This window comes from Pseudophryne corroboree, chromosome 9, assembly GCF_028390025.1.
Source record: "Pseudophryne corroboree isolate aPseCor3 chromosome 9, aPseCor3.hap2, whole genome shotgun sequence".
In the NCBI taxonomy this organism is placed as follows: domain Eukaryota; kingdom Metazoa; phylum Chordata; class Amphibia; order Anura; family Myobatrachidae; genus Pseudophryne; species Pseudophryne corroboree.
In genome coordinates, this window is record NC_086452.1 from 211808943 (window position 1) to 211953121 (window position 144179).

General features: G+C 44.4%; 1 long non-coding RNA gene across 1 annotated transcript; it reads left to right on the plus strand.

The window, feature by feature from the left end:
* Positions 1-28067: 28067 nt before the first annotated feature.
* LOC134956899 (uncharacterized) lies at positions 28068-114724 on the plus strand. The gene is made up of 6 exons (XR_010186274.1): positions 28068-28453; positions 58659-58688; positions 66149-66178; positions 93292-93333; positions 110377-110418; positions 114205-114724. It is a non-coding gene; the product is annotated as an uncharacterized LOC134956899 (long non-coding RNA).
* Positions 114725-144179: the final 29455 nt, after the last annotated feature.

Here is a 144179-nt window from a genome sequence, read left to right on the forward strand (position 1 = left end):
CTCAGATCCTGCAGACACAATAATTGGCAGCCAGGCATAATCATCCATGACCAATGCAACTTACAATGTGAATTAAAACTGGTTTACATTTCTTCTGTAGACGATTTTACAAGAAAAATACAATAGAGTTGTGTAAAAGTGTCCTAATATGTTTGTGTAAATTTTTAAATTTTAATAACCAAAATGAATGACATTATTGTTGTGGCATGTTTGTGTGTGTAAAAATGAGTAATCATATTTAAAAACCTGAGGCACAACCCACAAAATGAAAAAGATTTTAACTTTTAATACTAATGTGTGTAATAATGGATATATGTTAAAAAATGTGTATTGACTTTTAAAACTCCAAATTTACTCCACCAAACATAAGGCAATAAATTATTTTGGATGAGACAAGTTTGTGTCCCTTTTATAGGCATGATAAGTCATGTGTGAATGATTTGTAAGTGTCAATACATGTAAACACGGCTGAAAAAAGCAGGTCTATTTTTTTTGCCGCTTTTTTTAACGATTCGCAAAAAAATACGACCGCAATTGAGCACTCAGAGACTAACACCAAAATATGAATGAATAGTGAATACCCGTGTTGTATGAAATAACAGCCGCGTTTGACCGATGGTCTATTCATTCGTATTTCTGAACTTTGTCATTCAAACCATTACGAATAGTCCAAACACTGCCGAGATTGGTGCTTAGTGAATTCCCGTGTTGGGACTTAGAAAAAAATACACAAATCGGACAATCTCGATTTTTTAGTAAATATTGGCCTAGGTAGGAAAAAGGGCAGGCCATAGGCGACAGCAGGAGACACTGACAGCCGGCACATGCCAGAGCTCTGCCGCCCTCTTTATATGTCTCACTGTCTGCTTGTAGTTGTGCAGCAGGGTTACTTCTGTCCTGCTACACCACTCTCTGCCCCCGCTTCTGCAGAACATCTTTCTGGCCCGGCTGATGCAGCACCTCTCTCTGCCCCGGCTGCTGCGGCACTTCTCTCTATAGTGGTGTAATGCTGCAGCACCTCTCTCTCTGCCCCAGCTGCAGCAACTCTTTCTGCAGATGGATACCCGCCATGTTAAGGGTCATAGCAGCTGTGTGTGGCATCACGCAGCTGCCGCAGCCCACCACGTAAATTGTCCAGACGTGCCTGCATCATCCAGACCTCACCACTAAAACGAAGCATCCACTCCCACAAAACGTGGCATCGATGTCCCATTCCCACCCCCCTCCATGTCTTAAACTGCGTTTTGAAGAGAACGCAGTTTGGGACCTTGAACATGCATGTACCGGCATATGCGCATAGCGGTTTTGCACATCAGCGTCAGGGTCTGAAATGGCCCCTAGGCCCCCCAATTCAGTACAGGGGAGAGGGGCACAAAAACATACCCTTGCTCCGGGCACCATGGCGCCTATTTACACCTCTGGACAGGAGGGCAGATATAAAAATAGGCCCCAAACAGCACATGATGCAAAGAAGAGTAAGAGGCGCACTGAGGCTGCTGTATGATTAAGCCAAGTGACACAAGTGTGCTGCACAAACACCTGACCCATCTAGGAGTGGCACTGCAGTGTCAGACAGGAGGGCCCTTTTAAAAAACTAAGCCCCAAACAGCACCTCATGCAAAGATGTAGAAGAGGTGCAATGAGGTAGCTGTATGACTAAGCCAAGCGACACAAACAATTGGCTCATCTAGAAGTGGCACTGCAGTGGCAGACAGGAGGGCAGATATCCAAAAAAAAGGCCCCAAACAGTACATGATGCAAAGAAGAAAAAAAGGTGCACCGAGGTTGCTGTATGACTAAGCTAAGCGACACAACCACCTGGCCCATCTAGTAGTGTCACGCAGTGGCTGAATGTCGAGAGTGGGCCGCAATTGTTCGGTCCACTGACAGCATCTCCAGCAGGCCCCTGTCATTTTTTTAAAATTCAGCAATTGGTGGACTTACACGGCAGTGCCCCAGGACTAATACAGCAGTACCCCTGGACTCATACATAAGTGTCAGACAGGATGGCACTTTTCAAAAACTAGGCCCCAAACAGCACCTCATGCAAAGATGTCGAAGAGGTGCAATGATGTAGCTGTATGACTAAGCCAAGCGACACAAACAATTCCAACTGGAATTATATGTCCAAATCACTGGAATTAAATGGTAAAATCACTGGAATTATACGTCCAAATCACTTGAATTAAATGGCAAAATCACTGGAATATTACGTCCAAATCACTGGAATTATACGTCCAAATCACTGGAATGAAATGGCAAAATCACTAGAATTATACATCCAAATCACTGGAATTAAATGGCAAAATCACTGGAATTATACGTCCAAATCACTGGAATCAAATGGCAAAATCACTGGAATTATACTGCAAAATCACTGGAATTATACTGCAAAATCACTGGAATTATATGTCCAAATCACTGGCATTAAATGACAAAATGGAGGTTGAGGGCTTCCATCGTCATGTGAAGCTGAACCACTAGTCAAGAACATAGGCCAGGGCCTTAGCCGTTCCTTGCCACTCCGTGTCGTAAATAGCATATTGGCAAGTTTACATTTCTCCTCAGACGATTTAAATTTCTTTTTTAGGGTCTTTTTACTGAACTTTGGCTTTTTGGATTTTACATGCCCTCTACTATCACATTGAGCATCGGCCTTGGCAGACGACGTTGATGGCATTTCATCGTCTATGTCATGGCTAGTGGCAGCAGCTTCAGCACTAGGAGGAAGTGGTTCTTGATCTTTCCCTATTATATCCTCCAAATTTTTGTTTTTCATTATTTTTCTGGAGTTATATAACACAGTATGCGGCATAGGAATGACTGATGGTTGATGCACAGGACACTACAACTGGTCTGATGCAGGACAACACAGCAACACTGTAAAACACTGTAAGGGACTTGTTGTTGTTGTTGTTATTATTATTATTATTATTATACGGCAGCAGTGGACATATGTCAGCAGAGTAAATACCACTGTGACTGCCTGGTCACTGGAATGACTGATGGCTGATGTACAGGACACTACCACTGGTCTGATGCAGGACAACACAGCAACACTGTAAGGGACTTGTTGTTATTATTATTATTATTATTATTATTATTATTATTATTATACGGCAGCAGTGGATATATGGCTGCAGAGTATACCACTGTGACTTCCTGGTCACTGGAATGACTGATGGCTGATGCACAGGACACTACCACTGGTCTGATGCAGGACAACACAGCAACACTGTAAGGGACTTGTTGTTGTTGTTGTTGTTGTTGTTATTATATGGCAGCAGTGTACATATGGCTGAAGAGTATACCACTGTGACTGCCTGGTCACTTGAATGACTGATGGCTGATGCACAGGACACTACCACTGGACTGATGCAGCACAATACACCCCCACTGAACTGATGCAGCACAACACAGAAGCAATGGACATATGGCAGCAAGAGGACACATCCACTGTGACTGCCTGGTCACTGGAATAACTGATGGCTGATGCAAGGACACTACTGCTGGACTGATGCAGCACAATACGCCACCACAGAACTGATGCAGCACAACACAGCAGTAATGGACATATGGCAGCAAGAGGATACAACCACTGTGACTGGACAAATACAGCACAAGATACGGACACTGAGAGAATGGAGACACGTCCTCTCTGTACACTCTGCAATGCGGGAGTGAAAATAGCGGGGACGCACGGCTCCTTATATGGAATCCAAACCCCGCGAGAATTAGTGATGTGCACCGGACATTTTTCGGGTTTTGTGTTTTGGTTTTGGATTCGGTTCCGCGGCCGTGTTTTGGATTCGGACGCGTTTTGGCAAAACCTCCCTGGAAATTTTTTGTCGGATTCGGGTGTGTTTTGGATTCGGGTGTTTTTTACAAAAAACCCTCAAAAACAGCTTAAATCATAGAATTTGGGGGTCATTTTGATCCCATAGTATTATTAACCTCAATAACCATAATTTCCACTCATTTCCAGTCTATTCTGAACACCTCACACCTCACAATATTATTTTTAGTCCTAAAATTTGCACCGAGGTCGTTGGATGACTAAGCTAAGCGACCCAAGTGGCCGACACAAACACCTGGCCCATCTAGGAGTGGCACTGCAGTGTCAGACAGGATGGTCGATTTAAAAAATAGTCCCCAAACAGCACATGATGCAAAGAAAAAAAGAGGTGCACTGTGGTCGCTGGATGGCTAAGCTAAGCGACAAAAGTGGCCGACACAAACACCAGGCCCATCTAGGAGTGGCACTGCAGTGTCAGGCAGGATGGCACTTCAAAAAAATAGTCCCCAAACAGCACATGATGCAAAGAAAAATGAAAGAAAAAAGAGGTGCAAGATGGAATTGTCCTTGGGCCCTCCCATCCACCCTTATGTTGTATAAACAGGACATGCACACTTTAACAAACCCATCTTTTCAGCGACAGGGTCTGCCACACAACTGTGACTGAAATGACTGGTTGGTTTGGTCCCCCACCAAAAAAGAAGCAATCAATCTCTCCTTGCACAAACTGGCTCTACAGAGGCATGATGTCCACCTCATCATCATCCTCCGATTCTTCACCCCTTTCACTGTGTACATCCCCCTCCTCACAGATTATTAATTCGTCCCCACTGGAATCCACCATCTCAGGTCCCTGTGTACTTTCTGGAGGCAATTGCTGGTGAATGTCTCCACGGAGGAATTGATTATAATTCATTTTGATGAACATCATCTTCTCCACATTTTCTGGAAGTAACCTCGTACGCCGATTGCTGACAAGGTGAGCGGCTGCACTAAACACTCTTTCGGAGTACCCACTGGAGGGGGGGCAACTTAGGTAAAATAAAGCCAGTTTCTGTAAGGGCCTCCAAATTGCCTCTTTTTCCTGCCAGTATACGTACGGACTGTCTGACGTGCCTACTTGGATGCGGTACTCATATAATCCTCCACCATTCTTTCAATGGTGAGAGAATCATATGCAGTGACAGTAGACGACATGTCAGTAATCGTTGGCAGGTCCTTCAGTCCGGACCAGATGTCAGCACTCGCTCCAGACTGCCCTGCATCACCGCCAGCGGGTGGGCTCGGAATTCTTAGCCTTTTGCGGGAGAATGTGAAGGAGCAGCTGTTGACGGGTCACGTTCCGCTTGACTTGACAATTTTCTCACCAGCAGGTCTTTGAACCTCTGCAGACTTGTGTCTGCAGGAAAGAGAGATACAACGTAGGTTTTAAATCTAGGATCGAGCACGGTGGCCAAAATGTAGTGCTCTGATTTCAACAGATTGACCACCCGTGAATCCTGGTTAAGCGAATTAAGGGCTCCATCCACAAGTCCCACATGCCTAGCGGAATCGCTCTGTTTTAGCTCCTCCTTCAATGTCTACAGCTTCTTCTGCAAAAGCCTGATGAGGAGAATGACCTGACTCAGGCTGGCAGTGTCTGAACTGACTTCACGTGTGGCAAGTTCAAAGGGTTGCAGAACCTTGCACAACGTTGAAATCATTCTCCACTACGCTTGAGTCAGGTGCATTCCCCCTCCTTTGCCTATATCGTAGGCAGATGTATAGGCTTGAATGGCCTTTTGCTGCTCCTCCATCCTCTGAAGCATATAGAGGGTTGAATTCCAGCTCGTTACCACCTCTTGCTTCAGATGATGACAGGGCAGGTTCAGGACTGTTTGCTGGTGCTCCAGTCTTCGGCACGCGGTGGCTGAATGCCGAAAGTGGCCCACAATTCTTCGGGCCACCGACAGCATCTCTTGCATGCCCCTGTCGTTTTTTAAATAATTCTGCACCACCAAATTCAATGTATGTGCAAAACATGGGACGTGCTGGAATTTGCCCACATGTAATGCACGCACAATATAGCTGGCGTTGTCCGATGTCACAAATCCCCAGGAGAGTCCATTTGGGGTAAGCCATTCTGCAATGATGTTCCTCAGTTTCCGACACAGTATCTCAATCAAGTCTGTAGTTGCCTGGGAATTAACGGTGGATAACGGAAACACGTTTCTCACCGCCCAGGCTGCCAAGGCCTGAGTTATCCGCTTTGCAGCAGGATGACTGCTGTGATATTTCTTCTTCCTCGCAAAGGACTGTTGGACAGTCAATTGCTTACTGGAAGTAGTACAAGTGGTCTTCCGACTTCCTCTCTGGGATGACGATCGACTCCCAGCAGCAACAACAGCAGCGCCAGCAGCAGTAGGCGTTACACTCAAGGATGCATCGGAAGAATCCCAGGCAGGAGAGGACTCGTCAGACTTGCCAGTGACATGGCCTGCAGGACTATTGGCTTTCCAGTGTAAGGAGTAAATTGACACTGAGGGAGTTGGTGGTGTGGTTTGCAGGAGCTTGGTTACAAGAGGAAGGGATTTAGTGGTCAGTGGACTGCTTCCTCTGTCATCCAAAGTTTTTGAACTTGTCACTGACTTATGATGAATGCGCTGCAGGTGACGTATAAGGGAGGATGTTCCGAGGTGGTTAACATCCTTACCCCTACTTATTACAGCTTGACAAAGGCAACACACGGCTTGACACCTGTTGTCCGCATTTGTGTTAAAATAATTCCACACCAAAGAGGTGATTTTTTTTTGTAATTTGACCAGGCATGTCAATGGCCATATTCGTCCCACGGACAACAGGTGTCTCTCTGGGTGCCTGACTTAAACAAACAACCTCACCATCAGAATCCTCCTTGTCAATTTCCTCCTCAGCGCCAGCAACACCCATATCCTCATCCTGGTGTACTTCAACAGTGACATCTTCAATTTGACTATCAGGAACAGGACTGCGGGTGCTCCTTCCAGCACTTGCAGGGGGCGTGCAAATGGTGGAAGGCGCCACCTCTTCCCGTCCAGTGTTGGGAAGGTCAGGCATCGCAGCCGACACAATTGGACTCTCCTTGGGGATTTGTGATTTAGAAGAACGCACAGTTCTTTGCTGTGCTTTTGCCAGCTTAAGTCTTTTCATTTTTCTAGCGAGAGGATGGGTGCTTCCATCCTCATGTGAAGCTGAACCACTAGCCATGAACATAGGCCAGGGCCTCAGCCGTTCCTTGCAACTCCGTGTCGTAAATGGCATATTGGCAAGTTTACGCTTCTCCTCAGACGCTTTTAATTTTGATTTTTGGGTCATTTTACTGAACTTTTGTGTTTTGGATTTTACATGCTCTCTACTATGACATTGGGCATCGGCCTTAGCAGACGACGTTGATGGCATTTCATCGTCTCGGCCATGACTAGTGGCAGCAGCTTTAGCACGAGGTGGAAGTGGATCTTGATCTTTCCCTATTTTACCCTCCACATTTTTGTTCTCCTTTTTTTAATGTGTTGAATTATATGCCAGTATCAATAGCAATGGCCTACTACTATATATACTGCGCATAACTGAAATGCACCACAGATATGGATGGATAGTATACTTGACGACACAGAGGTAGGTAGAGCAGTGGCCTACTGTACCGTACTGCTATATATTATATACTGGTGGTCAGCAAACTGTGCAAAACTTAAATGCATCACAGGTATGGATGGATAGTATACTTGACGACACAGAGGTAGGTAGAGCAGTGGCCTACTGTACCGTACTGCAATATATTATATACTGGTGGTCAGCAAACTGTGCAAAACTGAAATGCACCACAGGTATGGATGGATAGTATACTTGACGACACAGAGGTAGGTAGAGCAGTGGCCTACTGTACCGTACTGCTATATATTATATACTGGTGGTCAGCAAACTGTGCAAAACTTAAATGCACCACAGGTATGGATGGATAGTATACTTGACGACACAGAGGTGGGTAAAGCAGTGGCCTACTATACCGTACTGCTATATATTATATACTGGTGGTCAGCAAACTGTGCAAAACTGAAATGCACCACAGGTATGGATGGATAGTATACTTGACGACACAGAGGTAGGTAGAGCAGTGCCCTACTGTACTGTACTGCTATATATTATATACTGGTGGTCAGCAAACTGTGCAAAACTGAAATGCACCACAGGTATGGATGGATAGTATACTTGACGACACAGAGGTAGGTAGAGCAGTGGCCTACTGTACCGTACTGCTATATATTATATACTGGTGGTCAGCAAACTGTGCAAAACTTAAATGCACCACAGGTATGGATGGATAGTATACTTGACGACACAGAGGTAGGTAGAGCAGTGGCCTACTGTACCGTACTGCTATATATTATATACTGGTGGTCAGCAAACTGTGCAAAACTGAAATGCACCACAGGTATGGATGGATAGTATACTTGACGACACAGAGGTAGGTAGAGCAGTGGCCTACTGTACCGTACTGCTATATATTATATGCTGGTGGTCAGAAAACTGTGCAAAACTGAAATGCACCACAGGTATGGATGGATAGTATACTTGACGACACAGAGGTAGGTAGAGCAGTGGCCTTCTGTACCGTACTCCTACATATTATATACTGGTGGTCAGCAAAATTATGCACTGTACTCCTACTATATACTACAATGCAGCACAGATATGGAGCGTTTTTCAGGCAGAGAACGTATAATACTGGTGGTCACTGGTCAGCAAAACTCTGCACTGTACTCCTCCTATATAATACTGCTGGTCCCCAGTCCCCACAATAAAGCAGTGTGAGCACAGATATATGCAGCACACTGAGCACAGATATGGAGCGTTTTGCAGGCAGAGAACGTATAATACTGGTGGTCACTGGTCAGCAAAACTCTGCACTGTACTCCTCCTATATAATACTGCTGGTCCCCAGTCCCCACAATAAAGCAGTGTGAGCACAGATATATGCAGAACACTGAGCACAGATATGGAGTGTTTTTCAGGCAGACAACGTATACTGGTGGTCACTGGTCAGCAAAACTCTGCACTGTACTCCTCCTATATAATACTGCTGCTCCCCAGTCCCCACAATAAAGCAGTGTGAGCACAGATATATGCAGCACACTGAGCACAGATATGGAGCGTTTTGCAGGCAGAGAACGTATAATACTGGTGGTCACTGGTCAGCAAAACTCTGCGCTGTACTCCTCCTATATAATACTGCTGGTCCCCAGTCCCCACAATAAAGCAGTGTGAGCACAGATATATGCAGCACACTGAGCACAGATATGGAGCGTTTTTTAGGCAGACAACGTATAATACTGGTGGTCACTGGTCAGCAAAACTCTGCACTGTACTCCTCCTATATAATACAGCTGCTCCCCAGTCCCCACAATAAAGCAGTGTGAGCACAGATATATGCAGCACACTGAGCACAGATATGGAGCGTTTTTTAGGCAGACAACGTATAATACTGGTGGTCACTGGTCAGCAAAACTCTGCACTGTACTCCTCCTATAATACTGCTGGTCCCCAGAATAAAGATATGCAGCCCCCTGAAACAAAGTGAGAGGACGCTAGCCACGTCCTCTCACTATCATTTCCAATGCACGAGTGAAAAATGGCGGCGACGCGCGGCTCCTTATATAGAATCCGAATCTTGCGAGAATCCGACAGCGGGATGATGACGTTCGGCGCGCTCGGGTTAACCGAGCCATACGGGAGAATCCGAGTATGCCTCGGACCCATGTAAAATGGGTGAAGTTCGGGGGGGTTCGGATTCCGAGGAACCGAACCCGCTCATCTCTAGCGAGAATCCGACAGCGGGATGATTACTTTTTGCCTCGTTCTGGTTTCCGAGTCAGGCGGGAAAACCTGAGCCAGACTCGGATACGGGCTCGAATGGTGAAGTCCGGTACGGTACGGTTCTCTGAGAATCGAACCCGCTCATCTCTAATATTAACACAAACTATCCTGATATTTATGTCTGTAGAATAGACATGGCAAGGGATACCATTGTTAGCAGATTCTATGATACTTTAATTTTGAGTGCAAAACATTGATTTTTGTGAATATGCACTCCGGTTGATAACAGATACAGAATACATTGAGAAATACACACCATTAATCTCTGCTACAAGCAATACTGTATAACCCTAATCCATTCAATTATATTAAACAATGGGCCTAATTCAGAGTTGATCGCAACAGCAAATTTGTTAACAGTTGGGCAAAAACATGTGCACTGCAGGGGGGGGGGGGGGGCAGATATAACATGTGCAGGGAGAGTTAGATTTGGGTGTGGTGTGTTCAAACTGGAATCTAAGTTGCAGTGTAAAAATAAAGCAGCCACTATGTACCCTGCACAGGAAACAAATAACCTGGGGGGGACAAATATAACATGTGCAGAGAGAGTTAGATTTGGATGGGTTGTTTTGTTTCTGTGTAGGGTAAATACTTGCTGCTTTATTTTTACACTGCAAATTAGATTTAAGTTTGAACACACCCCACCTAAATCTAACTCTCTTTGCACATGTTATATCTGCCCCTCCCTCCAGTGCACATGGTTTTTCCCAACTGCTAACAAATTTGCTGCTGCGATCTACTTTAAATTACCCCCAAAATACAAAATAAAGGGCCTGAATTTAACCTAGAATCCAGTTGGGTAATACCGATTGAAACACAACCTGTGATTTAGGGGGTAATTCAGACCTGATCGTAGCAGCAAATTTGTTAGAGCTTGGGCAAAACCATGTGCACTGCAAGTGTGGGGGTGGGGCAGATATAACATTTGCAGAGAGAGTTAGATTTGGGCGGGTTAGTTTGGGTCTGTGCAGAGTAAATACTGGCTGCTTTATTTTTACACTGCAATTTAGATTTCAGTTTGAACACACCCCACCCAAATCTAACTCTCTCTGCACATGTCATATCTGCCCCCCCCCCCTTCCCCGCAGTGCACATGGTTTTGCCCAACTGCTAACAAATTTGCTGCTACGATCAGGTCTGAATTACCCCCTTAGGCTATTGGAATTATATCCATACTATAGATACATTAGGAGCATTTAGGATATCTATGTGCTTGAACTATCATACATCTGATGAACCCGTTTGATATGTCATTGGGAGATAATGATTACATTTATACAGACATATGGAATCAGTAACAAAGTACATTTTTATAATCAACAAATAAACAGTGAGTCTCTAATCTTGTAAATATCACCTTTATTCTTTATTTTCACCTTTTTATGTTCGTTTTACTTTTCACATAACAAGGCATTTTAATTGATAACAAATAAAAGTTACATTTTAACATTATAAAAATGTTATTTTCTAAGTGTGCCAACCAAGAGACAATTCTTTTCTGTTTTTGTTTTTGTGCTCTATTACCAATGTCTTGGGCAGCACCCACATGCTAGAAATGAAACTACCTATTACTAATAATATTTGAGGAATTCTATCAGAAGTTCAGTACTTCCCCCATATCCCCCTTTTTACAGAGACATGGGATGAGGCTGGAGAGACACAGGGGAGATGATCTGATAACTGATATGGCCTGTACATACCTGTGAGGGATGAGGGGCCACAAAAACATGTATTATTACGCTTGCTGCCTTTTGTGCTTTTTGATTTTATACCACTTGTATACTATGGCACAGCCACTTGTATGAGTCTGGAGTCCATAGCACAGCCACTTGTATACACAGGGCTGCCAAGAGAAATCCTGGGCCCGGTACTAAAACTTCCTGGGCCCCCTTGTAGGGGGTGTGACCACAGCATGCTGGGGGCATGGCCACACCTCTTTGGGGGGTGTCTAACACATGAGAAGCACCATTCCGAGGAGCATGGCATGCCTCCCAGCAAGGACAGTAGAGAGCCTGGCTGAACCCAGGTACTTTTCAGGGGGCATGGCCTAATCACAGGAAGCATGGACATGGGCCCCCATTGGGCCCCTCCATCATACATGGGCCAAGGTAATTTGTACCCTCTCCCCCCCCTCTCTTGGCTCCACTGTGTATACACAGCACAGCCACTAAGAGTCTGGACACAGCACAGACACTTGCATGAGTCTGGAGTCCATAGCACAGCCACTTGTATACACAGCAGAGCCACTAAGAGTCTGGACACAGCACAGCCACTTGTATGAGTCTGGAGTCCATAGCACAGCCACTTTTATACACAGCACAGCCACTAAAAGTCTGGACACAGCACAGCCACTTGTATGAGTCTGGAGTCCATAGCACAGCCACTTTTATACACAGCACAGCCACTAAGAGTCTGGACACAGCACAGCCACTTGTATGAGTCTGGAGTCCATAGCACAGCCACTTTTATACACAGCACAGCCACTAAGAGTCTGGACACAGCACAGCCACTTGTATGAGTCTGGAGTCCATAGTACAGCTTCTTGTATACACAGCAGAGCCGCTAAGAGTCTGGACACAGCACAGCCACTGGTATACACATAACAGCAACTAAGAGTCTGGACACAGCACAGTCACTTGTATGAGTCTGGAGTCCATAGCACAGCCACTTTTATACACAGCACAGCCACTAAGAGTCTGGACACAGCACAGCCACTTGTATGAGTCTGGAGTCCATAGCACAGCCACTTTTATACACAGCACAGCCACTAAGAGTCTGGACACAGCACAGCCACTTGTATGAGTCTGGAGTCCATAGTACAGCTTCTTGTATACACAGCAGAGCCACTAAGAGTCTGGACACAGCACAGCCACTGGTATACACATAACAACAACTAAGAGTCTGGACACAGCACAGTCACTTGTATACACAGCACAGCCACTATGGGATATATTCAATTAAAATCTATTCTGACATGCATTTGTCAGAATGGATCCGACAGAACCTATTCAATGAATGGCCAAATCCAACAGGATTTGGACGTTCCCGACAATTTAAATCTGACTTTAAAAAAAGTCGTATTGAGGAGATGAGGGAGCTGAGAGGAGGAGACTGGGGGAGAGCAGCGGGGGAAAGCAGGAACCCAGCGGCTGCAGCAGCGTAGCAGGAGGTTGGGGCATTGCCACAAGACTTCACTACAGCATCCACCCGGCTCCAGCATATGGCTGCAGTTGTCTGTGCGATCAGCAGCTTACCTGGCACACATCAGCTCCGGACCAGCCTAAAGCTACAGGGCCTCAGGATCAAGCAGACCAGCAGGGGAGGCAACAGCGGGCAGCAGGGATTGAAGTGGTGGCGGCGTGTGATTCCATGGGAGGTCTCAGCTGCACACAGCCAGGCTGATGGAGGAAGGCAGTGGGAATCTGCAGCGGGTGACACCCATTATGGTGCCCCATCCTCCTGCTATACTGCTACAGCCGCTGGGTTCCTGCTCTCCCCACTGCTCTCCCCCGTCTTCTTCTCTCAGCTCCCAATAGCTGTCTGGTCCTTTCAGATGGAAAGGACCCGATAGCTCTATTCAATGCCGGGCCAAACTCGAAATTGACATTGACAGAAAACCTGTCAGGTTTGGCCCCGCTTCTGACAAAGCACGCATGCATTCCGACAGCTTTCCGACAAGTCAGGGATTCCCCCTAATGAATAGGTCGGAACCCCGTCCGACCTATATCTGTCGGAAGCTGCCATCTTTCCGACACTTATTGAATATGACCCTGTGATTCTGGACAGGACAGCTAATTTAACCATTTTAACCAGCAGAGTACATTATTTAGAATTCAAAACCCGGAAGATCCGATGCCGGGAGGATGACGCTTTGCTTCAATTTGGAATCCGGGCTTTTGGGAAACCCTGAGCCGTGGCTTGGCTTGACTCAGATCGACAAACTTCATGGGGGCTCAGAATCTCTAAAATCCAAACCGGTGATCTATAATTTGTTATTTTATTTATTAACAGTTTCTTATATAGCGCAGCAAATTCCGTTGCGCTTTACAATTTCAAATAACAATAACAAACTGGGTGATAACAAACAGTCATAGAGGTAGGAAGGGCCTGCTCGCAAGCTTACAATCTAAAGGGAAATAGGCATGTGTACACAAGGAAAGGTGCTATCTATTGAATAGTTGTTCGCCAGATTGCAAAGGTTCTTGGAGGGCTGTATGATATGGTCATACAGCAATGATGAACCAGGTTTGAGAGGAAGGGAAAGTGAAGAATGAGAAGACATGTGAGGATATGTGTGGACTGTACAGAGTGGATGCAATTTGATAAGAAGGTTTATGAAAGTTATGTGGGCTGTTCTGGAATTTGATATGCTTGCCTAAAGAGGTGAGTTTTCAGAGAACGCTTGAAGGTTTGGAGACTAGAGGAGAGTCTTATTGTGCGTGGTAGGGCATTCCACAGAGTGGGTGCAGCCCGATGAAAGTCCTGCAATCGTGAGTGGGAGCGAGTAATGAGTGTGGATGAGAGACGCAGGTCTTGTGCAGAGCAAAGAGGTCGGTTTGGGAGATATTTTGAGATAAGCGAAGTGATGTATGTTGGTGTAGTTTGTGTGTGAGTAAAAGTATTTTATATTGAATGCGGTAGAGTACAGGTAACCAATGGAGGGACTGACAGAGTGGATCTGCAGATGATGAATGTCTAGCGAGGAAGATTAGCCTCGCAGCTGCATTCAGAATGGATTGTAGTGGTGAGAGTCTCGTTTTGAGAAGACCAGTTAGGAGACTATTGCAATAATCAATGCGGGAGATAATGAGAGCGTGGATTACAGTTTTAGCAGTATCTTGTGTAAGGTATGGTCGTATTTTGGATATGTTTTTTAGATGCATGTAACATGATCTTGAGACAGATTGAATGTGGGGAACAAAGGACAGATCAGAGTCAAGGATGAAACCTAGGCAGCGAGCTTGTGGGGTAGGGTAGATAGTCGAGTTTTCAACAGTGATAGAGATATCAGGTTGGTACCTACTATTGGCAGGAGGAAATATAATTAACTCTGTCTTTGAAATATTCAGTTTGAGGTGGCGAGATGTCGAGATATCATATACTAACAACAAGCCATTGAATCCAGGTGATTGCAGTGGATATTCAGTTCAAGTGACTGACAATTCTACCCAGGTGACTGAAGTTGGAAAACACAGAATTGATTGTGAAGTTGGGTTGTATTTTGGATAAGTAGAATTGGTTCCTGGCAAAACACTAAAGCTGGCCACACAACTAAAGATTATCTTCACTACAAGCCAACTACTTGGCTGGTTTGAATAAAAATTTGGCAATGTATGGGAGCAAACAACAAACAACCATTTGATTAAACGGATTTAACCAACTTGTCTGAATTACCATTTTCGGCCATTTTCCAGTGTTTGGGAGCAAATGGCTGATTTTCATTTGCTCCCATGTATTACCAGATTTTCATTCCAAACAGCAAAATAGTAGAAGATAATCTTTAGGTGTATGGCCAGCTGTAATCATATAAAATGCTAACATTCTATTAATACCCCTACTACAGTACACACACTGGCATAAAATGTTACTTTACTTGGTAATGTTTGGCACTCTCTTGTATTTTAAGTAAGTGTATTTTGTTGAAATCTTTTATTTTTTTCCCTAGCATCTGTTCTCCTTATTGCATTATTGCAGTACTGTACATATCCTCTTTAGCATTTGTTATGAGGTTACAATTCTTGTTAATGGTGTCGTTCTGATATATTGTATGGTTTACAACAAGATGTTTCAGTCCCTGTCTCAAAAGTGTTTACAGCTGAAAGATTATCTGCAAGACCGCGTGTTCCTTCTCAAGCATGTCTTTTATTATCCTACTCGCTCCAGCACTGATAGAGCAGATGGAGAATTGCTGCCAAAATGGTCATGTAACCACTGTTTCTCCCATTTCTCCACTGTGTCATTTTCATCCCGCACACAAACAAGGTTAATCAAGCAATTTATGAGACGGAAGCAGACAAATAGTGTATAATCTTAAAATGCTTTATTAACTTTAATGTATGCCCTAATGTCTGTCTCTTTTGATGAATAATCACTCTAATGCCTTACATTTAAAATAGGTTAACTATAAGACCACCCAATTCACAAATGTATACTTAAGAGTGATATTTATAGTCTATCATACAAATAATTTTCAACATGGTATATGTAGGTGGAGAATATGTACATATTTGTAACAGGGCTGACTTGGCTCAGAAAACTTGCTTGTAAATACAACAGGATTATACTGTAAGTAACACTTGGTTCATTATAGCATAGAGGGACAACATTTAACTTTAACATATGCGCTTCCAAGGAGCACAAGGGCTCAAATGGTGCGGTAAGTATGTGAGGCACATTATCTTAATGCTGATGACCGCTCAGATGACTAATACCTTCAGTACACAATATAGTATACATTACACACTAAAATGTTCTGGTTTTCATATTGTCAGATGGTTCATATAGCACTTACTCAGTACTAAATAGGACATATCATAGATGTTTTTCATTTTAGCAGGAGGCTCAACTGCTATTTTCTGCTTTCAAAACAGACACTGTTCACTTTTCTCAGCTCCATTTTGAATTAGGTACAACTACACTTAGGGGTCTATTTACTAAGCAGTGATAAAAGTGGAGAAGTGAGCCAGAGGAGAAGTTGCCCATGACAACCAATCAGCATTGATGTAACATTTATAATTTGCATACTATAAAAGAATACAGAGCAGCTGATTGGTTGCCATGGGTAGCTTCTCCACTGGCTCACTTCTCCACTTTTATCACTGCTTAGTACATATCTCCCTTAGAACATGGCTAATTCCACTAGCTGTAACAGCGGCTGATAAATGCTCTCCAGAGTTTTCAACATCTTAGAATTTCTTTAAAAGGATATAGAGCAATTACTTACAAATCTGTGTTGGCTGAGGCTTATTTCGTGCGAATATTTTATGAAACAAGGCAAGAAGATCAGTAATGTCTACTGAGAATTCAATCAGGTGAAAAATAGGATCTACAATTGGGCATCGACTGATCACTACTATACGTTGCAATAAGAACTTTTGTCTGAAAATATTTTTATTGAGATAAAGAATTGTCAAGGGATACAAAGAACAGAATAATAATTTTACAATAATAATAGGCAAAAACAAAGGCATACAGCTGGGATGCAATTAAAATGCCGGCTGTCGGGATCCCGGTGTTCAGGAGACTGACACCGGAATTCCAACAGCAGGTGAAATTCCGACAGACGAAATCCTGCCTGCCCGTCCGGTATACCCACTCAGTTGCTGGGTCCATGCCTCCAACTGAGTGGGAAAACATCCTGTGGCGAGCAAAGCAAGGCGACCGCAGCGAGCCTGCGATTGGACTCACTGCCAGCAACGGCAAACGGGATGCCGCTGTCTGTATTTTGACATTTACGGTATATCATAATGAACCCATCTAGCCATAAAAACAGGCAGGAAATATGTCTGACATTAGTACAAGTGCTAAAAATTTATCAGCATACAAACAAAAGGAATGGTGTTCAAAAAGTTTTTTATCACTAAATCTGGTGGAATGCGTCTGGGTCTGTTTTTTCAGTAAACTATATTTGAAGAGCAGATTGTATTTTTTTAATATTTCACTTTGTTGGACAGAGGTCCTATTGACCTCAATCTCATTATACAGACCTTCAGGGGAGTTACCTTTGGGGTTTCCATAACTATTATTATTATTCAGGTCACCAATGCCCATGGTAGCGTGAAACAAATAACCTGTGTTTAATAGAGTGAAGATGGTTACTATACTTAGAAGAAGCCATGGTTTGGCTATTACTATATATAGTAAATACTGTATCCCTTATGTTCATTATCATAAATGTGACCTCATCTTGTATGTTTCTCTAAAATCCCAATAGTTAGACAAAAATGGCTGGACAGGGAGATGTTACATAAATTGTAAATTATTTGAATAGCCACTTTGTTTTGGTGTGTGTATGGGATTTATTTACTAAAGGTTAATTGTCATCAATTTCAAATTTGAAAATCGATCTCAATATTGAGTTTCAGCGGCTGAAACACACATTTACTAACAGATGATTTTTATACTAATTTTAATATGTTAGCAAACATGTATTTTAGCCCTGGAATCGCAATATCAATTTAGATCAATTTTTATCTATTTAAAATAGATAAAACTCAACCTTTAGTATATACAGTATACCCCAATGAATCTATTTATGTCTCGGGATTTAAATGTGTTTGATTATATAAATTACAAGTGCCCTGGCTGCAAATAAAGTCTGCTTTGAATACAGTAAGACTAATTTGGAAATCTTGAAAATTGTATCAGTGCATTAGCATTTTGTCATGCAATGTTACTAATTTGGGCCCTCATTCCGAGTCGTTCGCTCGGTAATTTTCATCGCATCGCAGTGAAATTCCGCTTAGTACGCATGCGCAATATTCGTACTGCGACTGCGCCAAGTAATTTAACAATGAAGATAGTATTTTTACTCACGGCTTTTTCTTCGCTTCGGCGATCGTAGTGTGATTGACAGGAAATGGGTGTTACTGGGCGGAAACACGGCGTTTTATGGGCGTGTGGATAAAAACGCTACAGTTTCTGGAAAAAACGCAGGAGTGGCCGGAGAAACGGGGGAGTGTCTGGGCGAACGCTGGGTGTGTTTGTGACGTCAAACCAGGAACGACAAGCACTGAACTGATCGCAGATGCCGAGTAAGTCTGAAGCTACTCTGAAACTGCTAAGTAGTTTGTAATCGCAATATTGCGATTACATCGTTCGCAATTTTAAGAAGCTAAGATTCACTCCCAGTAGGCGGCGGCTTAGCGTGTGTAACTCTGCTAAAATCGCCTTGCGAGCGATCAACTCGGAATGAGGGCCTTGGTGCACACACAGGTTGAGGCTCCCATTTCCAAAATGCATGGAAACTATTGGATTTTTCCATATTTTTCAATATTTGCATACCATAATGAGGTATCTTTGAGATGTGATCCAAGTCAACACAGAATGCATTTATGTTTCATATGCACCTCTTTCACATCGCAAAAATAACCCGGTATCGGCCCTGCATATTGCCGGGTAGACATGGGTCAGTGTGCAATGTGAAAGGGGCCTTGGAGAATTCTCGGGTCGCCTGACCCAGTAATTCAACCCTGGTTATAAGAAGGTTTATTCCCAGGTTGAATACCGGGTCAGAGGCAGTGTAAACGGGTTCCCAGGTCGATACAACCCAGGACCCATTTACTACATAGGGAGAGGAGGCGCGGAGATGAGCTCATCTCCCAGCGCTGCCTCCGCCCCCACTGGCGGCTCCACCCACCGTCGCTATGGCAACCGGCCCGGCATATTGCTGGGTTAGAAGCCAGCACTGAGGCTTCAATGCCGGATCCCACCCGGGAAGGACCAGTTTCCAATTCCCGGGTGGGATCCGGCATTGGAGATGTGTAAGGGGCTTTATACACATATCCTGAAGGTAATTTTACACAATATTTTTACTCATTTTGTGTATTAATCAAAGTTTGTCTACATTGAACCATCAAAAAGCAAAGATGTCACTATCTCAGACAGGTTGAAAAATTCAGTATTTTGAAATGTTCCATATCTATTATTAGTTAAATGAGGGTGAGGTGTATGAGTATACCTCAAGTTCCACCCATATCAAATAACAAGATATTTACATGAGATTTAAATTGTCTGCAGGATGCTTTTACAGCAGGATTTCTGGTTTCCCAATGGCTTCATGGCCTCTTATTTTACATGGGTTGTCTCAGGTATCAGGAGCTTGGATGGACATAAAGTTGCTGGAGATAAAGCACCAGCCAATCGGCTCCTAACTGCCATGCCACAGGCTGTGTTTGAAAAATGACAGTTAGGAGCCAACTGGCTGGTACTTTATCTCCAGCAACTTTATCTCCATCCAAGGCTTAGTACATAGATCCTACAGTCATATACTTTTAATTAGATGTCGTTTTTTTCCATCAAAATACATCATAAAAATATTCAAAAAAACAAGAGTGAAATATATCATAAAGACATTCCCACTGTTCTCTCATGCATACCCGAGATCAATTTTATGACATAAATGAGGTTTGAGTCAGATTTTTGTAAATATTTACAAAAAATAAATAGGTCAGATGTTAAGTGATAGCAGGATGGACTTTGGTATGTTGGTTTTCTGTTTTTATTGTTCTAACTTCCTCCATTATACAACCCAGGCTTACCACCAAGGGCCTACAGGAAAATAAGGGGACAACATTGCTGTAACCCATTTAATGTGCATCTTTTTGATAAATACTGTATGTAGGAGAGAAAAGATGGCTCAATATCTTGACTTGCTGGGTGCTGATTGTAGAGGAGGCTTGCGCGTCCTTCTCCCGAAATCATCTGTGCCGGCATGGGGGGCGAAGTGGACCAGGATGTCAAATGTCCCACTACAGCTATGCAGAAAAAGTAGGTAATATCACTATTACCTATCATAGTAATGCTTTAGTTTCCAGTTAATATAATAGTTACAGTATGTTTCTCTCTTAACATTTGCATTAAGAATACATCATTTAAATGCTATAGAATCAGCTAATCCTATCCTTTGTAAATTTATATTAAGTTGTTACACAGTGCAATATTCAACACTTTATCTACACTTTCTTCCATGATTCTCATGTATTAAACTGAAAACAAAGCTGTTTTTATGTAATGTCCTGAGAGAATTTCTGCACCTGCATAAACTAAGACCTTTACATTAGAGATGAGCGGGTTCGGTTTCTTTGAATCCGAACCCGCACGAACTTCACTTTTTTTTCCACGGGTCCGAGCGACTCGGATCTTCCCGCCTTGCTCGGTTAACCCGAGCGCGCCCGAACGTCATCATGACGCTGTCGGATTCTCGCGAGGCTCGGATTCTATCGCGAGACTCGGATTCTATATAAGGAGCCGCGCGTCGCCGCCATTTTCACTCGTGCATTGAGATTGATAGGGAGAGGACGTGTCTGGCGTCCTCTCCATTAGAATAGAGATAGATAGATTAGATAGAGAGAGATTGTGCAGAGTCGCAGACAGAGTTAGTTTACCACAGTCAGTGACCAGTGCAGTTGCTAGTTAACTTTTATTTAATATAATATATCCGTTCACTTCTCTCTGCTATATCCGTTCTCTGCCTGAAAAAAAAAACGATACACAGCACAGTCAGTCACACAGTGTGACTCAGTCTGTGTGCACTCAGCTCAGCCCAGTGTGCTGCACAGTCATCAATGTATAAATTAAAAGCTTATAATTAATTGTGGGGGAGACTGGGGAGCACTGCAGGTTGTTAGCAGGAGCCAGGAGTACAATTATATTAATTAACAGTGCACACTTTTGCTGCAGGAGTGGTGACCAGTGCCTGACCACCAGTATAGTATTGTTGTATACTACTAATATCTCTTTAAATATCAACCAGTCTATATTAGCAGCAGACACAGTACAGTGCGGTAGTTCACGGCTGTGGCTACCTCTGTGTCGGCACACGGCAGGCAGTCCGTCCGACCAGAATTGTATTATTTATTATTATATACCTACCACCTAACCGTGGTTTTTTTTTCATTCTTTATACCGTCATAGTGTCATCCTAATTGTTACGAGTATACTACTATCTCTTTATCAACCAGTGTACAGTGCGGTAGTTCACGGCTGTGGCTACCTCTGTGTCGGCACACGGCAGGCAGTCCGTCCGACCAGAATTGTATTATTTATTATTATATACCTACCACCTAACCGTGGTTTTTTTTTCATTCTTTATACCGTCATAGTGTCATCCTAATTGTTACGAGTATACTACTATCTCTTTATCAACCAGTGTACAGTGCGGTAGTTCACGGCTGTGGCTACCTCTGTGTCGGCACACGGCAGGCAGTCCGTCCGACCAGAATTGTATTATTTATTATTATATACCTACCACCTAACCGTGGTTTTTTTTTCATTCTTTATACCGTCATAGTGTCATCCTAATTGTTACGAGTATACTACTATCTCTTTATCAACCAGTGTACAGTGCGGTAGTTCACGGCTGTGGCTACCTCTGTGTCGGCACACGGCAGGCAGTCCGTCCGACCAGAATTGTATTATTTATTATTATATACCTACCACCTAACCGTGGTTTTTTTTTCATTCTTTATACCGTCATAGTGTCATCCTAATTGTTACGAGTATACTACTATCTCTTTATCAACCAGTGTACAGTGCGGTAGTTCACGGCTGTGGCTACCTCTGTGTCGGCACACGGCAGGCAGTCCGTCCGACCAGAATTGTATTATTTATTATTATATACCTACCACCTAACCGTGGTTTTTTTTTCATTCTTTATACCGTCATAGTGTCATCCTAATTGTTACGAGTATACTACTATCTCTTTATCAACCAGTGTACAGTGCGGTAGTTCACGGCTGTGGCTACCTCTGTGTCGGCAGTCGGCAGGCAGTCCGTCCATCCATAATTGTATTATTATTATAATATATACCACCTAACCGTGGTTTTTTTTTCATTCTTTATACCGTCATAGTGTCATACTAGTTGTTACGAGTATACTACTATCTCTTTATCAACCAGTGTACAGTGCGGTAGTTCACGGCTGTGGCTATCTCTGTGTCGGCAGTCGGCAGGCAGTCCGTCCATCCATAATTGTATTATTATTATAATATATACCACCTAACTGTGGTTTTTTTTTCATTCTTTATACCGTCGTCATAGTGTCATACTAGTTGTTACGAGTATACTACTATCTCTTTATCAACCAGTGTACAGTGCGGTAGTTCACGGCTGTGGCTACCTCTGTGTCGGCACACGGCAGGCAGTCCGTCCGACCAGAATTGTATTATTTATTATTATATACCTACCACCTAACCGTGTTTTTTTTTTCATTCTTTATACCGTCATAGTGTCATCCTAATTGTTACGAGTATACTACTATCTCTTTATCAACCAGTGTACAGTGCGGTAGTTCACGGCTGTGGCTACCTCTGTGTCGGCAGTCGGCAGGCAGTCCGTCCATCCATAATTGTATTATTATTATAATATATACCACCTAACCGTGGTTTTTTTTTCATTCTTTATACCGTCGTCATAGTGTCATACTAGTTGTTACGAGTATACTACTATCTCTTTATCAACCAGTGTACAGTGCGGTAGTTCACGGCTGTGGCTACCTCTGTGTCGGCAGTCGGCAGGCAGTCCGTCCATCCATAATTGTATTATTATTATAATATATACCACCTAACCGTGGTTTTTTTTTCATTCTTTATACCGTCGTCATAGTGTCATACTAGTTGTTACGAGTATACTACTATCTCTTTATCAACCAGTGTACAGTGCGGTAGTTCACGGCTGTGGCTACCTCTGTGTCGGCAGTCGGCAGGCAGTCCGTCCATCCATAATTGTATTATTATTATAATATATACCACCTAACCGTGGTTTTTTTATACCACCTAACCGTGGCAGTCCGTCCATAATTGTATACTAGTATCCAATCCATCCATCTCCATTGTTTACCTGAGGTGCCTTTTAGTTCTGCCTATAAAATATGGAGAACAAAAAAGTTGAGGTTCCAAAATTAGGGAAAGATCAAGATCCACTTCCACCTCGTGCTGAAGCTGCTGCCACTAGTCATGGCCGAGACGATGAAATGCCAGCAACGTCGTCTGCCAAGGCCGATGCCCAATGTCATAGTACAGAGCATGTCAAATCCAAAACACCAAATATCAGAAAAAAAAGGACTCCAAAACCTAAAATAAAATTGTCGGAGGAGAAGCGTAAACTTGCCAATATGCCATTTACCACACGGAGTGGCAAGGAACGGCTGAGGCCCTGGCCTATGTTCATGGCTAGTGGTTCAGCTTCACATGAGGATGGAAGCACTCAGCCTCTCGCTAGAAAACTGAAAAGACTCAAGCTGGCAAAAGCACCGCAAAGAACTGTGCGTTCTTTGAAATCCCAAATCCACAAGGAGAGTCCAATTGTGTCGTTTGCGATGCCTGACCTTCCCAACACTGGACGTGAAGAGCATGCGCCTTCCACTATTTGCATGCCCCCTGCAAGTGCTGGAAGGAGCACCCGCAGTCCAGTTCCTGATAGTCAGATTGAAGATGTCAGTGTTGAAGTACACCAGGATGAGGAGGATATGGGTGTTGCTGGCGCTGGGGAGGAAATTGACCAGGAGGATTCTGATGGTGAGGTGGTTTGTTTAAGTCAGGCACCCGGGGAGACACCTGTTGTCCGTGGGAGGAATATGGCCGTTGACATGCCAGGTGAAAATACCAAAAAAATCAGCTCTTCGGTGTGGAGGTATTTCACCAGAAATGCGGACAACAGGTGTCAAGCCGTGTGTTCCCTTTGTCAAGCTGTAATAAGTAGGGGTAAGGACGTTAACCACCTCGGAACATCCTCCCTTATACGTCACCTGCAGCGCATTCATAATAAGTCAGTGACAAGTTCAAAAACTTTGGGTGACAGCGGAAGCAGTCCACTGACCAGTAAATCCCTTCCTCTTGTAACCAAGCTCACGCAAACCACCCCACCAACTCCCTCAGTGTCAATTTCCTCCTTCCCCAGGAATGCCAATAGTCCTGCAGGCCATGTCACTGGCAAGTCTGACGAGTCCTCTCCTGCCTGGGATTCCTCCGATGCATCCTTGCGTGTAACGCCTACTGCTGCTGGCGCTGCTGTTGTTGCCGCTGGGAGTCGATGGTCATCCCAGAGGGGAAGTCGTAAGCCCACTTGTACTACTTCCAGTAAGCAATTGACTGTTCAACAGTCCTTTGCGAGGAAGATGAAATATCACAGCAGTCATCCTACTGCAAAGCGGATAACTGAGTCCTTGACAACTATGTTGGTGTTAGACGTGCGTCCGGTATCCGCCGTTAGTTCACAGGGAACTAGACAATTTATTGAGGCAGTGTGCCCCCGTTACCAAATACCATCTAGGTTCCACTTCTCTAGGCAGGCGATACCGAGAATGTACACGGACGTCAGAAAAAGACTCACCAGTCTCCTAAAAAATGCAGTTGTACCCAATGTCCACTTAACCACGGACATGTGGACAAGTGGAGCAGGGCAGGGTCAGGACTATATGACTGTGACAGCCCACTGGGTAGATGTATGGACTCCCGCCGCAAGAACAGCAGCGGCGGCACCAGTAGCAGCATCTCGCAAACGCCAACTCTTTCCTAGGCAGGCTACGCTTTGTATCACCGCTTTCCAGAATACGCACACAGCTGAAAACCTCTTACGGCAACTGAGGAAGATCATCGCGGAATGGCTTACCCCAATTGGACTCTCCTGTGGATTTGTGGCATCGGACAACGCCAGCAATATTGTGTGTGCATTAAATATGGGCAAATTCCAGCACGTCCCATGTTTTGCACATACCTTGAATTTGGTGGTGCAGAATTTTTTAAAAAACGACAGGGGCGTGCAAGAGATGCTGTCGGTGGCCAGAAAAATTGCGGGACACTTTCGGCGTACAGGCACCACGTACAGAAGACTGGAGCACCACCAAAAACTACTGAACCTGCCCTGCCATCATCTGAAGCAAGAAGTGGTAACGAGGTGGAATTCAACCCTCTATATGCTTCAGAGGTTGGAGGAGCAGCAAAAGGCCATTCAAGCCTATACAATTGAGCACGATATAGGAGATGGAATGCACCTGTCTCAAGTGCAGTGGAGAATGATTTCAACGTTGTGCAAGGTTCTGATGCCCTTTGAACTTGCCACACGTGAAGTCAGTTCAGACACTGCCAGCCTGAGTCAGGTCATTCCCCTCATCAGGCTTTTGCAGAAGAAGCTGGAGGCATTGAAGAAGGAGCTAACACGGAGCGATTCCGCTAGGCATGTGGGACTTGTGGATGCAGCCCTTAATTCGCTTAACAAGGATTCACGGGTGGTCAATCTGTTGAAATCAGAGCACTACATTTTGGCCACCGTGCTCGATCCTAGATTTAAAGCCTACCTTGGATCTCTCTTTCCGGCAGACACAGGTCTGCTGGGGTTGAAAGACCTGCTGGTGACAAAATTGTCAAGTCAAGCGGAACGCGACCTGTCAACATCTCCTCCTTCACATTCTCCCGCAACTGGGGGTGCGAGGAAAAGGCTCAGAATTCCGAGCCCACCCGCTGGCGGTGATGCAGGGCAGTCTGGAGCGACTGCTGATGCTGACATCTGGTCCGGACTGAAGGACCTGACAACGATTACGGACATGTCGTCTACTGTCACTGCATATGATTCTCTCAACATTGATAGAATGGTGGAGGATTATATGAGTGACCGCATCCAAGTAGGCACGTCACACAGTCCGTACTTATACTGGCAGGAAAAAGAGGCAATTTGGAGGCCCTTGCACAAACTGGCTTTATTCTACCTAAGTTGCCCTCCCACAAGTGTGTACTCCGAAAGAGTGTTTAGTGCCGCCGCTCACCTTGTCAGCAATCGGCGTACGAGGTTACATCCAGAAAATGTGGAGAAGATGATGTTCATTAAAATGAATTATAATCAATTCCTCCGCGGAGACATTGACCAGCAGCAATTGCCTCCACAAAGTACACAGGGAGCTGAGATGGTGGATTCCAGTGGGGACGAATTGATAATCTGTGAGGAGGGGGATGTACACGGTGATATATCGGAGGGTGAAGATGAGGTGGACATCTTGCCTCTGTAGAGCCAGTTTGTGCAAGGAGAGATTAATTGCTTCTTTTTTGGGGGGGGTCCAAACCAACCCGTCATATCAGTCACAGTCGTGTGGCAGACCCTGTCACTGAAATGATGGGTTGGTTAAAGTGTGCATGTCCTGTTTTGTTTATACAACATAAGGGTGGGTGGGAGGGCCCAAGGATAATTCCATCTTGCACCTCTTTTTTCTTTTCTTTTTCTTTGCATCATGTGCTGATTGGGGAGGGTTTTTTGGAAGGGACATCCTGCGTGACACTGCAGTGCCACTCCTAGATGGGCCCGGTGTTTGTGTCGGCCACTAGGGTCGCTAATCTTACTCACACAGCTACCTCATTGCGCCTCTTTTTTTCTTTGCGTCATGTGCTGTTTGGGGAGGGTTTTTTGGAAGGGACATCCTGCGTGACACTGCAGTGCCACTCCTAGATGTGCCCGGTGTTTGTGTCGGCCACTAGGGTCGCTAATCTTACTCACACAGTCAGCTACCTCATTGCGCCTCTTTTTTTCTTTGCGTCATGTGCTGTTTGGGGAGGGTTTTTTGGAAGGGCCATCCTGCGTGACACTGCAGTGCCACTCCTAGATGGGCCCGGTGTTTGTGTCGGCCACTAGGGTCGCTTATCTTACTCACACAGCGACCTCGGTGCAAATTTTAGGACTAAAAATAATATTGTGAGGTGTGATGTGTTCAGAATAGGCTGAAAATGAGTGTAAATTATGTTTTTTGAGGTTAATAATACTTTGGGATCAAAATTACCCCCAAATTCTATGATTTAAGCTGTTTTTTAGGGTTTTTTTAAAAAAACACCCGAATCCAAAACACACCCGAATCCGACAAAAAAAATTCGGTGAGGTTTTGCCAAAACGCGGTCGAACCCAAAACACGGCCGCGGAACCGAACCCAAAACCAAAACACAAAACCCGAAAAATTTCCGGCGCTCATCTCTACTTTACATACAGGAAAAGTATCTTGCTTGGGTTTGTCACTGAGAACAGCATAAAAAAAGGTTTATGGAATGGTGACATTAACACAAAAAAATGTGTTTTTCCAAATAGAGCTTCAGGGAATAGTAGAGGTAAGGCGAAAGGCTCATAGGTAGATTACAGTGCAAATTGACTGCAGAGTTTCATGTCCACAGCACAGGCTCGTATAAATGTAAAACAGGTGTGATAAACTGCACAACTGCTCTCTCAATCTAATTCCCATTAACTGGCTGACACAATATTGGCATGTCGTCATTATGAGAAGCAGTCAGAACTCCTGAAAGCTGGGGCAACAGACTGACCAATGCATATAACTGCAAAGAAGGTTGTGCTGCACTTACTCTCTGGCTGCAAAATCGTGCATGTTTCCCAAGAGAAAAATAATATATATACATAATTCACATATACATTTATACATGCACATACATACACATGTTGGAAGGTCTTAGAATGGTCCAGAAAGGGACCAAAGTCAACAGACGCATTATTATGGCATTGCTGTGATTTGCCAATCTGTATCATTGCTCCACACAGTAGTAGTCTTCACACTAGGCTGTTTTAGCAGGGCACCGCCCTGCCCCTTTAGCAGCTACCTGATAAAACAGCCTGCCTATTGCCGTGCTGCCACCACGTGAATAGATTACATGTTTGTCTTGTGTCTGGTATAGGTGGTGTCTTGAGGAAGATCACATTTTGTGGTCGAAACGTGAACCAGTCAGCTATGACCATATGATGAGAAGAATAAATAAAGTTCAATGTCTGCCAAGTCCCTGGAAAGTGCACTCTGCTTATTGAAAGTAACATGTATACATATACATGTATATCTCTAATTCTGACAGCCTGCAGCTGAAGCTGTTCACAGGAGCAGAGAAGTCAGAAGACAGGAACAGCTGCATATGCAGTTTGTCACTCTGTTCCAGTGGAATCAACTGGAGAGCACTGTAAATTTGTGACAGAATTTGGGAAACCACTGTGGGGGCTACCCACCAGTTACTAATGTATAGCAGCCACATGGAGGATGTCACAGCAGCCCAACACAGCCCACAGATTGAAGAAGAGATAGTAAGTGTAATCATTTATATTAATTGTAAGTTTTTATTTTATTTTTATGTTTTTTTTTATCATATTGGGGATAATGGTTGTGTCTTTTTTTGTCATGCAAAGGCTATATATTTGTTTTTTTCATGTGGGGACTAATTTGTGTTTCTTTCCTGTGGTGGCCTGTTTGTGCATTTGGTGCATTTCCTGCAGAGCTTGTGTATACATTTGATGTCTTTTCTACGGGGCCCTGTGTGTACATTTGGAGACTTTCCTGCAGGGTCCTATGTGTGCATTTGGCGACTTTCCTGTGGTGGCCTGTGTGTGCATTTGGTGTCTTTCCTGCGTCAGCCTGCGTGTATGTTTTGGTGTCCTTCCTGTATGTGTGCATTTTATATTTTTTTTGCTACTGGAGAGGAGTGGATTTTGTCAGTCCCGGCACAACAATTTCTGATGGCAGCCCTTTATACTGTATATATATATTAGAGATAATCAGACTTGGTTCTCAGAGAACCATGTTCGCCCAAACTTCAGGCAACCGAGGGAATCCGAGCTGTGACTACGGTTTTCCTACCAGTCTTGGAATCCAAATTTAGGCAACACTTCATCATCCCAGCATCAGATCTTGTGTGCATTGGATTCAATATAACTCCCTCCCGCTGCGATTTGGGTGTCATTTCTCACAGGAATGCCGGAGGGGAGAGTTAGGGCACTGTTTGACAGACACCCACATAAGAGTCAGGAGACTCAGGACACTGCTTGAAGGGCACCCACATGGTCCTAGTTACTATCACTGGGGAGAGTCAGGACACTGCTTGACAGGCACTCACTTTTCCCTAGTTAATAGTACTGACTAAGCTAGATGGATAATTTAAGCATTATTTTTTTATTTTAATAGTCCAGGAAGGAACATCTCATCTATTATTACTTGCAGTTGTGCTAAGTGTGTCACGCTGGTGCTGTAACTTAACTGCAGCACCTTGGCGCACAGCACATAGGTCCTAATACATAGAGGGGCAATATTAACCCTTGGTGCATTGTGCACATTGGTGGGTTTTTTCTTGTCACTGCCCACAGTGCAGCCCAGAGGTCTTAATACAGGGGCAGCAGAAATATAACTACTGAATCGATATGGATCACTATCAGTTGATAGAAGAGCAAGAGCAGCAAACCAAGTACTAGCATTGTGTCTGCTGTCAGTCACGATAGTACTACAACATGTACTAAAGTTGGTCTAGGGGGGGGGCAGAAAGTTTACAAAAGGGCACCTGAAATTAAAATCTTTCAAATTGTTAAAAAGTAGGTGTAGAGATATTACATTAACCACTCAACTGGCATTCTCATATGTGATATGACCACGGCCAGGAGTGCATTACCTGGACTGGTCATATCACATATGATGGTGCTGCCCCACTGTGTCCCCCTCTATATGGAGGAAATCCATTCTGCACAAGAACAGAATGGACTGCCTCCTTCTGCAGTGCCCCCCTGGGAGTTATGCAGTGGTCTCTGACTACCAACATCCCTCCACAAATCATGCCGAAGAATGTCTTGCGAGCAGCATTTTGAGGCATATGTGCCAGAACTAAACATGCGAGAAGGGGAACATAGTTCCCTCCCAACTAGAGATGAGCGGGTTCAGTTCATTGAGATCCGAACCCCCCCGAACTTCACCTATTTTAAACGGGTCTGAAGCAGCCTCGGATCTTCCCGCCTTGCTCGGTTAACCCGAACGCGCCCGAATGTCATCATCCCGCTGTTGGATTCTCGCGAGATTCGTATTCTATATAAAGAGCTGCGCGTCGCCGCCATTTTCACTCGTGCATTGGAGATTGAACGGAGAGGACGTGGCTACGTTCTCTGCCTGAAAAGCTCCATATCTGTGCTCAGTGTGCTGCAAATATCTGTGCTCAGTGTGCTGCAAATATCTGTGCTCAGTGTGCTGCAAATATCTACGTTCTCTGCCTGAAAAGCTCCACATCTGTGCTCAGTGTGCTGCAAATATCTGTGCTCAGTGTGCTGCAAATATCTATGTTCTCTGCCTGAAAAGCTCCATATCTGTGCTCAGTGTGCTGAAAATATATGTGCTCAGTGTGCTGCAAATATCTGTGCTCAGTGTGCTGCAAATATCTATGTTCTCTGCCTGAAAAGCTCCATATCTGTGCTCAGTGTGCTGCAAATATCTGTGCTCAGTGTGCTGCATTTTGGTGACCAACAGTATATAGTTGTACAGTACAGTAGGCCATTGCTGTATCTTGCAGCTCCGTGTCACTGCAAGTATCCATTCCATATCTGTGCTGCATTTTTGTGAGTAGTATATATAGTAGTACAGTGCAGCATTTTGGTGACCAACAGTATGTAGTTGTACAGTACAGTAGGCCATTGCTGTATCTTGCAGCTCCGTGTCACTGCAAGTATCCATTCCATATCTGTGCTGCATTTTTGTGAGCAGTATATATAGTAGTACAGTGCAGCATTTTGGTGACCAACAGTATATAGTTGTACAGTACAGTAGGCCATTGCTGTATCTTGCAGCTCCGTGTCACTGCAAGTATCCATATCTGTGCTGCATTGTTGTGAGCAGTATATATAGTAGTACAGTGCAGCATTGTGGTGACCAGTATACTACAGTACAATAGTCTAGTGCTGTTCTCGCTGCTCAGTGTCAGTTCTCTGTAGTATCATCAGTGCTCAGTTAAATCAGTGCTCAGTATAATCAGTGATTGATCAGTATAATCAGTTCTCAGTATAATCAGTGCGCTGTTAGACGTGCGCCCGTTATCCGACATTAGTGCATTGGGATTTGGACAATTGATGAAGTTATTGTGTCCCTGGTACAAAATCCCATCTAGATTCCATTTCACTAGGCAGGCGATAGCGAGATTTTACCAATTAATATCAGTGATTTATAATTAATTATTAATTACAGTGATCTTGCCAAATGGTTCCAGTGATTTTGTCATTTTCTTCCAGTGATTTGGACTAATAATACCATTGATTAGAACGAATAATTCCTGTGATTTTGTCATTTTCTTCCAGTGATTTGGACCAATAATACCATTAATTAGAATTAATAATTCCAGTGATTTTGTCATTTTCTTCCAGTGATTTGGACCAATAATACCATTGATTAGAACAAATAATTCCTGTGATTTTGTCATTTTCTTCCTGTGATTTGGGCCAATAATACCATTGATTAGAACGAATAATTCCTGTGATATTGAGGTGTTTGTGTCGCTTAGCTTAGCCATCCAGTGACCACAGTGCACCTCTTTTTCTCTTTTCTTTGCATCATGTGCTGTTTGGGGCCAATTTTTTTGAAGTGCCATCCTGTCTGACACTGCAGTGTCACTCCTAGATGGGCCAGGTGTTTGTGCTGCCCTCTTGGGTCGCTTAGCTTAGTTATCCAGCGACCTCGGTGCAAATTTTAGGACTAAAAATAATATTGTGAGGTGTTCAGTGTTCAGAATAGACTGGAAATGAGTGGAAATTATGGTTATTGAGGTTAATAATACTATAGGATCAAAATTACCCCCAAATTCTATGATTTAAGCTGTTTTTAAGGGGGTTTGAAAAAAAAAACACCCAAATCCAAAACACACCTGAATCCGACAAAAAAATTTCAGGGAGGTTTTGCCAAAACGCGTCCGAATCCAAAACACGGCCGCGGAACCGAATCCAAAACCAAAACCCGAAAAATTTCCGGTGCACATCTCCCCCTTACTGTCACCCATGCCCCACTGTACTCTGTAAAGAGGTGGGGGACTATCACAAAGGGGGTTAATGGGGGGGTATCTTTTGGCACTGGGATGTGTGGGGGGGTGTATGATGCCTCAGTTTGTTTAGCCTGGGGGTATATATTTAAAAAATAAAATAACTATATGACATAGGGGGAGGGGGTCACTAAATAGTGAGGGCCCATTGACATTGGGGGTGAGAGTGGGGGCTGTGCCCCAGGGATCTATTACCAGAGGAAGTGATAATGCCACTGGGGGGGCTGTTTTTACTTGGGGGAGGGAAGTATTTTACAATGGGGGCTCAAGGACATGGGATTGGGTACAAAACACCCCCTAAGTATGTATTTTTTATATAAAATATTTAAAAATATTTTTCAAAAACAATATTTAAACTTCTACCATTTTTTGCACCATCTGCAAATGTAGGGATGAGCAGTACAAGTAAATATGTTTTTTGAACTTTGAAACTCTGGAACATTTGTACAAAAGAGATTTCATAGCTCTTTGGAGAAATCTAACTTCCTTTTAAGTCCTGCCATCTTAGTACTATTCCTTTTCCAAACCTGAAGTCTGTCTGTTTAATGAATTTACTGGCCATGGAATAATATATTAGGCTGGACAGGGAGAAATACCATATGTTGATTACATGAGTGATAGGACTTGAAATACATGGGGTTGATGGCGGAAAGTTCTTAGAAGTGTATGAGGGGAAAGGGGAAAGTAGCTTGAATCATCTTGGAGGCCAAAATTAAATAATTTAAGAATAAATCAGTATTTAAAAAAATAAATAAATATTCCCATATACACTGTATATGTGTAGAACTTGTACTTTATTCATTTATTTATGTTTATTTTTTAAGGATAGAAATTACAGACAATAGCTTCTGTACAGTAGGGTGATTCAAGTTCTTTCAGGGGCAAAGCTATAATGGATAAGAACCAGTGGCTCAGTATAGTCATGCTGCTTAGGGCATAAAATTATATGAGAAAAGACATTGGGTGTAATTCAGATGTGGTTGGAGCTACTTTTTTTCTACAAAGTATCGATTATGGAGGTTCCCTGGCCTCTTGGTAGGTATTGCAGCAACAGGCTTACACGACCCCAGGGGTTATGCAGCAAATCGATGGTGCCGGGGAATATACAATACAGCATCCTGAGACACAGGGCCACCTCCTGCTGCATTACCATATAAGAGCTATCGCTGCTGCTTCCCTGTAAGCAGCTGTGATAGCTTCTCCAACCACTCTGAATTAGCCCTTATTGAGTCACTCAACTATTGAAAACTGTAGTGGGAAGGAAGGATTAAGAGAAGTATATTTAGCGCTTATCCATTACATAGTGTCATTGAAATACACTCTAGAAATAGGGTCTTCTGCTCCAGTTCTTAACACTGGTCAGTGAGGGTCATTCCGAGTTTATCGCAGATTTTGCTATCACAGCAAAATCTGAGACCATACTACTTACATGCTGGGGGCCGATCTGCATGTGTGGCTTGCCCCGCAATGCCATTACAATTCAAATACGAATTTAACCACATGCGACAATATCAGGCTGCTCCAAAAAAACGCCATGACACGTCTGTGTTTCCTGCTCTCACCTCCCCCACAATGCTGCATTGCCACTCCCGGATGCCCATCACCTGTCAATCACCATGCAATCATATCCTTCCACAACTGAAAAGGAGACTCGAGCACAAAGTTCTGTCCTGGCGGGTAATTATATGAAGGATTTTAGCACTGATTTTTTGCTCATACATCTATGTGGTGCAAGCAACACAAACAAAATAGCCTTCCTGGGTAGCACATGCTGTATTAGTCTCCGATCAATCCTTGTGGCTAATTTACTCTCCAACTACAGTAAAAGACTTTCTGCATACTGAGAAAAAATACTACTAATATAACGCATTGCTTATGTTGCTCCTTAAATCCATTTGGCACTTCTCTTGCATTGTTAATAGTATTACGAGATGGTCAGTACAGTATGTGCTCCGAAATACTCAGCTTAGCATACTTTGTCTACTCCACTCTGTGCCAAAGTTCCCAGCTGCTGGTTATTGCAAATAACATGCACTATCACCCCAACCTAATTATAAGCAATCTCACAATGTCCAGTTTCTGGATTTACAGCCAACACATAGTCTTACAGGCTTATGTGGCTCCAGCTTGTAGGAAGCAAAGGAAAAATTAGAGGGCTCAGATGGAAAGCACTTATGTATGCATTACTGGATGATGATGATGATGTGTAATGTGAAAAAAGCATAGCATTCCTAAAGGATTGTGTTATTACAATAGATGCCATATGTATAGCAAAAGCTGACAGTGAGATCTGTCCTAATAATTAGAAATACAAATAGAGGTCAATTTATCAAAGGTCAATTTGGATGGGTTTGAGATTGCAGCAAATCACCATAAATCTTGCCTTCCAAACTAACAAATTTATTATCCAGAGGTTGAAAGGGGTTAGAACTCAAATAGCCAGTGAAGTGCGGTGGTTTAAAAAAAACCTAACTTGAATGCTGCATAAGCCAAATTGCAAATCTGCTACCATCAATCCCAATCTGTTAGGGGTGGTATTTTCAAACACTTTTTATTTGATTTTTTTACATTGTATCAAGCAACATAGCAGTAGATAGTGCTCTCTCGTCTAACACAGAGGTCCTCAAACTCGGTCCTCGGGGGCCCACACAGTGCATGTTTTGCAGGTCTCCTCACAGAATCGCAAGTGAAATAATTAGCTCCACCTGTGGACCTTTTAAAATGTGTCAGTGAGTAATTAATACACCTGTGCACCTGCTGGGTTACCTGCAAAACATGCACTGTGTGGGCCCCCGAGGACCGAGTTTGAGGACCTCTGGTCTAACACAACCATCTGTTTTGTGGGGCAGTTTTTCTAGCGGGTTTTAATACAGGTTAATATTTGTACACTGAGTTTAAAAATGCTTTAATACTTTTTTTATATCTTTATAAATCCGATGGTTTGGAGTTAGCTCAAAAATAAACCAAAAAACAGAATTTACAAAAAGTTACTCTGTGATTTTTCTCAGTGGTAATGTTATTTATGTAAATAAATCAACTTGGTACAGATAGTCATTGACTTGAACTGCTATATAAACATATATATTTTAAACTATGTCATCAATATGTTTTCTTGTTCTACAGAGGGTCCAAGGGGGCCTGCGACAGGATGTTTAATGAATGCATATATTATTATTTCCGGGACACGGATGACTGTCAGCGCACTGATCCAGCCATTTTAAAACTCACCATAAATGTTCAACTTCAGAGATTGTTAGATTTGTAGGAATTAAATTGGTTAGGTGCAATAATCGACAGAGAGACATTGATACAGCTCTTGCCAAAAGTGAGATGCAGTGTATTTATGAATGCAATACACTGCATCCACATGGCCTTAATATTGATTTTGAGCTTAAATGGTTCTTGTAGACCAATAGAGGGTTTTATTTTTGTGGTGTTATTTTGTCTTATTTTTATCTTTTTTACAATATTATTATTATTAGTTTTTAACTGTTTTTATATGTGGGTTTCATATCATATTGTTCATGTAATTATGCTGATTTGTTGTTTGTCCTACAAATTATGTTTCCTTTACCATAATAAGTTGATCAATTAGATTATGTTTTTATTTCAGATATTGGCCCTAATTGGCCGCAGCAGCAAATTTGTTAGCAGTTGGTCAAAACCATGTGCACTGCAGGGAGGTGGGGGGTGGGGGCAGATATAATATAATACTCTGCTAAGTCCACTGTGTAGGAGGTGGACTGTACAAGATATAATTATATAGTTTTTCTATGTGTTGTGTTCAAGTACAAATAAGTAAAACTAAAAGTTCATATATGTACAAAAGCCCTCATAGAGGGATATTAAAATAAGACTATAGTTGCTTTCATGGAGGTTAATAAATATACCACTCACGTAGGGGAGTTGGACCGACCCACGTAGCCATGTTGCAGGGACTGTGGGTATAGTGAGAGGAGTCCATACCTTGGAAAAAGGGTTAATTAATGTGGGACTGGAGGATGCAAGTCAGCTTATGCAGTTATTGGCTGGCGGGACAGATCCAGGCAACTGAGGAGAGAAAATAAAAGGTGAAAACAAAAAGAACGTTGGTCATGCCTGGGGCTGAGAGACAGAGAAGGAGTTGCGCACAGCCAGTGATCGTTTTCCAAAAAGTGCGACACACCTGGTTTCAGTAGTTTGCTCCAGGGAGAGACACTGGCGGAGATTCCCGGTAGCTTCAGTGAAGTGAGAAGTGGAGCTTCAGTGGAGACATCTGGACATGGTGCGGCTCAGCTGTGGGAGGCGGCAGCGGGACCTTATCACCCAGCTGTGGGTGGCGGCAGTGAGATCCGTACCTCCTTTGGTGCGGATCAGAGGAGGCGGCCCGGGGCACTGTGTAGTCCGGATGTGGGTGGCGGTAGCAGAATCCGTACCTCCTTTGGGGCAGATCGTAGGAGGCACTGCCTTGGACAAGGCATCAGGAAGAGGAGGCCTTAAATCGTGAGTGACAGCTCCATGTAAGGTACGGCAGCAGCAGCAGCTCGGTCAGGAAAGCTGCAGTGCTTTCTCATAGTCTTACCACCAGCATTAGGGCAACAGAACCACATTAAATACATTGCGACTATCAATATCTGTATCCTAGGGACTGTATATAAATTATAGCACTGAACTCCCATTATGTCAGAAAAATCCCAGGCTCGGTGGACACCACAGTCATAATGCTTAGTAAGTCTACTTAGGAGCCCGTCAGAGAGGACAGAACCGCCATAGTGGCTATTGAACCCCTAACGCTCTGTGTCCACATAAATAGCCAAATATTGCCTATATAGATGATCTTTAACATGAAAATCTACAGTGTTTGAGTAGCAGCTAGAAATCTACTAATTACATTGCTGCCAGGCAGGAATCTACTAACTGCCTCGTTGCCAGCCATGAAGCTACTAATTGCATCTCTGCCAGCTAGGAATCTACTAATTGTATATCTCTCTTTTGCTCTATCAGAGGCCAGATAGAACTAGAGCAGGATTACAAAGTTGCTACATTGAACCAATTGTGAAACATTGTTACTGTTAAAAGGATCCTAAAGAGGGACAGTGATTTAGGACAGCATTCAATTGTTTCTGGTTAATGCACCCTAGAGGCTAATAACTGAGACTGGGACAGCAATCCTCTAGTTATTTGTACTATAACATCTTCACCCCATGTGCACCAACAAGGTAATAAGAGTACTTGGACTGTAGTTTTGACATTGTAAGGAAACTTCTTACCTTACGGTCCTGTTAGTAAAGTGATGTAGTTGTTCTAATGATATTGTTGCATGATAAACTGTTTGCCAGCAATCTGGTGTATGTTATTGTACTAACCCTCTTTGTCTAGCTTAATCTATCGAACGCTGGTAAAGAAGAGTGACAAAGTTGTTCAAATAAAATAAATCTCCTTTATTTGAGTTACAGTATTCATTTATTCAGTTCTGTTGTAGTAACTCTCGTCAACTACTTACATGACACACCAGTGAGTTCCTTGTACAGGGATGACAGATATTTAATATACTGTGTCTTGAGAGAAATATGTACGATGACAATCGCCCTCACCTCTCTGTGAAGACTGGAGTTTGAAGACTTTGCAAAGTGAGAGGAAATCAGGTATAGCTCTAGAAGTATGTGAAAAAAAGCATAAATGCCACTTTAATACAAAATATTGAAGCCAAAACTGAGGCCCTTTGGGTCACCATAGAAACTGGGAAGAAGGACATTATTCGCATTGGGGTGATCTATAGACCACCAGGCCAGGGGCAGGATTTGGACAGGAACCTATTGTTGGACATCTCTAAAATGGCTTTTAAGGGAGAAGTCATAATCATGGGAGACTTTAATTTACCTGATGTAAATTGGGAGGGGTCTTTTGCAAGTTCAGCTACAAGTGGCAAATTTCTACATTCCTTACAGGGAGCATCTCTCAAGCAATTGGTGAGGGAGCCCACTCGCAAAGACTCAATATTAGATCTAATTCTTACAAATGGTGAAAGGATATCTGATATATATGTGGGTGAGCACCTGGGATCCAGTGATCATCAAGCAGTATGGTTTAGTATAAAGACAGGATCCAACTCCTCTCACACAAAAACAAAGGTGTTGGATTTTAGAAATGCAGACTTTGCTAAAATGGGGAGATGTTTAAGTGATTCATTGGCAGACTGGAGGAACTTGGAAGGGGTGCAGGAGAGGTGGAAAAAAATTAAAAGTGCATTACTAAGTGTAACAGACCTTTGTATCAAAATGGTTAGGAAAAGCACCAGGAAAAGGAAGCCAGTGTGGTTCACAAAAGTAGTATCAACTAGTGTGAAAGCAAAAAAGATGGCTTTTAGGAAATACAAACAGACTCAAAATAATAACGACAAAGAGGAGTATCTGGACAGACGGAAGGATGCTAAGAAAGTGATCAGACGTGCAAAGGCAGAAGCTGAGGAGAAAATGGCCCAGTCAGTAGATAAAGGGGGCAAAACTTTTTTTAAGTATATAAGTGAAAGGAGAAAATCAAATGGAGGAATAATAAGACTTAAGACAGAGAGTGGGCATTTGGTGGAGGGAGACAAGGCAATAGCAGATCACCTAAATAATTATTTTTGCTCAGTATTTACTACAGAAGAAGGGATGGGGCCACAGTTAAATTGCAAGGACATTCATAAAAATAAGGTAGATGAAAATACATTTACAGAGGAGAAGGTCCTAACAGAACTTTCAAAACTAAAAGTGGATAAATCAATGGGACCAGATGGGATACACCCAAGGATACTCAAAGAGCTAAAAGATGTCCTGGTTACACCTTTAACAGAATTATTTAACCAGTCACTAAATACAGGTGATATTCCAGAGGACTGGAAAAGAGCAAATGTAGTTCCACTGCACAAAAGTGGAAGCAAGGAAGAAGCAAGTAACTACAGACCAGTAAGCCTTACATCAGTAGTAGGGAAAGTAATGGAAAAACTATTAAAAGAAAGAGTAGTGGAATATCTTAAATCAAACAACTTACAGGATCCAAAACAGCATGGATTTACTGGTGGGAGATCATGCCAAACAAATCTTATTGACTTTTTTGACTCTGTGATGAAAATAATAGATCAAGGGGGAGCTGTAGATGTAGCATATCTAGACTTTAGTAAGGCATTTGACACTGTCCCACATCACAGACTGCTAAATAAACTTGAAAGCCTGGGGGTGGATTATAAATTAGTGAAATGGATAAGAACCTGGTTGCAGGATAGGAAACAGACAGTTGTAGTTAATGGAGTGCAATCTATGGAGGGAAATGTTACCAGTGGAGTACCCCAGGGATCTGTACTTGGTCCAGTTCTCTTTAATATCTTTGTTGGTGACATTGCAGATGGTATTGAAGGGAAGATATGCCTTTTTGCAGATGATACAAAGATATGCAACAGGGTAGACACACCGGGAGGGGTCAAACAAATGATTGATGACCTAGGTAGGCTTGAGAAATGGTCAAGAACGTGGCAACTACAGTTTAATGCTAAAAAATGCAAAATCATGCACTTGGGTCTCAAAAACCCAAAGGCTAAGTATAGTATCAAGGGTACTATAATGGAAACTACTGAGGAGGAAAGAGATTTAGGAGTCACTATTTCAAGTGACTTGAAGGCAGGAAAGCAATGCAACAAAGCAATGAGAAAGGCAAGTCAGATGCTTGGTTGCATAGGGAGAGGAATCAGTAGCAGGAAAAAAGAAGTGATAATGCCACTGTATAGGTCATTGGTAAGGCCCCATCTGGAATACTGTGTCCAGTTCTGGAGACCCTATCTCCAGAAGGATATAAATACATTAGAGAGTGTACAAAGAAGGGCAACTAAAATGGTGCATGGCCTACATCACAAAACTTACCCGGAAAGGCTAAAAGATCTTAACATGTATAGTTTGGAGGAGAGAAGGGAAAGGGGAGACATGATAGAAACTTTCAAATATATAAAGGGTCTTAACAAAGTTCAGGAGGGAAACATTCTTCAAAGGAAAAGAAGTATTAGAACTCGAGGGCATACATTGAGACTGGAGGGGGGGAGGTTCAGGGGAAATTTAAGGAAAAACTACTTCACAGAAAGGGTAGTGGATAAGTGGAATAGCCTCCCATCAGAGGTGGTAGAGGCTAAGACTGTAGGGCAATTTAAACATGCTTGGGACAGGCATATGAATATCCTTACAAAGAATCAAGATTAAAAAAGGGTTGAGATTGCCTAATGGATAAAATAAAAAAGGGGCAGACTAGATGGGCCAAGTGGTTCTTATCTGCCGTCAAATTCTATGTTTCTATGTTTCTATGTTTCTATGAAGTCCTGTACTTACCTGAGTAACCCAAGGTCATACTTACCCACGGTTCCTGATACCTGCAACTTACCTAAGTGTAAAAGTGATTATTACATGTCATTGTTACATAAAATGTGGCATCAAACGAACAGGATAGCGAACTATAAAATGTTGGACAATAAGCAAACACCGGCGACAAGCACAACAAGTAGAACGAGTGTTACAAGTATGACGAGCACAACAAGTGCGTCAAGCACACCAGCGGCCACTAACGTGAATCCTATTACCCTCTTTTAATATTTCAGGGCTCCGTGGCTTCCCATGTATTCAGGAGGAGATGCAAGGGGAAAAGATTCAAGTACATTTATGGAATTTGAAACAAAATTACAAGCTATGTTTATACTTTACCCATTGGCCAATCTGCAACAAGTAGAAAGCTTAGTTGGCCAATTGAAAGGATTGGCTTTGCGGGAGGTGTTGCCTTGGTCCTTAGAGGAACGGAAAACTGTGGATCAAGTGTTCCAATGCCTGGCAACTATTTTTGATATAAGTACTATATCGGAATTAAAGTCCCTCTTCTATTCACACAAACAGCAGTCTTGGGAGTCATTGAAGGACCACATTGAGTTTGCAGTAGGCATTATGTGACATCCAAGAAGTGGACAATTCAGAGATAAGAATGGTGGATGAGGCCTTAGTGGGTCAATTTATTGATGGCACAAACTGCGAGAGTGTCAGAACTCAATTGAAACTTCTAAGAATGCAGAAAAATACGGCCTCCTTTTTGGACATTAAAGAAGCGGCCATTAAAGTGATCGGCCCAGTTCAACCTACGGAAGTGTCTTTACCTGAAATGCCCGGATATCAGGAATGATCAGGGGAAACAGACGCTTCTAGTCGTCCATCCGCAGAAGTAGCAAGCTCCAAGAAAACTACACTGCAGGGTATTCAAACCTCTAATTCTGATACAATCTTCATATTAAAAGGTCAAATGGAGGAGCTGATGGTTGGGATGGCTGCCATGAACCAGGAGCTACAGAAGCTCGCAAAACACACACCATCAGAGAAAACTGAACCACATTGGTGAAGAGATAGTCCTAGGGTCAAGAAGTGATTGGTGGGAGCCATCACAGGGAAGAGGTCATAGACCCACTGACCTATTTGACGCCCAAGTACATCCTATCTGTCGAAGAAGCAATCAGAGTAGCCACGTGGAAAGGGTATGCCATCAGGAGGAGCCTTTAATTGCCAAGGCTCCGGGGCCAGAGACCAACCCTCAGGGAGATCAAGTAAAATAGGTCCTACACCCAAAGAATGGTTCCCTAGATATATAGTGCAGTGCCCCATTGTTAACATCTGGATTGACAGGGTCCAAGTACCAGCTACTTTGGATACCGGTTCTCAGGTTACCACTATTCAGCAGAATGCTTTCCCCCAGTATTGGGGAAGACTGGGAATATTATCACCACCACTGGCTTGGCTATGACTTGTCGCCAGTAATGGACTGAGCATCTCCTGTCATGGATATTGTGAATTGGACTTTCAAATTGGTCAGGCCTAATTATCAAGACAGGGCTGTATCATCACTAATATAGAGGATCCCACTGTGCCTCCCATCATAGTGGGAATGAACATACTGTATTACAGAAATGTTCAAAGGAACTAATTGCGGCTCTCCGAATGGAGTTAATCCATGTGCCAACTGCCTGTCAGCAGGCTGTACATAAGACCATCAGACCCCTCCAAGGGCGGCAACAATTCATTAATGCAGCTGGGGAGGTAGGAAAAGTAAAGACAGTGAACAGGAGACCTATATTATTGCAACCAAATACTGAGACCATTGTCTGGGGAAAAGCTTGGTGTGGGCCTCAAGGGGCAAGTAACAATGCTATTGTTGAACCTTGTGCCATATCCCACAGAAATTATATAATAGTAGCTCGAGCCTTTGTTACTGTGGAAGGTGGAAGGGTCCCTGTAAGAATACTCAATCCTCATTATCACTGTGTTTGACTGCATCAGAATAATACTCTGGCAACACTGGTGTGGGCAACATTTCAAGATGTGATTGATGCTAACTTGTCACACAACACAGAGTGTAACCCTTGATGAAAATGGGAAAGTTGAGAAGAAATCTCTGAGGTGGTAAGACATTCAAATTGGAGATATTAACGCTTCAGAGGAACTCAAAGCAGGCATGTTGTGAGTAGTAAGAGAGAATTCTGGTACCTTCAGCAAAAATTTGTCCGACTTCTGGAAGGTTGTCCAGGTTCAACATCACATTCCATCCAGGAATGCACCACCTATTAAAGAATGATACAGACCCTTAGCACCAGCTTTGTACCAGCCACTTTGTAATATGTTGGAGGAAATGGAGGCCTCAGGAGTTATTCGTAAAAGCCATAGCTCTTGGGCAGCTCCTAAAGTGCTGGTTAGGAAGAAGGACAGAAGTCTTCGCTTTTGTGTTGACTATAGAAAGCTGAATCAAATAACACATAAAGATGCCTATCCCTCACCGCAAATCGAGGAATCCCTAACAGCACTGAAATTTGCCACTTACTTTTCCACCCTTGATCTGACCAGCGGCTACTGGCAGATTCAAATGGCACCAGAGGACAGGGAAAAAACAGCATTCACGACTCCCGTGGGATTATACGAGTTTGAGAGAATGCCCTTCGGACTTTGTAATGCTCCTGGAACTTTTCAGAGGGTAATGGAACATTGCTTAGGGCACAAAAACTTTGTTATGGTGTTATTGTACTTAGATGACATCATTGTGTATTCCAGATCCTATCAAGAACATCTCCAGCACCTACATGATGTCTTCCAGCAGCTTGCAGAGTACGGACTCAAAGTGAAACCTTCCAAGTGTCATTTATTACAAACCAGTGTCCAGTATTTGGGACACATTGTGAGTGCTGAGGGGATTACACCAGATCAAGAAAAGATTGCAGCAGTACAAGACTGGCGAATTCCGACCACAATAAAGAGGTACAGCGAATTATTGGATTCGTGGGCTATTACCAGAGGTTCGTAGAAAAATTTGCTCATGTGGCAGCACCTCTGCACGAATTACTCCAAAGCATGCCCAGAACTCGCCATGATGGCAATACTCAGGTGAAGTGGATGTAAGTCCAGCAAGCAGCATTTGACAAGTTGAAGAGTCTGCTAACCAAGACACCTATATTAGCATATCCAGACTACAACCAGCCTTTTCATTTGTACAACGATGCCAGTCATCAAGGGTTAGGGGCAGTTTTGTCCCAGCAACAACAAGGGAAGGAGCGGTTCATTGCTTATGCAAGTCGAACTCTGAAGAAAAAAGAATGTAAAGATGCCAACTATAGTTCCTTTAAAGTGGAATTTCTGGCCTTAGAGTGGGCCGTTACTGAAAAATTTAAACATTACTTAACTGCTACCCCCTTTGTTGCCTTTACAGACAGTAACCCCCTAAATTATCAAAACTGCCTGGTTGGAAGAAAACCCTCCTCTGACCAGAAGGCACTCCTTCATCCTATCGTCAGTCGTCAACCACTAGAATTATGCCATAACCATAATCAACCAATAATAATAACCAAGTTTGCCGTGGCTCTTCCGGTGCAGGACTTATCTGCAAAAACAATGTCCGAGATACTATGGAGAGCATATGTTCGGCCCTACAGATACCCAGAGAACATATTGACCTATCAAAGACCCGCTTTTGAGTCCAAGTTGTTCAAGGAACTTTGTGGCTTATATGATTGCAAAAAGTTAAGAACCACTGCTTACCATCCCCAATGCAATGGGGTGTGTGAGAGAATGAATCGCACCTTAATAAATATTTTGAGAGCTATTCCATTACCGTAGTGCCTGGAATGGCCTACCCTACTTCCAGAAATTACTTTTCTGTATAACAACATAGAACATAGATCCACGGGCTATACCCTGTTCTATGTGCTTTTCGGACAGGTAGGAAAGCGACCTGTGGATTTAAGATTGGATGTACCATCAGGGGAGGAGGTTTCCGCACACTGACTGGGTATAAGAACATCAACGGAGATTAAAGGCGGCACAGGCCATAGTTGATCAAAGGATGGATGATGTACGACACCGTCAAGATTATTACTACAATGAGAACGCTCTCGCTGAGTGTTGGAAGTGGGCGATGTTGTCTGGAAGAAGAATAATCAGCGTCAAAGTAAACTAGACAGTCACTGGGAACTAATGCCTTACACCATAACTGAAATTCCATGTCCTAAGGTCGCAGATTATGGGAATTCCAAGGACAATGGTGAATCATCCCTAGTAGTCCATCGTAACCAATTAATGAGATGCCTGAATCCAACCGCAGTGGACAATCTTGGTGGAGAGGAAAAGGCAGAGAGCTCGAGTTCAACTACAACTTTAGACTGTAATGATCCTATGAGTATAATGAGACTGTTCTGACCAGCAATGACGTCTACTGGAATTCCCGCTAGCGAAAGCTCCACCAATAGGACCACAATAGCCTGGTCTGATGTGATAGAAAGGGAAAGTTATGAGATTCCCGATTCTCCAGCAATGTTGCTGGGTGTAGTAGAGGTAGCGGGTCATAAAGTAACAGATTCTTATCCAGTGCTGAGGAGATCAGAGAGAAGCACAAATGTGTTATACCCCTTAAGTAACAATGTTAAGGTATTATTGAATGTGTAACTGAGATTACACCAGATGTTATGTAGCTGAGTCCATATTATGTCTACTCAGATAACTGTTGAACATGATTTGGAATTCGTTAGGGGAAAGGTAAAGAAATGTGTGAGAACACGAATATTTCCAGCAGTGAAATATGTAATACTCTGCTAAGTCCACTGTGAAGGAGGTGGACTGTTCAAGTTATAATTATATAGTTTTTCTATGTGTTGTGTGCCAGTATAAATAAGTAAGACTAAAAGTTCATATATGTACAAAAGCCCTCACAAAGGGATGTTAAAATATGACTTTAGTTGCTCTCATGGAGATTAATAAATATCTCACTCACATAGGGAAGTTGGACCGACCCATGCAGTCATGTTACAGGGACTGTGGGTATAGTGAGACGAGTCCATACCCTGGAAAAAGGGTTTATTAATGTGGGACTGGACTAGGATGCAAGCCAGCTCGTGCAGTTAACGGCTTGCGGGACAGATCCGGGCAACTGAGGACAGAATATAAAGGGGGACACAAAAAGAGTGTTGTGTGTGATGCCTGGAGCTAAGAGACAGAGAAGGAGCTGTGCACAGCCAGTGATCATTTTCTAAAAAGTGCGACACGCCTAGTTTCGGTAGTTTGCTCCAGGGAGAGACACTGGCGGAGATTCCCGGTAGCTTCAGTGAAGTGAGTAGCGGAGCTTCAGTGGAGACGTCTGGACAGGGTGCGGCTCAGCTGTGATTGGCGGCAGCGGGACCTCGTCATATGGCTGTGGGCGGTGGCAGTGAGATCCATACCTCCTTTGGTGCGGATCAGAGAAGGTGGCCTGGAGCAGTGTGTAGTCTGGCTGTGGGCGGCAGTAGCAGAATCCGTACCTCCTTTGGGGCGGATCGGAGGAGGAGCTGCCCTGGACAAGGCATCAGGAGGAGGCGGCCTTAAATCGTGAGTGGCAGCTCCATGTAAGGTACGGCAGCAGCAGCAGCTCGGTCAGGAAAGCTGCAGTGCTTTCTCATAGTCTTACCACCAGTATTAGGGCGACAGAACCACATTAAATACATTGCGACTATCAATATCTGTATCCTAGTGACTGTATATACATTATGGGCTCTAAACTCCCATTACATCAGAAAAATGCTAGGGTTGGTGGACACCACAGTCGTAATGCTTAGTAAGTCTGCTTAGGAGTCCGTCAGAGAGGACAGAACTGCCATAGTGACTATTGAATTCCTAATGCTCTGTGTCCGCATAAATAACCAAATATTAAAAACTGTTTGCCAGCAATCCTGTGTATGTTATTGTACTAACCCTCTTTGTCTAGCTTAATCTATAGAATGCTGGTAAAGAAGAGTGACAAAGTTGTTCCCATAAAATAAATCTCCTTTATTTGAGTTACAGTATTCATTTATTCAGTTCTGTTGTAGTAGCTCTCGTCAACTACTTAAATGACACACCAGTCTTTCAGGGAAAATTGAGTTTCTTGTAGAGGGGTAATAGATATTTAATATACTGTGTCTTGAGAGAAATATGTGTGATGACAATCACCCTTGCCTCTCTGTAAAGACTGGAGTTTGAAGACTTTGCAAAGTAAGGGGAGATCAGGTATAGTTCTAGAAGTCCTATACTTACCTGAGTAACCCAGGGTCATATTTACCCACAGTTCCTGATACCTGCAACTTGCCTGAGCATAAAAGCGATTATTACATACCATTGCTACAATAACATGTGCAGAGAGAGTTAGATTTAGTTGGGGTGTGTTCAAACTGAAATCTAAATCGCAGTGTAAAAATAAAGTAGCCAGTATTTACCCTGCACAGAAACAAAATAATCCACCCAAATCTAACTCTCTCTGCAAATGTTATATCTGCCACACCTGCAGTGCACATGGTTTTGCCCAAGTGCTAACAAATTTGCTGCTGCGATCAACTCTGAATTACCCCTATAATCTGTAAGGAACATCCTATTCGGAGCATTATACTGTTAAATATTTGTATCTCCATGGTGACCGACCGAAAGTGATGGAGTGGGGACAAGTATTTTTGACCGTAGGACAAGTATATATGTTGCCATGGTACCCCATCGGAATGACGAGGTGGAAATTTTCAAATTACATGATGCCTATGGGAGACCTGTGACGCGGTGCTGCCCACTGCTACGTGCACCCAGAAGTGAGGTTGCGGGGATACCACAGTGATGCTCGGCTTCTGCATTGCCCTGGTGACCAGGGGGGCGGGCGGAGATGCATTGTGGATCCCAGTTGCACAATCATCCAGACTTATTGCCATTGGACGATGGACATTTAAATACCCATCTGTAGGGTAATCCATTCTGCCTTGAAAAAGTCCCAAAGAATGGGTTGAAATGCATTGGCTGTGAGAGAGGGAACCCCAGACCACGATCCCGCTGAGGTGACTTGGATTAACTAGCGACTGCCAGGAATTGATCCCAGTGTGTCTGCCCGCGAGACCTGGTGACTATGAGCATTTGAGCTTGTTTGGAAAACTAATTACCACCAGTTGTCTATTTTTCTGTAATTGTTCAGCACATCCATTTCACTGGGATAAGGGGATTCCTCTCCAATGAATTTGTTTTATGTGATTTTAAGTGGACTTTTTATGTTTGTGTATTGCATGTATTAAATTTACTTTACTACACATATGGTTTTTCCAATTTTCTCTCTCCATATGCTGACATATCCATGAAAAACTAGATGAGAATGGAGACAACAATTTGAAATATCCACCTGAGGATTATCTCTGAGATCTCTTTGGTTGTGTAATATTACAAGGGATGTATATTTGATTTACATATTGCTTTGTGTGTTACTGTTAGGGCGCCCAGTGGAGCATATAGCCAATACTATATTTCCGAGAATTCTTTATAAGGTGTTTTGGGGAGACACATATGGGGTATTTTGCACCACAAGGCTGCCCGTTTTGTCTTTCATTCTTTGGCACAGTCTATGGGTAACTATGGGTAATTTTCTATAAATTGGACAGCTGCCGGCAGCCGGGTGCCGCTCCCACTCCTCTCCTCTGTGTTCTGCTGCCTGCATGTGACTTGTCACACCACACACACACACACACACACACACACACACACACACACACACACACACGAGACTAGCGGAGCCCAGGAGATAGACGTTAAAGTTTGTTCATCTCCCCCTCATCGGAGGGATCCTGGGACTGGGAGGTGGTGGGATTATTGCTACCCATACAATGGCTGCTGTCTACAGTTAACCTGTGTGTATGCTCTGCTGATAGTGCTCTCCCTGTAACACATGTTATACACTGGTGTGAATGCTGTCATGGTGCATTGCTGCTGTGTGTATGCCCCCACTGATCTGATGCCGCAGATGCAGTAATACCCGGTTGATTGTTGCGCGCTCCTAGCCACGCCTAGCTGCATATTTTGACACCTGTCACTGTGTGTTTGACACCTGTCAGGTTGTTTTAAAAAGGTATCAGACACAATCAACAAGGCTCCTGATGCCGAACAAGCTGTCCAGGAAGTTGTTAGTGTTAGGGATCCTGAGACTTACTGGTCTTTGAAAGATTCTACACCCTATACGTAAAGGCTTGCTGTGACCTGTAGTATGTGGCACTACTGCTTATGCTGTATGCTATACCTATTCATCAGCGTGCTCCATGGGAAGCAGCTCCAGTTTGTTTGATACAGCCACCTTAGATACACAGCGCTGCAATAGCGTCTGGGATTTTATTAGGTTTTATAGTTATATTGCTTGAGTCCATTCTTTCCCTTCCCTATTGTAACTAATTCCTTTTACAGGTGATGGAATAAACCATTGTATTCCTTTATGCAAAACACTGTCTGCCTTTCTTTGTGTCTGTCTGTGAGAAATGTGCCTCTCTGCCAGGAAAAGGGCAGAGTTGCTGCTGAAGGGGGAATACCTCACCAAGGTAACTCTGACCTGTACCACATAGAGTACATGCTTGCCATACCGGGAAATTACATATTCTCCTTACTTAATTGATTTTTTTCATTTTGTACCACAGTAAAAAAGATGATATTACTATACTAGCTGCATCGGGATGCAACTATTCACACCTGTGACTGTGCATCACGCCAAAGGAATTACACCTGTGGCTATTCACAGCCACAACCAGCATGGCCACATCTGTATATACATAAACATATACATGTTAATGCGGCCATATTAATGGGGTATTCAATTTGTGCAGTTTTTAGACTTGTCGAAAAAACGTCACTTTTCGCAAGTTTGCAGGTCAAATTCACATTCGACCTATTCAATGCCTGGCCTAATTTTTTACTTTTCGAAAAATCTGTCCAGGCAAAAATCACTTTGATCGGCGAATTTGCCGCGGATCCACATGTTTTGTCAAATTCGTGGGCGTTTTTACAGTTTTTTGGTCCGTTTTTGCCCATGCCAATTTGACAAAAAAAAAGTCGAAAGGACATGATGCAAAGGGAGCAAAAACCTGTCGAATACGCCCGCGATTGAACAGCCAACGGTCAAATTAGTGCTGTTTTTATGACTGTCTGAAAACTCGTCGCGACTTGAATACCTCCCTAAATATAGGTGAGGCTAGCAAAAAGTAAGCAATGTTAGCACACCATTATCTCATGCCACATTATAGATGGGAGGTGACAACTCAACATGCAATATAGTGACCGCCAGGCACAGATGTGTCCTACTACATCCTTGCTGCAGTCACATTAAACAAACTTCTAGTCAAGCCATACCGTGACTCGGTAGCACAGAGCGTCTTTGTGTGCAACTTTTTTCATTTAAATTTGTCTAAATTGCATTGCTATACAAATAGTATGCCCAAGGAGCTTATGCTGATTAAATTGATATACGGCATGTCTATATTGTGTGTACAACTGCAGCTGTATCTTGGTAACCACTGTAATGTAGCATTTCATATACAGACACAGCCACAGTCACACACAGAATATAGGCATGCAACATATCATTTTAATCAGCATAAGCCACTTGTGCATCCTAGTCACATAGTGATGCGAATAAGATGCATTTTTGGCAAAAAATATGCCCCACATTAGCAGAGCTGCCCAGGAGCTGCCAGCTAACTCACGCCAGGCATCTCCTGCTGCATGGCGTATTGACACATCTGTAATTTTTTAATAGGACTGAATATATGTAGATGCAACAGACTGGAGGTCTGTCATTGGTGGTCTGGCACGCCCCTTCCTCATGAAGCCATGTCTCTATATTTTTGGTAATGTGTAAAAAGGGTGACTGTGCTGCCGTAATGTTTAAAATGGGTGACTGTGCTGCCGTAATGTGTAAAAAGGGTAACTGTGCTGCCGTAATGTGTAAAAAGGGGACTCTGCCTGCCGTAATGTGTAAAAAGGATGACTGTGCCGCCGTAATGTGTAGAAAGGGTGACTGTGCTGCCGTCTTGTGTAAAAGGGGACTCTGCTGCCGTAATGTGTAAAACGGAGACTCTGCCTGCCATAATGTGTAAAAAGGGGGACTGCTGCCGTAATGTGTAAAAGGGGCTCTACCTGGTGTAATGTGTGAGAGGGGCTCTACCTGGAGTAATGTGTGTAAGTGATACTACTGTGTTAATTTTAATAATGAAGATTTCTGTACAGCGTAATATGTATTGGTATTATTTTGTGTCCACGCCCCTTCCTCATGAAGCCATGCCTGCGGTGTGCACTGACCCTGTTTTGTATATAGGGGGGCGCCAATGATGTTTCTTGAACACAGCACTATAATGTCTAGTTACGGCACTGCATCACAGTGCCCCATTTCCTATTATGTAATATAACATAATAATGCACTCCAGTTAATTACATACCACGCCACAACGAGCTGGTACAAGGGCATAACTAAATATATTGTAGGCCCTAAGGCAAAAGTTTGTAAGGGCCTCACAGCTCTGGGCCCCATAGCAGATGCACTCCTTGCACCTATGGTAGCTATGTCCTTGCTTCACAGTTAATTTGTGAACAATTACAATACATTTTGGTACAGTTTAGAATCTCAATAAAAATTAGATTGCTCGTTCACTGCCAACCAGCATACAGTATGTAATGAGACTGCATCTATTCCATAAAGTGAGGTCAAAGGCCAAATATATACAGATGTAGCCAGTGGTGCAAGTAGAAAAAATATTATACAGGTACTGTGTGCATGCCAAAAAATTGGTGTGGCCAAATGCCACATGGGGCTTGGCCAATGAAAATGGGGGTGTGATATTTATATGGGGGGGCAGATACACATATGACCCCAATAGTGTCAGATAAACGTTGCCCCACAGTGCCAGATATACATTGCCCCACAGTGCCAGATATACATTGCCCCACAGTGCCTGATACACATTGCCCCACAGTGCCAGATACACAAATGCCCCCAGAGTGCCAAATATACATTGCCTCACAGTGCCAGATATACATTGGCCCACAGTGCCAGATACACATTGCCCCCAGTGCCAGATATGCCCCCAGTGCCAGATACAGAAGTGCCCGCAGTGCCAGATACACATGTCCCCCCAGTGCCAGATATGCCCCCAGTGCCAGATACATAAATGCCCCCACAGTGCCAGATATGCCCCCAGTGCCAGATCAAGAAATGCCCCCCAGTGCCAGATATGTCCCCAGTGCCAGATACAGAGATGCCCCCAGTGCCAGATATGCCCCTAGGGCCAGGTACACATGTCCTCACAGTGCCCCGTCTTCCCCTGCTGATTACCGCGCTGCTGCTGTCTTGTGTGTTAGGGGAGGAGAGCACAGCATGCGCCTCTCCTGCCCCTCAGTCTCCGGTGGTGGTGCGGGTGTCTACCTTTAATTAGGCGCTGATCCGTGAGCCAATCAAAGTTTGCGGCCCAGCAGCCAATCAGGAGCCTTGGCTGTCGGTCTGCGAGCTCTGGTTGGCTCACGGGCCAGCGCTGAATTGAAAGAAGACAATGAGGGGCAGGAGAGGCGCACGCTGTGTTCTCCTCCCCTCAAGCAGCAGCGGCGTGGTGAGCAGCAGCGGAGCCTCCCTCAGTGGCCCAGCGGTGGTGGGTACGGCGTACCCACGACTAAATTCTTAAGGGTACGCTGTACCCACCTGTACCCGCCCACTTGCACCGCTGGATGCTCATCTATGCTCGCAGCGAGGCTAGTATGCATTCGTATGCAGGTGCCCATTCATTCCTATGAGCAAACGATGGCTGCGACTAGAAGCAGCATGGTGCATATGCAGTTTGCCGTGATGTGTATTCCCATGGTATGCATTGCGGCAAATATAAGGCTGGCAACATCTGTATGTAGAGAGGAGTCACAGTGCTAGATGTCCAATGTTAGCTTATTTTGTCTTTTGAAAAAACTTATCACAATTTGAAAAACATTTCCATGATGCTCCCTTTTTTAAGAGTGCAGTCAATGGCTGTATCACCAATAATATAAGAGGTAGAAATTTGTAAGTATAATACACTGGGCCTAGATACAATTTAAACAGGACCACAGATTGCTGGCATGGTGCACAAAATACTGCTTCAAATTCGGCTTTGAAATTCTGAATACATTTTTTGTCGATTGCGTGTCCACAGTAGCAATCATTTAAAGAACTCATAATTATCTTGATAGGCTCTCAGGTTATATTCACTTAATCTTGAGAGTACACTTTAAAGATTGCTTATATTTTCTTTATCTTCTGTTCCTGTCATAATAATATTATAGAAGCAGTATTGAGCATCGTGTCATATTGTTGAATAAAACTTTGCCTGTGTTTATTGTCAACTATTTCTTTGATGCATCTTCAATCTCCATTTGTAAATTAGCTTGAGCTAAATCTAGTTATACAAAGAGATCTCCTGACAGAGCTGCAAAGATGTCAGTTTATTGTTTCAGATATTGGAGTTAATTTAAATGTTGTTTGGAGTAGCTATCACTGCTGATTCCCTGGAAGCAGCAGCAACAGCTCTGTATGTAAATGCAACTCAGATCACTGTTGCAGAAGGTCCTAGGACGCAGGCATCAGATCACTGCAACACCATTGTGCGGCTTACGGCACCCATGGGGTCACGCAACCTGCCCATCACAGATGCTTGTAAGAGACCAGGAAATTTTTGTCCAACGACGGAGATCTGGCCTCTTCCCTTCCCTAAATGGTTGTGTCACACCTCCATTTTCACAGAGGCTGTTGCCGCCCCCTCCACGCCCCCAAATGGAATCAGGTTGTCAATCGCTGACGCCTTCTGTAGCATTATTATATGATTGCAACAGTTGATGCATAAGAAGATGCAGCAGCTGTGTGATTTGCATACATCCCTGAATCAGGTACAAAATTACTGAATCTTTTACTTTTCAATCTCTGCCTCATTGATTTGTCTAATATAATACACTACTGGTCAGGAGTAAGTATTTCATCTAATACATGTACACTACATTCTTTCAATAATTTGAGAGTTCCTATGCACTAATATTGTTATAGCATCAGTTATCAATTTAATTTCTTAATAGTATCAGCACTATTTTGGCACTTTAGACTTTAGCATCTTCAGTGTTTAGCAGACTGCCAGTAAACTTGCATTTTTCTTTGTCACTCATGGCGGTCTACCATTTTCAAACACATCTATAATTTGTGCAATTTCTTTCTGTATTTTATATCAGCTTTATGGTTCCCCAGAGGTGGCACTTTTTTTCCATTATATTTTACTAACATTACAGAGTGGGTTTTTGTTTTTTTTTGTACAGAAAATACTACTAACAACATGTAATTCTCTTGCAGTAACTGGAAGGGTGGATCCCAGATTCCATTTTCACCTGAATAACCATCAATTTTGGGAGTGATCTACACATCAAGGGTCTTTCAAGGTTGACTGCAAAAGCAAAATCTTCCTCTAATGGGCAAAACCATATGCACTGCAGGTGGGGCAGATATAACATGTGCAGAGAGTTACATATGGGTGGGTTATATTGTTTCTGTGCAGGGTAAATACTGTCTGCTTTATTTTTACACTGCAACTTAGATTTCAGTTTGAACATACCCCACCCAAATTTAAAGGGCCCTACACACTCGGCGACCCGCTGCTAAGCTGCCCGATGGCCAATATGGCCGTCGGACGACCCGGCGGTGGTGGTGGGGTGATGGGGGAGTGAAGTTTCTTCACTCCACCCTTCACCCGGCTCCATAGCCCTGCATGCTAACATGGATGAGATTGTCCATATTGACCTGCAGGTATGACCGAACCAGCACCAAAAATGAACGAGTGCGGAACCGTGCATCGTTCATCAGTGGTGCCTACACACTGAACGATATGAATGAGTTCTCATTCATTAATGAACGAGAACGTTCATATCGTTCAGAAAAATCTTTTATGTGTGTAGGGCCCTTAACTCTCTATGCACATGTTACATCTGCTCCACCTGCAGTGCACATGGTTTTGCCCATTATAGGAAGATTTTGCTTTTGCAATCGACCTTGAATTAGGTCCCAAGTCTGTTTTGAGGACAGAAGTTCAATAGTTAGCACTGTGTATTGCATGTATCTGAGTGCTCACATCTGTGGGCATCTGCATCTCAATCACAACTCACCATAATGGGGTGTAGCAATCACTATGCCAAGTTCATTGAGAGCATATTGAGAGCTTGGAGGTGGAATGGCATTCTACAGTATACCGACTTGTGCAGTAACGTGTGGTGGGATGAGGCAGGTGAGGCAGAGCCTTTCCTGTCATACTAACAACTGCGCTAGAGTTTTTACTGTATAAAGTATATGAAAAATACAAAGAATACGTTAAAAATATCTTCTTTGTATGATTCTAATCATTTTTATAGTCAAATCTCTGGAGTAAAAAGTCTATGGCAGATGGCTATCTTTTCCACCCATCTCTGATCAAAACCCACCAAATTTCCAGGAGTTTATACTGCTGCACCTGTGTATAATGCCCCATTTGGCTCATACTGTATATTGTGTGTAAATCTGACTCTGGTAACAACCAGTGCCTCATGAGCCATTTACCTCACCGCACGTCCCTGGACTTGTGAGAACCAAGAGATCCCTCTGATTATCAGATGGATTCTTGCACCAGATACAAGGCTAGAGCAAGTGTACACTGATAACTTTCTGTCTGTGTATATTTACTGTATCTACATAAACAGACACATAGTGCAAAAGGTAATAAAGAGAGCACCATGTTATAAGAATAAGATTAGCCAAGTGCCACAGCCTTAAGTAGCATGAAGCACAAATATTACTGCTCTGAATCTGGCTATATGCTAGGGCCTCGTGGATATAATTTCTCTCCCCATAACGCTTGTGTCTATTTAATCCTTCCCCTTAAGAGGTTGCACAGAGTTTGATGTAACATATGGATTCTGTCATCTCTTACCTTGGAGCTCTTATGCTGAAAGCTGTTTCCTTTCAATACATCAGCAGAGGATAGCCATTATCCGATGAACTGTGCCTAGTGGTTTACCACATTAGTCCTTGACCCCTGATCTATCCTTCATGTCACCAGATGGGCTGGGATTTCACTGGCTGACAATGTAGATCATACAAATTAAAAAGATAAAAAGAATGGTTACATGTTCTCAACTTAGTAATAGAAATTAAAGTTAATAGCATTTAGTTTGATTCAATTTTATTTAAAGAAATGAGATGGTAAATTTATACCAAAGGTTTGATTTATTAACTCTATTGATTTTACCAAGTGTGAGTGCTAACTGTAAAAAGTACCTAAAGGTATATTATAATGAAAATAGATTTTTTTTTTACTTGAATGCTAAATGTATGTTTAATTTACTGTAGGAGAAAGGCCTGTTGAAAAAATAAATTGTCAAGATTTTCTCTGGTTTATTGATTATAAATCTCAACGCCTTCTTTGCTGCAGAGATGTTTTGGACAATGATGTTTCATATCCACTGTGAGCATGGTGAAATTGTGCATATTCTAAGTGTTTTTGATTTTTGGGTGCAATTACAGTATTTACGTAGCAAAATAGATTTGAAACTTCAATATAATCAGAGAAGGTCAAAATCAATACTCCTCAATTGCAGCTAAATCTGTTGTGAATCTATGTGCATAAACAAAGTGTTGTTTGAAATTAAGGCGGCCGACTGTGGGGTAAATTTACTAAGATGGGAGTTCTATTTAAGATGGGATGTTGCCCATAGCAACCAATCAGATTCCAGGTATTATCTTCTAGAAGGTGCTAGATAAATGAGAAATAGAATCTGATTGGTAGCTATGGGCAACACCCCATCTTAAATAGAACTCCCATCTTAGTAAATGTACCCCTGTGTCTCCATTGTTTTGGTAGTTGAGTTCCGCCTTAACGAGCTGGGGACAAAGTAATAAAAGCAAGTAGCTGGGCCTCATACATCAGGAGAGAATTGGGGCAATTCCCAGTCTTCCCGATGCATTAAAAAGGAGATCGGGGAAATCCAACATGTTGGAAATCCTTGACTCACCAATTGCGACCAAAAAATGATCTGGATCATACATTTTTAGCATGCAGGATTTTGCTGAATCCCAGATAGATATCTAATCATCAGTGGTTCAGCGTTGGCCATGATGTATGGCCTGCATAAGTTTGTGATTGGACAAACCATGTTGCAGTGAAAAGGGTGGGGTATCTTCTGTTATATGCACTTGAATGTAGCCTACATATGCTCAGCAGTTATTTATTATACTGCAATTAAGATTTGGGTTTGGACACAACTCTCCCAAATATAAATCTTTCTGCAAATGTTAAATGTCGCTCACCTACAATGCAGCATGGCTTTGCCAAGGTGGAAAGTTACTTACTGGTTTTAATTTGCTCTCTACTCTGAATCAAGGGCCTAATTTAGAGTTGATCGCAGCAGTAAATTTGTTAGCAGTTGGGCAAGACCATGTGCACTGCAGGGGGGGCAGATATAGTATAACATGCAGAGAGAGTTAGATTTGGGTGGGGTGTGTTCAAACTGAAATCTAAATTGAAGTGTAAAAATAAAGCAGCCATTACTTACCCAGCACAGAAACAAAATAACCCACCCAAATCTAACTCTCTCTGCACATGTTATATCTGCCCCCCCCCTCACCCCTGCAGTGCACATGGTGTTTCCCAGCTGTTAACAAGTTTGCTGCTGTGATCAACTCTGAATTACTCCCTAAGTCTGAAAGGCTAAATTATTGTGTAAACTGAATGCCATAAGGTGTGTATGCAAAGCTCAGCACACATATGTTCATCTGAATAAGAAACTAATGCCAGGGTTAGGCAACTCATGGTTGTTTACAGTGGCACCAGCTGGATAAGACCTTTTCCTACTATTCTTACTATTCTACAAATCCACCTCCTTCCCTCCCAGAGGACACCTTTACAGACCAATAAACCCTCCTCAGATCAAAGAACCCAAGTATGGTTTATATAAGCAGAAAAGTCTTGCATCTGGTGGATGCACCCTGACACAAATAGTCCTACTCTTAGTCAGGAACATGTCTTTGTCTACAAATTACAAATTATCAAACTAATCTGAGCTGGATACATACATTATGTCATCGATGAAAACATACTATATGCCAACACCACTCAGCAAACACTGTAATTCCATCTACATACACCCGAACGTCCTCACACAACTTAAGCTACATGTGAGTGCCACTGTACCACCCAGTTACAGCACTCCATTCAGGAACAAGTAGTTTGGACAGAGATGCATATGACTATAAAACATCCATAGATGGGCGTGCTCAGATATGAAGCATGCGCACTGCAAATAATCTCAAGATCCACACACAACACAGACTTTCATGCAACTCTGCCTCAGCCCGTTATCTTACTATACAATAAGTGCTCACTGTCTACCCCATCTGTGTCACCCCTGTTTGTCTGCCCCTCTCCTTTAGAATTTAAGCTCTCTACCCTCTCCCCTCATTTGCTTTCCTTACTTATGCTATCATCCAGCCATTCTCATTACAACAGCTCCTTACCCTTGGTTTTTGCCACCCTATTGCTTATTTGAGTGGTGTGACCGCTGATGCAGCAAAGTTTATAGCCATGTACTTGTCCTGTACTGCAATATGTCAGTTCCTTGTTCTGTGCATTTGTTTAAGGACTTTGGGGGACATTTACTAAGCAATGATAAGAGCGGACTAGTGAGCCAGCGGAGAAGATGCCCATGACAACCGATCAGCATTGAAGTAACATCTATAATTTGCATACTATAAAATGATACAGAGCTGCTGATTGGTTGATGGGGCAACTTCTTCACTGGCTAACTTCTCCGCTCTTATCACTGCTTAGTAAATGTCCCCCTTTGTAAGGCACTGTTAAACATTTTTGCACCATTTAAGCAAAGAATAAACATGTAACCACCCCTTTATCCTTGTCGGTAGCCGCTAACACCAGATGGTTATTATTATTAGTATTATGTGCCGCCACCTGAGCTAATAGTATTTTAGGCTTGCTCAGGTAAGCCTTAACCACCCTAGCCTTTCTTAGCCTTTCAAAATGAGAATGTTGTGAGCAGAGATTTATATTGTTTTTGCTAAGGCAGTATAATAAGTTTTCGTTATAAAGTAAATACCTTCCTCTTCTTTTCCAGGTCATCCACGTCCAGCCGAACCCATCGATGGTAAGTATAATATGATGGTTCTGTCACATAGGTTTAACACAAGAAGGGCTTTATTAATACCTACATCCGTATAATCAGTATAAGGTATAATGAGATAGACATACAGTATATGCTATTTCCTATACAAGAACCTTTGCATGCAATACAAAAAAAATGAATTATCAAGAGACCAAAAAATGTAAATCTCGTGTAATAGTTGCTAATACCTGAATACCCGGGTATTCTATGAATATTTTACTAGTAACTTGAGCAACTCTTCTAACTGCAGTGTAGATACGTTGGGGCCCTTGGTTACGTCACTACTAGAGATAGTCAGATTAAGTCCAGATGTATCCAAGAATATATTTTATATATATATATATATATATATATCTATCTATCCTGTAGATTCAATGTTCACTGTGCTCCCTTTGTAGTTTAATCAGCATAAGCGATTGCATTTCCTTTTTTTCATAAGTCAGGAAACCTTTTGTTACACTGTAACTGCTACTATTACTCTGAGTCAATAGGTTGTATCCACTCTTGCTCTTACTATAAATAGCTACTCTCTTGATCAATTTCAATATAATAAACTCCAGCTGGGTTTACCTTAGTTATTGGATCAGATGCAGTAGAGAATGTCAGATGGCTGCTATACAGTTCAGCTGCTGGCAACTTAACTCCCCCAGCCTCTTACTGAGCAGAAATACTTAGTGGTCAAGAGTACCTAGAGTACCTATTGCAAAAGATACAGCTTTACAATCTCCTAACTGTGCTGTGCAGTTATCCTCCTGTTGTCACTCACTGGCGCGGGCAGTGTCAAAGATGCTGAAAGCGCAGATACCCTCTGGCTGTCGCGAGCGCTTCTGGTCGTATTATACTACTATCCGAGCTCTCTGACTATAAATGGTGCTAGCCTGTCACTTGATTATGGGGTCTGTGCAGTTTGCAGTACTCACAAGTACAGCGGAGGCAGCGGTATTGTAACTCCCGGCTCAGGAGGTTGCGCCATCCTTGCTCCCAGCTCCGGAGGACCTTGGCTGCCCAACGGTAAAACGGAGACCTTGGCTGCCCAATGGTACAGCTCCTCCCTGGAGTCTCACCTCGCTCCTCCCTGGCGTCTCCTCCCTTAAGGCTGGTGGCTTACACTGGTTGGTCTATGCCGCCGCTGACAGCTGCTGCTTTGTGGCTCCGCCTCCACTCCTTAGATCCCGGGTTAGCTCCGGTCAGAAACCGTGACGCCCACTCCTGTTCTTCAGCCGCCTCCTTTCTCTGGCAATAGCGCTCTCCCCTCTTCAGGCATCCAACAACCGCTCCAACCGAACAGCCTCTCCCCTCGCTCAGCTCCGGCAGCCCTATTCTACCCTCCTCCAGGAACTGCTCGTGCTACTCCCGTGAGCGTAGGTAAGGCCCTCGTGAGTCTATATTTCTAGATCCTTCTACCACTCGTGCACATATATACTTATACTGCATATACATATTACACACTACAATACTATTACTATTGATCATCATAAATATACATACATTCACATGCAGTTCAAATAGTGCCTACATCATATTATATACATATTCAGTCCTGTCCATATATGGGTTACACTCTCCCCCTGGTGATTAACATGCAGCCATGCAATAAAATCACCATCTACATATAAATGTTTCGTCCCCTTCCTTTAGAATCTATATATTATTACCTCCAAAATACGGCCAACTGTATACTAAATTAGAGTTTAAAGAGTGTACCACCCTTGGAAATACCTTTGGTACGTCTAATTCATCATAGGTAAGTATAGAAGGGGGTTGGCAGATCCTTCTTGGCCTCTCTTTTATTTCAAATAGCTCATTTCCACCCTCATTCATTACAGAAGGAATACTCCCTGTACCACCTACTTCATTCATTACAGAAGAAGTACTCTCTGAACCCTCTGAACCTTCTCCTAAATTAGTGTCATCATTAGTGTTATCTACAGTATACTGAGAATCATTATCACTTATGATCTCACTTTCATTCCCATTTGTATAATTTACATCATACTCAGAAATAGGATTATTTTTATTGAGGGGCTCAAAGGGCCCTTTTTGAGGATTCACAAACTCAATATCCACATTCTTATAATAGTATCCCAAGCTTTCACAATCCTCTTCTTCCGAACTTTCCCAGTCTTTTTCGGTTGTCATTTGTGGGTTTACCACCCCCTGTTTGCTTTTATTAGAATGGTCTTCTTCCTTTCTATTATACATTCTTAACCGGACTTCCCATCCAATCGGGAGTAGGTGTTGACGGTGATAAGTAAATATAGTGTTTCCTCCATTCTCTGGTTTAATTTTATACACAGGTAAGTCATGGAATTTCTCTACCACAACATATGGTTCCTCCTTCCAACGATTAGCTATCTTGAACTTTTTCGGCATCCCAAGATGCCTCACCAGTACCCTATCTCCGGGAGCTAAAACTTGGTCTCGCACTTTCCTATCGTAATACACTTTGTTTTTTCCCAGCTTTTTTGCTGATTCATTGGCTAGTTCATATGCTAATTTTAGGTCTTCCCTCAGTTTTTCCACATATTTGGAGTGGGAGGGGACAATTTGTCCATCAGGGGATACCCCCAAACACACGTCAATAGGCAACTTAGCCTCTCTCCCAAACATGAGAAAATAAGGGGACATTCCAGTAGCTTCATTTCTTGTACAATTATAGGCGTGTACTACTCTATTGATATGTCTTTTCCATTTGACTTTGTCTAAGGGATTAAGGATTCCCAGCATATTTAATAATGTGCGATTGAACCTCTCAGGTTGAGGATTACCTTGTGGATGATACAGGGTTGTCCTAGACTTTTCAATTCCACAAGTGGCACACAGTTCTTTAATAAGCCTACTTTCAAAATCCCGCCCCTGGTCACAATGTAGCCTATTGGGTAAACCATAATGAATGAAGAACCTGTCCCATAGGGTATTGGCCACAGTCGAAGCTTTCTGGTTAGGTGTCACGTAAGCTTGTGCATAGCGAGTAAAGTGATCAGTCACAATAAGTATATTACACTTTTTTCCAGGTTCAACTTCTAAGGACAGGTAATCTATACATACGAGATCCATGGGGCCATTACTTTGGATTGTGACTAATGGGGCGGTTTTCATAGGTAATCATTTCCTTACTATGCAATTTCCACAATTCTTGCAGTATTCCTCTATCTCCACTTTCATATTAGGCCAGTAAAACCTGTCGGTTATCAACCCCATGGTTTTATCAATTCCTAGATGTCCATGATCATCATGTAAGGCTTTCAACACTTGGGCTTGATACTTCTGTGGGAGTACAAGTTGGGGTTTCCTTCTTCCATTTACATGTCGTTGGTTCCGGTATAGAATTCCTTTATTGAATAGCAGATTCTTCACTTGTCTTTCCAGCAGTTTAATATCCCTAGCCCATTCCTGGGGTTTGGATACAGTTACGTTTCCATTCATCTTAGATATTATATATCCTATACAGGGGTCGTGCTCTTGATCCTTTTGAAATTGGCGAGGCCGGACTTTGGATATTCCTTCAAGTTCGATGTTACTAATCCAGCAGTAAGATAAAGGTATAGCCTGTCCAGTAGCTCCCATGCTGCTGAGTAATTCCAGCGTGTCCATACCATTCACTGTACTGCTTACATTGTGACACATCTCTTTTATTTCTCCGGCCGGCACTTCTATCCATTCTTCTTCAGTATCAGTTGGTCAATTAGGTATCCTTGACAAGGAGTCAGCATCAGTGTTGGTACTACCCAGTCGATATTTGATCTTTAAATCATACAATGTTAGAGCAGACAGCCAGCGGTGCCCAGTGGCATCTAACCTTGCGGTAGTCTGGATATAAGTAAGGGGGTTGTTATCTGTATGGACTTCACAATAGGCGCCATACAAATAATCATGAAACTTCTCAACTATGCACCATTTCAGGGCCAAAAACTCCAACTTATGAGTCGGATATCTTTTTTCACTTTTTGATAACCCCCTACTTACAAATGCTATTGGTCTCAATTTGTTTTGATGCAGTTGATATAGTACCCCCCCTATACTTTCTTGAGAAGCATCTGTATGTAGCGTATATGGTAGTTTAGGGTTAGCATATGCAAAAACAGGAGCATTTGTCAAACATTCTTTTAATTCTTCAAAAGCTCTTTCGCATTGAGGACTCCATCTTTTTCCGAATGGCTCGCTTAGTCTAAAGTAACCCTCAGAGGCTAATTCCGGCTTCTTCTGTGACAGGTTTTTCTTTTTCCAAACTGGTGGATATCCTTTAATAAGGTCAGTCAATGGCTTAGCGATTCTTGTATACCCCGGGAAAAATTTCCGGTAATACCCGCAAAACCCTAAGAATGATCGCAGATCTTTCAATTTAGCGGGACGGGCCATTTATTTACTACTTCTACTTTGGCTGGATCAGTGGCTACCCCCTCACGGCTGACAATGTGTCCTAAATATTTTACGGAGGACTGACACAAGTGACATTTGTCCAAAGACAATTTCAACCCCCCTTCAATCAGCCGGTCTATCACTCTAAGCAAGCGGATATTGTGTTCTTCCATGGTACTTCCAAAGACTATTATATCATCTAGGTATACTATTACCTCTAAGTAATTCATATCCCCGACTACCTTGTCCATAGTTCGTTGAAATGTTGCTGGAGCTCCTCTAATTCCCTACGGCATCATCAAGAATTCATAAAACCCTAAGGGGCAGATGAACGCGGTTTTCTCCCTATCGCTAGGGCACATGGGAATTTGGTAGAAACCACTTCTCAAGTCCAGAACCGAAAACCAGATACTGCCTTGAAGGCAGTCTAAAGCCTCATCAATCTTGGGAACAGTGTATTGGTCATGTACAGTCCGTTGATTCAAAGTTCTGTAATCCACACACATACGAATTTTCCCAGTTTTTTTTCTAGCAATAACAATAGGCGAGGCGTATGGACTTCTGGATTCGATAATGACTTGATTTTCTAATAGCCCTTTTAAATGTGTCCTCACGTCATCAAAGTCGGCTGGAGCAATTCTACGGGACCGCTCACGGAAAGGGTTATCATTGGTTATTTGATGTAATGCTCAAAATCCCTTAGCTTTCCCTAAGTCCCATTCTTCTGCTGAGAAAGCTTGGTCTCTCTTCAATAGTTCCCGTATTAAAGCATCCTTTTCAGGCCCAGAGATATCGCTTCCCTTAAAACACAAGTCATAGCGCTTTCCACAAACAGATGAAACATTTATTAGCATTTCAACATTCTCTTCAGCACTCTCTGATTTTATCATGAGTCTGAGTTTGAATAACAAATGTATTACTACTGCCCTTATTATCTTCCTCCCTACACCAATCGGTCAAGGATTGGTATAATTTGGTATTCGTCCCTACAATAATGGGGAGATTTTCTCTGCCTTCAGGGATTTCAGGGCATATTAATGCAACAAATGGGACTTGATTAATCTCATTAGCCCCATCTCTCTCAAATTCCAGGGTAACATTGACATAACCCAAATAGGGGTACCTCTCTACGCTGAGTCCCCATATGACCAGTCCAGATAATGACTGTATCTTCACATCAGGTGTATTTGTTCGATACCATGACTCAAAAATGATAGACACTTGCGAACCACTGTCTAAAAGAACTTTACAATTTTTTCCATTTATTTTAGCTACTCTCATGGGGATGGGTCCTAAAAGACCCTCTGGGATGTCTTCGTTCCACCATGAGCTCCCCATGGCACATCTACCAATTTCTAGGGGGCCGGTGAGGGGATGACCACTGACCTCCCCCTCTCGTTTCCCTGATCAGTTCCTTCTCGGTTAGTATCATCCCTGATGTTATCATCATCATTACTACTCCTATTCTGATTGCATTCAATCGCCCTGTGGCCATATCGTCCACATTTGAAACATCCTCTAGTGTTCCTATATCCTCGTCCTATTCCTCTAATCGCATTGCCTCGTTGGGAGACATTAACACTTTGAGTAGTAATGAATCGATCAATTTTTTTATTTTGCACTTCCATTAGTTTTAAAATCTTTTCCTCAAATAGGTTAGGTTTAGATTCTATAGTAGGAACCACCACTTTTACCTTTTTTATGGTTCGTTCTCTCATCTCAATCAGAGTCTCTTCCTGCTTTATCTCTTTCATTAGATCATTAAAACTAGGAGGAATTAGACGAGTCTCAGAACACCGTAATTTCTGTGCTACAGGGTCTGCAGTCATTGCATCTCTCAATAGCTGTTTCATCCTGCTAGCATCTACCTCTGTTTTCTGCAGTCCTCCTTTATCTACTATTTTATACAACAATCTGTCTAATCTGTATAAAAAATTGCTTAATTTTTCTCCTGAATCCTGGAAAGTGTGATGCATCCTCGAGACTAAATCCCCTACATCCTCAAGAGTTCTGTAAGCATAGTCGAGAGCTTCAAAATAGGTTTCAAGGGTTGCATTCAGGTTACTCCGCCGGGCAGCTTGTATTACACCCATCGCAGGTCCCCGTAAACTCTCTACCACTCGTTGCCTTTTTATGTGGTCCGGACATTGCCACTCCTCCGTTTGTTGTTTAGCCGCCTCCTTCCAGGAATCATAGGTTTCCTCACCCTGAGGTATTGGCTGGATTCCAGAAAAAATGCGTAATCTCCTATAGCTCCCTTCGTAATGCCACCTCTCAAGCTGAGTGACGACACGATCCATTATGGACTCGAACTGGCCCCCTAATCGGTCTTCACTATTCTTGAAGGTGGAATCACTCCCTCCTTTCTTTCCATCTTTGGATTTTGGAGAACTACCCACTTCATCCGTTGAAGACATTTCGGGGTTGTGAGCACTGGGAGAATCATCATTTCCTCTGCCACTCGGACTTTGACTTGGCCAAAGAATATCCCATTTTCTTCCTGAGTCTTCATCTGCTATTATTCTACTGGGAATTAAACTAGCATCTAGGTCTTTTCCCGTTTCTATAAGTATAGCACAGACGTCTCCCAGCTCTCCTCTCCACTTATCCACTATGTAAGGTTCATACACGCCATACAAAGTCCTGACCTTGGATGATATATCACTGTCAGAAAATTCCCAAAAACTTCCTTTTATACCGAAACACCTTTGGGGATTTTTTCCTTTCTGTTGACACCACAGATACAAGTCCTCTCTTGTAACGCAATCCATATCTCTATCCACGTTATTATATACTAGTCTTTCCAAACTAAGCGCTAACCTGGGATCTCAGCAGTGCCTCCAGTTGTAACCACCCCTTTATCCTTGTCGGTAGCCGCTAACACCAGATGGTTATTATTATTAGTATGATGTGCCTCCACCTGAGCTAATAGTATTTTAGGCTTGCTCAGGTAAGCCTAAACTACCCTAGCCTTTCTTAGCCTTTCAGAATGAGAATGTTGTGAGCAGAGATTTATATTGTTTTTGCTAAGGCAGTATAATAAGTTTTCGTTATAAAGTAAATGCCTTCCTCTTCTTTTCCAGGTCATCCACGTCCAGCCGAACCCATCGACGGTAAGTATAATATTATGGTTCTGTTACATAGGTTCAACACAAGAAGGGCTTTATTAATACCTACATCCGTATAATCAGTATAAGGTATAATGAGATAGACATACAGTATATGCTATTTCCTATACAAGAATCTTTGCATTCAATACAAAAAAACAAATTATCAAGAGACCAAAAAATGTAAATCTTGTGTAATAGTTGCTAATACCTGAATACCCGGGTATTCTATGAATATTTTACTTCTAACTCGAGCAACTCTTCTAACTGCAGTGTAGATACGTTGGGGCCCTTTGTTACGTCACTACTAGAGAGAGTCAGATTAAGTCCAGATGTATCCAAGAATATATTTTATATATATATATATATCCTGTAGATTCAATGTTCACTGTGCTCCCTTTGTAGTTTAATCAGCATAAGCGATTGCATTTCCTTTTTTTCATAAGTCAGGAAACCTTTCGTTACACTGTAACTGCTACTATTACTCTGAGTCAATAGGTTGTATCCACTCTTGCTCTTACTATAAATAGCTACTCTCTTGATCAATTTCAATATAATAAACTCCAGCTGGGTTTACCTTAGTTATTGGATCAGATGCAGTAGAGAATGTCAGATGGCTGCTATACAGTTCAACTGCTGGCAACTTCACTCCCCCAGCCTCTTACTGAGCAGAAATACTTAGTGGTCAAGAGTACCTAGAAAACCTATTGCAAAAAAAACAGCTTTACAATCTCCTAACTGTGCTGTGCAGTTATCCTCCTGTTGTCACTCACTGGCGCAGGCTGTGTCAAAGATGCTGAAAGCGCAGATACCCTCCGGCTGTCGCGAGCGCTTCTGGTTGTATTATACTACTATCCGAGCTCTCTCACTATAACTGGTGCTAGCCTGTCACTTGATTATGGGGTCTGTGCAGTTTGCGGTACTCACAAGTACAGCGTAGGCAGCGGTATTGTAGCTCCCGGCTCAGGAGGTTGCGTCGTCCTTGCTCCCAGCTCCGGAGGACCTCGGCTGCCCAACGGTAAAACGGAGACCTTGGCTGCCCAACGGTACAGCTCCTCCCTGGAGACTCGCCTCGCTCCTCCCTGGCGTCTCCTCCCTTAAGGCTGGCAGCTTACACTGGTTGGTCTATGCCGCCACTGACAGCTGCTGCTTTGCGGCTCCGCCTCCACTCCTTAGCTCCTGGGTTAGCTCTGGTCAGAAACCGTGATGCCCACTTCTGTTCTTCAGCCGCCTCCTTTCTCTGGCAATAGCGCTCTCCCCTCTTCAGGCATCCGTCAACCGCTCCAACTGAACAGCCTCTCCCCTCGCTCAACTCCGGCAGCCCTATTTCTACCCTCCTCCAGGAACTGCTCGTAGTACTCCCGTGAGCGTAGGTAGGGCCCTTGTGAGTCTATATTTCTAGATCCTTCTACCACTTGTGCACATATATATACTTATACTGCATATACACATTACACACTACAATACTATTACTATTGATCATCATGAATATACATACATTCACATGCAGTTCAAATAGTGCCTATATCATATTATATACATATTCAGTCCAGTCCATATATGGGTTACAAATAAATAATAATAATACAATATTTTCTGGTAACTTTACTCAGATGTTCATCTTACTTTGATTTTTATTGCTTCCTCATGATACTACACACCAGTGACGTGCAGTGAGGTCTTTGGCTGGGGAGGCATTTTATATATATATATATATATATATATATATATATATAAATAATCCCATCAGATCTCAGTCCATTTTTGCACCTCCCTGCAGCCCATCGGGATCCGGCCTCTGGGTCGACAGTAACTAGGTCGACACTATCTAGGTTGACCACTATTGGTCGACAGTAACTAGGTTGACAGGGTTTCTAGGTCGACAGGGTCTCTAGGATGACATGTTCTAGGTCGACAGGTCAAAAGGTCGACATGAGTTTTTCACGATTTTTATCTTTTCTTAATCTTTTCATACTTAACGATCCACGTGGATTACAATTGGGAACGGTAACCTGTGCCGAGCACAGTGGTAGCGGAGCGAGGCACATTGCCCGGAGGGGACACGGTGCACTAATTGGGGTTCCCGGTCACTCTACGAAGAAAACAACACAAACCCCCCCATAAAAAACTCATGTTGACCTTTTGACCTGTGGACCTAGAACACGTCGACCTAGAGACCCTGTCAACCTAGCATCCCTGTCGACCTAGTTACTGTCGACCAGTAGTGGTCGACCTAGACACTGTCAACATAGTTACTATCTACCTGCCATACTACACCCTAGCCCATTGTAGGCGTGCGCAGCTAATTTTATTAGAGGGTGCACTGACAGAGAGGCGTGTCTAGCACCACCCCGGGACATGTCTTGCACTGTTTTACATTCTCTCAGTAAAATCAAATGGCTTAATCTAATTTGTCCCTATTTCCTAATATTACAAGTAGATATAAAACACCCCAGAGAAATAAAATGAAACATAATGGTGTGACCTCCGGCTGGTACGGACTGTCTGCTACTGCATAACCCTGAGTGCTAGCTGCCACTACAACCTATCGCTGCTTGCACTTTTCCAACCTATTCCTGACCCAATGGTGGAACTAGTGAGTGATGGCCTACGTGCATATGCATTCCCCTCCCCCTGCCCCCCAATCACCCCTTGCACCCCCCAGCACCTACACCCTGATTTTGAGTGGGTCATTCTGAAAATATGGGAAATTTAGGGGGCTGAACATTCGAGTTTTAATATATAATATATGGTTTTAAAATGTACACATGTGCCATCAAAGCCACATTGGCCTCTTTATATGCCATCAGACCTCTCCTCTGCAGGACATCAGCATTTGTCACACGTGTCCCCATGCTCACCAGCTACTGACAGTAGTGCCCCTTATTCACATTATGCCACACAGTATGAGATGAAATTCACATTACACCACACAGTATGAGCCACAACTCACATCAAGCCACACAGTATGAGCCAAAATTCACATTACCCCACACAGTATGAGCCGAAATTCACATTATGCCACACAGTATGAGCCAAAATTCACATTACGCCACACAGTATGAGCCGAAATTCACATTATGCTACACAGTATGAGCCGAAATTCACATTATGCCACGTAGTATGAGCTGAAATTCACATTACACCACACAGTATGAGCCACAACTCACATTAAGCCACACAGTATGAGCTGAAATTCACATTATGCCACACAGTATGAGCTGAAATTCACATAACACCACACAGTATGAGCCACAACTCACATTAAGCCACACAGTATGAGCCAAAATTCACATTACACCACACAGTATGAGCCAAAATTCACATTACACCACACAGTATGAGCCAAAATTCACATTAAGCCACACAGTATGAGCCAAATTCACATTAAGCCACACAGTATGAGCCAAAATTCACATTAAGCCACACAGTATGAAACAAAATGCATATTATACCACACAGTATGAGCCGAAATTCACATTACATCACACAGTATGAGACAAAATTAATATTATACTACACAGTATGAGCCAAAATTCACATTAAGCCACACAGTATGAGCTAAAGTTCACATTATGCCACACAGTATGAGCCGAAATTTACATTACACCACACAGTATGAGCTCAAATTTACATTACGCCACATAGTATGAGCCAAAATTCACATTATGCCACATAGTATTATCCGAAATTCACCTTAAGCTACACAGTATGAGCCGAAATTCACATTATACCACACAGTATGAGCCAAAATTCACATTATACCACACAGTATGAGCCGGAACTCACATTACGCCACACAGTATGAGCTGAAATTCACATTACACCACACAGTATGAGCCGAAATTCACCTTAAGCCACACAGTATGAGCCGGAATTCACATTATACCACACAGTATGAGATGAAATTCACATTATACCACACAGTATGAGCCGGAATTCAGATTACGCCACACAGTATGAGGCAAAATTCACATTATGCCACACAGTATGAGCTGATATTCACATTATGGCACATAGTATGCGCCGAAATTCATATTATATCACACAGTATGAGCCGAAATTCACATTACTACACACAGTATGAGCCGAAATTCAAACTACCCCACACAGTATGAGCTGAAATTCACATTATGCCACATAGTATTATCCGAAATTCACCTTAAGCTACACAGTATGAGCCGAAATTCACATTATACCACACAGTATGAGCCAAAATTCACATTATACCACACAGTATGAGCCGGAACTCACATTACGCCACACAGTATGAGCTGAAATTCACATTTCACCACACAGTATGAGCCGAAATTCACCTTAAGCCACACAGTATGAGCCGGAATTCACATTATACCACACAGTATGAGCCGGAATTCAGATTACGCCACACAGTATGAGGCAAAATTCACATTATGCCACACAGTATGAGCTGATATTCACATTACGGCACATAGTATGCGCCGAAATTCATATTATATCACACAGTGTGAGCCGAAATTCACATTACTACACACAGTATGAGCCGAAATTCACACTACCCCACACAGTATGAGCTGAAATTCACATTATGCCACACAGTAAGAGCCAACATTTACATTACGCCACACAGTATGAGACGAAATTTACATTACACCAAACAGTATGAGCTCAAATTTACATTACACCACACAGTATGAGCTCAAATTTACATTATGCCACACAGTATGAGCCGAAATTCACACTACGCCACACAGTATGATCCAAAATTCACATTATACCACACAGTATAAGTTCCCCCTTGCGTGTCCAAATCATCTCTTCCCTGTGTTGCCTCTCAGCAATACTATCTCCCCCCCATCCCCGTGTCATCTCTCAGCACAACATCATCTCACAACTGTGTCTATCTGCTATGCAATCATGTTACGCCTGTCTCTCTCATCCCCCCTTCATTCACTCTGTGTCAAAAAGCCCCCCCACTTCAGTCTGTGTCTCCCCCCCACCCCTTCTTTCTATGTTTATCTGCCCCCCCTTCTGCCCCCCCTTCTATGTCTCTCTGTGTGTGTTTCCTCTCCCCTTTCTGTCTCTGTCTCTTCTTTAGCCGCCCTCACCTTCTGAGAGCCAGGAGCCGGTGGACGATGAGGCCAGCACAATGGTGGGTGGGCAGTGCGGGTGCGGCTTCAGGGTGGCAGGAGGTGCAGGTACAATGCTCTGGGCGGAAGGTCACTGATGGTCAGGGCCATTTGGACTGCACATCACACTACAGTGATGAAATGGAAAATAAACAGGAGCTTCCGTCAGCAAGGGCTGCTGGGAGCTGTAGTTTATTTTCTGTTTCATTACTGTAATGCCACTGCCGGCTCCTACTGAGATTAAAATCATGTCACGGGGTCCCCTCGCACTCACTCAGCTCTGATCGGCTGATTTGGCCGCATAGCGGGCTGTAAGTCCGCTATTAGTATGGGCACCCTCCCGTGTGCACACCAGTGCAGCCCATCCAGCTGCCCCCCCCTCTCACCTGAGATTATGCTGCTGACTGGTAAGGTGGAGGAGGAGGAACTAGAGGGGAGAGTGCTGGGCCACCGCCGCCGCATACACTCCAGTTCCAGGCTTCCCGGGGCAACCGCTGCTGTAATAACCCGGGACGGCTCCAACAGTAACTGCCGGGTCCCGCCGCCGCTTCCCCCACCACCTATGGGTGATTGGACCAGCGGATCCAGCAATGGATCCTCTGTCCAATCACAGCTGTCTCGTTGACAGGGTCATGCCTGAAAGCCCATTCCAGGCTGTCAGCGAGGCACTTGTATAAGTGCCGCTTTCCCCTCTCTTTCTAATGGGCTTTTACAGCCCAGTGCTTGGCCCCGCCCCCCACTTTGTCCCCGTTCCCACTGTGTATGGGAGGCACTTGCTATCAAACTAATTTCATAGACTAAAAGTATAAGAATAATATTAAGAAGATACATACAGTATGACACAGAATATGTGTCTTATGTATCTTCTTTGTATTATTTTAATCATTAATGACAGGGGAGGCACTGCCACTCCTGACTGCACGTCCCGGCTACACACAGTGTTCATCTTAATTGCTGTATCACCACTACATTACTCTAGACAGGTACCATCTCTGTTGGTTTTTCACTAGAGATGAGCGCCGGAAATTTTTCGGGTTTTGTGTTTTGGTTTTGGGTTCGGTTCCGCGGCCGTGTTTTGGGTTCGACCGCGTTTTGGCAAAACCTCACCGAATTTTTTTTGTCGGATTCGGGTGTGTTTTGGATTCGGGTGTTTTTTTCCAAAAAACCTAAAAAACAGCTTAAATCATAGAATTTGGCGGTCATTTTGATCCCAAAGTATTATTAACCTCAAAAACCATAATTTCCACTCATTTTCAGTCTATTCTGAATACCTCACACCTCACAATATTATTTTTAGTCCTAAAATTTGCACCGAGGTCGCTGTGTGAGTAAGATAAGCGACCCTAGTGGCCGACACAAACACCGGGCCCATCTAGGAGTGGCACTGCAGTGTCACGCAGGATGGCCCTTCCAAAAAACCCTCCCCAAACAGCACATGACGCAAAGAAAAAAAGAGGCGCAATGAGGTAGCTGTGTGAGTAAGATTAGCGACCCTAGTGGCCGACACAAACACCGGGCCCATCTAGGAGTGGCACTGCAGTGTCACGCAGGATGTCCCTTCCAAAAAACCCTCCCCAAACAGCACATGACGCAAAGAAAAAAAGAGGCGCAATGAGGTAGCTGTGTGAGTAAGATAAGCGACCCTAGTGGCCGACACAAACACCGGGCCCATCTAGGAGTGTCACTGCAGTGTCACGCAGGATGTCCCTTCCAAAAAACCCTCCCCAAACAGCACATGACGCAAAGAAAAAAAGAGGCGCAATGAGGTAGCTGTGTGAGTAAGATAAGCGACCCTAGTGGCCGACACAAACACCGGGCCCATCTAGGAGTGGCACTGCAGTGTCACGCAGGATGTCCCTTCCAAAAAACCCTCCCCAAACAGCACATGACGCAAAGAAAAAGAAAAGAAAAAAGAGGTGCAAGATGGAATTGTCCTTGGGCCCTCCCACCCACCCTTATGTTGTATAAACAAAACAGGACATGCACACTTTAACCAACCCATCATTTCAGTGACAGGGTCTGCCACACGACTGTGACTGATATGACGGGTTGGTTTGGACCCCCCCCAAAAAAGAAGCAATTAATCTCTCCTTGCACAAACTGGCTCTACAGAGGCAAGATGTCCACCTCATCATCACCCTCCGATATATCACCGTGTACATCCCCCTCCTCACAGATTATCAATTCGTCCCCACTGGAATCCACCATCTCAGCTCCCTGTGTACTTTGTGGAGGCAATTGCTGCTGGTCAATGTCTCCGCGGAGGAATTGATTATAATTCATTTTAATGAACATCATCTTCTCCACATTTTCTGGATGTAACCTCGTACGCCGATTGCTGACAAGGTGAGCGGCGGCACTAAACACTCTTTCGGAGTACACACTTGTGGGAGGGCAACTTAGGTAGAATAAAGCCAGTTTGTGCAAGGGCCTCCAAATTGCCTCTTTTTCCTGCCAGTATAAGTACGGACTGTGTGACGTGCCTACTTGGATGCGGTCACTCATATAATCCTCCACCATTCTATCAATGTTGAGAGAATCATATGCAGTGACAGTAGACGACATGTCCGTAATCGTTGTCAGGTCCTTCAGTCCGGACCAGATGTCAGCATCAGCAGTCGCTCCAGACTGCCCTGCATCACCGCCAGCGGGTGGGCTCGGAATTCTGAGCCTTTTCCTCGCACCCCCAGTTGCGGGAGAATGTGAAGGAGGAGATGTTGACAGGTCGCGTTCCGCTTGACTTGACAATTTTGTCACCAGCAGGTCTTTCAACCCCAGCAGACTTGTGTCTGCCGGAAAGAGAGATCCAAGGTAGGCTTTAAATCTAGGATCGAGCACGGTGGCCAAAATGTAGTGCTCTGATTTCAACAGATTGACCACCCGTGAATCCTTGTTAAGCGAATTAAGGGCTCCATCCACAAGTCCCACATGCCTAGCGGAATCGCTCCGTGTTAGCTCCTCCTTCAATGTCTCCAGCTTCTTCTGCAAAAGCCTGATGAGGGGAATGACCTGACTCAAGCTGGCAGTGTCTGAACTGACTTCACGTGTGGCAAGTTCAAAGGGCATCAGAACCTTGCACAACGTTGAAATCATTCTCCACTGCGCTTGAGACAGGTGCATTCCACCTACTATATCGTGCTCAATTGTATAGGCTTGAATGGCCTTTTGCTGCTCCTCCAACCTCTGAAGCATATAGAGGGTTGAATTCCACCTCGTTACCACTTCTTGCTTCAGATGATGGCAGGGCAGGTTCAGTAGTTTTTGGTGGTGCTCCAGTCTTCTGTACGTGGTGCCTGTACGCCGAAAGTGTCCCGCAATTCTTCTGGCCACCGACAGCATCTCTTGCACGCCCCTGTCGTTTTTTAAAAAATTCTGCACCACCAAATTCAAGGTATGTGCAAAACATGGGACGTGCTGGAATTTGCCCATATTTAATGCACACACAATATTGCTGGCGTTGTCCGATGCCACAAATCCACAGGAGAGTCCAATTGGGGTAAGCCATTCCGCGATGATCTTCCTCAGTTGCCGTAAGAGGTTTTCAGCTGTGTGCGTATTCTGGAAAGCGGTGATACAAAGCGTAGCCTGCCTAGGAAAGAGTTGGCGTTTGCGAGATGCTGCTACTGGTGCCGCCGCTGCTGTTCTTGCGGCGGGAGTCCATACATCTACCCAGTGGGCTGTCACAGTCATATAGTCCTGACCCTGCCCTGCTCCACTTGTCCACATGTCCGTGGTTAAGTGGACATTGGGTACAACTGCATTTTTTAGGACACTGGTGAGTCTTTTTCTGACGTCCGTGTACATTCTCGGTATCGCCTGCCTAGAGAAGTGGAACCTAGATGGTATTTGGTAACGGGGGCACACTGCCTCAATAAATTGTCTAGTTCCCTGTGAACTAACGGCGGATACCGGACGCACATCTAACACCAACATAGTTGTCAAGGCCTCAGTTATCCGCTTTGCAGCAGGATGACTGCTGTGATATTTCATCTTCCTCGCAAAGGACTGTTGAACAGTCAATTGCTTACTGGAAGTAGTACAAGTGGGCTTACGACTTCCCCTCTGGGATGACCATCGACTCCCAGCAGCAACAACAGCAGCGCCAGCAGCAGTAGGCGTTACACGCAAGGATGCATCGGAGGAATCCCAGGCAGGAGAGGACTCGTCAGAATTGCCAGTGACATTGCCTGCAGGACTATTGGCATTCCTGGGGAAGGAGGAAATTGACACTGAGGGAGTTGGTGGGGTGGTTTGCGTGAGCTTGGTTACAAGAGGAAGGGATTTACTGGTCAGTGGACTGCTTCCGCTGTCACCCAAAGTTTTTGAACTTGTCACTGACTTATTATGAATGCGCTGCAGGTGACGTATAAGGGAGGATGTTCCGAGGTGGTTAACGTCCTTACCCCTACTTATTACAGCTTGACAAAGGGAACACACGGCTTGACACCTGTTGTCCGCATTTCTGGTGAAATACTTCCACACCGAAGAGCTGATTTTTTTGGTATTTTCACCAGGCATGTCAACGGCCATATTCCTACCACGGACAACAGGTGTCTTCCCGGGTGCCTGACTTAAACAAACCACCTCACCATCAGAATCCTCCTGGTCAATTTCCTCCCCAGCGCCAGCAACACCCATATCCTCCTCATCCTGGTGTACTTCAACACTGACATCTTCAATCTGACTATCAGGAACTGGACTGCGGGTGCTCCTTCCATCACTTGCAGGGGGCGTGCAAATGGTGGAAGGCGCATGCTCTTCACGTCCAGTGTTGGGAAGGTCAGGCATCGCAACCGACACAATTGGAGTCGGACTCTCCTTGTGGATTTGGGATTTCGAAGAACGCACAGTTCTTTGCGGTGCTACTGCTTTTGCCAGCTTTAGTCTTTTCATTTTTCTAGCGAGAGGCTGAGTGCTTCCATCCTCATGTGAAGCTGAACCACTAGCCATGAACATAGGCCAGGGCCTCAGCCGTTCCTTGCCACTCCGTGTGGTAAATGGCATATTGGCAAGTTTACGCTTCTCCTCCGACAATTTTATTTTAGGTTTTGGAGTCCTTTTTTTACTGATATTGGGTGTTTTGGATTTGACATGCTCTGTACTATGACATTGGGCATCGGCCTTGGCAGACGACGTTGCTGGCATTTCATCGTCTCGGCCATGACTAGTGGCAGCAGCTTCAGCACGAGGTGGAAGTGGATCTTGATCTTTCCCTAATTTTGGAACCTCAACATTTTTGTTCTCCATATTTTAATAGGCACAACTAAAAGGCACCTCAGGTAAACAATGGAGATGGATGGATTGGATACTAGTATACAATTATGGACGGGCTGCCGAGTGCCGACACAGAGGTAGCCACAGCTGTGAACTACCGCACTGTACTGTGTCTGCTGCTAATATATAGACTGGTTGATAAAGAGATAGTATACTCGTAACTAGTATGTATGTATAAAGAAAGAAAAAAAAAACACGGTTAGGTGGTATATACAATTATGGACGGGCTGCCGAGTGCCGACACAGAGGTAGCCACAGCCGTGAACTACCGCACTGTACTGTGTCTGCTGCTAATATATAGACTGGTTGATAAAGAGATAGTATACTCGTAACTAGTATGTATGTATAAAAAAAGAAAAAAAAACCACGGTTAGGTGGTATATACAATTATGGACGGGCTGCCGAGTGCCGACACAGAGGTAGCCACAGCCGTGAACTACCGCACTGTACTGTGTCTGCTGCTAATATATAGACTGGTTGATAAAGAGATAGTATACTCGTAACTAGTATGTATGTATAAAGAAAGAAAAAAAAACCACGGTTAGGTGGTATATACAATTATGGACGGGCTGCCGAGTGCCGACACAGAGGTAGCCACAGCCGTGAACTACCGCACTGTACTGTGTCTGCTGCTAATATAGACTGGTTGATAAAGAGATAGTATACTCGTAACTAGTATGTATGTATAAAGAAAGAAAAAAAAACACGGTTAGGTGGTATATACAATTATGGACGGGCTGCCGAGTGCCGACACAGAGGTAGCCACAGCCGTGAACTACCGCACTGTACTGTGTCTGCTGCTAATATAGACTGGTTGATAAAGAGATAGTATACTCGTAACTAGTATGACTATAAAGAAAGAAAAAAAAACCACGGTTAGGTGGTATATACAATTATGGACGGGCTGCCGAGTGCCGACACAGAGGTAGCCACAGCCGTGAACTACCGCACTGTACTGTGTCTGCTGCTAATATAGACTGGTTGATAAAGAGATAGTATACTACTAATATTATATATACTGGTGGTCAGGTCACTGGTCACTAGTCACACTGGCAGTGGCACTCCTGCAGCAAAAGTGTGCACTGTTTAATTTTAATATAATATTATGTACTCCTGGCTCCTGCTATAACCTATAACTGGCACTGCAGTGCTCCCCAGTCTCCCCCACAATTATAAGCTGTGTGAGCTGAGCACAGTCAGATATATATATACATTGATGCAGCACACTGGGCTGAGCAGTGCACACAGATATGGTATGTGACTGAGTCACTGTGTGTATCGTTTTTTTCAGGCAGAGAACGGATATATTAAATAAAACAAACAACTGCACTGTCTGGTGGTCACTGTGGTCGTCAGTCACTAAACTCTGCACTCTCTTCTACAGTATCACAGCCTCAGGTCAATCTCTCTCTCTCTCTCTCAACCCTAATCTAAATGGAGAGGACGCCAGCCACGTCCTCTCCCTATCAATCTCAATGCACGTGTGAAAATGGCGGCGACGCGCGGCTCCTTATATAGAATCCGAGTCTCGCGATAGAATCCGAGCCTCGCGAGAATCCGACAGCGTCATGATGACGTTCGGGCGCGCTCGGGTTAACCGAGCAAGGCGGGAGGATCCGAGTCTGCTCGGACCCGTGAAAAAAACATGAAGTTCGTGCGGGTTCGGATTCAGAGAAACCGAACCCGCTCATCTCTATTTTTCACCTTCCCCTCAACCGTCATTTTCTTTTGTCATATTCTTTCCTGTTCTGCACCCAAGCTGAGTTAGAGGCAGAGACAGCATGGCAAAGGCTGCATCTGATGTGTTCATTTTGTGTTTTCCTGGTGGGACGATTCCCTGGAATATTTCCTGTTTTATTATCATTTCTCCCTTCAGGATGTTATATTGGGATGGCCTAGTCTCACAAGTGATAAATATAGTAATTAAATCTTTGTTAATGGCAAATCACACCTTTAAAGAGGAGAAAGGAACAGCGTCTGCACATTTTTCTTATGTAGACTTTGAAAAATCTTTGACCTTACTTACTTATTAAAAGAAAACTTATGGCTCCTGCAGTGTAAGAAAAGTTGAACAACTATAAAAATATACAATGTTACTGCCAATTTTAACAATGTGCTGCAGATTGCTGCACTACAATATTAAGGGCCTAATCGCTATTCAGAGAAATTGCAGATGTCTGTAAGTAGAAAAGTGCCACTCCGACAGGAAGAAAAAACACCCCATGCAAAATTGCAAATGCACTGCAGATCGCTATCCACTCGCAGATGCATAGCCAAATTCCCGGAATATCAAAAAACTTTGCTGTCTGAGCAAATGTAAATAGGTCTGTGACTGAGACGGCCTGGAAGTGGTCGGCGCTGATGTCAGTAACCCTCCCAAAAAACACCTGGGCATGCCTGCATTTCTTCTGACACACCCAGAAAACGGTAGGTTTCTGCCCAGAAATGCCGGATTTCTGTCAAACAGCGGTTACATTGCGATTACAATCTGTATGCATTTTCTGCTGCTATTACCCCTCACATATGCGTAATGCAAACGCTACATATGAGCAGTCATTCGATAAGCACTCGATTTGCGATTTCTCAGAATAGCAATCCATGCTGAATTAGGCCCTAAGGGGGGCATTTACTAAGCAGTGATAAGAGCGGAGAAGTGAGCAAGTGGAGAAGTGGCCCCATCAACCAATCAGCAGTTCTGTATCATTTTATAGTATGCAAATTATAGATGTTACTTCAGTGCTGATTGGTTGCCACGAGCAACTTCTCCACTGGCTCACTTCTATGCTTTTATCACTGCTTAGTAAATGTCCCCCTTAATCCGCTAAATAACAACTGGTCTGTAATACAGCAATTATTTTGTGACACAATTAAAGTATTTTAAATTAATTTAAAAGAACAAAAAAATTACATGAAGTTACTTTAGTCTACAGTTTTAGTATTATTTAACTTTTGATCTGTCAATCAAGAGTAGTGTTGCATAAACAGCTGCCTTCAAAGGGAAGTCACTCTTTGTGACTCCATATAAGAATATGCTGTTACATATTGTTAAAATACATTTGAAAGGATAACCAGGGTACAGCAATATCACATTTTCAAAATAAGAGTAAGCCCATCTATCACTTCACAGCGACCTCGAATAGTTTATTATGCTAAATCATTGGAAAAGACGCTTTCCACAAGTAAAATGACAGTATTTCTAAGTTGCTTCTCCTGCAGTGAAATGCTGCTAGGAACCTGGCATTACCATCAAATTCCACAGAGTTAAACAGATGCTCAGATGTGGGCTACAGTACCATGCTGTGAAAATAGACGTTGTGGTTGGGTGACAAATCCATAATCTGACACCAGTATGTCTGAAGTATAATAATTCCTGGAAGATAGGGAGCTTGGAATGCCTCCGTGCTGTACTTGTCGCTGTTAGGATTATAATGAGAACATATTCTATCCAAAGCTAGACCAAGTGGAAAATTCAATTAGATGAACAAGTGTACAGTGGTTTTGCAATTAGCAAATGAGACAGTTTCCAATATACAGATATAAACAAGGAACATGAAATAAAAGCATTAAATCAAAAACATTGACTAGGGTAAAGTCAAATACATTATTCTTAACCTATAAATGATTAAACAAATATAGACACACAGCATGATGCTGAATCCAAATGGTCACAGCACTTTTATTAACTAACATAAACATGAGTATTAGGAGGACAATACAACATTAATATACCATTGTAAAGAATTGTAAAAATACTTGTCTCACTCTTATATGCAGATATAAACTAAAAAATCTCAAAAAGACATATACTTGATTAAAATTATCCTATTGACCCCTTCACCATGACTCTCATCAACTCAGAGAGGCAAGTTTCTGTATCCCTACACTTACAGGGACCAAGCCTTAGAGATAATAACACACCACACATAGGGACTGTGCCCTGGAGGTAAAAGTTACACAACCTATCATTATAATTTGGGTAACAACAACCATGGCAGCCCCAGAGATCCCTGTCACAGGGAGAAATTGTGAATATATGAAACTGTAATAATACAACTATTGTGCTATCTTAAAATGTTGTATAACATCTGTGTATGTCTGTGCAGGGGTGTAGATGTACGCATATGCTCAGGCACCTACCTCATCACATAGGCCATTGTCCTCTTCATCAAAGACACCTGAGCACATGTAGATTTAGTAACAAAGAAGCTTTGAGTGTGTAACTGGTACAGGTAAGGTAGGACATTACAATTAAAGTTGATGTATTATTTTGGCACGAGATCATCTATCCGGTTAAATTAAGTATGATTTGTATTACACCTTTTCAATTTACATGTATTAATCTCAGTAGTAACACTTTATTTGATTTTCAAAGAGCTTTCAATCTGCCACTCTTTCAGTGTCAGCTGTATCAAGGTGCCTCATCTTGCCCTGAACTCTTTCACTGCAGGTTATACAGTATAATCCATTTACCTGTAGTTGCTCTGCCTCCTGCCCCACAATATATTCACAGGTGGATAGCCTTTTACACTTGCTCTGGTGAGGATGCCTCTTAAAGTGGAAATTTAGGCACCTGAGCTCTCAATTCACTGACTAGTAAAGCTGACATCACCTGGCTAAGCTATACAAACACTCATTACTACTCTCAGCACCTTAATGGGTTCTGAAGCCAGATTCTCAGAAATACACTACTCAATACAGTTGAGTTTCATAGTCCCTCTCGGTACCCATGTTCTGGGCCAAAAAGTGCAATGATGGGCACGGATGATAGGCGGAGCCAGGGCCAAATTATGGAAATGGAGATCAGGGGGATGTGTGGCCAATCAAATAATTAAAACTATTTATGAACGCCACCAAGCAGTATATATACCAATAATCCCACTTTCACAGGATGAGATGGCACTCCGGTCTTTTTTTAGAAGCAATCTTCACTCTATTACCAACGTTTCAAGACCAAAATGTTTTTTTATCAAGGTGCTGAAAAAATACAAGTGCAATGTGCTTACCTTAAATAAGAGGGAAAGGAGAGAATCCATCCGTGCCACCCTCCTCCTGAACGCCGTGCACCCGGTCCATGATGTTATCCCACAGAGACCAAAGGTACCATCTGGAATTGTGGGAGCATTTCCATACTTGCCTCCGCTGGAAGTACGGGATGCATGGTGGTTACTAGGTAACTAACACTTACTGTGACCGATGGCAGCTTGCCGTGGCGAGCTACAGGGGCGATCTGAAAATAGATAGTGCCCAATTAAAACATTAAAGCAGGACACAGAAAGCAATAAGGACATATAGAGGGGTATTTAATTGTTTGAAAACTCAGTTGGGTGTCTGTTTTTTCCTATCTAATAGACAGGAAAAAACAGACACCCAACCGACTTTTCAAACAATTGAATTCCACCCATAGAATTTAAATAGACTGATGGAGTTGAAATAAACATGACTAAGTCACCCATATGCTTTATTATTTTCAACACCACTCAGACCATAATAATAAATAAAGACACTGACAACTGTATAGAATGGAAAAAAAATAAGAATTTACTTACCGATAATTCTATTTCTCGTAGTCCGTAGTGGATGCTGGGAACTCCGTAAGGACCATGGGGAACAGCGGCTCCGCAGGAGACAGGGCACATCTAAAGAAAGCTTTAGGATCACCTGGTGTGCACTGGCTCCTCCCCCTATGACCCTCCTCCAAGCCTCAGTTAGGATACTGTGCCCGGACGAGCGTACACAATAAGGAAGGATTTTGAATCCCGGGTAAGACTCATACCAGCCACACCAATCACACTGTACAACTTGTGATCTGAACCCAGTTAACAGCATGATAATAGAGAAGCCTCTATAAAAGATGGCTCACTACAACAATAACCCGAATTTTTTGGTAACAATAATTATGTACCAGTATTGCAGACAATCCGCACTTGGGATGGGCGCCCAGCATCCACTACGGACTACGAGAAATAGAATTATCGGTAAGTAAATTCTTATTTTCTCTGACGTCCTAGTGGATGCTGGGAACTCCGTAAGGACCATGGGGATTATACCAAAGCTCCCAAACGGGCGGGAGAGTGCGGATGACTCTGCAGCACCGAATGAGAGAACTCCAGGTCCTCCTCAGCCAGGGTAACAAATTTGTAGAAGTTTACAAACGTATTTGCTCCTGACCAAGTAACTGCTCGGCAAAGTTGTAAAGCCGAGACCCCTCGGGCAGCTGCCCAAGATGAGCCCACCTTCCTTGTGGAGTGGGCATTTTAAGATTTTTGGCTGTGGCAGGCCTGCCACAGAATGTGCAAGCTGAATTGTACTACAAATCCAACGAGCAATCGTCTGCTTAGAAGCAGGAGCACCCAGTTTGTTGGGTGCATACAGGATAAACAGCGAGTCAGATTTTCTGACTCCAGCCGTCCTGGAAACATATATTTTCAGGGCCCTGACCACGTCAAGCAACTTGGAATCCTCCAAGTCCTTAGTAGCCGCAGGTACCACAATAGGTTGCTTCATGTGAATTGCAGAAACCACCTTAGGTAGAAATTGAGGACAAGTCCTCAATTCTGCCCTGTCAGAATGAAATATTAAATAAGGGCTTTTATATGATAAAGCCGCCAGTTCTGACACACGCCTGGCTGAAGCCAGGGCTAACAGCATCGTCACCTTCCATGTGAGATATTTTAAGTCCACAGTGGTGAGTGGTTCAAACCAATGTGACTTTAGGAAACTCAACACAACATTGAGATCCCAAGGTGCCACTGGAGGCACAAAAGGAGGCTGTATATGCAGTACCCCTTTTACAAATGTCTGAACTTCAGGCACTGAAGCCAGTTCCTTTTGGAAGAAAATCGACAGGGCCGAAATTTGAACCTTAATGGACCCTAATTTTAGGCCCATAGACAGTCCTGTTTGCAGGAAATGGAGGAAACGACCCAGTTGAAATTCCTCTGTAGGGCCTTCTTGGCCTCCCACCACGCAACATATTTTCGCCAATGCGGTGATAATGTTTTGCGGTTACGTCCTTCCTGGCCTTGACCAGGGTAGGGATGACTTCATCTGGAATGCCTTTTTCCTTCAGGATCCGGCGTTCAACCGCCAAGCCGTCAAACGCAGCCGCGGTAAGTCTTGGAACAGACAAGGCCCCTGCTGGAGCAGGTCCTTTCTTAGAGGTAGAGGCCACGGTTCGTCCGTGAGCATCTCTTGAAGTTCCGGATACCAAGTCCTTCTTGGCCAATCCGGAACCACGAGTATAGTTCTTACTCCTCTCCTTCTTATGATTCTCAGTACTTTTGGTATGAGAGGCAGAGGAGGGAACACATACACTGACTGGTACACCCACGGTGTTACCAGAGCGTCCACCGCTATTGCCTGAGGGTCCCCTGACCTGGCGCAATATCTGTCTAGTTTTTTGTTTAGACGGGATGCCATTATGTCCACCTTTGGTTTTTCCCAACGGTTTACAATCAGGTGGAAGACTTTTGGGTGAAGTCCCCACTCTCCCGGGTGAAGGTCGTGTCTGCTGAGGAAGTCTGCTTCCCAGTTGTCCACTCCCGGAATGAACACTGCTGACAGTGCTATCACATGATTCTCCGCCCAGCGAAGAATCCTTGCAGCTTCTGCCATTGCCCCCCTGCTTCCCGTGCCGCCCTGTCTGTTTACGTGGGCGACTGACGTGATGTTGTCCGATTGGATCAATACCGCCTGACCCTGAAGCAGGGGTTTCGCTTGACTTAGGGCATTGTAAATGGCCCTTAGTTCCAGAATGTTTATATGAAGAGATGTCTCCAGGCTTGACCATAAGCCCTGGAAATTCCTTCCCTGTGTGACTGCTCCCCAGCCTCGCAGGCTGGCATCCGTGGCCACCAGGACCCAGTCCCGAATGCCGAAACTGCGGCCCTCTAGAAGATGAGCACTCTGCAACCACCACAGGAGGGATACCCTTGTCCCCGGTGACAGGGTTATCCGCTGAAGCATCTGAAGATGCGACCCGGACCATTTGTCCAGTAGGTTCCACTGGAAAGTCTTGCGTGGAATCTGCCGAATGGGATTGCTTCGTAGGAAGCCACCATTTTTACCCAGAACCCTTGTGCATTGATGCACTGAGACTTTGTTCGGTTTTAGGAGGTTCCTGACTAGCTCGGATAACTCCCTGGCTTTCTCCTCCGTGAGAAACACCTTCTTTCTGGACTGTGTTCAGGATCATCCCTAGGAACAGAAGACAAGTCGTCGGAACCAGCTGCGATTTTGGAATATTGAGAATCCAATCGTGCTGCCGCAACACTACCTGATATAGTGCTACACCGATCTCCAACTGTTCCCTGGATCTTACCCTTATCAGGGAATCGTCCAAGTAACGGATAACTAAAATTCCCTTCCTTCGAAGGAATATCATCATTACGGTCATTACTTCAGTAAAGACCCGGGGTGCCGTGGACCAGCCCTACGGCAGCGTCCGAACTGATAGTGACAGTTCTGTACCATAACCTGAAATACCCTTGGTGAGAAGGGTAAATTTTGACATGAAGGTAAGCATCCTTGATGTCCCGAGACATCATGTAGTCCCCTTCTTCCAGGTTTGCAATCACTGCTCTGAGTGACTCAATTTTGAATTTGAACCTCTGTATGCAAGTGTTCAAAGATTTTAGATTTTAGATTTTAAAATCGGTCTCACCGAGCCGTCTGGCTTCGGTACCACAATAGTGTGGAATAATACCCCGTTCCCTGTTGCAGGAGGGGTACCTTGATTATCACCTGCTGGGAATACAGCTTGTGAATGGTTTCCAAAACTGCCTCCCTGTCAGCGGGAGACGTCGGTAAAACAGACCTTTGGAAACGGCGAGGGGGATACGTCTCGAATTCCAATTTGTACCCCTGAAATATTACCAGAAGGATCCAGGGGTCTACTTGCGAGTGAGCCCACTGCGCACTGAAATTCATTGAGAACGGGACCCCACCGTGCCTGAACTTGTAAAGCCCTAGTGTCATACTGAGGGCTTGGCAGAGGCGGAAAAGAGTTTCTGTTCCTTGGAACTGGCTGATCTCTGCAGCCATTTTCCTCTCCCTCTGTCACGAGCAGAAAAGAGGAACCCTTTTGTCCGCTTGCCAACCAGGCCTGCGCCTGATAATACGGCGTCTTATTTTGAGAGGCGACCTGGGGTACATCCCCTCTTTTAAGGCAATACTTCCAAATGCCGTTTGGAATCCGCATCACCTGACCACTTTACTGGTATAATTGGACAACGCACTTATACTTGATGCCAGTCGGCAAATATTCCGCTGTGCATCATGCATATATAGAAATGCATCTTTTAATTGCTCTATAGGCAATAATATACTGTCCTTATCTAGGATATCATATTTCCAGTCAGGGAATCCGACCACGCCAACCCAGCACTGCACATCCAGGCTGAGGCGATTGCTGGTCGCAGTATAATACCAGTATGTGTGTAAATACATTTTAGGATACCCTCCTGCTTTCTATCAGCAGGATCCTTAAGGGCGGCCATCTCAAGAGAGGGTAGAGCCCTTGTTCTTACAAGCGTGTGAGCGCCTTATCCCCCCTAGGGGGTGTTTCCCAACGCACCCTAACCTCTGGCGGGAAAAGGTATACTGCCAATAACTTTTTAGAAATGATCAATTGTTATCGGGGGGAAACCCACGCATTTTATTTCTCAGATTCCGGAAAACTACAGGAAGTTTTTCCTCACCAACATAATACCCCTTTTTTTTTTTTGGTGGTATTCATATTATCAGAAAAGTGTAAACTTTTTTCATTGCCTCAATCATGCAATGTGTGGCCCTATTTGGAAATCACGGTTGTCTCTTCACCGTCGACACAGGAGTCAGTATCCGTGTCGGCGTCTGTATCTGAGGTAACGGGCGCTTTAGAGCCCCTATATGAGACGTCTGGACATGCACAAGCTGAGTAGCCGGCTGTCTCATGTCAACCACTGTCTTTTATACAAAGCTGACACTGTCACGCAATTTCCACAGTACATCCACTCAGGTGTCGACCCCCCAGGGGGTGACAACACTATTACAGACACTCTACTCCGTCTCCTCATCATTTTTCTCCTCATACATGTCGACACAACGTACCGACACACAGCACACACACAGGGAATGCTCTGATAGAGGACAGGACCCCACTAGCCCTTTGGGGAGACAGAGGGAGAGTTTGCCAGCACACACCAGAGCGCTATATATATACAGGGATAACCTTATATAAGTGTTTTTCCCTTTTTTATAGCTGCTGTATTGTTTATACTGCGCCTAATTTGTGCCCCCCTCTCTTTTTTAACCCCTTTCTGTAGTGTAGTGACTGCAGGGGAGAGCCAGGGAGCTTCCCTCCAACTGAGCTGTGAGGGAAAATGGCGCCAGTGTGCTGAGGAGATAGGCTCCGCCCCTTTCTTGGCGTCCTTATCATCCGTTTTCTTGTATGTTTTGGCAGGGGTTAAATGCATCCATATAGCCCAGGAGTTATATGTGATGCATTTATTTTAGCCATAAAAGGTTTTCTAACGATTTATTGCGTCTCAGGGCGCTGCCCCCCCAGCGCCCTGCACCCTCAGTGACCGGAGTGTGAAGTGTGCTGAGAGCAATGGCGCACAGCTGCGGTGCTGTGCGCCTACCTTTATCTGAAGACAGGAAAGTCTTCTGCCGCCGATTTTTCCGGACCTCTTCGCTCTTCTGGCTCTGTAAGGGGGCCGGCGGCGCGGCTCCGGTGACCCATCCAGGCTGAACCTGTGATCGTCCCTCTGGAGCTAATGTCCAGTAGCCTAAGAAGCCCAATCCACTCTGCACGCAGGTGAGTTCGCTTCTTCTCCCCTTAGTCCCTCGATGCAGTGAGCCTGTTGCCAGCAGGTCTCACTGAAAATAATAAACCTAAACTAAAACTTTCACAAAGAGCTCAGGAGAGCCCCTAGTGTGCACCCTTCTCGTCGGGCACAGAAAATCTAACTAAGGCTTGGAGGAGGGTCATAGGGGGAGGAGCCAGTGCACACCAGGTGATCCTAAAGCTTTCTTTAGATGTGCCCTGTCTCCTGCGGAGCCGCTGTTCCCCATGGTCCTTACGGAGTTCCCAGCATCCACTAGGACGTCAGAGAAATTAAGGTCACAGACAAATTTTATTAAATCAAATTAGTATTGTAAATATTAATAATGGTTGCGAAAGAAGCCACAGACCTTATATAAAGTTTGAATTACTAAAACTGGGCCGAATTTCCGCCTCTCGCACAATCCATCTTGGGTAGAACCATCTCCCCTTAACTAGTGCTGGTCCCTCCCTAAGATGGTGACCTGGTTCTTCCCTAAGGTAGTGACGACTCGCCTTTTTCAAAGGGAAAATGCTAGCCAAGCTCTGCTGCACTAAATTGAGCCGCCGAGGAGCACTGCTTTCCACCACAAATGGAGTCAACAGGCTGCATACCCCCACCAAACTTCATACTTCAAACCTCCATCAGACCATTCAACAAGGCTGTGACAAATAACTCCAAACCTTCCCCTGTCAAGTGTTCTCCATCCAGCCTATAAAACTGAACCTCTTCATAATGTAAATGAGGATGCTTTATAACATGCCCGTTCAAACTAACCACAAACCTATACACTGCGTCATTCAGCTTTTTCCTCACTCTGTCTAAAGCTGCCCCGCCCTGGGTGCCCCGTCAAAACCTACATGGTATAACTTCAGACCAAATCAACGTTACTTGTGGCCAATGCTCCGCAATTATTTGAAAATCCATCTTTATATCATTAATAAGCTTTAGTCCTTTACAAGTGCCTAGGTCGTTACCCCCTAATGCACTATCAAACAATCTGGGGAACCCCATTTATCCTCTGATTCTCAAAGCAAATCTAATAAATCTTCTCACTGCATCCCGCTCAAACCAATCCAACGCACATCAAAAGGTAATGAATTAGCCGCACTGTGCCTACAAGCCCAATAAACATAAGAATGACCGAAAATCCACACCCGACTTGACCATCTCAAAAAACCTGCATGAAAACTAAAAATTTACACACATTAATAACTTGTACCGGTTACTTAACTAGCAGGGTAAGAGGAACTGTTCTGTTTGGGCAACCCAGATATAAGTGAACAACACCAAACCTCTACCACCAAACATTTACAAGGAAAAAGGTGAAAAGAACTCCAAACCCCCTAGTGGCAGGTAGCTTAAGGCCCTGGGATTCCCAAACAACCAACTCGCAGGAGGCGTCTAACTCTGAAAATTCTCATTCCGGATATAAGTTTTATAAGCTGATGACTTCCAACACCCTAATTTTTTAATTGCATTAGTGGAATAACCAGACGCTGCTGCGCACATCGCTGCACCTTTCCTAAGTGAATGTGTGGCATACTGCGACAGCGGCAAGTCTAAAGCAATCAAACACTTGTTAAATACGCTTGTGAACTGAAACTTTGACAAGGGCCACTGTCTACCATCATTCGGCCGCCGCAGGTAGTAGCGGTTAGCTATTGCTACTGGGCATATGCTCTTCTCAGGATGCACAGGAACAGAAATCCACCTCCCTCTCCCTAGCTGATCCATCTTGGACCTCTGAATTTTGATAAGTAATTTATTACCACATTATCAAGCATAATCCCTGTAATGCACCAAAGAAAGTTAGCGCTAAAGCCAAAATGAACAAATTACTTTCATGCTCCCCAAGCGCTATTACTGAAACCACTGCCACCATATAGTTCAGAAGTCTCTACGAGCATCACCTAAATTCACTTGCTCCTTAGCCCATACTTTCAATACCCTGGACAGAATAAATGATTTAGTGGGGTCTGCCGAACCTTGCAAGTGTGAAAAGTAAGAGATTCCCGCCAGAGTAGCAGACATTGCTGCTTTGGAATGACCCCTCTCATGCCGCTACCATAGAAACTCCAACATGGCATCTTGAAAACTCTTACCGACACCTTTAGACACCATGAACGCCTGCCAGTCAAACCACGCTGCGGAATACGACCTCAGAGTTCCGGGGGCCAGTGCTTTCAACGTGAACACTCTGATGCTGGCCTGATGATCTACCATATATAAGCTGATGGAGCTAATGACCTAAACCTCTCCCATTGAAAACGAGAGAAAGCATCTGTTATCTCATTTTTAACTCCAGGAACATGTTTCACACTAAAGTCAATATCAACGTTAGATGCCTAAGCAGTCTTAACGCTTGCTACAGACCATCTTTTGGTTATTGATAGCCTGAACTACACCCAGATTATCACACCAAAATCCAATTCTATGGTTGCTAAACCTAAAAGACCAAAGCTCCACTGCCACAATAATGGGAAAAAGCTCCAGCAAAAGCATGTTAACTGTAAGACCTTCTAAATGCCAATCCTCAGGCCAAACCTCCGCACACCATTCCCCTTCAGAATATGCACCAAAACCTATAGATCCTGAAGCATCTGTAAATAACTGCAGCTCTGAGTTAGCCACCGACTGTTGAAGCCAAATGCGCACTCCATTGAAATCCTGCAAGAAAAGTAGCCACACCCTAAGATCCTCATTCATCTCTGATGAAATGCAAAGCATATGGTGGGCCCTTTTTGCACCTGCGGTTGCTCTTTCCAACCCAAGGCAAAACACCTGTCCCATCGGTATAACCTTACATGAAAATTTCAGTAACCCCAAAAGTAACTGCACTTGCCTTAATGTCATCTTTTTTGAGGAAATGAACATTTTCCAGCAACTCCTTTAAACAACCCACTTTCTCCAATGGCAACCTACAAAGCCCCTCTTCTGTATCGATTTCTATACCTAAGTATGATAACCACTTCAAAGCCCTTCTGTCTTTCCTTTTGCAATAGGGACTCTCATAACTGAAAACAGGGCCTGAACTGAAAATAGCAATTCCTGACACAAAGCACTCTCTGTAGGCCCTACGAACAGGAAGATGTCCAAATAATGAGCCACTCCCAATTGCTTCGAACTTGCTTGAAAACACCATTGCAAAAAGGGAACTCAATCATTCAAAAAAGGAGCATGAAACAGCACATAGGCAAACACTTATCCACAAAGTAAGCACCGTCTAGCCTAAACCCCATGTATTTAAAAGATATGGATTGCCTTTCGGCTCTGGCTCCTGTGATGTAAGCCGCGGCGTGAAGGAGATCCGCTGAGTCCACCAATAGTGCATCTCTGACGGCTGTGTTACAGCCTCTACAGAGTCGAAGACCTGCTTACCTACTCCCGGGGCTCACCCGATACTTATGGAAAGGTATTTATAGCCTGACATGACTCACAGAAACAGCCGCTGGGCTCACAGAAGCAGCGTCTCCCTCCACTCCAGACAGGCAGGACAAAGGTCCTGATGCTGGAGACCACAGCAGCAGTGCCTCTGGTCCCTCATCGCCTATTCAGGAAACCAGGTACAAAAGAGCTCCCTGCTCCTCATTCCCCTGTCAAGTATGGAGAGATGGTAATAGCCATAAGGGATGCCATAAGTCCTTTATTAGAAGCGCAGACAGCCAGCATTACTAGACAGACTGCTGGAATCACTAAAAGGCTGCAAGAAGCTGAACATAGAATGGGCTCACTTTTTGCTGATGTTGCAGACCTGCAGAAGGTTAGCATTAAACAGAAGAACTCCTATCACCAGTTATGGAATCGACTGGAAGATCTGGAAAACAGATCTCTCAGAAATAATCTGCGGGTGGTGGGGGTCCCAGAAATGGTCAAAGGACCAGCACTGTCAGTTTTCATTAAAACTGCATTAATGTGCATGCATCGTTCTACAAGTCGGCAATGCATGCACTGACATGTTAATTGAAAGGGTGCACCATGTAGGTCCAATCCACAACCACCCAGGAGCCAGACGACGAATTGTTTTATTGAAGGTGTTAAATTACCTCCATAAGGAAATTATATTAAATGCTTTGCGCAAAAAAACAAGATCTAATGTGGAAAAGCCACAGGATTTATATATTTATGGATTACTCAGCAGAATTAACAAGAGCCCGCAAATAATTCTCCCCTCTTTGCTCCTACCTAATTAAGCAAAGTAGAAAATGTGCACTCCTGTACCCAGCGAGACTGCGTCTATACAAAGGTAACTCCTTTGTTGATTTCACCACAGTGGACGACACTAAGAAGTACCTAAGTGAGCAGACAGAAGGAGAGGATTTAGATGTACCTGCGGAAGAGAATAACTGACTTTTATATCTATTCATATCCAGCTTAGATGATGGCGATTACTTCCGCATGTATACATATTTATCAGTGGCGTGCGGTGAGGTCAGTGGCTGGTGAGGCACTGCAGCTGGGGAAGCTCAGTTGCTGGTGCGGCAACATAGGGGAGTGGGGATATGGTCCCACATGTCTGCTGTAAACACACAATGTCCTCCTAAAGTTGTTATGCCAAATGGTATAGCAAATGCACATCCCACTTATATTTGGGGTAAATCAGTCATTGATGTTAGTAAATAGAAGTACTGGTATGTAAAATTAAAGTAGAGAGAAGGAATAGCGGAAGACAGGAGAGAGGAGGAATAGTGGAGACGGGAGAGAGGAGGAATAGTGGGAGATGGGAGAGGTAGAGAGGAGGAATACTGGGAGACGGGAGAGGTAAAGAGGAGGAATACTGGGAGATAGGAGAGGTAGAGAGGAAGAATAGTGGGAGATTGGAGAGGTAGAGAGGAGGAATAGTGGGAGATGATAGTGGTAGAGAGGAGGAATAGTGGGAGATGATGGTGGTAGAGAGGAGGAATAGTGGGAGAGATAGAGAGGAGGAATAGTGGGAGATGGGAGAGGTAGAGAGGAAGAATAGTGGGAGATGGGAGAGGTAGAAAGGAGTAATAGTGGGAGATAGGAGAGGTAGAGAGGAGTAATAGTGGGAGATGATAGTGGTAGAGAGGTGGAATAGTGGGAGAGATAGAGAGGAGGAAAAGTGGGAGATGGGAGAGGTAGAGAGGAGGAATAGTGGGAGATGGGAGAGGTAGAGAGGAGGAATAGTGGGAGAGGTAGAGAAGAGGAATAGTGGGAGATGGGAGAGCAGGAGAAGGCAGCACCAGGAGAGCTGTAATGCCACTCACAACTCCTCAGCTCCTCCTCCAAGTGTGTTACCAAATATGTTGTAACCCTGTTTATGCCACAGAGTACACTATTGAATAGGTCAGAGATGTGTAATCGACTCTATTTATGAGTGCCTCCACCCAAGCTAGAGCAATTATAGTGGGTTCGCTTGGGAAAACCCTATGTTAGTAGAATGTATTATTTAAATATTATAATTGGATTTACCAACTTTCTCAATGACAGACCTTTGGTTCACTTACTAAAAGTGTCCCCTAACGCCCCCTTCCATCGGTCCACTACCTGGGGTTGTCTCACTCCATATAATTTGCTGATTTCTTTTAACACTACCTCATCACTGACTGCATTAAAATTTCCCTGCAAACCAAAACTGCAGTGAGTATTTATTCGCTTCTCTACACACCACCGATAGATGTCTCTTCCATTTTAAATATCCATTACAGATTATAACCTGTCGGTAAAAAGAATACCCCTATATTGTTGGATCTCAGCAGTGCCTCCACATGTAACCCTGTTTATGCCACAGAGTACACTATTGAATAGGTCAGAGATGTGTAATCGACTCTATTTATGAGTGCCTCCACCCAAGCTAGAGCAATTATAGTGGGTTCGCTTGGGAAAACCCTATGTTAGTAGAATGTATTATTTAAATATTATAATTGGATTTACCAACTTTCTCAATGACAGACCTTTGGTTCACTTACAGGTTTGAAAGAACTTCTCGTCATCACACCGAACTCTGGTCACGGTAAGTAATTATTATTTATTAACTTATAGGGTTATAATTCACCTCTACTCTATGTATTAGACTTAACGGTGTTTGTTGATCATATATAGGCCCCACATCCCAAATATACCCCTATTACCTGCCTATACATAATATGTGCATGCACTACAAAACAAAGTTACCTTGGTACCAAAAAACTTGCATAACCTTGGAATATACCGGTATAACCACTAATAAATACCCGGGTAATAACGATACGTTGCTATCTGGATAGAGTTCCTTTCAACCACAAAAAAAGGGCATTCTCCACTGGCAAGTCGATCAATACTTTCAATACAGTACGATACCATCCAATAATGGCTTCGATCCTTCCCGTGGTACCAGATAGATATAGTCTCTAATTGCCACGGAATAGTACCATGCTAGTCTCTCTTAATCCAGGAGATCACATCGAGTGCAATTTATTGGTCAGTTGTAGGTAAATGATAATAGAAGGCCTATTGAGTCCATAGCATTATCCACAGTGATACCTCAGGTGCTCAAGGGGTATTATTCTGTCCGAATATTGGACCTTCTGAGAGTACATCTAATATAATAAGTTTTATTCCACTTCGACTTAGGTGTACACCTTTTTGTTTTAATCCAACATCCGCTTACATTATACCACAACGGCACCTATCTATTCATGTATTACATTACATATCAGTTTGTATAGTAAGCGATGTGTCTAGTAAAGAATTATTATTTAACAGGTCCAGTTTCTTCCTAGGCTTGTAGAGTCTCTAGGCAGGTCTTCCAGCACTTGAAATATAATGCAAACAATTTAGCTTTATACAACCTGACAGCACTTACGTGTCAGAGACAAAATGCAGATGTAGGCACGTAACACCTGAGCTGTTAACAGTCTTTAGGTAGTACGGGATCTATATACCACTATCCAGCTGTCTTCATGACCTCCCCCAGCAATTTGTATATTTTAGAGATGGGGAGCGGAGGTTAGAGCTAGTAGGGAGAGCCCCCTTACATGGTACTAAGACTAATCTCCTCTTGTCCAAAGAAAAATAAAAAGTGGAGACTCCTACCACAAATGGCGCCTACAAGCTGCCCTGAACTGCGTCCCCCCTTAGAGTATCACCACACTCCCACACAAACGGTAAGTACAAGAAAGTAGAAGGGATACAATCCTTAGCGCTATATTATTATACTTAGATGTACATGGATCAACAAATGCACAATACGTCCCTTTTAGTGGATTCTTCAAAAATGTCTTTTCTTCTTTTCTATTCTTCTTACAGTCGTTCAATATTATATTCCAGTGATGTGGATAATATATGAAAGAAAAAGTGGTATATGTGTAGAACAGTCTATATTTCTATGCACCACACTGTATAACAAGTCCTTTAAATAGATGATCAGAGATGTAATCTAGGCGTACCCCAACTCACACTATGCAGCGTAAAATTGTATATATAAAGGTATCTTTGTTTTTCACTCCTCCACCAGATCACCAATATAACTGTGTTTCTGAATTAGCGTACCCCACTCACTAGGTTAGTAGAATGAGGAAAACATATAAAGGTATCTTTGTCTTCAGATGCGTACCCTACTTACAGGGTTTAAAGATGACCACAAGCATATCAAGGTTTCTTTTCCCTTTTTATTTTTCACTGATGGTAGCCTTGTGCTTCTCCACAGTCTCCCTCGGTGTCAGGTATATGGGAGAAAAATTGAAAAAGACCAATGTGTAGACTGAACCAGTGAATTGGTGCAAAAATTATGTGCAAAAATTTAAATTGAAGGATACCTGTGTATAAAGGTATCTATCTATATATATATATATGTGTTATTAAAATATGGTAATCCTTATGCAAAAAGATTCCAATGTGTTTAATAAAAGTGCCCTGGTGATATAAAGTGATGTGAATATTATGGTGAACGTACCCCACTTACACAGAGTGGGGGAAGCAGTAAATATATAACGGTTTCTTTGTATAGAGAAGAAAGGAATTCTAGCGGGCGTACCCCACTCACAGTCTAGCTGATTCTTGTCATACACATCAGGGTTTCTTTTATATCCTCTCTCATACAGCTCTTCTGGAAATCTTCCAACCAAATGTATACATTTCCAAAAATTGGAGAATCCACGTGAAGATAAAAATTCTTATATTTTATTCCACACTACTCGCCACATGCGGGTAGGTAAAAACAACAATGTCCAGAACAATACAGTACATACAAAAGGTATGGAGGCAGAAAAAAGATGGAAATTTCCTTCTACATCAAAAACCATGAAAAAATTAAAAAATTTAAAAAATTAAAAACAATTCTTTTACCTTGCTGAATCTTTAAAGGTAAAACTGGAAAAAATGGCTGTCCACACTCCTCCTGTCGACGCGTTTCGGTCTGCGTTTGGACCTTTATCAAGACATAGGTGTAGTGTGGAGAGCCACATATTTATATGAAGAGCAGCCAATCGGTTTCTTTCCAGGAAATGACATCATAATGATTACACATAATCTGAAATTCTTTAATATCTATAAAATCTATGAAATGGTTTTTGATGTAGAAGGAAATTTCCATCTTTTTTCTGCCTCCATACCTTTTGTATGTACTGTATTGTTCTGGACATTGTTGTTTTTACCTACCCGCATGTGGCGAGTAGTGTGGAATAAAATATAAGAATTTTTATCTTCACGTGGATTCTCCAATTTTTGGAAATGTATACATTTGGTTGGAAGATTTCCAGAAGAGCTGTATGAGAGAGGATATAAAAGAAACCCTGATGTGTATGACAAGAATCAGCTAGACTGTGAGTGGGGTACGCCCGCTAGAATTCCTTTCTTCTCTATACAAAGAAACCGTTATATATTTACTACTTCCCCCACTCTGTGTAAGTGGGGTACGTTCACCATAATATTCACATCACTTTATATCACCAGGGCACTTTTATTAAACACATTGGAATCTTTTTGCATAAGGATTACCATATTTTAATAACACATATATATATATATATAGATAGATACCTTTATACACAGGTATCCTTCAATTTAAATTTTTGCACATCATTTTTGCACCAATTCACTGGTTCAGTCTACACATTGGTCTTTTTCAATTTTTCTCCCATATACCTGACACCGAGGGAGACTGTGGAGAAGCACAAGGCTACCATCAGTGAAAAATCAAAAGGGAAAAGAAACCTTGATATGCTTGTGGTCATCTTTAAACCCTGTAAGTAGGGTACGCATCTGAAGACAAAGATACCTTTATATGTTTTCCTCATTCTACTAACCTAGTGAGTGGGGTACGCTAATTCAGAAACACAGTTATATTGGTGATCTGGTGGAGGAGTGAAAAACAAAGATACCTTTATATATACAATTTTACGCTGCATAGTGTGAGTTGGGGTACGCCTAGATTACATCTCTGATCATCTATTTAAAGGACTTGTTATACAGTGTGGTGCATAGAAATATAGACTGTTCTACACATATACCACTTTTTCTTTCATATATTATCCACATCACTGGAATATAATATTGAACGACTGTAAGAAGAATAGAAAAGAAGAAAAGACATTTTTGAAGAATCCACTAAAAGGGACGTATTGTGCATTTGTTGATCCATGTACATCTAAGTATAATAATATAGCGCTAAGGATTGTATCCCTTCTACTTTCTTGTACTAATCTCCTCTTGTCACTGCTGAGGACTCAGGGGCTCCCGGTCTGTCATCTATACCCTTTCTGAGCAATCAGTGTAAATCACGAGTATGCAACCCGTTTACTGTCTTTGTCACCTGGAGGTTGGCAGCAGCTTATGATTTAATGAGCAGGACGGCTATTAGTGTCATCAGTATAGGGAAAAGATACTTAACTAGCCCTCAGCAGCACAGCGCCACCTCACCGCATCAGTGTCTCCTGCGGCAGTACATTTTACTCCGTCTTCACAGCTGGCGCTCCTAACTCCCAGGGACTCCAGATACAGCCACCTATCACGAAGCGGTTATACCCCTGCCCTTCATTCAGAGATCCGCTATCCGCTATCCAGCTGCCGGCGCTGTCCCTTTTCCTTCGCCCCTCCGTCAGTCTCGGTTCTCGTCCCGCCTGTCCCCGCCGCTCCGTCTCTCCTCTGCTCTCTCCCAGTCCTCTTCGCTCCCCCAACTCCTGCGCCATCAACCGCCGGTCTCGCTCCCCCCAGCCGTTGTCCTCGTCTCGCGGACCCCCTCTCCCTCTCTTCCCCATCAGCATGCTCATGCTCTTGAGGTATCTAGAAACAAGGGCACTCTCGCGCTGGCTGGACCCTCTATTAGTATATCGCTCCCGCAAACAGTATTGAAATCACATTTAGATTAAATACATATAGGGTATATATATATAACTATTAACAATTCTAATCCATGGCTCTATAAATAATTACAACATGCTATTACACTCTCCCCCTGGTGATTCTACTATCGAGAAGAGAAGTAGGGATCACCAATAGAATTACACAGATCTATACTCTTCCAGCGATCTACCTTTACTGAACATATCCGAAATATGGCCAAGATCTTATGATTCCAGAATGGAATACTAGTGGAATGTCACTAGGGACTCCTAACTGGTTATAGGTAAGTATTTTTGGTGGTCTACGTTCACGTTGGGATCGTGGAGTCTTAGTGACCTCAGTTGATCCATTGTCCCCAGAGGTAGCTTTGCCTGCATGATGTTCGTGATACAGAGCATCCTCCTTATCAACATTTTCCCACTCCTCACTACTCTCATCCACCCCCCAATCCATTTCCGTATTATTACATTGTGAGGGGCCATTACTACACTCAGCCTTAAGCTGTCCACCCTCAACAATGGGAGAAGAGTTGTCTTTATAGAAACACCCAGACCCCAACAAATAATCCTCATAACTACCATTTATTACCAACCTATCCTCCTCTTCCAATGTAGCTCCATTGGCTAATACCTTATCTGGGGTATCAGTCACCCTGGAACCTTGAGACTCAAGTTCTTTTCCCTCCCATCGTATATCACGGGCAATGGGTAGCAAATGCTTTCTGTGATAGGTTAATACAGGTCCTAGTTTACCCTCGGGACTTAACTGATACACTGGGAGGTTAGATAACTGTTTCACTACAATATACGGATCTGGCTTCCATCTATTATTCAACTTCTGCCGGCGTCTAGCCACCAGTAATTTTATCAATACCCGATCTCCGGGTAATAACCGATGCTCTTTCACATGAGCATCATACCGTAGTTTATTTCTCTCCCCAAGTTTGGTGGCTTCCTGATGTGCCAATTGATGAGCTTCTTTCAGATGTTGTCTCAATCTCTGTATATATTGACTATGACAAGTCACGGTGGAAGTATGTATCCTAGTCCCAAGACTTACATCTATTGGTAATCGCGCTTCCCGTCCAAACATAAGCAAGTAAGGTGAATAGCCCGTGGCCTCATTCCTTGTACAATTGTATGCATGTACCAAATGCGCCAAATACTGTTTCCAATGAGGTTTCCTTTTTGATCCTAGGGTGCCCAACATGTTCAATAGTGTTCTATTGAACCGCTCTGGTTGTGGATCTCCCTGCGGATGGTATGGAGTTGTTCTTGATTTTCGAATCCCACAACAATTGCAGAGCTCCCAAATTAATTTGCTTTCAAAATCTCGACCCTGGTCTGAGTGTATCCTGGCTGGCAGCCCATAATGAATAAAGAACTTTTCCCAAAGCGTTTTGGCGACAGTTATAGCTCTCTGATTAGTAGTGAGATAGGCCTGGGCAAACAGTGTGAAATGATCCGTGATAACTAAGATATGGCTATCCTTTTCCCCAGGTCCCTCTAATGAGAGAAAATCGATGCATACCAAATCCATTGGGCCCGAACTAACAATATTCACTAACGGCGCCGCTTTCTCTGGTAGTTTTTTTCTGATGATACAATTCCCGCAGGTCTTACAATACCGGTCGATATCTTGATGCATAAAGGGTCAGTAAAATCGATCAGTGATCAGGGTTTGCGTCTTATCACAACCCAGATGTCCATGATCATCATGCAATGCATGCAACACTAATCGCCTATACTTTTCGGGCAACACTAGTTGTAATTTGTAGGTACCATCCCCTCTCAGGGTTCTTCGGTACAACACCCCTTGTATCACCCTTAGCTTCTTTAGCTGTCGCGCTAAAACTCGTGACTTGGATGACATTGATGATGAGTGTCACGATCCGGGTATCTGGACGCCATTTCTTACCCATCTGATGCCTCCTAAGGCTGGCTCAGCGCTCCAGGACCGGATCCCATCTGTTATCCTGATGTGTACATTCCTGTATCCTCTCCTGTCACTCTGGGACGCTGTCACAGTAAACGCCATATTACACCTGGCATGGCGTCTCCCGCGGCCTCCGCCGCCGTCCCTGAACTTCTGCATGCAGAGTGTCTGAGTGGCGATTACGTCAGCCGCGGCCTCCGCTGTGTCCGCGTGGTTGGATGTGCATCTGTCAGCCTGGCGCCTCCTGTCTCCGGTGGCCGGCGCCGCCATTACTGTTTTCATTACCACATGGATTACAAACCAAACTTCCCTCCAAGTGTCTGCATGGGCGCAGCCATCTTGGATTCTGTCAGCTGATCATTTCCACCAATCTGTTCTCAGTATTGATAATCTGCATAATTGCCTAGCCAACCCGTTCCTTGCTGCAGGTATAAGTAAGCTGTGCCTGAGCAAGGAAGGCGTCAGTGCTTTGGTTGTCAAACCTAGTTCCTGTTTGTCTCTCTCCTGTGATTGTCTTCCAGGTTCCAGCTCCTGTCTCAAGACTTCCACCATAGAGACCCGCACCAGCATTCCACCTGCGGTGTAGCCTGACTCTCCAATCCATTGTGGATTCATCTGTTTCCAGCTACAACATTACCTGCTTCCAGCTCAGCTTCCAGCAGAGTACAACTTCTCTTAAAGGGCCGGTGTCCTTTCTACACTTTACCACTCTCCACCGGTATTATTATTTCTCCGCTCTCAAGTTCTACATTTCAGTTCATATTTCATCGCTCCCAAGTTCATTTATTATTTAACTGGTTCCAGCCAGTATCCACTCCGTGCTAACAACAGTCTGGTTCCAGCCAGTATCCACAGCAGCCGTTTTATCTTCAGCAACCCAGCTTTTCCTGGAACACCAGCTGGCACAATCCTGGGTTATCTCCATTGCTACAGTCGGGCCTGGTAAGGACTTTCCATCTAGAAGATTATAAGAACTATCTCACACTACCAGTGCCCTGTGGCTCCTGCCATCCTGTAGTACCCCGGAACTGTATTTATTCTTTGCTGACTTTTACGTTTTCTTTTACTGCTGCTGTGTTGCGGAGTTGTCATAATAAACATCATTGACTTTTATCCAAGTTGTCGTGGTCACGCCTTCGGGCAGTTATTATTCATGTTACTTACATGTCCATGGGTCTGATACAACCTCCCAGGTTTCCGGTACATCTCAGCCCCTACAACTGAGGCTGCCTCCCGTCAGCTCAGGCCCTCAGTTGTGACAGTAAGCACTGACCTAATGAATCCAGCCGGAGACCAGGATCAAGCGGCCAGGCCGATGCAAGAACTGGCAGCCCGACTAGATCATCAGGAGGCTGCACAGGGCCACATCATCCGCTGTCTCCAGGATCTCTCTACTCGGCTGGATGGGATTCAGACAACTCTCCGTGGATCAGGCGCGTCTGGTGCGTCAACCACAGTGACTCCAGCTATAACCCCACCCACCTTACCCATTTCTGCTCCACGTCTTCATCTTCCAACGCCAGCAAAATTTGACGGATCTCCAAGATTCTGCAGGGGATTTCTCAACCAGTGTGAGATTCAGTTTGAGCTACAACCTGGCAATTTTCCCAGTGACCGTACAAAAATTGCCTACATTATTTCTCTTCTCAGTGGCTCAGCCCTTGATTGGGCATCACCGTTATGGGAGAGGTCCGACACCCTGCTATCTTCCTACACTGCCTTCGTGTCAACATTCAGGCGCATCTTCGACGAGCCAGGCCGGGTAACCTCAGCTTCATCCGAGATTCTCCGTTTACGCCAGGGGTCACGTACTGTAGGACAATATCTGATACAGTTCCAGATCCTGGCATCCGAACTGGCATGGAACGACGAGGCCCTGTATGCTGCATTCTGGCATGGCTTATCTGAGCGTATTAAAGATGAGTTAGCTACCAGAGACTTACCTTCTAAGTTAGATGAGCTGATCTCACTCTGCACGAAAGTTGATTTACGTTTCAGAGAGAGAGCAACTGAGCGTGGAAGATCATCTGCTCCAAAATCTTCTGCTCCTCCTCCTCGTCAACTGTCACCATCTAAAGATGAGCCCATGCAACTTGGCCGTTCCCGTTTAACTCCTGCTGAGCGCCGAAGACGTCTCTCCGAGTCTCTCTGTCTCTATTGTGCAGCTCCGTCTCACACCATTAATGCCTGTCCCAAACGTCCGGGAAACTCCAAATCCTAGCTCGCCAAGGAGAGGGCCGGCTAGGAGTAATGATCTCCTCTCCATCTCCTCAAGATTGTAATCTCCCAGTCTCGCTTCAAGTTGCTCAACGTTATCGGAACGTCATTGCCCTCCTTGATTCCGGAGCAGCTGGGAACTTTATTACCGAAGCCTATGTTAAACGGTGGTCCCTACCCACCGAGAGACTTCCTTTGTCCATTTCTTTTACTGCCGTGGATGGCAGCAAAATTTTTGATGCAGTTATTTCTTTAAGGACTCTACCAGTTCGTCTGAGAGTGTGAGTTCTTCAATCCGAACTTATTTCTTTTTTAGTGATTCCAAGAGCCACACATCCTGTGGTCCTGGGCCTTCCATGGCTCCATCTTCACAATCCTACAATTGATTGGACGACTACGCAAATCCTGGCATGGGGTTCCTCCTGTGCTGAGACATGTTTGTTTAAAGTATTGCCTGTCTGTTCTTCCTCCCCCAGGTCGTCTGATGTTCCACCTCCTCCATATCAAGATTTCACGGATGTGTTCAGTAAAGCTTCTGCTGATATCTTTCCTCCTCATAGAGAATGGGACTGCCCGATTGATCTCGTTCCAGGGAAGGTTCCACCTCGAGGCCGAACTTATCCGTTGTCTCTGCCTGAGACGCATTCTATGGAGGAATATATTAAAGAGAACCTAGCAAAGGGGTTCATTCGACCTTCTTCTTCTCCAGCCGGCGCAGGCTTCTTTTTTGTAAAAAAGAAAGATGGTGGTCTGCGGCCGTGCATTGACTACAGAGGTTTGAACGACATTACCATCAAGAACCGTTATCCTTTACCCCTGATTACTGAGCTCTTTGACAGAGTTAGCGGAGCTACCATCTTTACAAAGCTGGACTTGAGAGGTGCATACAATCTCATCCGGATCCGTGAGGGTGACGAGTGGAAGACCGCCTTTAACACCCGTGACGGACATTATGAGTACCTCGTCATGCCCTTCGGATTGAGCAATGCTCCAGCTGTCTTCCAGCATTTTGTCAATGAGATCTTCAGAGACATTCTATACCGTCATGTCGTGGTCTATCTAGACGATATCCTCATTTTTGCCAACGATTTAGAGGAACATCGTTTTTGGGTTAAAGAGGTTCTGTCCCGTCTCCGTGTCAATCATCTCTATTGCAAATTAGAAAAATGCGTCTTTGAAGTCAAGTCCATTCCGTTTCTAGGGTACATTGTGTCCGGTTCCGGACTAGAGATGGATCCTGAGAAACTACAAGCAATCCAAAATTGGCCGGTACCCTTAACCCTCAAAGGGGTCCAGAGGTTCTTAGGGTTCGCCAACTATTACCGAAAGTTTATACGAGACTTTTCCACCATTGTGGCGCCTATTACTGCTTTCACTAAGAAGGGTGCTAACCCGTCCAAGTGGTCTGAAGAAGCCATGCAAGCATTTCATCTTTTAAAACAAAGGTTCATCTCTGCGCCTGTTCTGAAACAGCCTGACATCGACTCTCCTTTCATCTTAGAGGTGGATGCCTCCTCCGTTGGAGTAGGAGCGGTGTTATCTCAGAGGGCTAAAGATGGCCATTTACACCCTTGCAGTTTCTTCTCCCGGAAGTTCTCCCCAGCTGAGCGCAACTATGCCATTGGCGACCAGGAGTTGCTAGCCATCAAGCTCGCTCTAGAAGAGTGGAGGTATCTGTTGGAGGGAGCTTCTCATTCAATCACCATACTTACAGACCACAAGAACCTTTTATATCTGAAAGGCGCACAATGTCTCAACCCTCGTCAGGCCAGATGGGCACTTTTCTTTTCCAGGTTCGACTTTAAACTCCAGTTCTGTCCGGGCTCTCAGAATCGCAAGGCCGATGCCCTTTCCCGCTCATGGGAGCAAGAAAATGAGTCAGAGTCTTCAGACAAGCATCCTATTATAAATCCGTTGGCATTCTCCACGGTAGGGATGGACTCTACGCCCCCATCAGGGAAAAGTTTTGTGAAACCGATGCTAAGGAAGAAGCTCATGCATTGGGCCCATGCTTCCCGTTTTGCCGGACATACAGGTATCCAAAAACCCTGGAGTTTATCTCTAGGTCCTATTGGTGGCCAACTCTGAAAAAGGACGTCTTGGAGTTTATTGCATCTTGCCCAAAGTGTGCTCAACATAAGGTGTCCCGCCAGTCGCCTGCGGGGCAACTGGTTCCACTATCTGTTCCCCGTCGACCTTGGACCCATTTGTCGATGGATTTTATTACAGATTTACCCATGTGCAACAAGTTTAATACCATCTGGGTGGTAGTTGACCGGTTCACCAAGATGGCACACTTCATTCCTCTCACCGGTCTTCCGTCAGCTTCCAAGTTGGCTCAAGTATTCATACAAGAGATCTTCCGACTCCACGGTCTTCCTGAAGAAATTATCTCAGATCGAGGAGTTCAATTCACAGCCAAATTCTGGCGAAGTTTATGTCAAGTCCTCCAAGTCAAGCTAAAGTTTTCCACGGCTTACCATCCTCAGACCAATGGTCAAACCGAGAGGGTGAATCAGGACTTGGAGGCCTTCCTCCGCATCTATGTGTCCTCCTCTCAAGATGACTGGGTTCAATTACTTCCCTGGGCCGAGTTCTGTCATAACAACCAGTATCATTCTTCATCGGCTTCAACACCATTCTTCACTAACTTTGGATTCCACCCTAAAGTCCCTGAGTTCCAACCGCTTCCAGCAACTTCTGTTCCCGCAGTGGATATCACCTTGCATCAGTTTGCCAATATCTGGAAGAGCGTACGATCAGCTCTGCTCAAGGCATCGTTCAGGTACAAGAAGTTTGCGGATAAGAAGCGTCGAGCAGTTCCTGCTCTCAAGGTGGGTGATCGGGTATGGTTATCCACGAAGAATTTGAGGTTAAGAGTTCCCAGTATGAAGTTTGCACCTCGCTATATCGGTCCTTTCAAGATTGAACAAGTCATCAATCCTGTTGCTTACAGACTCCAGTTGCCTCCCTTCTTAAAAATACCCAGGACATTCCATGTTTCCCTGTTGAAACCGCTGATCTTGAATCGGTTTCATTCCTCACTTCCTCCAACTCCGAAAGTCCAAACTCAACGAGGCGTTGAGTATGAAGTGGCCAAGATCCTGGACTCACGTCACCGTTACGGTCAACTACAATATCTTATTGACTGGAAGGGTTATGGTCCTGAGGAACGTTCATGGACCAATGCTTCTGATGTCCATGCTCCTGCCTTGGTCCGGAGATTCCATTCCAAGTTTCCTCAAAAGCCAAAGAAGTGTCCTGGGGCCACTCCTAAAGGGGGGGGTGCTGTCACGATCCGGGTATCTGGACGCCATTTCTTACCCATCAGATGCCTCCTAAGGCTGGCTCAGCGCTCCAGGACCGGATCCCATCTGTTATCCTGATGTGTACATTCCTGTATCCTCTCCTGTCACTCTGGGACGCTGTCACAGTAAACGCCATATTACACCTGGCATGGCGTCTCCCGCGGCCTCCGCCGCCGTCCCTGAACTTCTGCATGCAGAGTGTCTGAGTGGCGATTACGTCAGCCGCGGCCTCCGCTGTGTCCGCGTGGTTGGATGTGCATCTGTCAGCCTGGCGCCTCCTGTCTCCGGTGGCCGGCGCCGCCATTACTGTTTTCATTACCACATGGATTACAAACCAAACTTCCCTCCAAGTGTCTGCATGGGCGCAGCCATCTTGGATTCTGTCAGCTGATCATTTCCACCAATCTGTTCTCAGTATTGATAATCTGCATAATTGCCTAGCCAACCCCTTCCTTGCTGCAGGTATAAGTAAGCTGTGCCTGAGCAAGGAAGGCGTCAGTGCTTTGGTTGTCAAACCTAGTTCCTGTTTGTCTCTCTCCTGTGATTGTCTTCCAGGTTCCAGCTCCTGTCTCAAGACTTCCACCATAGAGACCCGCACCAGCATTCCACCTGCGGTGTAGCCTGACTCTCCAATCCATTGTGGATTCATCTGTTTCCAGCTACAACATTACCTGCTTCCAGCTCAGCTTCCAGCAGAGTACAACTTCTCTTAAAGGGCCGGTGTCCTTTCTACACTTTACCACTCTCCACCGGTATTATTATTTCTCCGCTCTCAAGTTCTACATTTCAGTTCATATTTCATCGCTCCCAAGTTCATTTATTATTTAACTGGATCAAGCCAGTATCCACTCCGTGCTAACAACAGTCTGGTTCCAGCCAGTATCCACAGCAGCCGTTTTATCTTCAGCAACCCAGCTTTTCCTGGAACACCAGCTGGCACAATCCTGGGTTATCTCCATTGCTACAGTCGGGCCTGGTAAGGACTTTCCATCTAGAAGATTATAAGAACTATCTCACACTACCAGTGCCCTGTGGCTCCTGCCATCCTGTAGTTCCCAGGAACTGTATTTATTCTTTGCTGACTTTTACGTTTTCTTTTACTGCTGCTGTGTTGCGGAGTTGTCATAATAAACATCATTGACTTTTATCCAAGTTGTCGTGGTCACGCCTTCGGGCAGTTATTATTCATGTTACTTACATGTCCAGGGGTCTGATACAACCTCCCAGGTTCCGGTACATCTCAGCCCCTACAACTGAGGCTGCCTCCCGTCAGCTCAGGCCCTCAGTTGTGACAATGAGCTCTCATGTTTAGAAGTACAATCTAACATCCTCAGAATAGGCAACAGATCATTATCAGCTTCCTGCTCTCGAGCCATTTGTGCGGTATCTACCACCTCGATTCCTCTCATATCAGCTTTACTTAGCTGACAATATAAAGGAGGTATAACCAACTCGGATACTCCCACCGATGCTACTGCAGGACTATCTGCCTGACACACAAGGTTGACTTGGTGACAAAACCTTTTTACTGTAGCTGCGGGTACTTCAATCCATTCATCTGTGGATGGATCTATGGCTGTTTGAGGTCGTCTAGATAAAGCATCCGCATCTGCGTTCGAAACCCCAGGTCGATACTTAACAATAAAATCATAGTTGGACAAAGCAGCCAGCCACCGATGACCCGTCGCATCCAACTTAGCAGTGGATAGAATGTACGTTAAGGGGTTGTTATCAGTATGGACGGTAAAGGGCACTCCGTATAGATAATCATGAAATTTATCCACAATTGCCCACTTTAAAGCCAGAAATTCTAACTTGTGCACTGGGTAATTCTTCTCTCCAGCTGATAACCCTCTACTAATATAACAAATAGGTTTAAGTTGGTTATCTTGTTCTTGGTATAGAACTCCCCCTATTCCTGCGTATGAAGCGTCGATGTGCACCTCATAGGGTAATATGGGATTAGCATATGCCAACACAGGAGAATTAGTCAGACTTCGTTTTAGGCTCTGGAATGCTTCCTCACAGGAAGAGTCCCATCTTTCCCCCGATAGGCTCGCGAGGCTTTAAGTATCTCCCGTCTCTCCCAGGTAAAGCAGCTGGTTTCTTACAACATGGAGGATAACCCCTGGTCAGGTCGGTCAATGGTCGAGCAATCGCGGAATAATGAGGTACAAATTTCCTGTAGTAACCACAGAAACCAAGAAACGACCGAAGATCGTGAAGATTGACGGGCCTGGGCCAATTATGTACAGCTTCAACTTTATCGGGATCGGTAGAAATTCCATGCCTGCTCACTATATGTCCTAAGTATTTCACCACGGACTGGCAAAACTTACATTTTTCCACGGATAATTTTAGTCCCCTGGCTTGAAGGCGGTCTAATACTTTGAGCAATCTTTCATTATGCTCTTCAAGCGTTCTTCCAAACACGATGACATCATCCAAATATACTAACACTTCACGATAGCACATATCCCCAACGGTTTTTTCCATCATGCGCTGGAATGTGGCAGGTGCCCCTTTAATACCATGGGGCATCTTGAGAAACTCGAAAAAACCTATCGGGCAGATAAACGCAGTCTTACATCGATCCTCGGCTGTCATGGGAATCTGGTAGTATCCACTGCGTAAATCCAATACAGAGAACCATTGACTCCCCTGCAAACAATCTAACGCTTCCTCAATTTTGGGCACAGTGTATTGGTCGGGTATGGTTCGATTATTTAAGGTACGATAATCGACACACAGTCTAATGTCTCCACTTTTCTTCCGCGCAACTACAATAGGTGAGGCATATGGACTCTCCGAATCAATTATTACTTGATTCTCAAGCAAACCCTTTAAATGTCTTCTCACGTCTTCAAAATCAGCAGGCGCCAGTCGTCTTGATCGTTCTCTGAAAGGAGTGTTGTTGGTCAATTTGATAGAGTGTTCTACACCATGAGCAGTACCTATATCCCATTCTCCCTGGGAGAACACAGACTCACGCTTTTGAAGTTGGTCCATCAATTTGGTTCTACTTTCTGTATCGAAGTCACTGCCATTAAAACACTTTTCCAAAGAAAGAAGCTTTATTGGCTCTTTTTGACCTGCATTATCATCTCTTTCGAATGTTTTCTGTGGGTCCTTCCTCAATTGATTAATACAATAACACTCTATAGCCCTTCCGAGATCGGGATCCTGCTTGTCACTCCACTCCCTCAGTGTTTTAAACAGATTAGTGTTAGTCCCCACTATCACGGGCAATTTCCCATTATCGCCCGGGGAATCGGGACACACTAGAGCCACCAATGGGACAGTCTCATTTAGAGTGCTCAAGCCAGGTTCAAAGGTTATCCTGGTGACAATATATCCCAAGTAGGGGTATTTTTGCTCACTAAGTCCCCAGATTGTGAGACCACTAAGAGGATGAATGGGAACGTCTGACAAATGGGCTCGATACCAGGTCTCAAACACAATGGATACCTGAGATCCGCTGTCCAATAAGACTACACACTCTTGCCCATGAACCATGGCCTTAACCACAGGAGCAGGCCCCATTAAATTATCAGGGATTTGATCTGACCATTGAGCACTCCCCATAGCATATACTTTTATAACTGGGGAGTCTGTGCGGGGGTCACAGAACTCCCGTTGGAGTTTTCCGCTGGTTCAGCCCTCCTAGGATTATACCCACTATTACCCCTCCGATCATTATCCGGAAAAGGACACTCAAAGGCCTGATGTCCCACTTGACCACATGCATAACACACTAAAGGTTGCCTATTCTCTCCTCTTCTGCTCGTCCCTCGGCCTAGACCTGACTGCATATAAGGCCTAGCCCTATTGCTGGTTTGCAAGGCAATTAACTGCTCAATCTTCTTATTCTGTTCCTCTAGTAAAGTTAGGAGTCTCTCATCCAGAGGAGGTTTGTCTGCAACGGGTAACACTACCTTCACCTTCTTAATGGTTTTTTCCCTGTTGTCTATTTGCACCTCTTCCATCTTCACATCTCTCACCAGTTCGTTTAATGTACTGTAGGTGGACTATCCTTGCATAACGTACAGCGTAATTTTTGTGCTACAGGACTGTTGGTTAGAGCCCCTTTCAGCACTTGCTTCATCCGGCGTTCATCGGCCTGCTCCCTTTCAATCCCACCTTTATCAATGATCTTGTAAATCAGCCTATCCACCCTGTAGATATAATGGGTCAAGCTCTCTCCGTACTCCTGATAAGTACCATTTAGCCGAGCTAACAGATCCCCAACATCTTCCAATGTCCCAAAGGAAAAGTCTAATGCCTCTATGTAATCAGAGAGAGTGGCTTGAGGGTTGCTCCTCCGGGTAGCTGGTATAACCCCCATGGCGGGTCCTCTCAGACTCTCTACCACCCGTTGTCGCTTCACATGCTCGGGGCATTGCCACTCCTCGGAGTGTTGAATGGCGGCCTCCCTCCACAATTCATAATTCTCCTCTCCAGTAGGCACAGGGGTAATTCCTGAGAATATTCGCAGTCTGCGATACCCTCCTTCGAAGTGCCACCTTTCTAAATGGCTCACCACCTTATCAACCACCGATTCAGCCTTGGCATCATGTATATCTCCAACATCTTTATCCAATCCAGTCCCTTTATCTGGCCTACTATCAGGAATATCTCCCCCAGCGGCGGGCGCTGTATTATTATCCCCTTCCCCAGGCATAGCTCCTTCCTCTCCTTCACTGATCTCTTCGGGCCAAAGTAATTGTAACCTCCTTCTTGGGAAACTTCCCAAAATTATCATTCCAGGGAGTAATGTAGGGTCCAAGTCACCTTCATTGCGAATGAGTAGTATAAAAGTGTCCCCTAACGCCCCCTTCCATCGGTCCACTACCTGGGGTTGTCTCACTCCATATAATTTGCTGATTTCTTTTAACACTACCTCATCACTGACTGCATTAAAATTTCCCTGCAAACCAAAACTGCAGTGAGTATTTATTCGCTTCTCTACACACCACCGATAGATGTCTCTTCCATTTTAAATATCCATTACAGATTATAACCTGTCGGTAAAAAGAATACCCCTATATTGTTGGATCTCAGCAGTGCCTCCACATGTAACCCTGTTTATGCCACAGAGTACACTATTGAATAGGTCAGAGATGTGTAATCGACTCTATTTATGAGTGCCTCCACCCAAGCTAGAGCAATTATAGTGGGTTCGCTTGGGAAAACCCTATGTTAGTAGAATGTATTATTTAAATATTATAATTGGATTTACCAACTTTCTCAATGACAGACCTTTGGTTCACTTACAGGTTTGAAAGAACTTCTCGTCATCACACCGAACTCTGGTCACGGTAAGTAATTATTATTTATTAACTTATAGGGTTATAATTCACCTCTACTCTATGTATTAGACTTAACTGTGTTTGTTGATCATATATAGGCCCCACATCTCCAATATACCCCTATTACCTGCCTATACATAATATGTGCATGCACTACAAAACAAAGTTACCTTGGTACCAAAAAACTTGCATAACCTTGGAATATACCGGTATAACCACTAATAAATACCCGGGTAATAATGATACGTTGCTATCTGGATACAGTTCCTTTCAACCACAAAAAAAGGTCATTCTCCACTGGCAAGTCCATCAATACTTTCAATACAGTACGATACCATCCAATAATGGCTTCGATCCTTCCCGTGGTACCAGATAGATATAGTCTCTAATTGCCACGGAATAGTACCATGCTAGTCTCTCTTAATCCAGGAGATCACATCGAGTGCAATTTATTGGTCAGTTGTAGGTAAATGATAATAGAAGGCCTATTGAGTCCATAGCATTATCCACAGTGATACCTCAGGTGCTCAAGGGGCATTATTCTGTCCGAATATTGGACCTTCTGAGAGTACATCTAATATAATAAGTTTTATTCCACTTCGACTTAGATGTACACCTTTTTGTTTTAATCCAACATCCGCTTACATTATACCGCAACGGCACCTATCTATTCATGTATTACATTACATATCAGTTTGTATAGTAAGCGGTGTGTCTAGTAAAGAATTATTATTTAACAGGTCCAGTTTCTTCCTAGGCTTGTAGAGTCTCTAGGCAGGTCTTCCAGCACTTGAAATATAATGCAAACAATTTAGCTTTATACAACCTGACAGCACTTACGTGTCAGAGACAAAATGCAGATGTAGGCACGTAACACCTGAGCTGTTAACAGTCTTTAGGTAGTACGGGATCTATATACCACTATCCAGCTGTCTTCATGACCTCCCCCAGCAATTTGTATATTTTAGAGATGGGGAGCGGAGGTTAGAGCTAGTAGGGAGAGCCCCCTTACATGGTACTAAGACTAATCTCCTCTTGTCACTGCTGAGGACTCAGGGGCTCCCGGTCTGTCATCTATACCCTTTCTGAGCAATCAGTGTAAATCACGAGTATGCAACCCGTTTACTGTCTTTGTCACCTGGAGGTTGGCAGCAGCTTATGATTAAATGAGCAGGACGGCTATTAGTGTCATCAGTATAGGGAAAAGATACTTAACTAGCCCTCAGCAGCACAGCGCCACCTCACCGCATCAGTGTCTCCTGCGGCAGTACATTTTACTCCGTCTTCACAGCTGGCGCTCCTAACTCCCAGGGACTCCAGATACAGCCACCTATCACGAAGCGGTTATAGCCCTGCCCTTCATTCAGAGATCCGCTATCCAGCTGCCGGCGCGGTCCCTTTTCCTTCGCCCCTCCGTCAGTCTCGGTTCTCGTCCCGCCTGTCCACGGCGCTCCGTCTCTCCTCCGCTCTCTTCCCGTCCTCTTCGCTCCCCCAACTCCTGCGCCATCAACCGCCGGTCTCGCTCCCCCCAGCCGTTGTCCTCGTCTCGCGGACCCCCTCTCCCTCTCTTCCCCATCAGCATGCTCATGCTCCTGAGGTATCTAGATACAAGGGCACTCTCGCGCTGGCTGGACCCTCTATTAGTATATCGCTCCCGCAAACAGTATTGAAATCACATTTAGATAAAATACATATATAGGGTATATATATAACTATTAACAATTTTAATCCATGGCTCTATAAATAATTACAACATGCTATTTCAATGTTGCTGTTCAAAGTGACATCATGACACAGCCAAATTGTACAAAACCCGCACCCACAGAGCGCATCGCCAGGAGGTGTATCTGCTGCTTGACTGGACCAGACTGTCAGATGACCAGTGTGGCCCTGCTGGTAGACATAGGTGATAGGGCAATGGGCACAGGGCAATTATGCCCACTCTGCAGAACACTGTGTGGGTATACAGGACTGGCCCTGCTGCAGCAGCAGCTGGGATGGGGGCTGCAGGATACATGGAGTGCCGGCACTCTCAGGCACCACCACTGCTGCCTCTCCATCTATGGGCTGCTGATGCTCCGTGACAAATTGCTAAGGGTGAGCTGCCTGATCACCGAGTTGACACTGTAAGGTACATGCACCATGGAGGACCCTGTGGCACCCAGGCCGCTGTTGCAGATGGTGTCCTCAGTGCGGGTGATCAGGCTGCCGCCCTCAGGCTCCCTGGAGTTGTGGTCTAGTTTAATTACACGGAAGTGGGAAGCGCAGAGATAAACATGGCAGGCATGATTTGCGGGGTACATGGGGCAGTGGGACAAGGGAGGGTGGCCTCTGTGAAGCCAAGTGCCATCTTGAAGTGCCAGGGTGCCAGGCCAGCTGCAGCACCCCATCACAGACGCTGTCATTGTAACAGGCATGGGAGGGCAAAGTGTGCACACACAGTTACAACTTACACAAACATACTGTAGAGGGCCAGAAGCTAGTGCCTTACCTGTCAGTGCCCCCTGTTGTGATGTGGAGGATCATGCCCTCAGCCACCATCTTAATTCTGCCGAAGCTGCAGTCAGCCAGCAGCCTGGGCTGGGCTAAAAGAGTATGGAGCAGAGCCCCCAGGCATGGGAGTAGTTTACCGAGCACATTGATCCCCACACGACCTGCTTTAAATCCGGCACTGGTGCTGCGGACGGAGTCTGGTGCTAAGTGCCGGACGCCCACCTACCCGCTGTCTCTGATCCCCAGCCGCCTGCTGCAGACTGGGGGAACTGGGAACTCATAGCCAGGGAGGCTGAGAGGCTGCTGCTGCTTCTGTGCTCTGGGTCACTGGGGGAGTACAGCACAGACATCCTGGCACCCAGTGTGGTCCTCTTCTGTCACCGCAGCTCAGGTATGGCAGTTGCATGTGAGAGGAGAAGGAATCGCGGCCGTTCCTCCCCCTCAGGTTGGACTGCACTTGGCAGCAGCTGTGCGTTACTGGGGGACGGGCAGGCGCATAATAAAATAATGTAAATAATAATTATTAGTGCTGCCCCCGCCCCGCTGCCCCCGTAATCGGCCAATCACATGAGATCAGTGACAGGGGCGTGCTTGCATGATAAGGGCTGTCAGCACGCCCCTGTCAAAGCGGCACTTCTCGAGGTGCCGCTTACAGGTTTTTTTATCAATGGGTTATGACTATCCGATGCTTGGCCCCAACCCCCGCTTCCAGCCCTTCATCACTGACAGCGGGAGGCCTCCAAAACACACTGACACTGTTTTTTAGTTGGTAAAAAATGATTAACATAATACAAAGGCTAAAGCAGATACTTATGGCACAGAATATGTGTCATAAGTATCTTCTTTGTATTATTTGAATCATTGATGACAGGGAAGGCACTGCCTCCCCTGCCTCCCCTGACTGCACGTCCCTGATATTTATACTCGAGCACTGTAAGGCTCTTATAAGATGGTAACACCACCTTAACTACATGACTTTCTTATCAGGCTTTCTGGTATTCTCACAGTTCCTTATCATCGGTCTGGTTGTGTTATGAGAGCCAGCTACTGCTATCAGGATTAATAACTCTGTTACTATAACATCTGTCTTGCTCTGTTGCCTGAGTGAGGGAATATACAACATTTTTGCCGTATGAAAACGGGCTTCTGATTGCCACAGTCAGACAATTATAATAACTGAATATAAATCTCTGATGCACGTTCTGGATTATTCTAGCCTCACAGGATTTTTCTGCTATAGTCTATGACCGCTCTTCCCTTCTGGTAATAGTTGACCACTTAACATTTTTTTTTCTTCGATAGCTCCTGATGGCTCTCTAATGAATATTTGGAATTCCTCTGTAACTCTTTTTGATACGTCATCTCGCAAGGCATCTCCGTTTCTACAGATGTAAATTTTTATGCTGTGCATGGTGGTAAATAGGAGTGACACTCCTTTGGTTAGATATATTACTATCAATGTATGGTTTTTGTTGAGCTATTTTCCTCCCGGTTGTTGTTCTACCAAGTTACTGGTGACTTGGATGTGCCTGGGATTGTTTTTACACCTGCTCCCTTGGGGGTATGGGTCGATCCGTGGCCCATCCATAGTCACCAAAATCTTTCTTCTCTTTTTTGCTTTTCTTGGATTGTTTGTTTTGCTGCATCCTAATGCTTTTCCTATGTCCCTCCCTCCCCTCTCTTTTAATGGGATTTCGTGTGCTGTCCTGTGGAGTCTGTCATATGTGCATTCATGTCAATTAATATCTGAAACTCAATTGCTTTGTACTTACTGTATTTAACCTTTTATGACAGAACTTAATATAGCCTCTTGGAATGTGGGAGGTATAAACTCCCCCCAAAAAATGAAAGTAAATTTAATTATATCTCTCAAAAATTAAAATAGACCTCGCTCTTTTGCAATAAACACATTTGACTCCCCCGGAAACTGATAAACTGAATATATTAGGATGGAAGATACTAATGACTGCTCCTTTTACCTCGAAAAAAAGAGGTGTAGTAGTTCTGGTTAAGGGTTCTTTTCATGTGGAGGTGGTGATGTGTGTAGCGGATACAGAAGGACGTTACGTCTCTGGTGAGATTAAACGAAGAGGTCAATCATATATACTATGTACTGTAATGTGTATGCACCAAATTCTTTCTCTAAATTTTTGTTTCAGTCTATACTAGCATTATTACAACCTCACTCACAGTGGCCTATTATACTTTGTGGAGATTTTAATTCATATATCTTTTCGAATCTAGACAAACAAAATATACAAAAATGTAAATCTCCTCTGCTGAAACTAGGTATCTCGATGCTGATTTGAAACATGCGGCTTCTGGATGTTTGGGGATCTCTCCACCTCACAACAAATAACTATACACGCTTGTCCGCTGCAGAGGAACTATGTCCAGAATAGACTATATATTGCCATCAATGACCCTACTTTAAAAAATTATAGATGCAGATATTGAACCTATGCATAGTCATAGACATGGAGAAGAGCTCACATGTATCTTGGAGGTACCCTGTCTTCCTTGCAAATGCGTAAAAATTTTGCAGCTAAGTGGAAAGTTCTTGGCTTGACTATGTATATAATAATAGTAGTACATTAGAGGAAGATCCTATTCTCTTTTGGCAGGCATCTAAGACTGTGCTTAGAGGAGAAATTATTAGTGATGAGCGGATTCAGTTTTACTCGGTTTTACTCGGTTCTCAAAACCGAATCTTATTGGCTCACTGATGTCACGTGTTTTGGATAGCCAATAATATTCGGTTTTGAGAACCGAGTAAAACCGAGTAAAACCAAATCCGCTCATCGCTAGAAATTATATCATATATGTCTTCCCAGAAAAAGAAACTGATGACACAATTTCTATCTATTCAACAAAAACTGACACATATCAAAAATCTCTTAAAAATTCCTCACCAAACATGAAAGCTGAATACTTAATTGTTAAATCTCGTTTTAATGCAGTCTTTGACAAACTAGAAAAATCTTACTCTTTTAAAAAAAAATCAAAAAAATGTTACATTTGGGAACAAGTAGGTAAGCTTTTCACAAACCTTCTACCGGTCAATGCTGGTCCAGCTCTTTAAAAAAGGAGGATGGTTCGATCACAAACTGTAATGAGCAAATTGCTGCCGTAATGAAAAAGTTCTATGAGCAGTTATATTCCGCTCCAGATACCGATGCCCCTAATACTGCTAACTTTCTTCTTCCTCTTTCTGGGAGGGATTAGAGGCGCATACATTACCTTCATCACTAAGAGATGCATTGACTATTCCTATCACAGAGTTTGAAGTCAAGCAATCCATTACCCAATTGAAAAATAGGAAAGCACCAGGTCCGGATGGACTCACCTCGGAGTATTATAAGCATTTACAGTCCCATATTTCGCCTATATTAACAACTTTTTCAAGCGGATTTTAACACAAAACAAGATACCAAAATATTTTAACTCAGCGATAATTAAATTAAATTGATCCCTAAACCTGGTAGCAACCCCAGTTCTTATAGACCAATCTCACTTTTAAATATCAACTATAAATTACTGACTAAAATATTGGCTGAAACATTGAAAAACATTTTACCTCTTATTATCCAAACTGATAATCAGGTTTCATAATAGGCAGGAATCCAGTAATTAATATTAGAAGGGTTTTATCTGCTCTCTGTGCAACTAGTCAAGAATCTAATCCAACATCTAATGCTGGCCATACATCAGAACGATTTCTCTTCAACCATCCAACTTTTTGGCTGGTTGGAAAGAAAATGTGGCAGTGTGTGGGAGAAAACAATTATCAGCCGTTTGCTCCCACACGTTAAAATACAGCCAAAAATAGTTGGGCCAACTACTGTAGTTGGGAAAATCAAACCTGTTTGATTTTCTTAGCTAATTATTCAGATATAGGGGGACCTTTTCCCCCAACTGAACGACAAGTAGGCAGATACTGGCCAGCAGTGTCCGCCTATTTCTTGTCTTCACTGCTGGCTGGGCTGACCCTGTCAGCCCAGAATCTCCGACAGCTGCAGCACTGTGGTGCAGGAACTGGGATGAGATTCAGGGGCTGCTGTGGCAGTCCATCACTGTTGCCGGGCTGCCTCTGTCATTCAGGCAGCGGCAAAGGAGGAGAACCAGGGGCAGCAGTGGTAGTACTTCACTGCTGCCCCTGTGAAACTGGGAGCCCCAGCAGCATTAAACAGGGATGAGCACGAGGAGAGGATCAGACCCAAGCCCACACTCCACTCCCGATCACCTGGCACCCCCCCTCCCGATGATCAATTCCTGGCCACAGCATGTCTCCTGCCGCACTCCAACATTAATCACTCAGCACCCGCCGTGCGATCAGTACCCGCAGCAGCAGTGTCCCCTATCTGCACGCACTCCAACGGCAACCACTTTCCCGTCTCTGCACCTCCCCAGCTGTAGTCAGTCGCGGATCCAGAAGGATAACACACCCCTCTGGTAAGTGATGGGGCGCTATGCTGATAGTCTCCTGAAGTGTCCCTACTGGGTCCCCTGTGGTCTGCTGCAGAAGCTAAAGTGGGTGGGTGGTGGTATCAGGCTATAACCTGGGTTGCCCAATCTCCCTGCAGGGTCACCCCGTGCTGTACTGCCCTAACTGCACTGTTACTGAGTTGCACTTCAGACTCCCTCCCTCCTGTACAAGCGGTACTGCACCTCCCTTTGACCATTCTATAACTGCACTTTAACCTCACCCACCTCATCCTGACCTCTGTGCCGTAACCTCACCCACCTCAACCTGACCTCTGTGCCCTAACCTCCCCCACCCTTTCCTGACCTCTGCGCCCTAACTTCACCTACCTTCTCCTGACTTCTGTCTATCTGTGCCCTAACCTTACCCACCTCCTTCTTGTAACAGGATTAAGGGTCTCTGCTGTGTGACAGAACATGAAAAAATGGTCTCTGTTGCGTGACGTAACATCTCGATCACAGATGTTTTTAGTATACTTTGCGCACTAAAACTTAATATGCAGCTAGAATTTGTGCAAATAGATGTGTACCCCACACATCAGCAAAAACAATGTACACAAAGAAAGGTTTTTGCACACAGGAATGAAGCGCTTATCAAGTATCACATATCAATATGTACATATCCGTGTGCATAAATACATAAATAAATACAATCACCCTTAAATGGAGTGCAGTCCTCAATGGATAAAGTAAATGGATAAATGAATGGTCTTTCTGAGGGATCTCTCCTCCAGACGCAGAACACAATCTGAACTTATTTATCCTTGAATGGACCTGTAAAATAAGTGCCTCTTTTCCCTAATATGAATGAGGAAGTTGAGAGACCCTATAAGACACAGACCATAGTGTAGCAGTATTAAAAACCACACGCGTTTAATGCCACATATTAAATTTACAAGATACAAGAATAAAAACAGCACATCACAAAAGTCTCCATAGGACATCACAGCATATATCACCAAAGGGGATTCCTGGAGCCATTGAGGACTGCACTCCATTTAAGGGTGATTGTATTTATTTATGTATTTATGCACACGGATATGTACATACTGTATTGATACGTGATACTTGATTAGCACTTCATTCCTGTGTGCAAAAACCTTTCTTCGTGTGACGTAACATGAATAAGGAGTTCTGCTGAGTGATGTAACGTAAGGGTCTCTACCAGTGCCGTTTCTAGCGGCACAGGGCACCCGGCGTGGCACTGTTCTCCTGTCCCTACTGCTCCTCCTCCTCCCTGACATAGTACTCCACTCGGAGGGCTGAGTTTTGCGGAATGATGCATTTGCTTTTGTGACATCACAACGCAACGCATCATTTCGCCCCCTCCGCCGAGCAGAGTAATATGACAGTGAGGAGAGTGAAGTCGGGGAGCGAGCAGGCTGCTTCAGGAGCTGGCAGCAGGAGCAGATGGGAGCAGGAGCAGGCAGACAGGTGAACGGGAGCTTTACACACACACGGGTGTGGGTCATTAGGTTGACATGAGTAAGGTCGACATACATTGGGTCGACCACGTTTGGTTGACATATATTAGGTCGACGTAATCACTAGGTTGTAATGGTCATTAGGTCGACATGTGCTAGGTCGACATGGAAAAGGGTCGACATGAATTTTTTGGGTGTCGTTTTCTTCAAAAAGTGACAGGGAACCCCTATTAGTGCACCATGACCCTTCGCATGGTTCGCTTTGCTCACCATGATTCGGGCACGGTGCTTTATTCTGCTACCGCTTTGCTCGGCACAAGTTACCATTCCCAATTGTAGTCTACGTGGATCGTTAAGTATGAAAAAGGTCAAAAAATTAAAATAATTATGAAAAACTCATGTCGATCTTTTTACATGTCGACATAATGACAATATCGACCTAGTGATTATGTCGACCTAATGCATGTTGACCAAACGTGGTCCACCCAATGTATGTCGACCACCATCCCACACACGCACCACTTGCAACTAGCATTACACACTTCCCCTTACTGCCCCCCTCCCCCCCTACGCTGGCACCTGCAATTACAGCTAATTCCCCTTCCTGCCATCACTGCTCACTGAAGTCAGTGCCACTACTAGGTACAGTCCCAGGGGCACTGTGCACCTCCCATCCTCACAGATGGCACAGTGCACCTCCCACCTATAGTCAGCACAGAAGACATCCTCCCATTGTTGGCACAGAGCACCCTCCCTATAGTTGGCACAGTTCATCCCCACCCCCCCTTTCCCCATAGTCGATACAGTGCACCTGACCCTATTTTGAGATGTGGAGGTGTCAGCAAATTGGGGTAAATGCATTGTTTTCCACAACAACAAAAATCACTGCAGGAGATACTGAGCTACAGATACCAAGGCAAGCTGACACTTGTGGTTCTCCATGTGCCAGGTTGTCTTGACAGCTGTACCATGATGGTACATATAGTTCCCTATTAAAAATTGGGGGAAAATAGCCTAGTCTTATTGAAATAAATAAATAGGCATGCAAAAGATTTTCTTAACTCAAAACATGCAGAAGTAGGCAGACCTTGTCTGCCTACTTCTGTGACATCACAAGTTGGGCAGAAGTTGGCTGGTCTGATGAAAAGGTGGCTGGTTGGCTAGTCTGATGAAAAAAGTTGGTTAGATGTGTGGTACACCGTTTTAGTTGGACAGAAAAGTTGGATGGTTGGTCAGTTGGACGGCTGGAGGAAACTTGGTCTGGCGTAAGGCTATATTGTCAATGGACGCAGAGAAGGCATTTGACATGGTAAATTTGAAACATCTATTACATGCTATGTCCCGATTTGGTCTTCCCTCGCAATTCAACTTTATACGCAGACTCCACATCACAAGTCTCATGTAATGTTTTTTTGTCAGATCCTTTTCCTATTGCAAGGGGCACTAGGCAAGGATGCCCCTTATCTCCCCTACTCTTCGCCATCGCTTTGGAACCTTTAGCTTTATCTTTACGACAATCCCCACTTTACCAAGGTATTGTGATTAAAGATGTAGATTTAAGGGTTGCATTATTCGCAGACAATATATTACTATTTCTGTCATATTCAGAACATTCTCTCCGAATAGTCTTTGAAATTATTTCTCACTTCGGCTCCTTCTCAGGATAAAAAATAAGTATCAAAAAGTCTGAGATTTTATCATTAACAGAAGATTTAAATTTCCTGGAAAATCACCCCTCATTAGGTACTATTTAAAAAGTCCGAACCAAATTCAAATACTGTACCTAGGAGTTTATATCCCTTCACAACTTTCTATGTTGTATAGTATGGGGGGGAACCTCCAGCCCGCATGCCATGTAAGGCCCGCAAAGCCACTTGTTCCGGCCCACTGCTGTGTGTCAGGGGAGGAGAGAGCAGAGTGCGCCTATCCTGCCCCTTTGTGCTCAGTCCAGCGGCGGCATGTCTCAGCTGTCAGGGCAGGGAGGAGAGTACAGCTATGTCCGGCCACAGCGGCGTGTAGGATCTCAAACCATCCACCAGTTTGTGAGACAATCAGAGCATGCGGACCGGCAGCCAATCAGGAGCCGCTTCTGCGCTCTCCTCCCCTGACACACACACAGCAGCAGTGGTGAGCAGCACAGTGGGTTGGGAAGCATGTATGGGGCAATGTGTATCTGGCACTGTGGGGCAATGTGTATCTGGCACTGTGGGGCAATGTGTATCTGGCACTGTGGGGTAATATGTATCTGGCACTGTGGAGCAATGCGTATCTGGCACTGTATAGCAATGTGTATCTGGCACTGTTGGGCAATGTGTATCTGGCACTTGGTGGGGAAATGTGTATCTGGCACTTGGTGGGGCAATGTGTATCTGGCACTTGGGGCATTTGTGCATCTGGCACTGTGGCGGCATATGTGTATCTGGCACTGCACTACTGGGGGCATATGTGTATCTGGCACTGCACTATTGGGGGCATATGTGTATCACATCCTATTTTAATTGGCCACACACATTTTTTGGCATGCGCACACAGTACCACTCAGGAGCATATCTCCTGGGTGCATATCTACTGGGGCATAACTACTGGGGGGCAGGCTAATTTTTAAGTTGATCATTTTTTTATGGCCCCCGAAGGATTTTATAAATATCCAAATGGCCCTTGGTAGAAAAAAGGTTCCCCACCCCTGTTGTATACCATAAGCTTTACACCTGTCATACAATCTATTGTAAAACTATTGGATAGCTGGACGCTACTCCCTCTTTCTATGATGGGTTGATTGGCAGTGACAAAAAAATTTATATTTCCAAAGATATCCTATATAATACCAATGCTTCCAATTCGTTTAATGAATAGAGATTTCAAATATTTACATGGTATCTTTCAAAAGTTTATATGGAAAACTCGAAACACCGTATTGCAAGATCTAGACTTCAGGCATCTAAACTTAATGGTGGATTTTGACTTCCAGATCTTTTAAAATTTACTTATGCAGTCTTTTTTTAATACATAACAGACTGGATATTGGAACGTAGTACTTACACAATGTATGAACTCGATTGTACTTTACTTGAGCCATTCTCTCCTAATGCATTGTTACATGCTACTATAACTTCTCTACCACCACAATTCTTACTTTCTCTGCTATTTTGAGAAATATATTATTCCTGGTTAGGAATTAATAAAATTATACAAAGAAGCCACGGATATATGAATAACATTTCTCTATGGGGTAATCCCCTATTTGAACCTGGATTTGAAAATTCAATATTTGTCAGGCTCAGGTATAAGGAAAATAGATCCACTTCAGATGTGTTTAAAAACGGGTGCAAAATTTACCCTTTTAATGTCTTCAAAGACAAATGTGATCTGCCCCAAATTCACTTTAATGCCTATCCTCAGATACAACACTATATCAGTGCCATCTCCAAACTAACTCCTAGTCAAAACTCCCTGGATAAACTTTTAATTCTAATAACTCACCAAAAAAAATACCTTATAGAACAAGGTATTTATATCATATTTTGTTAGACCCAATGAAAGAGAAAGCCTGGACCAAAACTACGGAGGCCTAAATACAGATTCTATATCTATTTTTGCCAGTAAAGCTCCTCTACTAAAACTTTGCACAATTAGTGATGAGCACCGGAAATTTTTCGGGTTTTGTGTTTTGGTTTTGGGTTCGGTTCCGCGGCCGTGTTTTGGGTTCGAACGCGTTTTGGCAAAACCTCACCGAATTTTTTTTGTCGGATTCGGGTGTGTTTTGGATTCGGGTGTTTTTTTCAAAAAACCCTAAAAAACAGCTTAAATCATAGAATTTGGGGGTCATTTTGATCCCAAAGTATTATTAACCTCAATAACCATAATTTCCACTCATTTTCAGTCTATTCTGAACACCTCACACCTCACAATATTATTTTTAGTCCTAAAATTTGCACCGAGGTCGCTGGATGGCTAAGCTAAGCGACCCAAGTGGCCGACACAAACACCTGGCCCATCTAGGAGTGGCACTGCAGTGTCACGCAGGATGGCCTTTCCAAAAAACACTCCCCAAACAGCACATGACGCAAAGAAAAAAAGAGGCGCAATGAGGTAGCTGTGTGAGTAAGCTAAGCGACCCTAGTGGCCGACACAAACACCTGGCCCATCTAGGAGCGGCACTGCAGTGTCACGCAGGATGGCCCTTCCAAAAAACACTCCCCAAACAGCACATGACGCAAAGAAAAAAAGAGGCGCAATGAGGTAGCTGTGTGAGTAAGCTAAGCGACCCTAGTGGCCGACACAAACACCTGGCCCATCTAGGAGTGGCACTGCAGTGTCACGCAGGATGGCCCTTCCAAAAAACACTCCCCAAACAGCACATGACGCAAAGAAAAAAAGAGGCGCAATGAGGTAGCTGTGTGAGTAAGCTAAGCGACCCTAGTGGCCGACACAAACACCTGGCCCATCTAGGAGTGGCACTGCAGTGTCACGCAGGATGGCCCTTCCAAAAAACACCCCCCAAACAGCACATGACGCAAAGAAAAATGAAAGAAAAAAGAGGTGCAAGATGGAATTGTCCTTGGGCCCTCCCACCCACCCTTATGTTGTATAAACAGGACATGCACACTTTAACCAACCCATCATTTCAGTGACAGGGTCTGCCACACGACTGTGACTGAAATGACGGGTTGGTTTGGACCCCCACCAAAAAAGAAGCAATTAATCTCTCCTTGCACAAACTGGCTCTACAGAGGCAAGATGTCCACCTCATCATCATCCTCCGATATATCACCGTGTACATCCCCCTCCTCACAGATTATCAATTCATCCCCACTGGAATCCACCATCTCAGCTCCCTGTGTACTTTGTGGAGGCAATTGCTGCTGGTCAATGTCTCCACGGAGGAATTGATTATAATAAATTTTAATGAACATCATCTTCTCCACATTTTCTGGATGTAACCTCGTACGCCGATTGCTGACAAGGTGAGCGGCGGCACTAAACACTCTTTCAGAGTACACACTTGTGGGAGGGCAACTTAGGTAGAATAAAGCCAGTTTGTGCAAGGGCCTCCAAATTGCCTTTTTTTCCTGCCAGTATAAGTACGGACTGTCTGACGTGCCTACTTGGATGCGGTCACTCATATAATCCTCCACCATTCTTTCAATGGGGAGAGAATCATATGCAGTGACAGTAGACGACATGTCCGTAATCGTTGGCAGGTCCTTCAGTCCGGACCAGATGTCAGCATCAGCAGTCGCTCCAGACTGCCCTGCATCACCGCCAGCGGGTGGGCTCGGAATTCTGAGCCTTTTCCTCGCACCCCTAGTTGCGGGAGAATGTGAAGGAGGAGATGTTGACTGGTCGCGTTCCGCTTGACTTGACAATTTTCTCACCAGCAGTTCTTTGAACCCCAGCAGACTTGTGTCTGCCGGAAAGAGAGATACAAGGTAGGTTTTAAATCTAGGATCGAGCACGGTGGCCAAAATGTAGTGCTCTGATTTCAACAGATTGACAACCCGTGAATCCTTGTTAAGCGAATTAAGGGCTCCATCCACAAGTCCCACATGCCTAGCGGAATCGCTCTGTGTTAGCTCCTCCTTCAATGTCTCCAGCTTCTTCTGCAAAAGCCTGATGAGGGGAATGACCTGACTCAGGCTGGCAGTGTCTGAACTAACTTCACGTGTGGCAAGTTCAAAAGGTTGCAGAACCTTGCACAACGTTGAAATCATTCTCCACTGCGCTTGAGACAGGTGCATTCCACCTCCTATATCGTGCTCAGTTGTATAGGCTTGAATGGCCTTTTGCTGCCTCCTCCAACCTCTGAAGCATATAGAGGGTTGAATTCCACCTCGTTACCACTTCTTGCTTCAGATGATGGCAGGGCAGGTTCAGGCGTTTTTGGTGGTGCTCCAGTCTTCTGTTTGTGGTGCCTGTACGCCGAAAGTGTCCCGCAATTCTTCTGGCCACCGACAGCATCTCTTGCACGCCCCTCTCGTTTTTTAAATAATTCTGCACCACCAAATTCAAGGTATGTGCAAAACATGGGACGTGCTGGAATTTGCCCAGATTTAATGCACACACAATATTGCTGGCGTTGTCAGATGCCACAAATCCACAGGAGAGTCCAATTGGGGTAAGCCATTCTGCGATGATCTTCCTCAGTTGCCGTAAGAGGTTTTTAGCTGTATGCGTATTCTGGAAAGCGGTGATACAAAGCGTAGCCTGCCTAGGAAAGAGTTGGCGTTTGCGAGATGCTGCTACTGGTGCCGCCGCTGCTGTTCTTGCGGCGGGAGTCCATACATCTACCCAGTGGGCTGTCACAGTCATATAGTCCTGAGTCTGCCCTGCTCCACTTGTCCACATGTCCGTGGTTAAGTGGACATTGGGTACAACTGCATTTTTTAGGACACTGGTGAGTCTTTTTCTGAGGTCTGTGTACATTTTCGGTATCGCCTGCCTAGAGAAATGGAACCTAGATGGTATTTGGTACCGGGGACACAGTACCTCCAACAAGTCTCTAGTTGCTTCTGCAGTAATGATGGATACCGGAACCACGTTTCTCACCGCCCAGGATGCCAAGGCCTCAGTTATCCGCTTTGCAGCAGGATGACTGCTGTGATATTTCATCTTCCTCGCAAAGGACTGTTGGACAGTCAATTGCTTGGTGGAAGTAGTAAAAGTGGTCTTACGAGTACGACTTCCCCTCTGGGATGACCATCGACTCCCAGCAGCAACAACAGCAGCGCCAGCAGCAGTAGGCGTTACACGCAAGGATGCATCGGAGGAATCCCAGGCAGGAGAGGACTCGTCAGAATTGCCAGTGACATGGCCTGCAGGACTATTGGCATTCCTGGGGAAGGAGGAAATTGACACTGAGGGAGTTGGTGGGGTGGTTTGCGTGAGCTTGGTTACAAGAGGAAGGGATTTACTGGTCAGTGGACTGCTTCCGCTGTCGCCCAAAGTTTTTGAACTTGTCACTGACTTATGATGAATGCGCTGCAGGTGACGTATAAGGGAGGATGTTCCGAGGTGGTTAACGTCCTTACCCCTACTTATTACAGCTTGACAAAGGCAACACACGGCTTGACAAATGTTGTCCGCATTTCTGTTGAAATACTTCCACACCGAAGAGCTGATTTTTTTGGTATTTTCACCAGGCATGTCAATGGCCATATTCCTCCCACGGACAACAGGTGTCTCCCCGGGTGCCTGACTTAAACAAACCACCTCACCATCAGAATCCTCCTGGTCAATTTCCTCCCCAGCGCCAGCAACACCCATATCCTCCTCATCCTGGTGTACTTCAACACTGACATCTTCAATCTGACTATCAGGAACTGGACTGCGGGTGCTCCTTCCAGCACTTGCAGGGGGCGTGCAAATGGTGGAAGGCGCATGCTCTTCACGTCCAGTGTTGGGAAGGTCAGGCATCGCAAACGACACAATTGGACTCTCCTTGTGGATTTGGGATTTCGAAGAACGCACAGTTCTTTGCTGTGCTTTTGCCAGCTTGAGTCTTTTCATTTTTCTAGCGAGAGGCTGAGTGCTTCCATCCTCATGTGAAGCTGAACCACTAGCCATGAACATAGGCCAGGGCCTCAGCCGTTCCTTGCCACTCCGTGTGGTAAATGGCATATTGGCAAGTTTACGCTTCTCCTCCGACAATTTTATTTTAGATTTTTGAGTCCTTTTTTTACTGATATTTGGTGTTTTGGATTTTACATGCTCTGTACTATGACATTGGGCATCGGCCTTGGCAGACGACGTTGCTGGCATTTCATCGTCTCGGCCATGACTAGTGGCAGCAGCTTCAGCACGAGGTGGAAGTCGATCTTGATCTTTCCCTATTTTTGGAACCTCAACATTTTTGTTCTCCATATTTTAATAGGCACAACTAAAAGGCACCTCAGGTAAACAATGGAGATGGATGGATACTAGTATACTTATGGATTGACGAGCGACTGCCGACACAGAGGTAGCTACAGCCGTGGACTACCGTACTGCGTCTGCTGCTAATATAGACTGGATGATAATGAGATATAAAATATATATATATCACTACTGCAGCCGGACAGGTATATATTATATAATGACGGACCTGCTGGACACTGTCAGCTCAGCACTGCAGACTCCTAAAGTAAGCTACTAGTATCAAGAAGATAGAAAAAAAAAAACACCACGGGTAGGTGGTATACAATTATGGATGGACGAGCGACTGCCGACACAGAGGTAGCTACAGCCGTGGACTACCGTACTGCGTCTGCTGCTAATATAGACTGGATGATACTGATATAAAAAAAATATATATATATCACTACTGCAGCCGGACAGGTATATATTATATAATGATGGACCTGCTGGACACTGTCAGCTCAGCACTGCAGACTCCTAAAGTAAGCTACTAGTAGTATCAAGAAGATAGAAAGAAAAAAAAAACACCACAGGTAGGTGGTATACAATTATGGATGGACTAGCGACTGCCGACACAGAGGTAGCTACAGCCGTGGACTACCGTACTGCGTCTGCTGCTAATATAGACTGGATGATAATGAGATATAAAATATATATATATCACTACTGCAGCCGGACAGGTATATATTATATAATGACGGACCTGCTGGACACTGTCAGCTCAGCACTGCAGACTCCTAACGTAAGCTACTAGTATCAAGAAGATAGAAAAAAAAAAACACCACGGGTAGGTGGTATACAATTATGGATGGACGAGCGACTGCCGACACAGAGGTAGCTACAGCCGTAGACTACCGTACTGCGTCTGCTGCTAATATAGACTGGATGATAATGATATAAAAAATATATATATATCACTACTGCAGCCGGACAGGTATATATTATATAATGACGGACCTGCTGGACACTGTCAGCTCAGCACTGCAGACTCCTAAAGTAAGCTACTAGTATCAAGAAGATAGAAAAAAAAAAAACACCACGGGTAGGTGGTATACAATTATGGATGGACGAGCGACTGCCGACACAGAGGTAGCTACAGCCGTGGACTACCGTACTGCGTCTGCTGCAGTGCTAATATAGACTGGATGATAATGATATAAAAAATATATATATATCACTACTGCAGCCGGACAGGTATATATTATATAATGACGGACCTGCTGGACACTGTCAGCAGAATGCGTTTATAGAATAAAAACACCACACGACGAGTGTTTAACTTTTTCAGGCAGACAATCACAATATACTGGTGGTCAGTGGTCACTGGTCAGTCACACTGGCACTGGCAGTGGCACTCTGGCAGCAAAAGTGTGCACTGTTAAAATATGTACTCCTGCTCTAACTGCTCCCCAGTCTCCCCCACAATTAAGCTGTGTGAGCAGTGAGCACTCAGCACAGTCAGATATACAGTATTACATAGATGATGCAGCACACTGAGGGCACACTGAGGCTGAGCACAGATATGGTATGTGACTGTGTCACACTGTGTATCGTTTTTTTTCAGGCAGAGAACGGATTAATTAAACTGGTGGTCACTGGTCACACTATCAGCAAGTAGTACTCCGTCCTAATATGCTCCCCAAAATTAGTAAATCGAGTGTCTCTACTACTCTCTAGTCTACTCTAAACAGAGAGGACGCCAGCCACGTCCTCTCCCTATCAATCTCAATGCACGTGTGAAAATGGCGGCGACGCGCGGCTCCTTATATAGAATCCGAGTCTCGCGATAGAATACGAGCCTCGCGAGAATCCGACAGCGGGATGATGACGTTCGGGCGCGCTCGGGTTAGCCTAGCAAGGCGGGAAGATCCGAGTCTGCCTTGGACCCGTGTAAAAAGCGTGAAGTTCGGGGGGGTTCGGTTTCCGAGAAACCGAACCCGCTCATCACTATGCACAATATCTAAGGCATAGTCAAAGATTGGTAAACTACACTGCAAAAAGCTGGTTATAGTGCATTATTCGCTTCTGGGTAAGATAGGTGCTGAATAAGCCTGAACTTTCCAGGCTCCTTTTTTGGAACGACCCCAAGTGGTGAAACACAAAACTCATCCAAAGGTGGGGACGCAAAAGGACCGTTCATATGACCCAACTTGATTTTCGCTTCAATTTCACTCTTAACAACTTCCTGAATATCTCTAGACTATTTAAGATTCCTCTTAGCTGAGACTAACACTGGCCTAACTACCGGCAACCATGTTTAAAGCCGCACAACAAAAAGGCCGCCTCCTCCCTAAGCAGACAGCGCCCTAAGCAGACAGCGCCCTAACCAACGCTCTAAAACTTCCAAATTCACTGGAGACTCTACCTTACCCAGGGACAGGCCTCTGCTCTCCTCTACCCACTGTCTGACCTGTGGGACAGCTGCAATCTTTTGCAGGGTGACCTCCCCCACAAAGCAAACAGATGTGTCTTTATCGACAGGCTGTTTCTCTATCACACTGTGCGTTGTTAAATGCGTAGCATTTCCCTCTTCCCACAGTATTAAACCTTGGGCGTGCAAGAAAGGGCTGTTTCTTTCCACCCACCAAACAGCTCTGCAGAAGGCCTAGTACTTTGTGTAACTTCAAGCCAAACTTCTAAATCTTTGAAACCCAAGCTCAAAATTTCTTGCCCGTCCTGTTTTTTTCTAAATAATTTGTCGTATTGATTCCAAACATTATGCATAAATGCAAATACTTCAAAACATTCATAAACTCAGATGGCCGTGTCTCAATATAGCAGGTTGCGAATATATACATTCCTGACAGCCAGTTTGCATAGCTACGCCGAGCCTCCTCAGCCGCTATCCCTCCAGCCATTGCTGTATCCAAGGCCTTCTTAGCGGCATGCGTGATCGCAAACATATCGACAAAGCGACCTTTTTTAATCCTATCCCTAACTCTAGACCCCACACTCGTAATATAGCTGTATTAGCGCAATGAACCGTACCACCCATTGCATCCGAAGCTGAGCTGCCTGCCTGCTACACTATGAACACCTTCAGGGGTCCTATGCTTCCCTTTTAAATGCTGAACAAATGTACGCATACATTTACAGTGATTCTCCAGTGAGCTGGAGGAATCCGAAGACTCCTTTGAATGTGACTCTATCGCAGTGTTTTTCAACCACTGTGCCGTGGCACACTAGTGTGCCCTGAGCACGCTCCAGGTGTGCCGCCATATAAGCACAGCCAGGCCCGTCAGTGTTTTGCCGCTACTGAGTCCCTGGAACGATCAATACTGGTGGGTTTAGTGGTTGCAGAGCCAGTTCTAATTTTGGGCCCGGGCTGTGTTGGGCTCTTCTGACTATCTCAGATGTGGCTCAGGTGTTACCTATGGAGAAGCTGCAACATGACATCCTAGGACACGCAACTGCACCATGCATCACCATTATATTTCAGTGTGCGTGGGCAATATTTAAATCTTGTTCAGTGTGCCGCGAGTAGTAAAAGGTTGAAAATCTCTGAGTCTTTCGCATTGATTGTAGCAGCTGAATTTTTCTTACCAGATCCTGAAGTAGATGGTACCGTATCCTGTTCTCCTGTATTTGAAGCTTGTCCCACGCTGCGCAGTGTGCCCACTGCATCTTGACCCATTGATAACTGGTTTTCCATGTTGATGCTTGATGCCTCTGGTGCTGACTGAGACACTAGATCCTGCAAATTTCAATTAACTGCATTAGGCACAGGTAAACCTGCTGTCGCAATCGCCTCAGGTGCAGCTTAGAGCACTTGCGCAGGTGGAGGTGGAGCCATAGTGGATTGAGGTGGGGTGGGTGGCCTAACTGGTGGGGGGGGGGGCTCAGGCAAGGGAGGTTGTCCTATTTGCTGTGCACCAGGCAACTGACCTAAAATGGTGTGTGCAAAATTATTTAAGGAGTAAAACAAAGATTGATGCACTGGGAAATTACTGAACTGTGGGTACAAAGATTGCCGCACAAACTGCCCTGTCGCTTGTAAAAATTGGGGATTCACCAATTGCTGCTGCACAGTGGAAAAAGGTGCCTGCATTGTATGCTGCAAGACACCTTGGTTAAAGTAAGGTGACCAATTAACCGCTGCCTGCGGTACATTTACATGTAGCATAGCTGGCTCCTGCACTCCAACATGACCCCTATAAACGGCCAGGGGGGAAGTACTCCCAGGTAAAATAAAGCCTGGGAAAAGCTCACCTGTTGCATTACTGGCCTATTCCCTACCAAATTGGGGGGGGGACGGGACATAACATTACCCCACACTTGAACCCTAACAGGGGTTTGCATATTAAGGGCCCTTAATGCTGCTCCCCCAGCTCCTGAAGCTGTGGGGGCTGAAAACGCTGGTGGTGTTAAACCAGCCTCATCCAAAATGGCGCCTGCAGTGACGGGGGCAGGGCTTACCATAGCCGGAGCCGGGCTATCTCCAGCTGCACATTGCACTGTGGAGGCCAGGCGGGGGTGGTATCCGGTCAGATGGTCGACAATGTTAAGGTTGACACTCATTAGGTTGACCAATGTTGGTCGACATTGACATGGTCAACATGGATAAATGTTCGGCACATGAAAGGTCGACACATCAAAAGGTTGACATGAGTTTTTCACATTTTTTTTCTTTTTTGGAACTTTTTCATACTTTACAATCCACGTGGACTATGATTGGGAACGGTAATCTGTGCCGAGCGCAGCGGTAGTGGAGCAAGGCAACTTGCCCGAAGCATGGCGAGCGAAGCGGTGCACTAATTGGGGTTCCCCGTCACTTTACGCAGAAAACAACATAAAAAACGAAAAAAAAACTCATGTTGACCTTTTCATGTGTCGACCATTAGTCCACGTCAACCATGTCAATGTCGACCAATAGTGATCAACCTAATGAGTGTCGACATTAACATTGTCGACCATTCATACTGGAACCGGCAGGGGTTGCCTACAGGATCTGCGGCAGCAATGGAGAGCCAAGCCAAAATACTTGCTGGAGAAGGCGCCTGCGGAGGTGTAATAAAACCTCCCAAGGCTGACTCTGCAGCTCCAGCAGTGGAGTGGGGGTGGGCAGCGGAGCTGGTGGCATAGCTGCGGGCTCCTCTCACTGAGGGAGAAGCAGCAGCTAATGAGAGTGGCCTTGCCGCTTCTATCAAACGGCAGGGAGGGGGAAGGGGGTGTTCCTGTGGGGTCGAGGCATAAGAGGGGGAGGGGAGTAAACCATAAGCACAGAACAGAGATTTAAATGAAAAAAAAAAAAGGATTTATTAAATTGTAATTTAAGATAACAAATTATATGAACATGCAGCAGTGACAAAAAGGTTTATTTTAGAAGATAAAGCAAAGAAATGTAATATAGGTTTAGTATCCCTTATCCAAAATGCTCGGGACAAGAAGTATTTTGGATATCGGATGTTTCCGTATTTTGGAATAATTGCATACCATAAAGAGATGTCATGGGGATGGGGCCCAAGTCTAAGCACAGAATGCATTTATGTTTCATTTACACCTTATACACACAGCCTGAAGGTAATTTTAGCCAACATTTTTAATAACAGTCTCACTCAAAAAAGTCCGTATTTCGGAATATTCCAGAAATACAGAATATACTGCAGAGAGCCCAGTCTAATTAACCAGACCAGGGAGATCCCAAAATGGCAAAAGGAAGATGAAATCCTCTGCCAACATAATATAACCTAAAGAAAACCCGCCTACACATGGGGGGTAATTCAGACCTGATCGTAGCAGCAATTTTGTTAGCAGATGGGCAAAACCATAGGGGTCATTCCGAGTTGTTCGCTCGTTATTTTTTTTTTTTGCAACGGAGCGATTAGTCGCGAATGCGCATGCGCAATGTCCGCAGTAAATTTGCTATGCAGTTAGGAATTTTACTCACGGTTTTTTCTTCGTTCTGGTGATCGTAATGTGATTGACAGGAAGTGGGTGTTTCTGGGCGGAAACTGGCCGTTTTATGGGAGTGTGTGAAAAAACGCTACCATTTCTGGGAAAAACGCGGGAGTGGCTGGAGAAACGGAGGAGTGTCTGGGCGAACGCTGGGTGTGTTTGTGACGTCAAACCAGGAACGACAAGCACTGAACTGATCGCAGATGCCGAGTAAGTTTGAAGCTACTCAGAAACTGCTAAGAGGTGTGTAATCGCAATTTTGAGAATCTTTCGTTCGCAATTTTACTATGCTAAGATTCACTCCCAGAGGGCGGCGGCTTAGCGTGTGCAAAGCTGCTAAAAGCAGCTTGCGTGCGAAAAACTCGGAATGACCCCCCATGTGCACTGCAGGTGTGGCAGATATAACATGTGCAGAGACACTTAGATTTGGGTGGGGTGTGTTCAAACTGAAATCTAAATTGCAGTGTAAAAATAAAGCAGTCAATATTTACCCTGCACAGAAACAAAATAACCCATCTAAATCTAACTCTTTCTGCACATGTTATTATATCTGCCTCCCCTGCAGTCAGTGTCGGACTGGGGCATGAAGGGCCAACCAGGAGGATGCTGCTGTAGGGGCCCATGCTTAAAGGTGTAGCTAGGTTCCAGTGGGGGCGTGGCCAGCCACCACAGAGGTTTGGCTAACCATTACATGTTCTGTGCCCCTTGGTAAATATATAATAAAAAAATTATTGTGTAGTATAATGTAACATATGTATAATGTATAAATCCAGTGCACTAGGATAGTCTGGAACTTGATCCCTAGTGGAGGAGGAGGGCCCACAGGCAGTAGGGCCCACCGGTGGTTTCCTCTGTTCCCCTGTGGGCCAGTCCGACCCTGCCTGCAGTGCACATGGTTTTGCCCATCTGCTAACAAAATTGCTGCTACGATCAGGTCTGAATTAGGCCCCTAATCTCCTAACTGGCTAAAACTCTGATTGATAGCTCAAACAACCAATAGACCTATATCAACAAAAAAAACTGTTCTAACCAGTTTTACCTCAAATAAAAATCAGTGTGCTTACATTCTCTCAAACCTATGCTGGAGGTGGAGAGATGCAGATGCACCCTCCTAGCACTAAGAACATTGATAGTAATAATAATTTAAATACACCCTGAGGACCTGGACTGCACCTCTCATACCTCCCAACTTTGTGAAGTCTCAAAAAGGGGTGTGGTCTATTGAAAGGGGGCGTGCCCTTGTGTGGGTAACGTGATCTTGGGCCACGCCTCCAATGTTCATCACAGTGGGGGTATGGCCAGCGCTCTGTGAGCTGCTGGCCATGCCCCCAGTCCCTCTGCCTCACCGAAAAAGACGCTGTGCGTCTATTCACCTCTTCTCTGAAATGAGCAGAGCAGCGACTGCTAGGTAGCCTCCCAACTGTCCCCCGCCACTGCGGCCCACGGGAGGGAGAGCGGGACAGAACCAAAAAAAGGGACTGTCCCACGAAAATCGGGAGTTGGGAGGTATGACCTCATGATATCTTAGTAATAGGTTGTGCAGTCCAGGTTCCCCCCTTTTTCCTCTATATTTGTGTATATATTGTAGAGATGAGCGGGTTCGGTTCCTCGGAATCCGAACCCGCCCGAACTTCATGTTTTTTTACACGGGTCCGAGCGACTCGGATCTTCCCGCCTTGCTCGGTTAACCCGAGCGCGCCCGAACGTCATCATGACGCTGTCGGATTCTCGCGAGGCTCGGATTCTATCGCGAGACTCGGATTCTATATAAGGAGCCGCGCGTCGCCGCCATTTTCACACGTGCATTGAGATTGATAGGGAGAGGACGTGGCTGGCGTCCTCTCCATTTAGATTAGAAGAGAGAGAGTGAGATTGAGACAGAGACACTTGATTTACTGGAGCTTAGGAGTACTAGAGAGTGCAGAGTTTACTAGTGACTGACCACTGACCAGTGACCACCAGTGCAGTTTTATTTAATATAATCCATTCTCTGCCTGAAAAAAACGATACACAGTGACTCAGTCACATACCATATCTGTGCTCAGCCCAGTGTGCTGCATCATCTATGTATAATATCTGACTGTGCTCACACAGCTTAATTGTGGGGGAGACTGGGAAGCAGTTATAGGTTATAGCAGGAGCCAGGAGTACATACATATTATTAAAATTAAACAGTGCACACTTTTGCTGCAGGCAGGAGTGCCACTGCCAGTGTGACTGACCAGTGACCTGACCACACTGACCACCAGTATAGTATACTATATTGTGATTGCCTGAAAAAGTTAAACACTCGTCGTGTGACTTGTGTGGTGTTTTTTTTTTTATTCTATAAAAAACTCATTCTGCTGACAGACAGTGTCCAGCAGGTCCGTCATTATATAATATATACCTGTCCGGCTGCAGTAGTGATATATATATATTTTTTATATCATTATTTATCATCCAGTCGCAGCAGACACAGTACGGTAGTTCACGGCTGTAGCTACCTCTGTGTCGGCACTCGGCAGTCCATCCATAATTGTATACCACCTACCCGTGGTTTTTTTTTTCTTTCTTCTTTATACATACTACATCTCATTATCATCCAGTCTATATTAGCAGCAGACACAGTACAGTACGGTAGTCCACGGCTGTAGCTACCTCTGTGTCGGCACTCGGCAGTCCATCCATAATTGTATACCACCTACCCGTGGTTTTTTTTTTCTTTCTTCTTTATACATACTACATCTCATTATCATCCAGTCTATATTAGCAGCAGACACAGTACAGTACGGTAGTCCACGGCTGTAGCTACCTCTGTGTCGGCACTCGGCAGTCCGTCCATAATTGTATACCACCTACCCGTGGTTTTTTTTTCTTTCTTCTTTATACATACATACTACATCTCATTATCAACCAGTCTATATTAGCAGCAGACACAGTACAGTACGGTAGTCCACGGCTGTAGCTACCTCTGTGTCGGCACTCGGCAGTCCATCCATAATTGTATACCACCTACCCGTGGTTTTTTTTTCTTTCTTCTTTATACATACTACATCTCATTATCATCCAGTCTATATTAGCAGCAGACACAGTACAGTACGGTATTCCACGGCTGTAGCTACCTCTGTGTCGGCACTCGGCAGTCCATCCATAATTGTATACCACCTACCCGTGGTTTTTTTTTCTTTCTTCTTTATACATACATACTACATCTCATTATCAACCAGTCTATATTAGCAGCAGACACAGTACAGTACGGTAGTCCACGGCTGTAGCTACCTCTGTGTCGGCACTCGGCAGTCCGTCCATAATTGTATACCACCTTCCCGTGGTTTTTTTTTTTCTTCTTTATACATACATACTACATCTCATTATCATCCAGTCTATATTAGCAGCAGACACAGTACAGTACGGTAGTCCACGGCTGTAGCTACCTCTGTCTCGGCACTCGGCAGTCCATCCATAATTGTATACCACCTACCCGTGGTTTTTTTTTTCTTTCTTCTTTATACATACTACATCTCATTATCATCCAGTCTATATTAGCAGCAGACACAGTACAGTACGGTAGTCCACGGCTGTAGCTACCTCTGTGTCGGCACTCGGCAGTCCATCCATAATTGTATACCACCTACCCGTGGTTTTTTTTTCTTTCTTCTTTATATATACTACATCTCATTATCATCCAGTCTATATTAGCAGCAGACACAGTTCAGTACGGTAGTCCACGGCTGTAGCTACCTCTGTGTCGGCACTCGGCAGTCCATCCATAATTGTATACCACCTACCCGTGGTTTTTTTTTCTTTCTTCTTTATACATACATACTACATCTCATTATCAACCAGTCTATATTAGCAGCAGACACAGTACAGTACGGTAGTCCACGGCTGTAGCTACCTCTGTGTCGGCACTCGGCAGTCCATCCATAATTGTATACCACCTACCCGTGGTTTTTTTTTCTTTCTTCTTTATACATACATACTACATCTCATTATCAACCAGTCTATATTAGCAGCAGACACAGTACAGTACGGTAGTCCACGGCTGTAGCTACCTCTGTGTCGGCACTCGGCAGTCCGTCCATAATTGTATACCACCTACCCGTGGTTTTTTTTTCTTTCTTCTTTATACATACATACTACATCTCATTATCATCCAGTCTATATTAGCAGCAGACACAGTACAGTACGGTAGTCCACGGCTGTAGCTACCTCTGTGTCGGCACTCGGCAGTCCATTCATAATTGTATACTAGTATCCATCCATCTCCATTGTTTACCTGAGGTGCCTTTTAGTTGTGCCTATTAAAATATGGAGAACAAAAATGTTGAGGTTCCAAAATTAGGGAAAGATCAAGATCCACTTCCACCTCGTGCTGAAGCTGCTGCCACTAGTCATGGCCGAGACGATGAAATGCCAGCAACGTCGTCTGCCAAGGCCGATGCCCAATGTCATAGTACAGAGCATGTCAAATCCAAAACACCAAATATCAGTAAAAAAAGGACTCCAAAACCTAAAATAAAATTGTCGGAGGAGAAGCGTAAACTTGCCAATATGCCATTTACCACACGGAGTGGCAAGGAACGGCTGAGGCCCTGGCCTATGTTCATGGCTAGTGGTTCAGCTTCACATGAGGATGGAGGCACTCAGCCTCTCGCTAGAAAAATGAAAAGACTCAAGCTGGCAAAAGCAGTAGCACCGCAAAGAACTGTGCGTTCTTCAAAATCCCAAATCCACAAGGAGAGTCCAATTGTGTCGGTTGCGATGCCTGACCTTCCCAACACTGGACGTGAAGAGCATGCGCCTTCCACCATTTGCACGCCCCCTGCAAGTGCTGGAAGGAGCACCCGCAGTCCAGTTCCTGATAGTCAGATTGAAGATGTCAGTGTTGAAGTACACCAGGATGAGGAGGATATGGGTGTTGCTGGCGCTGGGGAGGAAATTGACCAGGAGGATTCTGATGGTGAGGTGGTTTGTTTAAGTCAGGCACCCGGGGAGACACCTGTTGTCCGTAGGAGGAATATGGCCGTTGACATGCCTGGTGAAAATACCAAAAAAATCAGCTCTTCGGTGTGGAACTATTTCAACAGAAATGCGGACAACAGGTGTCAAGCCGTGTGTTCCCTTTGTCAAGCTGTAATAAGTAGGGGTAAGGACGTTAACCACCTCGGAACATCCTCCCTTATACGTCACCTGCAGCGCATTCATAATAAGTCAGTGACAAGTTCAAAAACTTTGGGTGACAGCGGAAGCAGTCCACTGACCAGTAAATCCCTTCCTCTTGTAACCAAGCTCACGCAAACCACCCCACCAACTCCCTCAGTGTCAATTTCCTCCTTCCCCAGGAATGCCAATAGTCCTGCAGGCCATGTCACTGGCAATTCTGACGAGTCCTCTCCTGCCTGGGATTCCTCCGATGCATCCTTGCGTGTAACGCCTACTGCTGCTGGCGCTGCTGTTGTTGCTGCTGGGAGTCGATGGTGATCCCAGAGGGGAAGTCGTAAGCCCACTTGTACTACTTCCAGTAAGCAATTGACTGTTCAACAGTCCTTTGCGAGGAAGATGAAATATCACAGCAGTCATCCTGCTGCAAAGCGGATAACTGAGGCCTTGACAACTATGTTGGTGTGAGACGTGCGTCCGGTATCCGCCGTTAGTTCACAGGGAACTAGACAATTTATTGAGGCAGTGTGCCCCCGTTACCAAATACCATCTAGGTTCCACTTCTCTAGGCAGGCGATACCGAAAATGTACACGGACCTCAGAAAAAGACTCACCAGTGTCCTAAAAAATGCAGCTGGACCCAATGTCCACTTAACCACGGACATGTGGACAAGTGGAGCAGGGCAGGGTCAGGACTATATGACTGTGACAGCCCACTGGGTAGATGTATGGACTCCCGCCGCAAGAACAGCAGCGGCGGCACCAGTAGCAGCATCTCGCAAACGCCAACTCTTTCCTAGGCAGGCTACGCTTTGTATCACCGCTTTCCAGAATACGCACACAGCTGAAAACCTCTTACGGCAACTGAGGAAGATCATCGCGGAATGGCTTACCCCAATTGGACTCTCCTGTGGATTTGTGGCATCGGACAACGCCAGCAATATTGTGTGTGCATTAAATATGGGCAAATTCCAGCACGTCCCATGTTTTGCACATACCTTGAATTTGGTGGTGCAGAATTTTTTAAAAAACGACAGGGGCGTGCAAGAGATGCTGTCGGTGGCCAGAAGAATTGCGGGACACTTTCGGCGTACAGGCACCACGTACAGAAGACTGGAGCACCACCAAAAACTACTGAACCTGCCCTGCCATCATCTGAAGCAAGAAGTGGTAACGAGGTGGTATTCAACCCTCTATATGCTTCAGAGGTTGGAGGAGCAGCAAAAGGCCATTCAAGCCTATACAATTGAGCACGATATAGGAGGTGGAATGCACCTGTCTCAAGCGCAGTGGAGAAGGATTTCAACGTTGTGCAAGGTTCTGATGCCCTTTGAACTTGCCACACGTGAAGTCAGTTCAGACACTGCCAGCCTGAGTCAGGTCATTCCCCTCATCAGGCTTTTGCAGAAGAAGCTGGAGACATTGAAGGAGGAGCTAACACGGAGCGATTCCGCTAGGCATGTGGGACTTGTGGATGGAGCCCTTAATTCGCTTAACAAGGATTCACGGGTGGTCAATCTGTTGAAATCAGAGCACTACATTTTGGCCACCGTGCTCGATCCTAGATTTAAAGCCTACCTTGGATCTCTCTTTCCGGCAGACACAAGTCTGCTGGGGTTGAAAGACCTGCTGGTGAGAAAATTGTCAAGTCAAGCGGAACGCGACCTGTCAACATCTCCTCCTTCACATTCTCCCGCAACTGGGGGTGCGAGGAAAAGGCTCAGAATTCCGAGCCCACCCGCTGGCGGTGATGCAGGGCAGTCTGGAGCGACTGCTGATGCTGACATCTGGTCCGGACTGAAGGACCTGACAACGATTACGGACATGTCGTCTACTGTCACTGCATATGATTCTCTTAACATTGATAGAATGGTGGAGGATTATATGAGTGACCGCATCCAAGTAGGCACGTCACACAGTCCGTACTTATACTGGCAGGAAAAAGAGGCAATTTGGAGGCCCTTGCACAAACTGGCTTTATTCTACCTAAGTTGCCCTCCCACAAGTGTGTACTCCGAAAGAGTGTTTAGTGCCGCCGCTCACCTTGTCAGCAATCGGCGTACGAGGTTACATCCAGAAAATGTGGAGAAGATGATGTTCATTAAAATGAATTATAATCAATTCCTCCGCGGAGACATTGACCAGCAGCAATTGCCTCCACAAAGTACACAGGGAGCTGAGATGGTGGATTCCAGTGGGGACGAATTGATAATCTGTGAGGAGGGGGATGTACACGGTGATATATCGGAGGATGATGATGAGGTGGACATCTTGCCTCTGTTGAGCCAGTTTGTGCAAGGAGAGATTAATTGCTTCTTTTTTTGGGGGGGTCCAAACCAACCCGTCATATCAGTCACAGTCGTGTGGCAGACCCTGTCACTGAAATGATGGGTTGGTTAAAGTGTGCATGTCCTGTTTATACAACATAAGGGTGGGTGGGAGGGCCCAAGGACAATTCCATCTTGCACCTCTTTTTTCTTTTATTTTTCTTTGCGTCATGTGCTGTTTGGGGAGGGTTTTTTGGAAGGGCCATCCTGCGTGACACTGCAGTGCCACTCCTAGATGGGCCCGGTGTTTGTGTCGGCCACTAGGGTCGCTTATCTTACTCACACAGTCAGCTACCTCATTGCGCCTCTTTTTTTCTTTGCGTCATGTGCTGTTTGGGGAGGGTTTTTTGGAAGGGACATCCTGCGTGACACTGCAGTGCCACTCCTAGATGGGCCCGGTGTTTGTGTCGGCCACTAGGGTCGCTTATCTTACTCACACAGTCAGCTACCTCATTGCGCCTCTTTTTTTCTTTGCGTCATGTGCTGTTTGGGGAGGGTTTTTTGGAAGGGCCATCCTGCGTGACACTGCAGTGCCACTCCTAGATGGGCCCGGTGTTTGTGTCGGCCACTAGGGTCGCTTATCTTACTCACACAGTCAGCTACCTCATTGCGCCTCTTTTTTTCTTTGCGTCATGTGCTGTTTGGGGAGGGTTTTTTGGAAGGGCCATCCTGCGTGACACTGCAGTGCCACTCCTAGATGGGCCCGGTGTTTGTGTCGGCCACTAGGGTCGCTTATCTTACTCACACAGTCAGCTACCTCATTGCGCCTCTTTTTTCTTTGCGTCATGTGCTGTTTGGGGAGGGTTTTTTGGAAGGGACATCCTGTGTGACACTGCAGTGCCACTCCTAGATGGGCCCGGTGTTTGTGTCGGCCACTAGGGTCGCTTATCTTACTCACACAGTCAGCTACCTCATTGCGCCTCTTTTTTTCTTTGCGTCATGTGCTGTTTGGGGAGGGTTTTTTGGAAGGGACATCCTGCGTGACACTGCAGTGACACTCCTAGATGGGCCCGGTGTTTGTGTCGGCCACTAGGGTCGCTTATCTTACTCACACAGTCAGCTACCTCATTGCGCCTCTTTTTTTCTTTGCGTCATGTGCTGTTTGGGGAGGGTTTTTTGGAAGGGACATCCTGCGTGACACTGCAGTGCCACTCCTAGATGGGCCCGGTGTTTGTGTCGGCCACTAGGGTCGCTAATCTTACTCACACAGCTACCTCATTGCGCCTCTTTTTTTCTTTGCGTCATGTGCTGTTTGGGGAGGGTTTTTTGGAAGGGACATCCTGCGTGACACTGCAGTGCCACTCCTAGATGGGCCCGGTGTTTGTGTCGGCCACTAGGGTCGCTTATCTTACTCACACAGCGACCTCGGTGCAAATTTTAGGACTAAAAATAATATTGTGAGGTGTGAGGTATTCAGAATAGACTGAAAATGAGTGGAAATTATGGTTTTTGAGGTTAATAATACTTTGGGATCAAAATGACCCCCAAATTCTATAATTTAAGCTGTTTTTTAGGGTTTTTTGAAAAAAACACCCGAATCCAAAACACACCCGAATCCGACAAAAAAAATTCGGTGAGGTTTTGCCAAAACGCGGTCGAACCCAAAACACGGCCGCGGAACCGAACCCAAAACCAAAACACAAAACCCGAAAAATTTCAGGCGCTCATCTCTAATATATTGTACACTGAAAGGCAAGGCTTCCTTCCTCTGGTATTGGCACCACTCCCATTCACCCTCAGGTGTTTTAATTAGCTGGGTTCCTGCATTACAGATCACACATTGATAAGGGCACTATTTAGAGGTAAGTCCTGGATAAATTTATATAATGTTATCATATTAGGAATGTTAGGGACCCATGTGATGATGTCACCTGGTTGTGGTACATGGGCCCACATATTTGCGCAAATGTGTGCTAAGAACTTCAAATATACTCCATGTTAATTGTGAGGGTTTATTTAAATTATTTTTACTATCAGTGTTCTTAGTACTAGGAGTGTGCATCTGCATCTCTCTTCCCCCAGCATAGTATTAGAAGCCTCAGCATGATAGCATATATATACCTCTTGATATCTGTATTAATAGGGTGTGCAGTCTAGGCCCCCCTTTTTTCTTTCAAACCTATGCAGACTTTTCGAGTCTTTTATACGTAGTATTGAATTAAGTATAAATATTAATGTAACTAAAAGAAAATCTAAGATCCTCTAATACGTTAATGATACTGGACATTAATATATATTACATAAAAGGATTCTATGCTATTTTATCATTCAACCCTTTCGGGTGTATTGTGTCCAATTTGTATATCCATGTGGATTCTAACTTTAGAAGTTTCTTTGCTCTATCTTCACCACGAATGTTATAGATACAGTAGATATCCATTTAATGCATACTGTGCATTATAGATAATGTTGTAGATACACTTAATGCATATTGGGGTTGATACATATGTTTTTATATTAAATTTGCACACCCAGTGGTGGGGTACTGCATATAGATAGATAGATAGATAGATAGATAGATAGATAGATACAGTGGCGGAACTACCATAAGTTCAAGCGGTGCCTTGCACTGGGACACACCACTGTAAAGGGGCCCAAAGCCAGCGCGGCATGTGATGAGTCAAAAATGACTCATTACATGCCGCCAGTCGCTGTGTGCTGCGGGCCGCCGCCGAAGACAAGAGCACAGGGACAACAGCAGCAATGGGGGGCGGGAGGAGGAGGAGGGAGGTGGAGGAGGGAGCCGCAGCAGCCAGTGTAATTGGTGGAGGTGCTGCTGCAGCTGTCCCTCTCCTTCCACATAGGCTGGCCACAGCTGTGAATGCTGGGATGCACTTTCCTCATCACAGCGGCAGAGAACAGCCTATATGGAAGGAGAGGGTCAGCTGCAGTGGCGCCTCCACCAATTACACTGCGCTGCTGCGGCTCCCGAGTCCCCCTCCCTCCTCCTTCTTCTCCCCTGCCCGGGATCTGCCAGAAGCTGCTGCACTGAGGAGCCTGACTGCCAGCGGAGACAGTAAGTATAATCTATTCTTTCTGTCTATCTATCTATCTATCTATCTATCTATCTATCTATCTATTCTGTCTGCCTAAATGTGTAAAAAGGGGACACTGTCTGCCATTATGTGTAGAAAAGGGGACTCTGTCTGCCGTAATGTGTAAAAAGGGGACGCTGTCTGCCATAATGTGTAAAAAGGGGGACTGTCTGCTGTAATGTGTAAAAAAGGGGGACTGTCTGCTGTAATGTGTAAAAAAGGGGGACTGTCTGCCGCAATGTGTAAAAAAGGGGATAATGTCTGCCGTAATATGTAAAAACGGGACGCTGTCTGACGTAATGTGTAAAAAGGGGACACTGTCTGCCGTAATGTTTAAAAAGGGGACGCTGTCTGCCGTAATGTGTAAAAAGGTGACGCTGTCTGCCGTAATGTGTAAAAAGGGAAATCTGTCCGCCGTAATGTGTAAAAGGGGCTCTACCTGGTGTAGTGGCGCTACTGTGTGGTGTAATTTGAATAATGGAAACTACTATGCACCGTTATCTTAATTTGCATTATTTTGTGTCCACGCCCCTATATTTATTACGCGCGCACTGCCCCTGTTTTACATAGAGGTGGGGCTCTGATGCCGTTTCTTACACACAGCGCTAAAATGTCTAGTTACGGCACAGTTGCTAGTTATCTATTTCCCTGGCCCTGAGCAGGTCCCCCTCACCAGATCCTCTCAAGAGGTGAGGGGGTGGACTTGGACGGGATGAGGAAGGGGCCCAAAGCATTTTCTTGCACCTGGGCCCACCGCTCGCTAGTTCCACCACTGGATAGATAGATAAAAAAATCACACCTCTCATTTCTAGCTAGTTACATTGTTGGTAATCCAGTATTACCTTGTGGAGCTGCAATTAATTGTTAATATCTCTCAGGACTTCAAAATATCACTTCACCCAGGGACAGTGCTAGGATGTTTTTTAGAGCCACTCCGCAAACTATAAATTCGTGCCCTCTCTCCAATACTTAATAAAGGGACATAGCACACCAAAGCTGTATGCCGCAAAGAGGGGTGCGGTAAAGGAAGGAATGTGCCTACACAATTGTACCCCCAATTCACATTACACCACACA